Raw genomic sequence first — 128,082 nt, forward strand, 5'->3', positions numbered from 1 at the left:
GCTGGCTCGGCAAAGGGACAAGATGTCTGAGCTCCCCAGTTACCACACTGATTTGGTGTTTAGCTCTACGTTAAACACACCTGCGCACAAAGGTTAGGCCAAGCTGACTCTCTAAAGCTGTTAGAAGTGACAAATTAAGGGACCTCTCATCCAGGGAGTCAGCCTTGGGAAGGATGGGGAACAAAGAATGGATGGGGAAAAGAACTCCGTTCTCTTCAGGGATGCAGAAAGAGCCTCTGGGTGAGGACGTTGTGGCCACAGGAGGAGACAAGCCGATAGAGTGCTGCGATCCGCAGAATGTTGGTTGGAAGTCGGGCAGAGGTAATTGTTGTGGGGGGAGATCGCGACCTCTGACTCAGATAGCCCCCCGAGAGAGGGCAAGGCCCCCTTGGGGAGCATGGGGAGCTAGTAAAAAACCTCAGCAGTGCTGTCTGAGGGTGTGTGCTCATTTGTATTAAAGCAAGAAACTTGTAACCCATCCTGTGCCTGACTGAAAATGCATGTGTAATGCGCTATGAGTGTGCAAGTGCTCTGCTGTCCATAGCGCGTGCCCTCGAGTAACTGGGTGAGCACGCTCAGAGGAAACATTCCCCCGTGCTCCCAGCACTGCCATAAAGAATGCCTGCCTTCTGAAACTTGCAAGCAAGGCTTAGAGGGTTTCTCTCCATGACCGACTTTATGGCATCATTCCCACCATACTGGAGAAAGCAAATCTTTTATTGTTTGGTGGTGAAAGCAGCTTGGGCAGTGTCACTGATGTGCAGCACTTTTTTAACCTCAGGTCTAAAGTGCCACCGGTCCTACCGTGGGGTACATCCTTCCTCAGGCTTTCACCAAACGGAAAGGATGCATCAAACCCACCCCACAAACACGTCCTGCACTGTTGCTAGGTAGGGCCTGGTGACCGGAAGATCTCGCACTGTACGGAAACACAGGGCCCCCCTCCATGTAGCCAACAGCTTTAGTTTATGATGTAAGCAAACGGAAGTGACAGTGTAAACCTAGGCTATATAGTGTCACGCCGTTCAGCAATAAACGCCATTTGCCATCCACCACATTGGTGTCTGTGAGCTAATGGACCGCGCGGCCAGGGGTCGGCCGCCGTGCCGTTCCTGACCCAGGTCACCGTGTGCCTGTGAAGGCAACACTGCACTTTTTTTATCTTTCCTGGAACGTGGGGACATGACCCTGCTGGGCCATCAGTGCCACCTGCCTGGGAGCCAAGATGGTGCCTTTGCATTCCAGGCTAGGAACTTACCTTCTTTTTTTCCTTTTCAGTGACTTTAGAGCCATCCTTACGGAGGCTGGTTAAGCTGGTTTACTGCACAGCTGGTCGCCAGTGGAGGGAAATGGTAAGCTCCGCTGTTGCCTTTGGTGTTTACTTGTTACTGTGTCGCTCATTTGAGTGATCTTCTCATGCCCCGGCAAGCAGAAGCTATCACTCCACTTTAGGCCTTGGTCTAATAGTCATGCAAAGCAACATTGAAAGTCATTCTGAGGTCTGGAACAGGCCCCAATATGCATTTTATAAAAGTGCTTCTTGGCTGCTGTTTCTCTTTGTATGGGGTTTTTTTCCCATTTCTCCAGACTGTTGAAGCTCTGAAAGGCACCGATGAGCTGCTCTCCCTCAGTTTGCTCCTTTGCCTTTGGGGAGTGCGGTTCATGTTTTCTTCATGGCTTTGCAGAGGAGAAAATCCATGAATACACCACCTTGCTTGACAGGATCTTGCTGGAAAGTGGTCGAAAGCTTATTGCTGCCCCATCTTGCAAATGGCATACATTCTGGTTCTCATTTGATGGGCAGCGTGTTGGCTTGTCAGTTGACTGTAGAACAATTCAATTGCTCAAAGCAGCAATGCTGATAGGGAGAGTTTACGTACTTCCTTGCACAAAGCGGTTCTGGGCTTTTTTCCCTCTGTGTGTGTTTCTGTGCAGACATGTGCATGAAACACAGGTGTCTCTCTGTGCCACAGGTGGGACTGATGACAGCTCTTTATTTCATTTCAACTAGAATTTAAACAAAGATTGTGCCTGCAAAAGAATTAGAGCAGCTGTCCTTGTTTCCCAGAGCAAGCATCCAGGCGCTGGGGAGCAGTTGGCAGGATCAGAACCTGAGCCTGCTCTGGGTGGTAAATCCTCAGGAGAGGAAAGAGAAACCCCACTTTTTTCAATACAGGTCTAGTTCCCTTAATATTTCGAGCAGCAGAGGGGGGTGAGATGGGGCGGTGTGGTGGCAGGAGAGGGACAGGAGAGGGACAGAGGAATGAAGAGAACAGGGGTGGAGCTGGGCAGGGAGTGGAGGAAGGAAACCCCTGCTGAAGAGCCAGCAAACCATGAAGTATTCCTATGTGCTAAATTTCATCACACCAGCCTGTTTCCACAGCAAAGGCTCCAAAGTTGCCCAAAGAAGCAAGGAACAGAGCAACTGGTAGCAGTGATGGCAAACACGATGGAGTTCTTGGCCGCATGAGGAAGTAGATAACCACTGTAGGAAGTTCTGCGCCCTACCCTGATGGAAACAAATCTCTGAACCATTTACGGCAGCTATTGCGTAATTTTTCTGTCCGTCTGACTATCTATCTATCGATCAATCTTGCAGAAGACTAAGTTGCAAGAACTTGAGAAATACACCTCTGTTCCCGGTAATAATAGTAACCCTAAGACTTAACCCTAAGACTCAACCTTAAGACTTAACCCTAAGTCTTAACCCTAAGACTTAAATTTAGGACTTAACCCTAAGACTCAACACCGAGACTTCACCCTAAGACTTAACCTTAAAACATAACCCTAAGACTTACCACTAAGTATTAACCTAAGACTTAACCCTGAGACTTAACCTTAAGACTTAAATTTAAAACTTAATGTTAAGACTTTACCCTAAGACTTAACACTAAGACTTAACCCTAGGACGTAACCTTAAGACTTTAATTTAAGACTTAACCTTAAGACTGAGACCTAAGACTATATGCCTAAGACTTAACCCTAAGACTCAACCTTTAAGACTTAAACCTAAGATTTAACCCTAAGACCTAACCTTAAGGCTCAAACTTAAAGATATAACGTTTAGACTTAACCCTGGGAATTAACCCTAAGACTTATCTTTAAGATTTAACCTTAAGACTCAACCTTAAGGCTCTATCCTAAGATTTAACCCTAAGATCTAACCTTAAAACTTAACCCTAAGACTTAACCCTGAGATATAACCTTTAAGACTACTTAACCCTAAGACTTAACCATAAAACTTAACCAAGACTTAACATTAAGTTTTAACCCTAGGACTCAACCTTAAGACTTAACTTTAAGACTTAACCCTAAGACTTATCCCCAAGACTTAACTCTAAGAGTTAACCCTAACACTTAAACTTAAGAATTAAACTTTTGACTTAACCCTAAGACTCATCCATAAGACTTAAACTTAAGACTTAACCTAAAGACTTAACCCTGAGTCTCAATCCATAAGATATACACTAAAGACTTAACCCTATAGACTTAACCTTAAGACTTAACCCTATGATTTATACTTATGGCTCAACCTTAAGACTTAACTTTAAGACTTAAGCCTGAGAATTAACCCTAAGACTTAACCCTAAAACTTAACCTTAAGATTTAACCTTAAGAATTAAGGTGAAGGGTTAACCTTAAAGGATGAAACTTAAGACTCAACCCTACGTCTGAACCCTATGACTTAACCCAAGACTTAACCTTAAGACATAAACTTAAGACTTAAGCCTAGGACTTAATCTTAAGACTTAACCCTGAGACTTAACCCTAAGACATAACCCTGGAACTTATCCTTGAGACTTAACTCTGAGACTTAACCCTAAGACTTATCCCTAAGACTTAATCCTAAAACTTAACCTTAAGAGTTAACCATGAGACTTAACCGTGAGACTTTACCATAAGATGTAATCCTATGACTTAACCGCAAAACTTAACCCTGAGATTTAACCTTTAAGATTTTGCCTTCAGACTTAACCCTAAGACTGAACCATAAGAGTGAACCCTAAGACTTAACCTTCAGACTTAATCTTAATACTGAACCCTAAGACTTAACCCTAAGGCTCACCGTTCAGACTTAGCCCTAAGACTTATTCATAAGGCTCAAACTTAAGACTTAATGTTAAGTCTTAACTCTGAGAGTTAACCCTAAGATTTAACCCTAAAACTTGTCCTTAAGATTTTACCTTAAGATTTAACCGTAAGTATTAACCTGAATAGTTAACCTTAAAGATTTAACCTTAAGACTTAACCCTGAGACTTAACCCTAAGACTTAACCTTAAGATTTAACCTTAAGACTTAACCTTAAGAGTTAAATTTAAAACTTAACCTTAAGACTTAACCCTTAGACTTAACACTAACACTTACATTTAAGACTTCACCTTAATATTTAACCCTAAAACTTAAACCTAAGACTTAACACTGAGACTTAAACCTGACTTAACCTTGAGACTTAACCCTTAGACTTATCCCCAGACTTAACTACAAGAATTAACCCTAAGACTTAACCTTATAAGTTAACCTTGAGAATTAACCGTGAGATTTAAAGTATAACTTAACCCTATGACTTAACCGTAAAACTTAAACCAAAGACTTAACCTTAAGATTTAACCTTATGACTTAACCTTAAGACTAGACCCTGAGACTTTACACTAAGACTTAAATTAAGATTTAACCTTAAGACTTAACCCTGAGACTTAAAGGTAAGATTTAACCCTAAGACTTAACACTAAGATATAACCATGGGACTTAACCCTGTGTCTTAACCCTAATAGTTAACCCTAAGACTTAACCCTAACAGTTATCCCTAAGACTTAACCCTAAACTTAACCCTAAGATTTAACCTTAAGTTTTAACCTTAATACTTAACCCTAAGACTTAACCATAAGATTTAACCTTAAGAATTAACCTTGAGACTTAACCGTGAGATTTAACCTTTAAGACTTAACCCTAAATCTTAACCCTGAGACTTAACCCTAAGAATTAACCTTAAGGCTTAACAATAAGATTTAACCCTAAGGCTTAACACTAAAACTTAACCCTACAAATTAACCCTAAGTCTTATCCATAAGACTTAACACTGAGACTTAACTCTAAGACATAACCCTGAGACTTATCCCCAAGACTCGACCCTAAGGCTTAACCCTTAGACCTAAACTTAAGACTTAAACTTAAGACTTAACCCTAGGACTCAATCCGTAAGGCTTAAACTTAAGAATTAACCCTGAGACTTAAACTTAGGACTTAACCCTAAGACTCTAACATTAAGACTTAGCTCCAAGACTTATGCCTAGGTCTCAACAATGAGACTTCAACCTAAGACTTAACCTTATGGTGGCCAGGTTTTCCAAAACGAAAGCAAATGTACTATGGTGGAGGTGGATCCCAGGGGTCTTTCATGTAACTAGAAGTTTTTTGAAAAAGAAAAAAAAAAAAAGGAAAAGGTATGCATGCATCTCTCTTCTTAAAACAAACATCTCTACAATGTTCCCATAACCTTCAAGGAACATACCTGACACTTCCTTGACTGGGTTGTATTCACAGCAAGACTGTACCATCATAGCCTGTACCTTATCCTCTTTGGTAGCATTGTCTTCAGCCAGGTTGTCAGTCTGTTTAACAGGTACTGATTATTTGACACTCATGTTAGGCTACAAATAGGCTCCCTTTGTACCTTACATAAAGACTTGTTGAACCAATCCAGTTTTCTTCCAAGCGGACTGAAGCTATGTGTAGAAAAAAGCACACCAGCCAGCATTTTTAAGCTGGCCTTTAAGCTCCAGACTGGTTGAAGAAGCTAGCCACGGTACATTTAACTGGGATGCATGCAAGTAGCATTAGTTATGTTTTGCGGCATTAAAAGGACACACAACTTAAGAGTTGTGGCAGATGCTTTTGCTTGCTGAAATTCAGCTTCAGACCCAGAAGCACTAAAAGGAATCAAGCTTTTGATAATCCCTTAGCAAGGGATTTAAGAATTTTCTGTTGGTACTGGATTTTCTGTTGGTTTTTGTCTGCCCACAAGCTCTGCTCCTGGCCAGGAAAAGGAGTCCTTAACAGCAGCTATTGCCAAGTGCAGTGGAACTGCAGGTCCAACACATACTCAGAAGCTGCCCTTTGCTGATCTTAAATGATTCCAAAACCATCCTCAGCACTCCTTTTCAAAACAATCGCCCTTTGACACCCAAAAGGAAACCTTTGGGATCAGCGTGTCCCCAGGGAGGGCTCGACACAAAACCTCTGCGCAGACCTGCTGTCCTGTGATGCCTGCCAGCAGAGCTGGTGACGCGAGTGCTCCTTCCCCGTCTCCGTTGAGGATACTAAGGTTAGCAAAGCCCTCCTGTTTGTCTTGTTGACAGGCGTGCTCAGCCTGAAAGGCGGTGAGGGAGCGCTAACCGGCAGCCCTGCCAGCCAGCCTGAAGGGCAGGGGGGATGTGAAAAGCAGCTTGGGGCCGCCTGAGAACTAGCACAGGCATTTACGGAGGGAACGCGCGGGAGCAGGGTGTTCTCTCGCTTTCACTCGCTGGGAATGTGCAATCCATTCCTTCCCCCGGAATCTCTCACCTCTAAGTGAGAGACAGTCAACGTTTTAACTAATGTTTTACAAAATGCCTCTTTGTAAATACCTACACATACATACACATACACGTTCTGTTAAAGTAGCAAAGAGTATGTTTCCCAGAAAAGAAGCACCTGAATTTTGAGAAATTTTGAAGACTCTTTGATGGCCATCTGAATTGTGGACCGCATCATCTGATTTGTGGACCCCATTTTAAACTCTATTTAAGGAAAAGGAGGTATGGGAATGATACCATATGGAAATAGACAGTTAGGCATTTCACAGGAGTCAGAAAATGGTGCATCAGCCACAGCTGGTGACTACCAGCTCCAATATTTTGAAGATTAGGAAACTATTTCAAAAACTTGTTGACAAGTCTTTCCTAGAATTGTAATGCTCTTTCTAAGAAATCGTTCACGCAGTGCATTGCAAGCGTTGAAAAGCCCCTCATTCTTCTTCCTTGCAAAAAAAGAGAAAAAAACTGTTTACAGTTCTCTTCCTCTTCATTGTACTCCTCATTGTCATCTTCACCACTGTAGATGACAGTGGTGAAGACGTATATCAGTGCAGAGCGTGTTGGTCTTAAAATATTCTCTGGAATTCTGCGTGATTATTTATGATGGGCTGGATGCAGAATCCCTTCCTGAAGACCCCGTTGCAATGGGGCATCTACAGCAAAGAACATTCTATTTATTTGGTTAGGAGGGAACTAGAACATGAAATCCAGGTTCAGACCAGCAGGCACAGTTTTTAAATCATTATCAGGCTGAAGGAACACTTAAATGGACAGATTATGCCTTTTAGGAAAACTTGTCTGTGGTGGCTGGCAAAAACACTTCTTCCAGCTACAGAAAATCTGAAAAAAGATGGACATGACCTCCTCTGCATGGACAGGGGAGGCACTGCTGATTAAAGCCTTTAGATAGCATACAAAGCATGACTAACCCCTGATTTCTCATTTTTATAAAAAAAGGAGTAGTCTAAGGAGTTCTATAAAAAAGAAAGAAATGTTGTGGTTTATCTGTTTTTAAGCTTTTTGTGAGCTTTCCCAATCTTAATGGCTGTCCATTGCACGTCTAGTTAGAGCTCACAGAACAGAAGCCACTCTGTGTAGCTGTACCCTCAGCCCTCTGCACTACTGGCTTCTGCAGAAGCAGCAAAGGTACAAAGAAAAAAACCAAAACTCCGTTGGTGAGGGGTGTATGTATTTACCTGACACAATGTTATTATTGTCCAAGGAATTGCATTTTAAAGACTGATCTTCAGTTTTTGAAAATCACAGGCCGTCTTTACACTGCAGCACAGTGAAAATGTCACAGAGGTACCTTGGTGCCAAGAACCCAGCTCATCAGAGTGGTGGGCTTCTCCTCTGCCTCATTTAACCTGCTACCTCACAGACCTTGTGCTGGCCAAGTTCCGTGGTTCCCAGTGATGATCCCAGATTGACCGGAGCCAGATCAGGAGCTTCTACCCATTAGGTCTTAGGGTTGAGTCTTAGGGTTAAGTCTTAAGGTTAGGTCTTTAGGTTAAGACTTATGGTTATGTCTCAAGGTTAAGTCTTAGAGATAAGTCTTAGAGACACGCTGTAACTCGCCGGTGTACTTTATTTATTGAGAACTAACATTAGAAAGACACGGCAAAACCACAAGTCAATAATATCTACTAATGGTGGAGGAGAGGTCTGTCTTGAAGAAGGCTGGAAAACATGACCATTCAAACCATGCTGACGCAGCTGATACAGAACTGGACTGGACGAATACATCGATGACAGCAACAATGCTGTAGTCAGGCTTACATTTGAATATCTGCAATTGTAATCAGATTCTCTGTCCTCCATAAATCTGAGGAATACAGCAGTAATACCTGGAGCACAGAGAGCAGCTTAGGGTGAAATCAAACTTAGAAAGGTAACTACCAACATTTGGGAATGTGCCCAACTGCTTTCTGAGCTTCAGGTTTGGAAAAGATCAACTGCTCCTTCACCGTCCTGGCACAAAAGGCAATACGCTCTAGGACGTTGCTCTTTTTCTCTTGCCCGACACAGGCATTGTCTTTAGGAAACTAATAGGAATCACTTAAGAATGAAACTTCTTGTTCGCACGGTTTGCCAGCTGGCCACTCTCAGTCTTTCCTCTGGAGACAGCATGCAGCCCCGCCACCCCCACCCCTCTGGGGTGTAAGAATACCCTGCCCCCCCGCCCCCAAACAAAGGAAGCAGTCAAACACTGGGACTCGGACTGCTGGCAGATGGGAACCAATTACCAGTTCACACTGCAATGTGTCTCTCCATTTACTCTAAAAGCAATACAAGCAAAAGCATAAAATAAGGAATCTCTCTGCATAGAGGAAACAGGATGGAGAACTTGACTCTCAGAAAAACCAACCCCAAGAACAAACCCAATTCAAACATCTGAACAGCTACCACTGTTGGACTTTGAATGCCACGTCCCAGCGGGCTGAAAAATCTAAGTCTGCTTTGGGACAGATACATTCAGATCTGCCCTGTCACAACACAATTTAACAGCAGCTTTAACAAGAAAGAGACAACCGGAATGCCTCCGTAAACCAACAGCCACAAAGAAGGTGAACGCACTGAAACCCCTCCCAAAGAACACAACGCGTTATGGCTACTTACCCAAGGTCTGTCTTGCCGGTAGCTTTAACTCCTCTAACAGGGACTCTCCTAACAGTTACCGATGAGTGCCTTGGAATCAGGGCATTGTCATCTGTGTATTCTGAAAACAACATCAATACAGAGAAAGCATCAGTCAGTTCGTAAGAGTGATATTAATATGTCATGACATAGCACTTCAGGGAACCCTTTACGGATAGAAAAGCAACATTTTACACACAGCGTCATGCTTTTATCATGTCCACACACTCACGGTACCTTTCCAGAAATCTTCAGGTCTGATAGTCAAACACAAGCAGCAAAATCTTTTCCATTTGTTTTGAATCGTTTCAATGCAACAGCAAAATGGTCTCTAAAGTCACTAAAGCAGAGTCTGCTAAAACATGAGGCTCTTTCCTGATCTAACTTTCATTGCTTTTGCTCCTGTTAGCTTACAAAACCCTAGAACATGTCTCTATAATAGCGAGCACGGAAGAGGACACCCCCACCCCGCCTCCCACCTTTTAAAACACATCCCAACCATCCATTTTGCCTTCCCACCATCTTCAAAAAGAGTCCACCATCTCTTTTTTTTTCCCCCCAGTGATGTGTAAAATCCTGTTTACTTTTAGCTTCTATTAGCATTGCTTCTATTACGAGATTTCCGTGATCACGCGGCTCGGAAAACTCTGAACAAGTTGGCCATCTTCACTCAAGGTTCACTGAAGGGTCTTTCCAAGATCATGCCAACATTTAGTCAGGACTCCTGCACAAAGTTATAAAACCCACTACCATATCTCCACAGGGAGGATCTCCAAGAACCCCCTTTAGGCAGGACATCCAGGCCTAGTTCTTTCCTTCATCTTCTGAAGGTGACTTTAAGCACGTAGATGCTGTCCAATAAAAACGGAAAGTCACGGTTATGTATAAAACCCCAAAATCTGGCATACACATAAATGACACCGAAATGTATTCCTTAGCTTTGCTCTGACAACCGCTGGGGAATTTTTGCATTTTCACGGGGAAAACACCCTTACAAAAGTTCCAGTAAGCATCTGTGTCACAACCTGTACGTCTGCCTCTACCTGCATGTCTGTCTCTACTGCTGTATATGACACGCGATCCCGTAACACCCCCAAGACCCCTAACACCGTGCTGTTAAGTCTGCTCACAGATACTCTCCTGAACATACTTTACCTATCTGTAGGTAAACAGCGTGTTTAGGTCCAACCACTTGAAAGGCTGGGGCCAAAGTTACAGTTACCGCAGCAGGCATGTTATTCTGTTTAAGTTTTAATACATCAAACAGGGAGAGGAAAAAATCCTATGAGTACACATTGTAACGACAAGACTGTTGTGGGAATGTCACAGAACCACAGGAAAAAAGAGAAAAAACCCCAACCGATAAAATTTGAATGTTTAAGGAATGGAGACGGTTTCCAAGTCTTTGTATTTCTGACAAGTCATATTCCAAAGTCTTTAATCACATGCAAGCTTTGCCAGACGGTAGATTACCAAACTGAAACAGCACACTCAGTAATACAAAACCATTACCGTCTCTGAGAATCAAGCACCATTTCTCAGATTCAAAAGAACTTAGGGTTTCTCTAAGAACATTTCTAGGTATATTCACCATAACTGATCTGCCATAAAACTTCAGTACTGCCCTGACACCGTTTAACACGCAGCACCACGACAAAAATGCACCGTTTGAAAGAAATGAAGAAATGATGCTCAATAGCATCTGAATGAATGTGTAGCATGGTGCAGCAAAGAAGCTGTATTAGCAAGAAATGCCAAGTATACTTTAGACAGAACACTCGTCTACAAGATGGCTTTCCAGGGTCTGCATAGATTCTCACTCACAGATACACCCTTGATCCAAAACGTTGCTACTGAGCAGTTTCTGCAGCAGCCAAGCACCGCTTTTCCAATGCGGTGGAGTAAAAGTAGCTGAAGACAAATTTCAGTCACCAAACCCACATTTTTCCCCTTTAAATTAGCCACCCACTCCTTTTCTATCACGTTCAGCCTTCTCTGCCGGCTTTCAAAGAAATCTGGCAGGTCTGTGATGACAAGGCATTGTCCCACATTCCCTTATCGTTTTAGCTAGAAGGGTTCCCAGAAACCAAACCCCTTCCACGCGCGGTGTCGCACACGGACCCCGTACGCTGCTGTGCCTGGCTGCGCACACAGCCCTGACGGCAGCTGCCAGCGCACAACCACGGAAGAGCAGCTCTGAGGCCCCAGCACAAGTCACCGCTGCCGGCCGTGGCCCAACCGCCTCACTGGCCGCCTGCGCCATCGCCAGCCGGCCGGTCCCCGGTCCCCGCGCCTGCCGCCCCCCACGCACCTTCCATGGTCTGGGCGTTGGTGACCTGCAGGTCGCAGTGGGTCGCCTTCAGCCTCTCGCGGCCCATGATCTGGCGCCTGAGGTCGCGCAGGGAGATGTGGGGGCCGTGAAAGGTGACCACATCGGAGTTCAGCCTGGAGGAGAACTTGTAGTGGACACACGACATGGCCGGGGCCAGGCGGTGCCCGCTCCGCGATGGCACCTCACGCAGCAGCTGGCCTCGCGGCCCCCACAGCAGGTCAGGGCCCACCGAGGGGCTGGGGCCAGCAGCGCGGGCTGAGCCCGCCGGCTCCTCCTCGCAGCCCCGGTGGGAGGACGATGGGGACAGGCCCTGGCTCGGCCTCCGCTCCCTCCTCGCACCAGCGCTGCCAGGCCAAGCTGCTCGCTATGGCAACCCAGGCGGCTCCGCATTGTGACAGAGGGGCTCAGGGGGCCACTCAGCGCCCCTGGGGGAGGGGCCTTCATCAGCCCTGCCTGGGCCGCCGGTGTCCCTGCTGTCCCCCAGCCTGTCACCGCCCCGTGCCCTGTCACCCCCCAGGCTGTCACGGCCTGCTGTCCCCTCCTGTCACCCTCGATGCTGCCACTGTCTGCTGTCCCCTCCTGTCACCACGCAGGCTGTCATGGCCTGCTGTCCCCTCCTGTCACCCCCATGCTGTCCCAATCTGCTGTCCCCTCCTGTCATCCCCAGGTTTTCACGGCCTGCTGTCCCCTCCTGTCACCTCCCAGGCTGTCATGGCCTGCTGTCCCCTCCTGTCACCACCCAGGCTGTCACTGCCTGCTGTCCCCTCCGGTAACCCCCAGGCCTGTCCCTGCCTACTGTCCCCTCTGGTCACACTCCACACTGCCACTGCCTGCTGTCCCCTCCTGTCATCCCCAGGCTGTCACTACCTGGTGACATAAGCTACATAAGATAAAAAAGAAAAAAGAAAAAAACCAAAACGAAAACCTGCTTAGGTGAACACCAAAACACCCATGACTTTCTCAGACTCTTCACTACCCCACATGTGAGTCAAGGGACAGGATCTCCCAAAGGCTCTTTTGCAGGCACTTCCTGAAGACACCCCCACCCCCCACCCCACCCTGCTTTTCTACAAGTGCACAAAGAGGTGAAGAAGAGTTTCATGTTTAAGTTAAAGGAGGCAGTTACTGAAATTAGCTTAGGTGAAAAAACCAAGGTGGTGTACTCATGGATTTTCTCCTCTGCAAAGCCATGAAGAAAACATGAACCGCACTCCCCAAAGGCAAAGGAGCAAACTGAGGGAGAGCAGCTCATCGGCGCCTTTCAGAGCTTCAGCAGTCTGGGGAAATGGGAAAAAAACCCATACAAAGAGAAACAGCAGCCAAGAAGCACTTTTATAAAATGCATATTGGGGCCTGTTCCAGACCTCAGAATGACTTTCAATATTGCTTTGCATGACTATTAGACCAAGGCCTAAAGTGGAGTGATAGCTTCTGCTTGCCGGGGCATGAGAAGATCCCTCAAATGAGCGACACAGTAACAAGTAAACACCAAAGGCAACAGCGGAGCTTACCATTTCCCTCCACTGGCGACCAGCTGTGCAGTAAACCAGCTTAACCAGCCTCCCTAAGGATGGCTCTAAAGTCACTGAAAAGGAAAAAAAGAAGGTAAGTTCCTAGCCTGGAATGCAAAGGCACCATCTTGGCTCCCAGGCAGGTGGCACTGATGGCCCAGCAGGGTCATGTCCCCACGTTCCAGGAAAGATAAAAAAAGTGCAGGACGTGTTTGTGGGGTGGGTTTGATGCATCCTTTCCGTTTGGTGAAAGCCTGAGGAAGGATGTACCCCACGGTGGGACCGGTGGCACTTTAGACCTGAGGTTAAAAAAGTGCTGCACATCAGTGACACTGCCCAAGCTGCTTTCACTACCAAACAATAAAAGATTTGCTTTCTCCAGTATGGTGGGAATGATGCCATAAAGTCGGTCATGGAGAGAAACCCTCTAAGCCTTGCTTGCAAGTTTCAGAAGGCAGGCATTCTTTATGGCAGTGCTGGGAGCACGGGGGAATGTTTCCTCTGAGCGTGCTCACCCAGTTACTCGAGGGCACGCGCTATGGACAGCAGAGCACTTGCACACTCATAGCGCATTACACATGCATTTTCAGTCAGGCACAGGATGGGTTACAAGTTTCTTGCTTTAATACAAATGAGCACACACCCTCAGACAGCACTGCTGAGGTTTTTTACTAGCTCCCCATGCTCCCCAAGCGGGGCCTTGCCCTCTCTCGGGGGGCTATCTGAGTCAGAGGTCGCGATCTCCCCCCACAACAATTACCTCTGCCCGACTTCCAACCAACATTCTGCGGATCGCAGCACTCTATCGGCTTGTCTCCTCCTGTGGCCACAACGTCCTCACCCAGAGGCTCTTTCTGCATCCCTGAAGAGAACGGAGATCTTTTCCCCATCCATTCTTTGTTCCCCATCATTCCCAAGGCTGACTCCCTGGATGAGAGGTCCCTTAATTTGTCACTTCTAACAGCTTTAGAGAGTCAGCTTGGCCTAACCTTTGTGCGCAGGTGTGTTTAACGTAGAGCTAAACACCAAATCAGTGTGGTAACTGGGGAGCTCAGACATCTTGTCCCTTTGCCGAGCCAGCAGCCTTCCCTTAACAGAATCCCTGGACATAAACGTATATACAGTGGAATCTATACGGTGCCATCAAACGTCCGCCCAGACACCACATCCGTCCCTAAAATCCTTCCCCCCAAACAACCCTGAAAGACTTCCCTTGACCCCCTCCTCCACCCTGGCTGTTCCTGAAGTCATCCCCCACCTCCACCTCCCCGCCCTGTCCCTAAAACCTTTTCCCCCAGACCCTGGTCCAGCCCTCCCCCACCCTCGGCCCGTCCCTAAAGGCCTTCCCCCAACCCCCCGGTTCTTCCCTAAAGGCCTCCATTAACCCCCCGTCCGTCCCTAAAACCCTTCCCCCAGGCCCCCCAATCTGTTCTCTAAATAACGCACACACCCTCAACCCCCCCCACGCCCCCACCCCCGGTTTATCAATACACACACACACACCTCCCCCCACCCCCCACCCCCCCCCACCCCCACTCCCACAAACACACATCCTTGCCCCACCCCCACACACCCCGCTCCATCCCTAAACACCTTCATCCATTCCCACCCGTCCGTCCCTAAACCCCTTCCCCCCGCCCCCTCCCCTGCCCCCGTCCCTCTGTCCCTGGCACGGCCCAACTGCCCAGCACCACCAGACCACTCTGGCCCAAACACCGTAAGGCAATGGTTCCCACCTGCCAATAGCAAGTCGAGGAACATTTTTTCTTCTTAAATAGAGAGAGTTTTACTTCATACGATGCCGACTACGCCAAATTATGTTTTGCTGACTGACTGGATACACAGCAAAGCTGAACTCTACATCAAATATAATCAAATCTATCAAATATATCAAATGATGGAATATATCAAACGCAGTTTCTTATATTACAATAAAAGAAAATAGCATGCAATATGATAAAAGGAACCAGTAGCAGTTACTGTGAGCAATATGATAAAAGAGCAACAGAAGCGAAGCATCCAATTGTTATTCCAAAGTGTTAACATGCCTAAGGAAAGGAGACATCACCAATTCCCACCCCAATTCCCTTCGGCTGGGAGCCCCCTTGCAGCTGGTGCCAGGAGTCTCTCGGGAACTGGGAAATTCCCCTGGAGAAGGTGCCAGGAAGGAATTCTCTTGCTGCTTCCCACCGTGCATGGTAGCCATGTGAGGCACAGCGCAAGGGTTCTGCTCCCTGCTTTCTGTGGTGAGAAAATTGACACAGCACTTTAGAACTCATACAGAAGCAAAAAACATGGCTTGGGAAAGTGCAGGGCTGCTCCCCTGGAGAGGGTTCCAGGCAGGAATTCTCTTGCTGCTTCTCACCCTGCCCTGGCAGCCATGTGAGGCACAGCACAAGAGTTCTGCTCCCTGCTTTCTGTGCTGAGAAAACTGACCTCTTTTCAGTGGCAATAATGCACAGCCCAAAAAACTCACCTTGACAAAGTGCAGCAGTGCTCCCTGGAGAAGGTGCCAGGCAGGAATTCTCTTGCTGCTTCTCACCGTGCCCGGGCAGCCATGTGAGGCACAGCACAAGAGTTCTGCTCCCTGCTTTCTGTGGTGAGAAAATTGACCAAAACCTTGTGCACTCATGCAGAACCAGAGCTCACCTTGGCAAAGTGCAGCACTGCTCCCCTGGAGAAGCTGCCAGGCAGGAATTCTCTTGCTGTTTCTCACCGTGCCCTGGCACCCATGTGAGGCGCGGCACAAAAGTTCTGCTCCCTGCTTCCTGTGGTGAGAAAACTGACCTCTCACATTTGCAATCATGTAGAGCCAAAAAAACCCTCACTATGGGTAAAGTGCAGCACTGCTCCCCTGGAGAAGGTGTGAGGAAGGAATTCTCTTGCTGCTTCTCGCCCTGCCCTGGCAGCCATGTGAGGCACAGCACAAATGTTCTGCTCCCTAATTTCTGTGATCTGAAAATTAACCCCTCACATTTTTAATCATATAGAGCCACAAAACCCTCACCTTGACAAGTGCAGCACGGCTCCCCTGGAGAAGGTGCCAGGCAGGAATTCTCTTGCTGCTTCTCACCCTGCTGTGGCAGCCATGTGAGGCACAGCACAAAAGTGCTACTCCCTGCTTTCTAAAGTTAGCAAAATTGACCGTTCACAGTTGTACTCATGTTGAGACAAGACTTTCTTACTCAAAAGCAAAACCCAAGAAACCACATACCCCTGGGAACCCCCTTGTCCTTCCGTGTGGCTGGTGACTTCCCATGGCTTTTCTGCAAGGCAGGAGAAATAACCATGAATTTGGAAGCCCACGTAAATTCAAGTACACTTAGTCCTCTGACAGTCACTACTTATGGGCCAGCGGTCCTCTCACCCCTCCACAGATCTGCCTGTTAGTCCTCTAGGAGTCATTCTCCATGGAGGGACCACAAGTCCTCCACACCTACCTACCAGCTCACCAGAAATGACTCAGACCACGCCAGAAGTGACACTGCCTGACCTGCAGGAGATCTATTAGACCAGTATCGATGGTTTCAAGACAGAAAAGCCCACCACCATCCACCAGCACAGCAGAAAAACAACCAGAAGAAACATCATACACAAACCAAAGGCACCCATCCAAACCCCACAAAGGCAAAATAGCTGAAAAAAGGCACTCTCCACAAAAAAAACCCACCACACAGATCACAAGATAAGATAAAAATGCCATAACCCCAGGAACACAGGGCCAACAAACACAGATTCTGTCCATAACAGTAACACACTTTGACACTAACTCGCTTGACCTCTGACATACTTGACCTTGTTGCCCCCAAACCACAGCACATCGTACCCCTAAGGCAAGACAAAACGGAGCACAAAGTCCCTGAAGATCTCCGCCAGGGCAAAAGCAAAGCACAGAGCCACACAGGAGGGGGGGGTTGGAAGGGACCCGTGGAGGTCCTCTGGGCCAAGCCCTCTGCTCCAGCACGCTCGCCTCGAGCAGGTTGCTGAGAACTGTGTGCCCTTGGCCTTTGAAGATCCCCAAGGACAGAGACTGCACAACCTCCTTGGGCAACCTCTGCCAGCATTTGATCGCCCCGAGGGGGAAAATTTGCCATTTCTATCTCTCCTTTCACTGTACCGCATTCCAGAACAGCCATGAGATGACAAGCTCAGGCTTGAAAGCCAGTGCTGTGGCTGGCCTGAAATTCTGTCCCCCTTTTTTTCATCCACTAGTAGCTAAAGGAGGACAAAGAAGGATTTCTTTCAAAGGAGAACTTCTCTTTTCCTCTGTCCTTCTTCTCTACCAGTGATCTGGATTCTGAGTGCTGTGCCACTGTCCTAATGGCTGGGATAGGGATACTTCTTGTAGGACAGGGAGGAGGTGACAGTGGAGATGATCAGGCTGGGGAAGCTGAAGGAAAACGCAAGCAACTGGAGTTGCCTGGAGCAAGAGTGGCCAGCTTCCGAGCTAGGTCACCTCGTGTCCTCAGCTCCCATGCAGGAGCTGAACCACACACATGGACTGCAAAGCAGTGTGACCCATAGAAAAAAGTTTGCTTGGCTCGGGATCGCCCAGGGGCATTTAACTGCAATTCCGCCCTTGTCAGCAGGAAGGAAACATGCCCTGCAAGCACACACTGAGGCACGACACCTTGCCCGGGGCTAAAGGGTACCTCAGGAGACCTACGTGGGACCCCCCAGCACCTGGATTGCTGGCTGGAGGATGGGTAGGTCAAAGGACCCTGATGGGAGCCCTGCAGGCTCTCGTACATTGGACCAACGGGCACCTTCCCTTGTCATACAGAGCATCCTCTCGGATGCTCTGGACAGTTTCTGGTAGATCTCTGGAGAAGAGCTTCTCCCCAGGCCTCTCCCATGGGCTTGCTCACCCCCGGAGCCCTTCCCAAGCACAGCCCCAGCAGGTGGATGCAACCGGCGTTGCAGGGAAGAACAAGCAGCAGGCACCACAGTCAGCACTGCGGGAAAGCTGGGACCCCAGACACCCACCCAGGCTCTCCAATCCCAGCCTGGCCCACAAGAGTGCCTTTATCTCCCTTTCCCAGAAGTGCTGAATTCCCCTTCCAGCATTAGCCACTGGACCCACGCTGCTTCTTGCTGCAGTGTACAACAGCCACAAGAGAATTTGCTAGATGTCTCTGATTTCCTGCATTTTTCCTGAACAGGGCGGGTGTGTAACTCTCTGAATCACTTCTATTTGAAGCAAGGCATTGCTTAGGGTCAACAGTGAAACGAGACACGGGCCATCAAAAGCTGACTACTTTTCCCCTTCTTTGCCATGGTCACGGCCTACCCCACAGACTCGCCCCTGGCCGTGTCGGCCACCGGCTGGGTGAAGGTCATGGCTAACCGGGCAGGGGCTCCTGTGTGGCGCTCATCCAGCCCTGATTGCCAAGGGTGAAGCCTTAGCACCCAGGTGGAATAAAGCCTTCCCAAGCAAGGGTGGTGCTCCAGGGGCACCACAATTCCTGCCGAAGCTCACCACACATTTCATTTCCCTGTGGCGCCTGGCAGGACACGAGCGGCTCTTGACTGCTGCTAGTCCCCCCGTCTTTTGGTAAAAATGGAAGTTTTTCCTCCTGCTGGGCCTGCTCCAGTTCCAGCGCCTTGGGGCCTGAGGCCTGGCACGGCCTGTGTGCCAGAGGCCTTCCGACCGCTAGGCCGGCCTCCACCAAGAGGAGTCTGCCTCAGGCCACAACGGTCACCTCTAGGAAAAACGGCTTCTTTTATCGAGCAGGACCCTGTCCAAACCCCAGGGCAAAGCGCTGGCCGCAGGCGCAGGGAGGTGGCCCTTGCCCCCTGCCCTGTCCTGCTCGGGGCTCCCCGGGGCGAGGCAGGCCCGGCCATACTGGAGAGGGCCCCAGCCCCGCCCCGCAGGCCCCGCCCACTTTCCGTTGGGCTCAGACCGTTGGTCACGGGGAGCCCACGGCCACCACAGGCAGCAGGGCAGAGCCGTGCTGGCACGCAGCGGCGCTGGCAGGAGGCAGCCTCTGGCCCAGCAGCGCTGCCACAGCACCAGCACCCCGCTTCCCAGCCTCGCCGTCGCCGGCTGGGCCCCCTCCTCGCTGCACGGCCAGGGCCCTCCTCTCCCGGGCAGGATGGGCCAGGCCAGCTGCTGCTGCGGCTCCAGGTGGGCTCCCCCCGGGCTCGGGGACACGCGGGCACAGCTGGGCCACGCAGCACTGGCGTTGCTCATGCCCGCCGCTCTCTGCTCTGCAGGGAGGCTCTCAGCGACGTCGAGCCGGTGCTGAGCGCGGACGTGCGGCTGACCCGGGGCCGCAAGAGGAGCGAGAGGCGCCTTCTGCTCCTCCACGAGGAACTGGTGGTCGCCAAGTTGCGGTAAGACCCTCAGAGCCCAGATCCTTGCCCCCAGCCCCGGCCCAGGGACACCCTGGCACCAGCCCCAGGCCCCGGCCCCTCGGTGCTGGAGGCACCAACGTCCGTCCCAAGGGCAGGTGGGGGACAGGGCTCTGCGCGTGGGGACCCAGCCCAAGGAGCCCCCCTCCAGCTCAGTGCCCGCCTCTGCTCTCTGCAGACACGGCACCAGCCTGCGCCCACAGCTCCGCCTGGCGCTGGACCAGCTGTGGGTGCTCAGCAGCGGGAAGGAGGCTGCGGGGCAGGATGGACAGGAGGAGGAGGAAGGCACCGATGAGGACAGCACCTCTGTCATCCTCGCCTGGCCCACCGGCTCCTGCATCGCCACTTTTGGGTGAGTCGTGGTCGGGCAGCAGAGGTTCCCAGCCGTGCCCACGCCATCCCATGAACACAGGCCTCTGCCTTGCGTGCAGAGCTGGGCAGGGAGCAGGCAGCCCGGTGGCAGGGAGGGAGGGATGTGGGATGTTTCCCCATCCTGCATCCCCTGGTCACCTTTTGGTCCCCAGAAGGGAAGGGCAAATGCAGCCGCTCAGGCAGGACAGAGCGACCCAGGGCTTGGACAGCGCCTCTGTCCTGCCCCACAGCACAGGGCTGTGCAGGCACCCACCTTTGCCCAGGGCTGGGGGCAGCAGGGCCTGACGCTCTCTCTCCTCTCTATCTGTAGATCCCAGGCACTGAAGGAGCTGTGGGTGGCCACGCTGCTGGGGTAAGCCGGGGGGATGCTCCAGGAGAAGCTGGATGGACGGGGGAACACAGCCCCCAGCTGGGGAAGGTGCCCCCGTGGCTGCGAGCAGCTCTCGGGCACAGCTGCCTGACAAGAGACAAGAGACGGCTTGGGGCTCACCCAGCTCTCTCCCTCTCCCTTCCCGGTGCACAGGACACCAGAAGGACGCACGGGAGCCCGCGTCACCCATCTGACATCCATCAAGCTCCTGGAGAGGGAGCTGAGCCGCCGCCACGCCGTGAGTGTCTCTCTGCTCTGGGCCCTGTCCCCAAGCACTGCTCCTGCAGCCGAGCAGCAGAGCCATGGCTGCTCACCTTCTTCCCCTCCTTCTCTCCTGCCCAGTGGAGGACACTGCGCGCCAGGAGCCTGGAGAGGCTGATGGAGGCACAGGCAGAGGTGAGAATGGCTGCCTTGCACCTGCCTCTGGCTGCGCCGGGATGCGCAGGGACTGGGGTGAGCTTGTGCGGGAGGGACAGAGGGTCTGATGGTGCCACTCAGGGAGCAGAGAGTTTTGGGAAGCCAGCAGCACGCCAGCACGTTCTGACTGGTGACACTGGGAGGAACCCTGCCACATGGGGAAGAGAGCCCGGGAGGGCAGAGGGTCCCAGCTCTGCCGCGCTCAGGCTGCTGGTGGCCCTTTCTGCTGCGGGGCTGCTCTCCAAGCACAGCCCGATTCTTGGTTCTTGCAGGCTCATCCCAAGCAAGGGCCTGCGACGGCCCCATCTGCAAACGCAGGGGGACTTTGCCCCGCACCAGGTGAGTTTGGGAAAGCAAGGCAACCTCCTGCAATGCTGTGCTCACTTGTCCCGAGTGTCACCATGCAGGTTGGGCAGCCCACGGAAGGATGTCACCTGGACGGACAAGGACAACTGCTGGGCAGTGCCTGCTGGATATGCTTCTGCGGGGACACGGAGCCTCTGCTGCTGCCCGCAGCTTGCAGGAGGGCAGGGCGAAGGCTGGCACAGGCTGACCCCGTGGCACGATGGCTCTCAAGAGCCTCTAAATCAACACCTCCGAGCCACAGCCGCGGTTCCAGCTGCTGCCTCCCTGCCCATCCTGCCGCACCACACAGCACCGTGCTGCCGGCAGGGCAGCGCAGGGCAGGGCAGGCGCTGGGACCGCTGGCCTGGGGTCTCCATTGGTGGTGTCTTACTCTGTTTTCCTCTGCAGCAGGAGGGAGCAGCAGCAGGAGCAGCACCAGCAGGAGGAGGATGGGGCTGCCTTGGCCCTTCGCCCTGCGGCGCACCCCGGCCGCTGCCCAGGCGCCAGGGCAGGCGGGCTCCAGCTGCAGCAGGGTGCTCTTTGGGCAGCCCCTGGCAGCCCTCTGTGGGGAGGACAACACGCTGCCCCGGCCCATCCAGGTAAGCCAGCCTGGACAGACGGGGTCCCCAGCCGTCCCTCCGGCTGCTCTGGAGAGGGCCTGCGTGTCCCCAGCAGCTGCGGGGACAGGGCACTGGACTCTGCACCCCCAGAACCTGCTTCTGGTCCCAGACCCTTTGTGGCGCTTAGGCAACCACGTCTGGGGCAGAGCTCTGGTCCTTGCCACCGCTTGGTTCTTCAGCCAAGCAAGTGGCCTCCTGCCTCTCCTGCAGGAGCTGCTGGCTGTCCTGCGCCAGCAAGGACCAGCAACGGAGGGGATATTCCGCAGAGCTGCCGGTGGGACAGAACTTCGGCAGCTGCGCGAGGCCCTGGACCGCGGCAAGGACATCGACGTAGGAAGCCAGCCTGCGCTGCTGCTGGCCGTCATCTTGAAGGTGAGCACTTCTGACGTGCAGCTGGAGGAGCTCCTGGCTGGCCTGCAGCGTTCAAAGGCTCACCTGCAGCCCTTGGCATTGCAGGACTTCCTGCGAAGCATCCCCACCAAGCTCCTCGTCGTCGACCTCTACGAGGACTGGATGGCAGCCATGGAGAGGGCCAGCAAGCAGGCCAAGGTGGAGGAGCTGAAAGCGTAAGTGTGGGCAGCAGCCTGCCTGGTGAGCAGGGACCGGGAGAGTTCTGGGACCTGCCTGGAAAGGCACGGGCTCCTCAGAAAGCTGTCTTTTCGGGCAGCTGCAAAGCTGTGCAACACGGCCGCTGGCTCCCACCCGCCTGGGGCCAGCTGCAGGGACGGCTGTGGGCACCCTCTGCTTCATCAGCCTTGTCTTCCTCTTCCCTCAGGGTGGCCAACAAGTTGCCTGCGGCCAACCTCCTCCTCCTGAAGCGGCTGATGGCCCTGCTGCAGCACATCGGCCACAACGCAGCCACCAGCAGAATGAGCTGCAGCAACCTGGCCATCTGCGTCGGGCCCAACCTGCTGAGCCCACCCAACGAGGACCTGCTCCCGCTGCAGGCCATGCTGGCGGTGACCGAGAAGGTACGCCCTACCCAGCAGCCAGTGCTGCCTTCCAGGCCCATCGGAGCTTGGCTGTTGCGAGGTCCCTGGCTGCCTCCTCCCTTGGGCCAGTGCTGGTGGGCTGGGTGCCTGGAAGAGCAACCCCCAGCCGCAGCCGCCTGCGCAGACGAAGGGTCAGCAGTGGGAAAGGCTGCTTGACACGTCTGCAGGCACCTGGCTTGAGACCAAGGCTTTGATGTCTGCAGGTGAACGTGCTGGTGGAGTTCCTCATTGAAAACTGCGGGGACATCTTTGGGGAGGAGGTGGCCGGCCTCTCCCCTCCATCAGCCGAGGAGGTGCCAGCACCCATGGACCGGGGCACAGGTAGGAGGCGGGACTGAGGCTTGTCACAGACACTGGGGCTTGGGATGCCAGAAACCTCAACGCTGACGAGACAAGTGGTGTAGGGCTCGGCTGGGCTTTGCTTAGGTGTTCTTGACTTCCAAGAAGTCGCGCTGCTGCACGTGCTTTTGCTTTCCAGAGCTGCGGTGCGAAGAGCAAAGTGGCCCTGCAGGCACAGCAGAGACCCAGCGTCCAGCAAAAGCCTTTCTGGATGCAGCCGCCTCTCTGCTGGGCAGCGACAGCGGAGCTGGGGGAGACACAGGGGCAGGGCCCAAAGCGGCAGAGGTACGGCAGCTCCACAGACGCTGGGGCAACATGTCTCAGGTGGGACAGTAATTTCCCAGGAGGCCAAGCAGCCGCTGGGCCTCCTCCTGGCAGCCGCTCTCTTGTGCCTTTGGGGTTCCTCCTCTCCCCCCAGAGTGGTGCGTGTTAAGGAAAACTGGAAAGGCTGTTTCTGGAATGCACTTCATTAAGTATGATCTGCTTCATCAAACAAAACATAGCTACAAAATACCCACAAAAGGACAGAAAGGAGTAGCTGCCACCTTGAGAGGGCTTTTGCTCAAATCCTACTCCGTCGCAGCTTCATCAAGTCTAGGCTGCGTTGGCTGGACTGTGCAAAATGTGCACGATGCAAACCAGCATCTCCTCTGTAGAGCTCATACAGCAATTTGGCAGTCAGGCCCTCACTACCCCAGGCTGTCACTTGCCACCCGTTACCTCCCAAGTTTCTGGTTTAGGCACCTCCAGATTTGCCTCCAGGCACCCCCGAGGGCACGGCAGAGTCCCTGGCACGCCTGCCACAACTGACCAGCCTGCCCCAGGAAACCAGGTAGGAAGAGCTCCCCTTGCCTGACCTGAGAGCTCGCTGCAGGGGCTTGGGGCTTTCCCCATCTCATCACGCTGTGGGATGGAAAGGTTTGCAGGCTCCCACCAGGAGAAGGAAAAGTCAAGGAAAAGGAAGAGAAAAGAAGCCTGGGCAGAGGAGAGGGACAGCCAAGCACAAATAAAAAGGAGAAGAGAGGAAGCGATTTTGTGGACCCAAACCTGAGAAAATGCAGGAAGCTGCAGCACGTCAGGAAGGCCAGGTGCGTACCACGCGCTGCTGCCCATCTTTCCCAGCCCTGAACACGGCCCTAAGTCAGCCCAGCTGGCTGGCAAGGGCCGGCGAGGGCTGGTGCTGAGCAGGGTTTGGGATGAGCCCCACGGCAGCTCCCCGGGGGCTCCCCGTCGAGCCCTGCTGCGCGGCACAGGGGCACTGTCAGCATCCCTGCGCACGCACAGCTCCCTAGGGACATCACCCCTGGGGAGAAGGCACCGGAGCCGGCCTTGAGTGGAGGCCAGCAAGAGCTGTCCCTTCTGGGCCATGAGGAATTCCTCGGAAACAGCGTCCCCCAAAGAGGGGGGAACCAAATCCTGCCTCTTCCTGCCTCTGGGGGCTTATCAGAGCTTTCTGACTCTGTCGTTGCAGGTGCCGACTGATTTTCACCGGCTGAACAGCTGTGACTCCTGGGCCCCTGCAGCTGCTGTTGACAATAAAAGAATCTTTTCCCTCTCCTGACTGTGTCTGCCATAGGGTCTTGTGGAGTGGGGAGCGCTTGTGCTGGGGTGGACCCTCGGGGAGGAGATTGGGATGGTCCCTTGCCCCAGCACCCTTTCCAGCGGGCATCGGGGCTGAGCTGAGGGGCTTTAGGAGGAAAAGCAAAGCACAGAGCCACACAGGAGGGGGGGTTGGAAGGGACCCGTGGAGGTCCTCTGGGCCAAGCCCTCTGCTCCAGCACGCTCGCCTCGAGCAGGTCGCAGAGAACTGTGTGCCCTTGGCCTTTGAAGATCCCCAAGGACAGAGACTGCACAACCTCCTTGGGCAACCTCTGCCAGCATTTGATCGCCCCGAGGGGGAAAATTTGCCATTTCAGTCTCTCCTTTCACTGTACCACATTCCAGAACAGCCACGACATGACCAGCTCAGGCTTGAAACCACGTGCTGTGGCCAGCCTTCAGGGCCAGCAGGGACCGGGGGCGAGGGGAAGTGTTTTAGGGACGGACCGTGGGGGCCAGAGGGAGGGATTTGAGGGACGGACGCCGAGGAAGGCCTCATCCCTGCAGCGATGGCTCAGGCCCAGGGCAGGGCTCTTCTCTGGGTGCCACGGGGTCGATTGCAAAGGACCAGGCCGCCCCACGCAGGGAGCAGGTGCGTGCCGGGGTGCCAGGGGCCCTGCCTGGCTGTTCCCAGCCCAGCCCCGGCTGGGGCCAGCCCTGCGCTGCAGCCCTGGGGCCGAGGCGCAAGGAGCCGGGCATTGCTGAGGGTGCTGCACCCTGCCGGGCCCCGCCGCCGGCTGCCGGCTGCCCTGGGCTGCCCCTCGCTCCCCCAGCTCTGCCTGCTGCCAGCGCCGGGGGCACCGCCACGGGGCTTGCCCCCTGCCCACAGCTGCCCTGACCCACAGCTGCAGCTGCACGTGGTGCCCACATCGCACAGCTGGGGCGGGGGGTGGCAGGTCTCTCTGGTGGCAGCCTGGGACTGGGGGCAAAGCCAAGCCCATCCCTCGCTTGTGATCTTTGTCCCCAGGGAGAGCCAGTGCAGACGTGTGCTGCGCTGGGGAGTGTCCCGCGGGGAGGTGACGGCCGACTGCAGAGCAGCACTGAGACCCGCGCGACAGCAACGGCAGCCGGTGGCCGCAGAGCAGCCCAGGGGAGCTGGTTCCCTCGACGGGCCCCAAAGCAGCCTTCCTCAGCCCCTGATTTTGGTGACGTGTGGAGCAGCGCAGGGATGTCTCTCAGGCTTCCAGGCCTGAGGAGGCTTTCCTCCTCAGGGGCACTGTCAGAAATCCTGCTCCCAGGATTAAAGCACCCCTCCCCCCACGGATCCGAGGCTGTGTGTCCAGCCCCCTGGAGCTGGGTACAGGTGCCCTGAGCGGTCTCTCAGGGAGGATGGGGCCACCTGCCTGGTGGCTCTGACACAGAAATGATGAGCTGAAGCCCTGTGGTGGTGGAAGGCTGGCTCAAAGCCTCCGAGTGCCTCAGCCTCTCTGCCCAGGAGCGTTTATCTCAGGCCCTTTTCCAGGGTGTGAAGACGCATGGCAGTGTTGTCCTGGTGCCTCCATCTTGTTCTCTCTTGAAGGTTGTGATACTTGAGGTCAGGGAGCACCTGAAAGCCCTGGCGGAGATCTCCAGGGACTTTGTGTTCCATTTTGTGTTGCCTTAGGGCTACAGTGTGCTGGGGTTTGGTGGCAACAAGGTTATGGTATGCCAAAGGTCAAGCGAGTTAGTGTCAAAGTGTGTTATTGTTATGGACAGAATCTGTGTTTGTTGGCCCTGTGTTCCTGGGGTTATGGCATTTTTATCTTATCTTGTGATCTGTGTGGTGGTTTTTTTTGTGGAGAGTGCCTTTTTCAGCTTTTTTTTCCTTTGTACAGTACGGATGGGTGCCTTTGGTTTGTGTACGAAGTTTCTTCTGGTGGTTTTTCTGCTGTGCTGGTGGATGGTGGTGTTTTTTCTGTCTTGAAACCATCGTTAGTGGTCTAATAGATCTCCTGCAGGTCAGGCAGTGTCACTTCTGGCGTGGTCTGACTCATTTCTGGTGAGCTGGTGGGTAGGTGTGGAGGACTTGTGGTCCCTCCATGGGGAATGACTGCTAGAGGACTAACAGGCAGATCTGTGGAGGGGTGAGAGGACCGCTGGCCCATAAGTAGTGACTGTCAGAGGACTAAGTGTACTTGAACTAACGCGGGCTTCCAAATTCGTGGTTATCTGTCCTGCCTTGTGGAAGAGCCATGGGAAGTCACCAGCCACACGGAAGGACAAGGGGGTTCCCAGGGGTACGTGGTTTCTTGGGTTTTGCTTTTGAGTAAGAAAGTCTTATCTCTACATCAGTGCAACTGTGGACAGTCAATTTTGCTGACTTTAGAAAGCAGGGAGTAGCACTTTTGTGCTGTGCCTCACATGGCTGCCAGGGCAGGGTGAGAAGCAGCAAGAGAATTCCTGCCTGGCACCTTCTCCAGGGGAGCAGCGCTGCACTTTGCTGAGGTGAGCTCTGGTTCTGCATGAGTGCAAAATGCTTGGGTCAAATTTCTTACCACTGAAAGCGGGGAGCAGAACTTTTGTGCTGTGCCTCACATGGCTGCCAGGGCAGGGTGAGAAGCAGCAAGAGAATTCCTGCCTGGCACCTTCTCCAGGGGAGCAGTGCTGCACTTTGCTGAGGTGAGCCCTGGTTCTGCACGAGTGCAGAAGGTTTTGGTCAATGTTCTCACCACAGAAAGCAGGGAGCAGAACTTTAGTGCTGACTCACATGGCTGCCCGGGCAGGGTGAGAAGCAGCAAGAGAATTCCTTTCTGGCATGTTCTCCAGGGGGGCAGGGCTGCACTTTCCCAAGATGATTTTTATTGGCTCTTAACGACTGCAACTCTGAAGGGTCAATGTTCTCACCACAGAAAGCAGGGAGCAGCACTTTTGTGCTGTGCCTCACATGGCTGCCCGGGCAGGGTGAGAAGCAGCAAGAGAATTCCTGCCTGACACCTTCTCCAGGGGAGCAGCGCTGCACTTTGCTGAGGTGAGCTCTGGTTCTGCATGAGTGCAAAATGCTTGGGTCAAATTTCTTACCACTGAAAGCGGGGAGCAGAACTTTTGTGCTGTGCCTCACATGGCTGCCAGGGCAGGGTGAGAAGCAGCAAGAGAATTCCTGCCTGGCACCTTCTCCAGGGGAGCTGTGCTGCACTTTCCCAAGATATATTTTTTCTTTTGGCTCTGCATGAGTGCAAAAACTTTGGGTCCATTTTCTCATCACAGAAAGCAGGGAGAAGAACTTTTGTGCTCTTCCTCACATGGCTGCAAGTGCAGGGTAGAGAACAGCAAGAGAATTTTTTCCTGGTACCTTCTTTATGGGAGGAGTGCTGTACTTTCCCAAGGTGATTTTTTGGGCTTTTAACCATTGCAACTCTGAAGGATCAATTTTATCACCACAGAAAGCAGAGATCAGAACTTTTGTGCTGTGCCTCACATGGCTGCCAGGGCAGGGTGAGAAGCAGCAAGAGAATTCCTGCCTGGCATCTTCTCCAGGTAAGCAGCGCTGCGCTTTAAGGTGATTATTTTTTTTCTGTGCATGATTGCCAATGAAAAGAGGTCAGTTTTCTTACCACAGGAAGCAGGGAGCAGAACTTTTGTGCTGTGCCTCACATGGCTGCCAGGGCAGGGCGAGAAGCAGCAAGAGAATTCCTGCCTGGCACCTTCTCCAGGGGGACAGTGCTGCACTTTCCCAAGATATATTTTTTTCTTTTGGCTCTACAGGAGTGCAAAAACTTTGGTTCCATTTTCTCACCACAGAAAGCAGGGAGCAGAACTTTTGTGCTGTGCCTCGCATGGCTGCCAGGGCAGGGTGAGAACAGCAAGAAAATTTTGTCCTGGTACCTTCTTTATGGGAGGAGTGCTGCACTTTCCCAAGGTGCCTTTTTTGGGCTCTTAACGGTTGCAGCTTTGAAGGGTCAGTTTTGCTCACCACAGGAAGCAGGGAGCAGAACTTTTGTGCTGTGCCTCACATGGCTGCCAGGGCAGGGTGAGAAGCAGCAAAAGAATTCCTTCCCGGCACCTTCTCCAGGGGGGAACAGTGCTGCACTTATGTCAAGGTCAGCTTTGGTTCTGCATGAGTGCAAAATTTTTGGGTCAATTTTATCACCACGCAAAGCAGGGAGCAGAACTTTAGTGCTGTGCCTCACATGGCTGCCAGGGCAGGGTGAGAAGCAGCAAGAGAATTCCTGCCTGGCACCTTCTCCAGGGGGACAGTGCAGCACTTTGCCAAGGTGACTCTTTGGGGCTCTGCATGATTGCCAATGTAAAGGCGTCCAGTTTCTCACCACAGAGAGAAGGGTGCCGAACTTTTCTGCTGTGCCTGACGTGGCTGCAAGGACATGGTGAGAAGATCCCAGGTAGGAATTCTCTTGCTGTTTCCCACCGTGCCCTGGCAGCCATGAGAGGAACAGCACAAAAGTTCTGCTCCATGCATTCTGTTCTGAGAAATTTGACCTCTCATACTTGGAATCATTCACAGAACAAAAAAATCACCTTGGGAAAGCGCAGCGCTGCTCCCCTGGAGAAGATGCTAGGAAGGAATTGTTTTGCTGTTTCTCACCGTGCCCTGGCAGCCATGTGAGGTACAGCACAAAAGTTCTGCTCCCTGCTTTCTGTGGTGAGAAAACAGACCCCTCACATTTGAAACCATGCAGAGCCAAAAAACCTCACCTTGGCAAAGTGCAGCGCTGCTCCCCTGGAGAAGGTGCCAGGCAGGAATTCTCTTGCTGCTTCTCACCCTGCCCTGGCAGCCATGTGAGGCACAGCACAAAAGCAGAGCAGTACATAGTAGTAGGTACTGGAGTAAAGGGAGCGTGGGGGAGGGGGCTGGAGCTTGGCACCCTGCTCTGGCACATGTGGGTTTCCTGAGACACGTCAGGAATTGTACCCCAGCCCTGGGTATATTTCCTCATTGCTTTTCTGAGGTGATGGTAGCTGTTGTGTCCTGGCGCAGCTGGTTCCCCTGCCCAGGGTTGGGGCGTTCATGCTCTGAACCCACAGTCGAGGTGCCCGAGCCGTCTGTGCCCTGAGCCTGGAGCAGAGGGGCAGTTGCAGTCTGTCCTTAATTTCTGGGGGGGGTGAAGGGCTCTCTGAGGTGGGGAAGATGGAGCTCCCCGTGCAGCAGCCAGGGGTGGTGGCTGGAGGTGGGCTGTGTTGCGGTTGCTGTTTTGTCCTGCCCCCGCAGGAGAATGTGGCTGCTTTCTTAGTTCTGCTGCTTTCCTCCTAATGCAGGAGGCTGGTCCCTGCAGGCTCCAGGGAAGTGGGGCTGTGGAAGTGCCTAACTCTGGGGCTAGAGGGTAGGGGAAGCTGCTGGACTGGTATGGGGGCATGCAGACTGGAAGCCCTCTGGAAATAACTGGTGTGGGCATGATGAGCAGGATTAGTTTCAAGTGAAGTGAAATTACAGTTAGAAAATTGAAACAAATAATCCAGTTACTCTCAAGACCCAGTAATAAAGCACTGATACCCAGATTAGTGTTGTATCATCCCCATTAGATTTCTCTCTTAACGAATAGTTATTTCTGGCTTTCAATCCGAGCTCCAGCTGCAGCATGCCCTTGTGTCCGTAGGACCGTGCTGTTCTTTCATGTTCCCGGCAAGGACAAAAGGAAATGGCAACCCTGTTGTTCCCTGAAACTATGAAGGGCCTGGTACCGTGAACATGCGCAATGCTGTAGCTGTTTCGGGAGTAATGAGCTGAAAGTATTGCCTCGTTTGCAGGATGTGGGTCAAACTTGAGGGGAAGGGAATGGTGGTCTTTGCATAGAATGGTGTCTAGCTGTGTACAGCAAGTCCACATGAAGAAAAATGATGTGGAACAGGAGGAAGCAGGAGGGGGTAGGATCTGTGATTTTTTACTTATTGTCAGGATGTAAAATAATTTTAGGGTAGAGCTGGGTTTGAGGCCACTGGTCTTTCAAGTCCCAGAAAAAAAAAAGAGGTGGGGACATCCATCTGTTCCTTGGTCCAGTTAGCCAGAAAGGGAGGGGAAACGGTTTCTCGTCCAAAGTAGTGCTTAGTAAATGCTGTACATACTCACCTTTGACTTTTGTCGGTGCTTGAGACCCACTTTCTGGGGGTGTTTTCTTTCCCTTTCTTGCACACCCACTTTTTGAGAGACAGATGGGGAGGTTGTCAGCAGGCTGGTGATAGAAGAAGGATGGCCCATGGACCTGTCAAGCCATGCTGCCTGCAGGATAAGGATGCTTGAGAGGAACTGCCATTAGGATAGCCTGAAGTGGCCAAGCTGTCACATCTGTTGTATTTCTATTTGAGCTAATTGCTCATGCGACTTTAATGGTTTCATGCTTTTATTTCTGCTGCTACAGCTTTTCATGCCTGTAGGGAGCCTAGAGTTTGGGTGTTAGTAAGTGAAAAATAAGGCCCTCATTCTCCATGGAGAAAGGCTCTTGGGCATGGTAATTTCATGCCTGGAAGGAGTCATATTTGCTGGATAAGTTTTGTAACCTAACCAAATTAGCTTTGAGAAACCATAGTTGTTAATCAGAGTATTGAACTCTATGGTCCCTTAGTTAAAAACATCACCAACCTCCTTGCACAAAGGATGGGCGTTTGGTTTGCAAAGTAGGAGAGCAGTCTGATTTTGATGCTTGGGGCAGCAGCGATCCCTGGGTTTAAGGTTGTTCATAATAGTCTGAGCACTTAGTAGGGTCAGGCACAAAGTCACATCGGGTCAGCTGTTTTTGCAAAATGAAGCAGTGAAGTGACATTGTTCCCACCAAAAAACTTTTAAAGAGTAATAAAGGACAGTTTGGGTATTAATAGAGATTTGGATAATAATTCCAGCAAATAGTTCCAAAATACATGGAAGAGGGGGAGAAGATGAGAAGTGGCCGCAGTCTTTGATGTGTGTTTGTGGCTTGTGGGACTGCGCCCACAGCAAAAGGCTGTTTTGGAGTGTTTGTTCTGGGCTTTTACTTCTATCAGTCTTAACTCTGCCACTGAAATATGGTCTAGTTATGAAACAGGGTGGGGATGCCGGCTGCTCTCCAGTTATGAAGGAGCCACAGCCCGGAGACACAGCTGTCTCCTTTGGGTCTGCCATGGAAGGGGATGCTGGATTTTCCAAGTCCCGTTGCTGTTCCTTGCAGGTCAGCTGAGGCATGGCCACTGGAAAGCCCCGCTGGTTCACGGGGTCCTCCAGGATGGCTGGTAGATTCCCGAGCCAAGTGGTAGTGCCTCGTAAGCCGAAGCTAGCCAGAGGGACAGAGAAGCCTGCAACTGTAAGTACCTGCTGCGGCCAGGTAGGAGCTGTGTAAGGCTGGAAACTGCCCCCGCGTCCTTCCTCTACCTGCCCCTCCTGTTGTCTGGCAGCACTGTGAAGCTGGACACCACCTCCCCGTCTCTCTGCTGCCATGCTTCTGTCGGAGGTGGTGACCATGGTGCGGTAGGGGATGGACTGTGTGCTGCTTCAGGGGAAGTCCAGAGTTGTGTCTGGATGTGCCACTGGAGCCATTTAAATGAACGTACCGGGCATTGCACCGGAATAGCTGAAGCGTGAGCGTGTGCTTCTCTCCGCCCCCTTTGTGTGGGCAGTAACGTTTTGTCACCTCGGGATGCTTGCCAGCGCTGCTCTGACCATACCTGCCCTCCAGGCAGCTGGGCACGTGGTGGGCTGCTCAAACTCTGCCTGAAGGTTTCGAGAGGTATGGCTGGTCCCAGATGGAACAGGTTCCAAAACAGTTGTTCTGTCCCGTATCCCGTGTGGAGCACAGATCCAGCGCTGCAGACAGCAGCGGAGTCAGGGCAATTCCTCCTCCCCATCCTCAGACAGCCCTTTGCTGACCAGAGCTCACTTGGCTGAAGATGACCTGGTGCTGAAGCTCTGTCGAGGAGATACCTTTGCATACTTCTGTGGAGGGGTCTCGGAGGCCCAAACAGAGAAAACAAGTGCTAATTCAAAAGAGATAACTAAAACTTGGAGCCATTCCTCTCCACCTCAGTCTTGGCACAACACTGATTTTCTGCTTTCCTGACTCACCCAGCAGTGACATCTCCACATGTGTGGTGGTTGTGAGCGTTGTGCAAGGGTGGAGTTAAGGGATTTCTGGTAACTCCTCCCAACCTTTTTCAAAGGTCACTGGCTCACTCCGGCCAAACTGGAAAGGAAACAAATGCCCGAAGAGCAAAACCCCCAACATGTCACATCAAATCACGAAGGAGAAGCTAACGGGACAAAGCTACTTGTTTGGAGCATGTGTATTGCGCTCTCTATCATTAATTTACTAATGGTAAATATTTCAACAGGTAGTTATGGGACTTCCAGGACTATCCTAGCGGCTATGATCACAAATTATTCATCGGTGGCTCTTGAAGAAGAAAAGCCTTTCTGAATAAAGGCAGTTCTGTAGCTCTTGCTGGTGTTTTGCATTTCAGCTGACTCCCTCTGCCCTCCTGAAGGAGATGTCTCTTACCACCAAGCAGAGGCTGGCCAGCACTCGGGAGATGCGGCGACCCCAGATTATCCAGATTCTAGACATGAGCGAAGCCTCCCATCGTAAGGTAGCCTTTTCTTGCCCTTTTCCTTGCTGTTTGATGTGACGTTTGAAGAGAGCGCGTGCTTGTGACAGGCTTGCCTCCAGCTTATCTAAATGCCTTGGTGACTAAGTCCTGTTGTTGTTTCAGACTGCTGCTGGTGTGGAGTTCCTTCTGCTGGGGGAAAGGTAAAACATTTTTCCCCAGTGAGATGTTGAAGTCCTGACCTGCGCTAAGCCCATATAAACAACCTCTGTTGAAGTTGGTGGCTTTTGCTGGAGATGAGCTACTGCGGCTAAAGCATGATACTGGGGGAAGGCTGGGGCGGGCCACAAGGATGCAAGCTTGCAATTTCCCACCTTCCTGCTGAAATAGCCAGCCCTTGGTTTGGTGTAGTCTCTGTCGAACACTTGGGGTCATAGGATGCCCTCAGTGGTGGCAGCGTTGGCCTTTGAGGGCTGAGGGCCTACGGTAACTACTCAAGGTGTAGCTAAAGCAATTGCATGAATGCTTTGGGTTGGAACAACGAGTGGGACCCGTACAGGGTGTTAGATTTTTCAGGCTGCCAGGTACACAGGGGAATGGCCCTGGGCAGAGGGGAGTGGGTGTGCTTTATCTGGATCAATGTTTATTTACACGTGTGTTTAAAGCTGCTTTTCTTACAGATCTGCTTAGTATAACACACGTTCCAAAGGGGTAGATGACTGAGGTAGGCTGTTGAGTGGAAAACTGCCAGCGAGAGACCTGTAGCAAATTGGTTAAGGATTGCCCTAGACAGCGCGTGAGGTTGGGAACGCCTCGGACGAGCGCACACAGAACGGGCCGTGTGCTGTGGCCGCTGGCTTCAGCACGACCCTGACTCCTGTGGAGAAGCAGGAGACGTGCCTGTGTCTTGTGAGTGTGAAGAGTTCAGCTGGAAGGGGGGAGGCAGAGCAGGGAGGAGTTTTCTCAAAGTAACGCCTCGGCGCTGTAAGCATTTGCTGTTTCTGTATGTTTTCAGACCTGCTTCTGTAGTGGTATTAAAGAAAATGGCAATAATAGAATATAATGAAGCATCCATTTAAAGCTCGTGGGAAAAGGAGATGCCAAGTCCAGCTTTACTCAGATTGCCCAGTGATGCTGGGAAAGTACCTGGAACTTACCACCTCATCTGTCGCTTTCTTAACGGCGGTGTTCCTTTCTGGCCTGTCTTCTCTTCTTCCTGGTTTCTGGGCTGTGTGTCAAAAAAGAGATTTGAGGATGCGTTGGGCTCGGTCTCTGTGTCTCAATGTAAAGATGATCCCCAAATTGTTTCCCATGGGGTCTCCTGTAAATTCTTGGCTTTCCCTTGCTCCACGAGTGCTTACAGCTCTTGCAGTGAGTGCTCTGGAGCTGTGTGACCGTGTTAGCCCAGGGCTCTGCCGGAGGTAAGTGCTGCCTTGCCTGTTGGAGAAGGCGACCTGGAGAAACACCTGCCAAAAGAGCTGCTCGCTTGAGCCTGCTCTAGTGTGGCCCAGAAACTTTTGATCTGCTCAGAACACAGGTGGGTGAGCTTCTGTTCCCCTAGCGTGAGCTGGGCAGGCGTACTCACCAAGGGACTGTCCTTCGCTGGAGGCCAGTGTTGTATTCTCTCACCGATGAGTCTTTCTCCCCGCGGCTGAAACTCTCTGCTCTCTTTTGCATCTCCAGTTCTCGGCAGTTGCCCTGGAACAGAGCTTGTTCCGGCCTTTCCCATCAGAGGTGGTATTTCAGAGCTACGTCCCCGATGAGGTCTATGAAGTGCCACTGATTCTGAGGAACGTGGACAAGGTAAGTGCTGGGATGTGGAAGTTTAACCCTGTGCTGGAACTGGAGAGCAGTGTCATCCGTGCGGTGCACAGCACAGCCAGTCACCTGCTGCAGCACAGCGCATCCAGAATAAAACGTCTCACCGCCTTTATTTTGCAAGACGGTGGAAATCTTGCCGTGCTGAGGTTTCTCCCCCTGGTTTTGGCTGTGTGTTGGTGGTACCTAGCTGAAAGGAGCTTTTCTGGTCAGCACCTTTCCCCGTGGAAGCCCTGCACGGGTGGGAATGTTGGGGGCTGTACAGTTCTTCCCTGCCCTCGTGCTTTCCCTCGAGTGTGCACCGCGTCCTGGTGGCTCCGTGGTTAATCTCAGTTTCCACAGGGCACCTCTGCCTCTGGGTGAGCTGCACAGAGAGCTGAACGGGCTGTCAGAGCTCGGGGTGGGGTCTTCTCCACTTTATGCTGGAGTAAGTTATAATTAGTGGTAACAGCGCTTCAGGAAAGGTGTTTTGAAACAGCAGTGGAAGCAGGCTGATTTAGCAGCAGCAGCGGGAGGCCTTTAGGTGCCCCTTCAGGCTCCTGCTAAGCTTAATTGGGTTCTGCTCAGGTTTTCCTGAGACAACGTGATGCTCTGCTTCCCCTTTGGAGAGCCACGGCCTGTTTGGAGTAAAGTGCCCTCAAAGGTCTCCACCTTTACTTGAAAAAAACGATCATTTTGAGACTTCCCAAGAAAGCTGAGAATGGAAAAGTTGAAAAATGTCAGCAGTTTTGTTCCACTGTCAGGAGGGAAATTGGGACCTTTTGAGCTTCAGCTGGGGAAACGTTTGCTGGAATGAGGCATGTGCCAAGGGCAAGCTGGTGGGAAAAGGCAGGAGGGAGGAAAGGAGCTGAGCTTGGTGTTCTCTCCCTGCGCACTTTCATACACGCAGGGGTTTCTCTTGATACATAGCAGTAAGTGCACGGGCAGTAGAGACAGGTCAGAAAGAGGGGTGTAATTAAGGATACTCTTCTGTAATGAAGAGGAAGGGGTATGCGTGAGGGCAGGGTGGGATGGGAAGATGGAAGTGTGCACAAGAGACGGTGAAGTCGCCTCCTTTCCAAATTTCCCTGTTGGGGAGGGCAAACAGGTGGACAACAAAAAAAAGCTGTCGAGGCATATTGCAGGTGGAAGAACAGCAAGTCCAAGCATCTCCTGAGATAACAGGTTGTGACAGGGATATGGGTGAAAATGGAAGACCCTTTGGCAAGGAAGGATGCGGGTGTGCTCCCTCAGTTATTCCGGGAGAGTACTGCACCATTCCTGGTCTGGCATTTAACTTGGGAACATTGATAAGATGCAGCATGTGTGCCTGCACCCGGGGGATGCCACTGGTGTGATCTGCGCTGAATTTTGGGCAGTCTTTGCTGTAGGTATCCTCGTCCCTGATTAAAATGTGCCTCAGTCCTCACTTTCTCTCTTCCTACTCTCTGCTTCATTCCCACTGAGTCTTTGGCTTCACCTGCTCCATTATCCATGCAGCACTTCAAAATGTTTATCTTTGCCAAGTACCAGCCAACAGGCAAACAGTTAATTTGCTCTATTCATGCTTCCTCAAGTGGAAAAGATCATCTGCATTAACATTTCTGCCATTCCCAGTAAACGATAATAAACTTGTACTGTGTAAAGCTGCACCTTGGGATTTACGTGCCCTGTGAAGGGGGAGGCAATGTGTGAACTGTGGTTTTTTTCCCAAAACAATGTCGTTTTGAAGCTAGTTAGAGCTCAACCACTGGAGAGCATGGGTGTAAAAGTAAGATAAGCTCCAGGAAAATCTTTGGTATGTTTTAAATACAGAAAGACAGAGAGGATAATCCTGCGAGGGTGTTATATTCTAAATTGGTTGGCTTTTGGCGATGTCCTGGAGAAAAGCAACGTTGTGCTCCGTCTCAAGTTTTTCGTGCCAGTTTCCCACATTCCTCTGAATCATACTGAGTTACACTGCATGGTAGCCTGAAGTTGTCTGCCCCATAAAAATCCAGCTGACAGCAAAATGTATTCCGCATAGAGGCTCTGTAATCGTGCAACTACAGAAGTGCTGTACTATATACTTCCTGCTCTTACCTGTGTTGTAAAATTGCTTTTCTATTTTCAGGCTGTTCCTCAGCACCCTCAGATGTTCTGGGTGGCTTTTGCTGAAGGTCTGAGCCACACGTGCTCCCCTTCTAAGGGACATGGTGACCAAAATGCTTGTCTGCACTGTGAAGTTGGCTCCTGGAACTCGCCGCCCCAGGACATTGCTGGGTTCCAAGGGCGTTTGGAGAGTTCAGGACTGCCTTGGCCACGGGTTACCAGGCTCGGGTGGGTGGCGCAGAGTGAGCCTCCATTTTTTCCAAGCCTCATGTGGGGTTGTTGTTGATCCGTGAAGCTGCCCACCAGTCCAAACCACCTGCTTCAGACTTTGAGATTTGGCGCTCAGGGGTTGCTCTCTGTGTGCTAGGAAAATGCCTGTGTGCTGTCTGTGTGCTGGTGGTGCCCCAGAGGGCAGAACCGTGCAGCAGGGTGCCTGCAGGGCCTGCTGGGGGTGGGCAGGGGTCCCCAGGGATCTGGCTTGCCCGCGCTGGCAGCTGCCTGGCTACAGTCACAGGCAGCAGGAGCCTCCGGAGAGCAGAGGTTGGCTTTTAATAATGAAACCACCACCAGGCAGTGCCAGTCATGTATCTCGGGGCAGAAAATGCCTTTGAAGCCCCTAGTTGATAGGCACAGCCTGGGGGGTCGCCTGGCTTTCCATCACTTGGCCAGGTTGCTGGCTCTCATCCTCTGCATCAGCCTTTCCTTGTAGCATATTGTGCTTCTCCCTTGCTTCTTTCCAGCTCCCTTTGGATTTTCCCAGCCATCTCTCTGTTTCTGGGGTTGTCTCTTTGTCTTCCTGTGTTTCCTTCTTTTGCTCTTCATTTGCTGCTTTTATTCCCAGTAAGGCCACAGTATCTGTGGTCCCCTCTTGCTGGTCTGCCTACATGACTGTAGCACCGCAGCTTGACTGCCCCGCTCAAACCCAGCACGTTAAAGTGAATTTCTTCCTTCCGCCAGGATTAACACGTACTGTTTGGCGTTCAGATAATACATGCCCCTTCTAGGGGCATGTCTGCCTGGATGTGTACGGGCAGAAGCCAGCAGATTCTCTGGGCTTATTGAATACACGGGTGACTTGATTCAGGTATTATACCGCCGTGCTGCTGGTGTCTTCCCTGCTTGGCCCTTCCTTCATTGCCCTGCTGCCTCTGGCCTCGAGCTGTTTTGCCCAGGCAGAAGGGATTAATGTTCACTCTTATGTGTTACGTGCATGTACCTCCAGAGCTAAAAGTGCTTTGTGAAGGTGGTATCACCAGGCCTCTTCTCCTCCTGTTTCCACAAGCTGCAAGATCATACTTTCCTCTCTTTTCTGCAGGTTCCTGGGCTGGTGAAGGTCATCTTGGAGAGCTCACCTTATTTCAAGCTGATCAGCCACCATGCTGTGTGCCGCAAGGTACTGCCTGGCATGCTTGCGACTTTCCGCATCGTTTTCTCCCCTGATGAGAACAAGGTGAGACTGGAGGTCCCGAGAGGTGTGTGCCTTCAGTGGGAGGTGAACCTGCGGGGCTGGGTTCAGAACAGGGCATCTGCTGTGGGTTTTGAGGCACTGTCCTGGTTTCGGTGGCATTGCACTGGATCTGCAGCTGGGGGAAACTTTTCCTGTGGTGAAGATGATGCTGTCATAGGCTGGAGGCTCTTCTATGCTTCAGACTGTGATTATCCTTTGGTGCTGGAACGTTTAATGCCATGTCTGTTGGCTTCAGGGATAAGAGTGCACTGTGTGGTGGGGTGGCCTCTCATGGTGTTGGTTTCTAGTATCTGACTATTGCTGCATAATTACGGGTTTGCTCTGATAATTATAAATACAAAAGCCTGTTTGCATAAATACAAACCTGTTGTTTGGAGGACCCAAAGCTGAGCCTGATCAGAGTGAGGACCACCACCTTTGAAAACTGGAGTTGCTTCTTGAATGCATATCGTGTTGGCCGCAGTAGTGAGACGGCGGAACGTTCTGTCTGAAGCCGGCACTTTTCTTGCACACCGGTCATAGCCCATGCCGTGCTGCGAGGTTTGCTCTAGGCTGTGGTCAGGCAGCCTGCAGCTGGTCACATCCTGGCTGGCAGCACCATGCGATGCCACCACAGCAGGGACTGACGAGCTGTGCGTTCCCTCCCTGTGCTTTCCTGGGCGTTTTCAGGGGAAGGCGCACGTGGGACAGTAGGGAAATGGCAGGGAGGGGTGCTGATAAGGTGTTTAGCCATCGCACCTCTCTACTCGATGTTAGGGGCTTAATTATGATGGAAAACGCTAGGGGAATGGCTAGATCCAGAGAGCTTTCCCCTTTCCCGTCTGGCAACCAGTTCCCTGCCTCACCCTGGGCTGGAGCGAAGGTGATGCTTTTTCATACCCTCTGTGTTCCAGCCTTGCCGCTGTGCTGCCCCTGAGGATACTTGCCCACCTGTGCTCCAGCTGTGATTCTAGGGGAGAAGATGCGCTGTGCTCGTGGCAGGGAGCCAGCCTGGCCCAGACACGCTGAGCTCCAGATGTCTTTAACCAGCAGGAGGCTGGTGTGCTGCAGAGGACTGAGGCATCTGGAGCGCACACAGGAGTGAAGGGGCAGGTAGCATCTGCAGGCAGCGTGTTAGCCTGGAGCCTTTGGGCAGTCACGCTGGTGTGGCTGTGCCTGCGTGCATGGGGCTGTGGTTGCTGTGTCAGCTGGCACCTATCCCCTGCCCCGTGTGCCATGCTTTTGCTCGGAGGTTGGAACATCGGTGCTGTGGCCCTGGCAAGTCTGGCACTGTGCCGTGATGTGAAGGGGCGGCGGTGTTACCTGGAGGCTTGTTAACGCAAAAGGGTTTAGTACCTGGCATGGAAGGGAGGAAGCCCTGCAGGGGAACACAGACAGACAGGCTGACTCTTTACACCAGCACTCTGCTGCCTCTTGGCACAGTTCTTTGCGTGACTTTGTGGGTGATGCAAGGTGAGGGGGTCGCTCTGAGCCAGCTGGTGTTTCTGTGCCAGGCCAGAGGTGCAGGCTCTCTTTGGGCACAGCTGTTCTCTCATCTTCCGTTTGCTGCTTAGACTTAGTTGAACACCCTGTCCTATCCTCAAACAGCATGGCTGTAGCAAACTAGAGAGGAAATGCCCTGTGGTGCCTGGCTCCCCATGCTTGTGAAATGATCTGTTGCTTTGCGGAGGGACTGAGAAATTGTTTTACGTCATTCGTATGGAAGGTTAAAACGATGTTGGCTTAGGGCAGTTCTCCATACTGCCCAAGTGACATAAGAGCTTAATCTCACCGAGGTAGGCTTTGCAGGGGACACTGCTTCCTTTAAAATGTGATTGACTAGTATTCATGAGCATTCATTTTTGGGATGGAAGTAAATCGGTTCCCATGAAGGGCAAAGAGCTGCTCTTCAACTACAGAGAAGCAGCAGAGCAACACATGAACATCACCCCAAATAGAAGTAGGGTGAGGTAACTCCCAGGAACACTCATGTCCAGTACTTTGTCCCTTGTCTTGCCCTTGAACTGGTGAGTGTGTGGCATTAGGGAGCTGTGCCAGCGAGGTCCTCTGCACAGCTTGAGCGACACCCTGGCCGTTTCTGCCGACCTGGGTTTTGTGCTCCTTGCAGGGCATTGGGAGAGGGATGTGGGCTGCTTGGTGAGGAGCACATGGGGACTCTACAGCAGAACCAGAATGTTGTATAAATCGAACTTTTTGTCTCGTGCTTGATGGAGTGTGAGTCAGGAAAGTGCCGGAGTGCTGTCGCTCAGCTAGAAATGCATCAGTAGCATGGTCAGGATGTGCAGAGCACCTTGAAAAGCCCTTATCCAAGAGGCAGGCTTTGGGAGATGGTTCTGTAAAGCCACCTGTGTTGGGCTTGCAGTTGCTTGCCTGCAGAGTATCTGTGTGTTAGTTGTGGAAGGCTCAGGAGTGCTGCCTTTGAATAACTCCTACATCTCTGATACTGCATGATCCACAGGGACTGTGGGTAACCCAGTGAAGTGGGGTCTGGGTCTTCCTGATGAGGAGCCGGTTTGTGTCATTCTCTTGCTTTGAATCTGTTCTTCCCTGGCGTAAGTCTGACTTCAGTGAAGTCACTCCTGATTGAAAGGAGTAAAATTGTGCCTCAGCCCTAAGTAATAGGGCCATGTGAGTTGTTAGTGGCTGAAATGCCACGTAGCCCTTTCTTGGAAAATGAGCAGTTTCCTACTGTCTCGCAGTCATTTGGGAATGTGCCACGTGGTCAGACTGTCAGAAAAGGAATAGCTGACGCGCCTCTTGGTTTATTGGCACTTGTGTTATAAATGAACTGCTAATTTTTCTGCTGGGCAACATTTCCAGTTTGTTACTCTTGCTGCGTCTAATTTGCACGTTTCTGTTTTATGGCTCCATTGTACAGCGTGGGTGTTCTCGTGCCAGCCCCTGTTCCCGTGTGTTCTTGCGTTATGGTCTGACGGCCTCTGCTGAACTGGAAACCATTGTGGCACTGACCGGCAGATAAACAACAGACAGAAATACTTCCATTTGTGCGTCCTTCAGGCTTATTAGTAGTTTATTGTAAAGGAAGAAGGAAGCAAGAAGCACATAAAAACATAGCAGAGCTTATTCTGTGTTGTCCTCTTGCTCTTTTCACTGTAGCAGTGCACTGTTTTCAGGCAGTGCAAGTTCAGTCTGTGAGGTTTGTGAAATTCATTGCTGATGCTCAGTGGAGACTGAATTAATGCACATTGATTACTCTGGAATATGACAGGACGGTGAGTTATTGCATGACTGAAATGAAGTCCTTTAAAATTCAGCCCAGCCCTGCTAGATGTTTTGTTGTGCACAGAAGCTATTCCAAGAATACTTTTAAGATGACTCTTGTGAGGAGGAAAGGGGCAGAAGACCAAGGCAAATGGCGCGGCGCCACAGGAACCTGAAGCCAAGTGACTCATTTCAAAGACTCCTGCGAACCGGCGGCTGAGGGGGGCAGGCGCAGGGGCACCCCCTCTGCTGCGAACGGATCTTCATCCTCTGGTCTCTCCTCTGTTGTCACGGCCCTTATTTTCCAGCCTTTTTTTATATCAGGGTTTCAGCAGGAGCTTTCCCTGCTTGGCTTGCTGTGTTACCTCATGCTACAAGGATCTTTTCTTTGCAAGTTGGCTGCTGCAAGGAATTCAGTGAAGCATTTGGGATAGGTTATGCAGGGAAACTGACATCTGAGTTTGGGGTTCTGGGCAGTTAGGCTTGATATTGCTGCGACAGTAATTACTGTTAGCCTGAGTTTACAAAGAGCCTGAAACAACACCCAAGACGAGCAGCTGCTTCAGTCTCAGTGGGTGCCAGTTCAGACGCCAGTGGTGATACCTGGAAGGCCAGAGCTTGTAATTTACTGCTTGTCACAGGGGAGCACGAGAAGGGGAGCCATCGTACAACTGTCTGTATCTTCCGTGAAACTGAGAGGGGAGTTGTATGCAGGATGAAGTCGTGTTTTCATGAAAACCTATAGCCTGAAGCTGTGTCTAAACACAGCAAACTTTAAAGCATAGATGGGATGCAACCCCTCTGTCATCCAGGCACGTTTATTTAGAAACCTGGTCTTAAACAGTCTGCTAAGGGTTTGCAGTTGCGAAGCAGAACAACATTTTGAACTGGTCTCAACTGTGCCCCTAGGCTGCAAGCAAGTGCGTAGCAGGGTTAGTGCCCTGGTAACACGAGGCAGTGCTGCAGTAGAGACTTTGCAACCTGTTGCCCCCAAGGGAGGGCAATTCAGCTTTCAAAAGCTTAAGGGACCATGGGTTCACAGTGGCACAAACAGCCAGCTTCTGCCTAGCACCCCTCTTGCCTTGGGTTTCCCCCTGTTTGGGCTGGCGCTGCATTCAGCCTGGTGCAGGGTCCCACGTTGGTGGGGTGGTAGAGCGTGGCTGAAGGGTCAGCCCGCTCTGAAGTGCTGAGTCAAGCCTTGCACGGGATGCCATGTCCCACGGTGTCCCTGGAGAGGGGGCTTGGAGCATAATGTGCATCTGCATGAATGGCGAGAGGTATCTTTCTCTCTCAAGGTCGTGGTTGTCTCTGTGAAACCAAATCCCTGTTGCTTTAGCCTTGCCCTCAGGTCCCTGGAGAAATCCCTTGTGCATTGCTGTGCAGGTGGTCCCAGCGCCCCTCACCAGCAACGGAGCTGGGAAGGCTGCCTGTGCTTGCTTTTGGGGGGGAATTATTTCTTGGGCTCTTAATTGCATTGCTGTTGATCCATTTGCTCCTTAGCAATGACAACACCTTGACAATTACTTCCTTTTACTTGCTCCAAGTAGCTCCAATTGTTGAAGTTCCTTTTTTCTTTATCCTCCTGCTGATCTGAACTTGCATCCTCCTCTGCCTACCTGGCACCTGGAAGAGGGAGCTAAGTAAATATGGCATGCCAAGACTTAATAAGGCAGGTAGCTTTCAATTGGCTTTGCAATGCCTTTGTTACAGTAGTGTGGCCAAAAGAACAACAACAACAAAAGCAAATAACATTCTTCATTTGCTAATGAGTTTCTGAGGATCGAAACAGTGCAGGACGTGAAGTAGCCAGGTAATAGGTGCTTTAAATTCATATGGGCTGCCCATAGCTTTTATTTTAGAGGGCTTAGGCTGCAAGATTCTCAGAACGACTTGCTGAAGATGAAACGCTTTCCTGAAATGCGGTATTAAATCATGCAGGTTGCTTGCTGCAGTTCCCTTCCTAGTATTTTACCTTCCAAATAGGAAAAGCAAAAGCCCTTCTGCAGTTTCTAGGGTGAATATTTGAGATGTCTAGAAAAGGAGATTATTCTTTTTGTCTTGGATGGGGCAGCATCTGTACTGACAAGCTTAAACCCCAGCTGAGCAGGTGGTAGGCGAGGTGCTGGGTGGTGGGTGAGGCGCTGGCTGTCAGCGCTTGCGTTAGAGCAATAGGTGCGTGTCTGTGCCTGGGCTGGCTGCCTTAGGGCCCTTCCAGGAGGGGATGGGGACAGGAGCAGGAAATCCCAGCTGTGGGGGAGTCTGGATCGGTTCTGCTGAAGGGAGTTTGCTGCTGTATGCAATTCCTAAATCATTAAAATCCTAAAGCGCTTGCTGCTTCAACAGTGATAAAAATATCAAATTAATTAAAAGCACTGAGGAAAAAATCAGGGCAGCCAGTGAGTGACGAGAAGCAGAGTTTTTATCAGCTCATCCATAAGAGCGCTGCTGGGGGTAATGGCTCCTGGCCCTATGGCAGCAGATTTACCACTGATTTCAGTGGGGGCAAGGTGATAGTTCCAGCGCAGCGATGCCACGCCATACATCTGGAGACTGCTCTGCTCATCTCTACAGTAACATGATTTTGGTAATTTGATTTGCCTTCCTGCTGCTAAACGCCAGACAGCCGGGGCGCGGGGGGGATTGCCTGGCTCTGTTCTGCAGAAGGCAGTGGCTGGGACTGCACAGCCGGCTTTGCTCTGGTGGGGTGTCTGAGTGTCCCCCGTGTGCAGCTCCCGATGCCGCCTGCCTGGGGTGGGTGTGCTAACCAGGCACGCCGTCACTTACTCCTCTAGAACAGACCTTACAGAGGGGTGTGATTACGGCATCAGCCAGAGCTGTCTCCTGTGCCCCCTGAGGCTGGGTGAGATGTAAAGGGAAACGGAGTTCAGACACAGGAAGAACTAACACCCTTTAATTCTAGCGCAGAGGTGGCATAGGCTGCTGAGGGCAGGGGTGGAACTGTTAGCACTTCTAGGTACTTGTGAAACCTCTCGCAAAAACAGTTTGGGTCTGGAGCTGAGACAGCTCTGGTGTGGGGAGATGGATCAGGTGGCTTTTGAAGGGTGCGTGTCCCCAGCCTTGGCCCTATAACGCTGTGAGAAGGGGCAGGAAATACAGCCGTACCCTGCACTGCCCTGACGCTGCCGCAATTACCGTGTCCAGCTTGTGAAGTATTTCACCGAAGACTGACCATTGACTATGCATGTGGTGAAGTCCTTTTGAAAGTGTACCTGAGCATCCCCTGCCAAGCTTCAACGAGGTCGCCGCGTTGCTGGCACTGGAGTTAGTGCTGTGGCACAGCTGGGTTCTCAGTGGTGCTTCCAATAGTCTGCAGTGGCGATCGAAGCAGGTTGCGTTAGTGCTGTGATCCCTTGCATGAAGAGGCTGTTCTGGTGTCTCGGAATCAAAGCATCAGATAATTGTGGTGCTGCCAGCTTGCTGCAAAAGCAGGTGAATCAATGGGGTTGTTTCTCCTTTGCAAGTTAACGACCCTGTGCAAGTCATGCTACTGGAATGAAAGCTCATGAAGGTAAAAAGTACTGTTGCGTTACTGAATGATACTGCTACAGCCATAGAAAACAGCAGTTTTCCTTCTGCCGTGGGGAAAGTACTAAAAGCATTGTGCTGAGATTGTTTCTTTCCCCGCAGGATTATTTCCACGAGCTCATCTGCATCACAGAAAGGGGAGAAGTTTGTTGTGCCTCCCCGAGCTATAGGTGCCCGAGCTATCCTGGACTTCCCCGACCAGGTGAACTTCTCAGCCTGTCCAGTCAAGTACAGCACCCAGAAAACACTGCTGGTTCGCAACATCGGTAACGGGGCGGCCCGCTACTGCATCAGCACTCAGAGGTAGGGAGCTCATCTCTTTTTGTGCAAAACACTGTTGTGTGATAATACAGTTGGTAAACAGCGACAAAAAGGAGCCAGAGCGTGTGAGCTGCTGTACTGCTGCCGTGGCTGGAAATGGGCAGGGCACGTGGGGTTTGCTGTTGATTATAGTGTTTGAAGCATGGCGCAGCCTCTGCTAAAACTCTGCAAGCTGCAGAGTGGAGTTTTATAGTGCAACGGTGTCTTCAGTGCACAGTCGTGCAAGACTGATTCTGTTAGATTGAACGAGCAAATGTAGGAAGGCAGCTGGACTGCCCTCGGGCTGTGTAAGATCCTGCGTGGCAGACGACAGCTCTAGGAGCTCAGTTCCTGAAGACCAAAGGCAGTGTTAAGAAATGGGCAAGCTCTGAGCTGGTGGAAGAGACATTTAAGAATTTATCATCAGCTTTACCAGCAGTTTGTCTATAGTAGCAAGTGCAATCAGAGATGATAGATCAAAGCAACTGGTATTGAGACCCTGACAAAAACCCTGTGGGGTCCAGAACCTGGTTTTCCAGTAGGTTTGATCTGGTCCCTGGGATCCACTATTCTTCATTAGAATGAGCTCTTAAGTGGAGATGAGCTGGCAGCGGCTTCAAACCTGCACTTTAGCCCCAAAGCAGAATGCCGATGGGCGCACAGGCAAAAGGTGCAGCAAATACCTGGTGCGTGGGTTGGGAGCCTTTTCTAGAGCTTTGTCTCTCTCAGATCTCCTGGAAAGTGCTCTAGCATGCTGTAGTAGCTACCAGCAACCCCCTTGATCTTCAGTACCTTCTGAAATGGTTATGTGGCCCTATTGACCAAATATACCCATTCCCTGGGAGGCCACAAGCACGTGGCATTTCGGCAGTCTCCTGGTCAAGCGCCTGATGTGTGCTGTGTCGTGGACAGCCTGTACTGTTCCTCTTGGTCTGAGAAGACAGTCACTGGTTTTCCAGTTTGCTGAACTGGAGAGGGTAATGCGTTTTGGAAACTGCACCTGCAAGGAAACCACTTCAGCTGGCTGGTAGTTAGCTCCGAGTTGCTTGGTCCCAGAGGTTTTGGTGTAGGAGCTGAGGTCCAGAATGCAGCAAAGACGTGCCATCTGCCTTAGTGCACCTGAGTTGCTTCGGTTTCTTCCCCAGGAAAACAGGGGTCAAGAGAAGGCTCTTTGCTCTTTCTCCTGGGAAATGTGAAGGTCCAAGAGGCTTCTACCAAAGCCTGGCAAGGCTGTTGAAGCAGGCTTCCAGGATGCTGTTCAAGCAGGCTGCTTCTTTTCACTGTGGAAATACATAGGCAGGAACTTGTAAATCCCTGTACAGCTTCCCTCTGGGATTTCCAGATCTACTTGTCACCACCAAAACAAGTACCCAGTCGTGTGTAGCATCTCTTGGCAATGTCCTTGCCAACTGTTCTATCGCGTGATACGGCGTACGTTGAATCCTGCTTGATATGGATTTTATGCTGAACTTCATCAATTGAATGTTTCAGTCCTGACTTGCAACAAAGGGATGGGAAGCGTTACGAAAGCTTTATTTCAAACTACACAAGAAAGTACAATTCTGAATAACTGGATTGCGTGTGCGCAGAGATCAAAAGCTGGTAAGATTTCCCGTGTCAGCCAAAGGCATCAGTCATCTCTTCCATTTCGTTATGAACTTTTGAAAGCCAGTCTGAAATTTCAAACTGATGATCTTTGAATATAAGCAGCGTTTTATTCTAATTAGGTCGCCCCCACTTTCATTCAGATTTCTTTTTTAAATACTCTGAGGTTCCTGTCTTTCTGCTCTTTTATTTTTTTTTGCTTTAAGTGTTCAGCGAAATGTCATAATGAATTCCTCATTGGGAACTTTCTTAAAGGTTGAGTTCCTCTAATGCCTGTGTGTCTACCATCTGCCTATATATATGCACAGATGTATAAGAAATAATATGAGAAATTTGGGGAACATGTGAAATGGAATTGGGCTGCTGGAGAAGATAAAATCCTAGAATAACTTTGGAAGAGACCTCTGGAGATCATGTGAGCAAACACAGTGCTCAAAGCAAGACCAGTGTCAAAGTTTGATCAGGTGTGCACTCAACACGAAAAGTAAGACCAAGTGATACCAGCCTTCGTCTTTCCTTCTCAAGGCTGTGCAAAGCCATTTATCCCAGCATCTCCCTGTATGTGCTGTGCTCCAGCCCCTAAGCTCCTCTTCTGTAGAAAGGCTTTCGTGCCCACCAGCCTGCACTGCCAGGGATTCTTCCATCCCAAATACAGGTTTTTGCATTTTCCATCCCTCGGCTGCATGCGGTTCTGCTGTGTCCCCTGAATAGCAGCCCAGCCCTCCAGTATCTCGACTGTACTCCCCCAAGCTTGTATCCTCCACTCAAAATCCGAGTGCTCCCCACTCTTGACCAGGTCACCACGTCCCCTTGCAGCCTGGGAGCAGAACAACCACGTTCTCCCTGTGCGATGAGGCCATGGTGTGCCAGGAGTGGTTTCTCCAGCCAGTGCTGGGGACTGCGCTGGGTGACAGTGGGTTCCCTGCTGCTTGTGCTGTGAGAAGTTGCTCAGGTGCCTGCCCCGAGGTCCCAGGTGAGCTCAGTGGCTCCAGCAGCCCCAGCAGAAAAGAACTGGCCTCCCAGCTGGCATGACAAGTTGGCTGGAGAGTCTCACCAATACACTGCTCCACAGGCGAGTAGGTCATTAGCTGTTAATTGTCTTTGAACAACTCTACTTACAGAGGCTTTCGCGGGAGAGACCGTTTTCCTCCTCATGTCAGGGGATTAATTTCCCTGCGTTAGAGGCTGTGACCAAGGCTGCATCATTATTAACGACAGGGGAAGTTTTTAGTTTAATGTCATTGCATTCTTTTGAATGACTCCCGTAATGATTGTTCAGCATCACAAACACTTAAACCTGTGCTTTGGACATTAATGCGTGATGTTTCCTGTCCTGGAGAGCTTAATGTGTAGATACGAGACGCAGTATTTAAGAGTTATGGCATAGGTGGTAGGAGTGCCAGCCTTACAGACTTACATTCAGGACTGTTTTAGTCTCTTCCTATTTAGTGGAGAACTGAAGCAGCTTTAGTGTGTGCTTAACTTTTGCTGAGTACGGATGTAGTGTTGTGTTAAAGCCAACATCAATATCACGTAATAGTTTTGTGTGCCGCTATGTGTAAGCATGCGTGCACGTGAGAGGGGGAGGAGGCTTAGTGGGGTAGAAGGGAATGAGAGATCAAAGTTTGCGGACCATCAGCTGGCCTCTGTGTCCTTCATTCTCTCTCTGCACAACTGAGACTTCTTAGTTGCTGCAACTTCTGTCTTCTGGCCTGGGCGAATTCAGGCTCTTGCCCCTTTGCAAGGCAGCTGCAGGCGCCACAGTTTCCTAGTCCAATGCGCCGCTCGTATCACTTCTCTCTGCCTCCTTTCTCAAAATTCCCTTGGCATCAAGTGTAACCTACCAGCTTTCACCTTCAGTGCATTTTTCAGCCCATCTCCAATGCTAACCTTTCCTCTCGGTCAGTACTGCGAGCTCTGCTCTTGCAGCGGGTCACTTCATAAGGACATTCCTTGCCTCTTACAACTTTATCTAAGGACTTGTATGGTGTATTTTACTCCACGGCAGAGCTCTCAAATGAATCCACGGGGCCAATTCAGCATCCTTCTGCTGTTGCTTGTTCAGAACTCTCCCTTGCCGTGGTATCTACCAGAAAACATGGACACGTTTTGACTCCTCTTTCGTAAAGGGTGTGTGTGTGTGTGTGTGTGGGAACCCTGACACCAAAGCACTCCCCATTATGCAGCTTGGCTCTGTGCCTGTCCTCCCCCTGCATGCCCATACCCAGCTGTTCACTGCATAGTGTAGTAATAAAAAAAAATAACAATAGTATAAATATAAAAAGTCTTTTCCTGCCGTTCTCATTGTTAAGGCTGGTTAGTGAGTTTCTTCTCCACGGCATTCACGGAGATAAATGTCATTCCAGTACATTTCAGTTGAAAATGGTGCCTGGAAGCAGATCTCAGTGCAGCACTGCCTTTTCCTGACGTTACACTGTGCTGTGCTGTGCTATGGGTTAGAGAGGATCTGTCTGAGAAGGTCCATTTAGGAATGTCCCACCAAGCTCTGGAAGCTCAGGAAATGATCCTACATGGCACAGTGCCAGGAGCCGCCTTGCATCCCTCCCTGCAGTACCCATTATACTACATGGAGGTGTGGGGCTGGAGAGTTACCATGGGATGTACAGGGATGTGACAACAGAGCCTACGTGCAGGGAAAGAGGGAAAGAGAGAGCTTGTGAGATGCTGGCTCTGTGCAGGATTTTTTCAGTATGGAGATGGAGTCTTGGATGCTTTGACCTAACAGACTGTGTTTACTGGAGTGGTTACAGTGCTCGACTTTGGCTTTTATACCATTACCAAAAAATTACGTATGCCAAGATTAAGTGATCTTTGGGGTTTTTTTCCTGCAATAGGTCTTAGTTGACAGAGGGGGCAATTCAATCACCAGTAATTTTACTGTCGGTCTTGCGGTTGGAGGCAGCTTTTAATGAAATCAATTCTCACAAACTCAGATGATTTTATAATGCAAATTAAGGCACCAGAGGAGTAAAGGGGTTTTGGTTGTAGAAGAGAAACATATCATGGGACGAAGTATGTTGCAGCCTCGTTGCACGCTGCACTGACTAAACGTATGGTTCCAGGAGGAAAGGCAGCGCGGTAGTCGGGAAAGCTGAGCCACAGAACTGTCAGCGTTGTTCACTTGTCAGTTGGTTGCTAAATTGTCAGGAGTATTTTGCCCGTGGTATCCTCATGGGATTTAACTTTTGCCCAGCTTGGGGAGCTGATGCCTGGTGAAAGCAAGCAAGATGTAAACGCCAAGGCAGATCACAATGAAATTGCTTACTAATCTGGTGTTGTTCCCTTTCTGAAGGGCAATTATGGGCAAGATCTCAGCAGGTTCTGCTGGGAAGGTCTCCCTCAGATTGGTGCGGCTAGATGAGTTTATACAAGCTGGGGATTGCAAGGCACCGCTGGGAGATCTGGACCTGTGAAAGTTTAGATGTTGTACAACAAAGCAAACGTACAAATGGACGTAGTTGAAAAGCATGTCAGAAGAAGAGCTATTAATAAACCTCCAAACCTTATCTTTCCTGTTTTGTCAGGAGCAGTAGTTATTCATTACAAGGGTAGATCTAACAGGACAAGAATTACCGTAAAGAACAGCTCACAATTAATGGCTAAAAGGCCAAAGTTGAGCCTGCCAGCTTCATCTGTTGGCAGTGGTTTCCGTGTGGCTATTAGTGTGTCAGGGACGTTTCCTTAGCATCTCTTATCTGTAGGCTGCAGGGAACAGCTTAGTGATGTGGACTGAAGTTCAGAGTTCAGGTGAAGCACGGACCTTACATCCCTCTGGGTCTTGGAGAAGCAGGTCTACGTGAGGGATACCAAGCTCCTGCTACATCAGGAACCAAGTTGTCCTGTGGGTACAGCGTGGGGTGGGAGGCAGGAGGTGCGGTGTCTGACTTGTGCTCTGTTTCTCAGTCCTGAGAATGAGTCCTGACCTCGGTGGGATCCTCTTCTCTGGTAATTTGAAGATGTGAAGGTATCTACTTTCTCGGGCATCCCCTGAAGTCATCCTCAGGAGTGTCATTCCCATCCCAGCTATCTGAGGGCAGGGGTATGCAGACATGGGGATGGAGTAGGAAGGGCATGGGATGGGAGGTAGTGCTGAAGTGTGGCCCTTAACCGGCAGCTTTTCTGTTCTGGCAATGTTTCTGGTAAAAACAACAAACTAAAAGAGGTGGGGGGGAATTTTTCTGTGCCTTTCCCACAGCAGGCAGTGATCCCCGCCAAGCACCAGCAGAGCCCTGCCCAGTATAACCAGGCACAACCCCCAGCGCAGGTGCAGGGCCATGTAGAGCAGCCTGGTTCTGAGGCTGGCGGCGCCTTGGCTTTCCTCCTCCCTCTCAAAAGCCTCAGGTCCAGCACGTGAACATTGCGGGCCCAATGCTTCCCCGTTAGTCACTGGCGATGTTCTTGCTAGTCGTGATGGGAGCAGGTCAGGCCTCCAATTGCATCAGTGTCTCCTTAATGAGCAGGAACTCCAGCAGTTTCATCAGCTGTCACTGCTTCCATGAGCGAAGCGAAGCTTGCGCATGGCTCCATTTTTTGTCATTATTTCTGTGGGCTGCACTCCCCAATCACTGTAAAACTCTGCAGAAAATATTTTTAAGGTGACAAATTGACCACCAGCAAAGCACTAAATCCAATAACTTTTGCTTTCTAAGTGAGGCTGTACAAGAGCCGCAAAGCCCAGCTGCTGTTATGCAGAAACATGTTGCATCTGACTTTTCCCTGAGCATTAAAGGACTGAATTATGTGTCTGTCAGCTGAGAGCTGTTTACCTGGCGACAAATCATAATTGCTCTTGTTAAATCTAAAGTACACCGACACATTTTCATACTATTTCCCACACATTGCACAGAATTTCTCTAGTAGGCCAAGCAAACAGTTACCAAGCCTGGATTACAACCCAGAGCCCCAGACTGCATTGCTTGTGAATACGCAGAAAACCTCCTGTTAAAGGTGCCTTGATATGCTCCTGCTAGCGGTGCTTCATTTAGCTAGAGATTTAATTGTTCAGGCTGTAAATGGGATACTCCTTTTGTGTCTTGTTTTCTTGTTTCTGTATCACTCTAATCTGCCTTTGCACTTGTACAGATTTTTCTTTGCTTAGAACAGCTTTCATTGAAATGCTGATAAAATGTGCCCTTTCTGAGGCAAACCCAGGATGCTTTCAAGGTAAAAAAAAAAAAAAAGAAAGATAGATTAATTCTGCCATTAAAGTCTAATTATTCTCCGGTCATTCAAGAATAAACTTCTGTTCTCCCTGTCTGATTTCCAGGCTGTAATCTCACTGGGACAGGTATTGCCTTGACATTTGCATCTCTTGAGGTTTATAGGTGGCAGGAAAAGACGGATTCCTGAGGAACTCAGTGTCAAGTTGTGCATGCAAATAACTCTTGCCATCTCCGTGCCCTTCAAAAACCCTCCTCCGATCGTATCGCTAGCAGTCAGACTCTTGAGCCTTGCTGCAGAAAACTGGATGCAGGGTATGGGGGAGACGAGGTCATTTTATCGCTTAGGATCTTCTGAGGGCTGGAGCTCTTCAGGAGTTGGGTCGGTGGCTCAGTTCCTGGCCCTGTATGTTCTCTTTTTCTGCTGCTGACTGTGGTTTCTTGGCCCCTTGCTAATACAGGTGAGCTGGAGTGAGCTGGACGGCAGAAGGAACGTAGTCCCCAAAGGTCCCACAATAATCCTGATGTGCCTCTCCGTGTTGCAGCCCTTTCTCTGTTGATCCCTCTGCTGGGACTCTTGGGATTGGCGATGCCATGCAAGTAACGGTGGACTTCCACCCAGAGAAGACTGGTGATTATTCCAGGCCCCTGACAGTTCACTATGACACAGGTAAGGTCTGGGCACTGCATGGTGCCCAGTCTCTGCGTCCTTCAAAACAGAGACCTTTCAAAGCAGAAAAATGTTAAGCTTGCTTTGCAGACTACTTCTAAAACCTTTTCTTTCAAAACCTCTGTATGTTTCGGTGCTTAAGTGAGCAGGTAGGGGGCAAAGGCTGCGTGTGCCCTCGTTCTGTGTGGCTGTGTGCCGGTCTCTCCCTGGGGGATGCTGGTGTCGGCTGGGTGCTCTCCACCCAGCACCCCCCATGACTGCCATCTGCCATCATTCCCTGTTGTCCCGGTCACCTTAATTGCCTCTCCAGGTGTATCTCCCCTGTCCCGGCTTTGCCTCAAAGAAAAGTGACAAATAGTTGGTGTTTAGGGGGCTTTTAAAGTGCATCCCCTCAAGCAGGAATGAGGTTTTTTGGAATCCGGTTTTGCTGGGAGTTGCTGAGTCGGAGGCGGGAGGAACCTTGATTCTCCGTTACGGTGTGCATATGCACGTGTGAAGCTTCATTCCTTGGCGGTGCTATGTTTGAAGCGCGACGTGGGAATGCGTGCCTCTGTCAGACTCGCTCCAATGCCGCTGTCTCTTACACATCTGTCCCCTGCACTGCTTCTACGTTGTTTTGCCGCAGAGCCTTGTTCTTTCTTTTTGCCTTCTCCCACAGCTCACGACATCAGGACTAATGCAGCCAGGACTTGAGGGCTCTTGGGATTTGGCAGGAAGAGCTCGCTGCCTCCCGAGATAGGTGTAACATTTATATTAGGCTAGGAGAAGCTGAGGTCAGGCCACAGAAACACCATCAGCTTTACGCTTCACTGAAGAGTAAGCGGGGAATATCTTTAGGAAAAGGCGCCATGTTAGAATGCTTCTGTCGGCCTTGGCTCAGCAGGGGGATGTTGTGGTGCCAAACGAGGCGCTTCCTCAGTTGCGTGAAGGCACTTGGCGTGTGTTTCCTCTCGCCTGAGAGGGAGGTTTGGTTTGTCCCTGTTCCTCAGCGTTGGTCCTTGGAAGTGTGGTGTCCTAACCGAGGGGATACTGTGTGCTGCTTTAGCCCGGCAAAGAGCATTTTAGTTGTCTTGGGTTTGTGGAAGTTACAAATGCTCCTGTATCTTCCAAACACTTATGTAGCCTCACGACTTATTTCAGCTTTGTCTAATGTTTTCCAGTTATTGACATATTCACGGAGAATGGTTGATGCTCACTCAGAGGAGCTTATTGTTTTGGGTAACAGTTTCTAGGACGGGTGACTGAAATATCAGCTAGGGAAGCACAAAAACGTGCCTTATTTGTATGCCTATACAGAATCTATAGGATAAAATTCAGAGGGCTAGAATTTCTCTGGGGCAGATGAGCAGTGACAGTGGAGATTAGGGCCGTAGGGTTTATACTTTGTGACGGAACAGAGTGAGCGAATAATTAGGGCCAGGATCTTCGTGGCTTGCTTTGAAAAACCTGAGAGTCTTGTTCTTACTGAAACAGCTGGTTCCCCCATAGTCAATCTTTGCAAAAGTGATTTGTGTGGGTAGGCCACGGGGATAAACTCTCTGCTGGCTCTGAGATGGGTGTTTTCCCAGGAACATGTGCAGCTCCCTGGGAGATGAACCCAGGATTTCATTCCTGCCTGCCAGTACAATGTTGCAGTTATTTTGAAATAAACTACGAATTGCAAAGGAGAGCAAGGGGATAATGAAGGGATTATCTCTCTAGCTTTGAAGCGTACAGGTAAGTGAAAGGCTGCTGAGATGAATTGCTAAAGTGAAGCAGAAACGTGTAATCAATCAGTCTTTCGAGGTGTGGTGCAGAGCTTATTGCAGGAGTAGTGCAGAGCACCAGACAGCGTTCCCTGACCTCGCGTGGCGAGCCCTGGCTAATGTGTCCGGTACCACGGCAGGCTCCCTGTGACGCGCGTACAGAAAGCAGCCGGGTTGCTCTTTCAGAGCCACCAACAGAGTGTTTATTAAGAAACAGAAGTGCTAAGAGCAAAACAGCAGTTTAAGGTGTTGGAGGCGTTTCCCTCGCTTGGCTGTGTATCAGTACTGACTTGCTCGCAGGCAGCAGTCGTTCTCAATGGATCACGCCCTTCTTAGAGTGACTTACGCAGGATCAGGTGAACATTGCTTAAATTTTGGCTGAAGCTGGGTCAGATCTGTCCCTAGCATTGCTTAAGCAAGCATGGAGCTCTTCCATGTGAACAAGTCACAATTTTTCCCTTAGCGTATGATTTGGTTGATTTAAATTGTGTGTCTTTTGGGCTGGTTAGGAGCACAGGTACTGTCCCCTGGATAGACTGTGTGTGTGGTGGCGGTTCTGTTGCTACAAATTTATGGATGAGTGTGGAGAAAATGTTTGCTGCTATGAGCGTAATGATTTACAATGAAAACTTGTCCTTCAGTGCTTTACATGCCTAAACTCCTCCTTTTCGCCTGTGTACATGTGTCTGGGTGTGAAAAATCCCAGCTCGTACTGAAATGAGGGTGACTTGGGATGTTCTGGGCTCCAGCATATCCCTGTCCAGCACCTTAACATCAGATTATGGTACTTGAAAGGGTTTCTGAAACCTGCGTGCGAAGCACTCGTACAGCTTTGGAAAAGGTTTCAATACCACTGAAAGTCCTGTCGGTCACTTGGCCTTTCCCAGATGACGTTCAGCCCACCCTGTGTGGACTGTGTGGATGTGGGAAAATAAGTTTATGGAGGTAAGTCCTAGTCTCAACCAATCCAGTATTCATAAAGTTTCGATATTCTTTCAGCTGTCAAGTCCTGCTCAAGTGAGATGATGCCCAAGCTGCTTGCCCTGAGTGCTGCTGATTGTACACCAAACCCAGTTTGCTGCAGTAACAACATTTATTGCAACCTGGCAGCGTAGCACCAGCTTGGTGTGGGAAGGTGAGCTTTGCTCAGTGACACGTGGCTGAGGAGATGCATGACGGGTTCCCAGAGGTGTGCCAGAGGTGCAAAGCAAATCCACCAGTCCAATGCCATCCAAAACAATAACGTCTACGGCAGGTGCTCCATGCAGGTGAAGAAGGCTGCCAGAGACAGGAGGTGCCGGCGAGATGCTTGGAGTTGTGGAAGGAGAATTGCTTCTCTACTCAGAGCTCCCTAAATGCTGACTCACATTAGGCTCCTGTCTCCAACGAGTACTAGTATAGTATGATGGGTGGTCTTCAAGGTGTAGGACCAGATCCTGTGCCTGTATGTGGGTGCCTCCAGTGCCCACTGGCCCTTGTGGCAAGGCGCTACAACACGCTTCTAGCCCAGGGGATCTGTGGTGCGGTATTGAAATTCCTCTGTGCAGTTTTTCCCCATCGGTTGCTGCATCCCTTGGCATCTCTTTGTCAGCACAGAAAACTTCAGTAATTAGCAAAGCACCACTGAGCTTGTGCGTGGCCGACGGACGCTATGTATTGAGATGCTTTTATTGCTGTCAGTAATAAAGGTAGTGATGCGGATGGCTCTCTTTCAGTAGCTCTGTGAGTCTAATGCAGAAGCAAAAGCCTGGGGCAGGATCTCACCCTCTTTGAGGGGAGGATCAGAACCCATACCCATAGGAGTATTTTAGGAGACAGCACACCCAAGAGGAGGCAGCCCTCAAGCAGAACTGCCTATTCCATTACTCTTCTGTCTCCCCTTGGTTCAGAGCCCCAAAAAGCGGTTTCCCCAGAAGAGAGGTAACGTGTGTGGCTCAGGAGTAGTTCTCGGTGGTTTTAGTCCTGCTGGAAGCCTCCAGCCTTGTGCTAAAAGCCTGCTGAGGAACCGTCTAGGTGTTTGGCGGATGAATACCCTGTTTTCCCTCAACTTCCCACACAGCTTGCAGGAGGGCTGACAGCTGCTGAGCAGGAGCTGTGCTAAAGCAAATCTTGGCTTGTTTGCTGTGGATGGCAGACCCAGGCTCAGAGCATCCTTTGTGGTTCTGCACGCCCAGGGCACAGATGGGGGAGTTCAGCCTCGGCTCCTCAGTTGCTTACTTCAAGGGCAGGTAGAAAGTGCGAGCAGGGTCTGATTCTGGCTCCGTGGTTGTTAATCAGAGTGAGTTTTCCTGCGCTGGCTGAGTTCCTGTCCCCGTAGGAAGTGGGTGAAGTCATGTCTCCCCTCCTGAGCCCTGGGCAGCAAAACTTGCTCTGTGCCAGATTCAGGTTATTCCTATATGGCAGGAGAGAGCAGCTAAACAGACTTCTTCAGTGCAGCACGCTGGGAGCTGGATGTGGAGCAGAGCTTGCCTTGCCCTGGGTCAGGGAGGGGTCTGGCTGCCTTGTTCCCCCGCCGCTGAGCTTTGCTGCCTGGCCCTGGAAGCAGGGGGTCCCCAGCACCGTTTCCTCCCCATTGCTGCTTGCTAGGCGTGGGGCAAATGCCAGCAGCCTCGTAGAATCATAGAATGATGGAGGTTGGAAAAGACCTTGAAGATGACCAAGTCCAACTTAACCCCGGATTGCCAAGCCCACCACTAAACTGTGTCCCGAAGCACCACATCTGTGTGTTTGTCAAACGCGTCAGGGGTGGTGATTCCAGCCTGCAGCGTAGAGAAGCAAGCCCTGCTGGAGCCGTCTCCTCCCTGGCAGGCTCCCGCCAGCCCCCCAGTCCCGAAGGCTGGCCAGCAGCTGCTGCTTAGGCTGCCCGCACGCGGGGGGCTGCTGCAGGGGGGTTTGGTACTGAGCACCGGAGAGCTACTGGGATGTGTGGTTTGGGTTGGTCAGTAAGCGTGATGAGCTGGCCTCAGATCTTCCCCTTCCTCTAAGCCAGCACCAACACTTGCACGATAGACAAGATCTCCTTAGGGCAACGTAAGCATAAAAAATAATAACAACATAATTTCTTGGGTAGATCTGGAAGAACTGGCTGGGGATCACTGTATTTAGTGCGGCAGCAATGCTCAGGGTGGCAGGGGATGTCAGAAGAGGATCTGGGTCTTCTGCCCTACGCAGGACGGCCTGAGCCACTGCCCTGAGGTGCCTCTGCCCTTCTCGGTCTAACCACAGGCAGCTTCTCTGTGCTGCAGCAGCCTCTGGAGCTGTGAGTGATAACCGCCAGCTTGAGAAAGCACCGAGGTTTCATCACAAATGGGGGAAAATGAGGCATGAGATCACAGGAAAAACCAAGGCATATGAAACACGATTAATTAGGGAGCTGATGTGGAGCTCTTCAGTCACCTGTGGCACGACGGAGAGTTTGGTGTGGTGTGTTAGAACCATTTGGGTTTGGTGAAGATGACGGTAACTACAGAACCGGGTGTGCTCGGCTGGCAGCAGGGCAAGCACAGCCTGTGCATCTCGGCCGCGGTGGGAAACTGTGGTAGGGGCTGCATCGCGTTGCAAATGGGCCGAGGGGAATTGTCAGGGGCGTTGCTGACTGCTCAGCTCCTGCACAGATCAGCATGGGGTTCCCAGCCGGGAATGTCGGTGTGTTGGGGTGCTGAATCCCTTTCTTCAGCTGAAATTGATGCTGGGCTTAGCTGGATCAGCTTACGTTGGTAAATGAGGCCACCTCTGCAAGGGCTTGGCGGTGTGTTAGTGGCCACTGTACACACGCAGGAAGCTCATTAAATCCCAGCCCTACGTGTTTATTGATGTTTGAGGCTGAACGAGTAACGGCAGCACGGATGTGCCATCACCTCTGGGCATCTCAGCTACTCGCAAGAGTAAAACATTACCTTGCTGTGATATTAGTCTGTGGTTTTGTGCAGACTTTGGAGAAGACAACCACCTCTGCATGCCTCTCTTCTCTTTCCTTTAAGAACCCCCTTTCTACCGAAGGTCCTGTCATCTTGCCAGGCTGGCACTGCCATCAGTAGCTTCCAGGAACTTGTTTGAAAACAAAATGAAAATCCTATTGGCTTAGCCTCTAGATCAAGCCTTTGTCTTTTCTCTCTGCAAACCCACGGATGGATGTGGATAGGCAGCAGGGTTTAGCTGAAGTTCAGCCCTTGCTGTGTTGCGCTTCACGTTCCTGAGATCACTCAGATTGCTGAGCCCTCGCGGTTTGTACTGACTCCAGCCAGAGCAGAGGAGGCTCAGGACTTGCCAGAAGTCTCGGTTTTGGCTGTTTTGTTCATCCCCAGAAGCAGACTTCCATGTGACGCCGCCTATCCCGTTCTTAGCCTGTGAAGGATTTCTGGAGAATGTAGTTTTCATCTCTTTGCAGGGCATCCTGGAGTGCAGCTTGTCTCTTCTATCATCAGTGGAAATCACTAGTATGTTCTTAGGTGCCATGAACCCTGGATGCGTTTCGGGGCAGAACTGACCATTCATTAGTCTCCTTTCCTCGTGGATCAATCAGCGTCTGCTGAGAAGCAGAAGAGTAGCTTGAAGGGTGATTGATATATGAAGTGGCGTATTAAGCATGTCTTTGCCAGGCAATCAGAATGAAGGTTCCTGCCCTGTTTTTCCCCATGGGCCAAAAGCAGTGTTTCAGTGATCAGCAACCCCAGCGTATCATGGCTGTAGTACCAATAATGATTATATATAGCCCACGGCATCCTGGATATGCGGCAGCGCTGTCTTGTGTTATCCAACAGTTTCATTGTCCTTTCAGTCCATTCTGCGAGGCTCCTTCACGCTGGGCAGCACAAAGGCTCTGTGCTGGCTCCCAGATATTCCTGCGCTGGAGTATTTCATCCCGTAAGAAAGCCAACAGCCCTTCCTAAGCACAGTGCGGAGGAGGTAATGGGGAATCCTTTGGGTGCTCCATTACAGGAGGATGCACAACAAGGAGCCTGGTGGAAAGCAAGGTGACTCCTAAGTGCAGGAGAGCCGTCTGAAGAGCCTGCGACCTGTCCCGTAGACGCTGTGGCTGGTCATTGCTCTCCATCTCCCTTTTCCTGCCCATCTGTTGTCTCACGGTGGCTTGCAGTGCTCTGGGGTAGCAGATCCTTTCCTTGCGATGGGCTGCATGGGCTCAGAGGGGGCTTTGCTGGGGGCTTTAGCTGTTGACAGCATCAGCTGTGGCAGCAGTGATGATTAGGGTGCCCTGAGCTTTGTTGTAGCCTGGGCAATGGTCCTGTAGAAACCCCTGTGCTGGCAGCAGTTATTTAATGGTGAGGTTTATAAACAAGCTGCTCCTAGGGCTGGAGTAACTAGCACGATGGTTTTAATGATGTCTGAAGGTAGCTCATGAGCACTGCCTCCGAGAAGCACTTAAAAATGACTGTCGCTGCCCTGTGTTTTGCTCTAGTGCTGGAAATACGAGCGTGGGGACTGACAGGTGGCCTTTGTCAGAGACCCAGCACACTTTGTAGGTGATGCCATTAGCTTCCTGACAGCAAAACAGCTCAGAGCAGCGCTCCTGACTCTGACCGAGGTAGCTCTGTGGGAGGTGCAGCCAAAAGCATATGGTGGGGAGGGCTGGATCCAGCCGCAGGGGACTCCTCTCGCTTTCCAGAGATCGTTAGCCTGGTGAAGTGACTCCCTTCTCCGGTGGTGAAGTGGTACCAGCAGACCTTTGCATGCTGTTTGAAAAACCAGAATATGCTGGTGATGGTGAGGCAGTTGGGTATCGTGATAGTAGCAGGAGCAAAAGAACTGCTCAAAGGGTCGATGTGGAGGTACAATGACACTTCTGAGTGAAGAGCTCGGCTTTCGTTGCTTGCTTGTATTTTCAGTGAAAAAGCAGCAGGACCTGTCTCTTTTAGAAGAGGTGAGAGCCAGGCATAGTTTTCTGACAAACTGGGCAAATTAACTTAAACTTGCTTTCCCTGTTACCCAAATATTCTGAACCTGACTGTCATGCACTCCTAAAAAGGTTTAAAATCCAAATTCAGCGAGGAGGGAGTTACAGGGATAGAGGGAGAATATTACGGTGAGGACGAAAGGCAGCAGAGTGCTGTTTTGTTTCTCTTCAGTCTAATCCATCTGGCTACCAGCTTCCTAATATTTAGAGCAGTAATCGATGGAGGAAGGTACTGGCTGTTGAATGCTGGGAACGCATTCTTCATAAAACCTGAAATTTGTTTTGAAATCTTGTTCAAGGGTTTGCTTAATATTCGGAAAGATATTTTAGCTCTTCTGTAAATTCCCTCTCCTCCTGCACAACAGGCCCCCCAGAGGATGACCCAGTGCTGGGTTTCTTACTTTCAGATAGTTAAAAGTTACCATGATGTGCTGAGATACCGGTGGCCATAGCCATGCAGATGGATGCTGGAATAAAACACGGTGGTGTTCCCGCTGTCTCAGAGAGCATCGCTCAGGAGTGCACAGCCCAAGGCACCTGCTCTACTGCTGTGTAAGAAGCCTCTCTTTTAATTTCAAGTTCAGGTGTTGCTTTGTTCAGGTTGCAGAGTGAGCTGTGTCCTGCTGTCTCTGGGAAATACGTCAAAAGCATGTAAGAATGAGAGAGCTGACAGCCTGTAATAAGATCATCGTGTTGTGTAAGTAACGATAGGGCAGGTACGTCTGGATTCAGTAAATGTGCTTTCATGGCAGCAAAGCGTCCCAAAGCACAGACCGACGGACATTACCCCATCAGGTGAAATAACTAGGGCTACGTTGCTGGTACAGTACAGAGATTGTTTTGTTGTTGTTTTTTTCTTTTCCTCCAGACTTATATATTAAACCATCAAGAGTCTTAAATAAATGTCACATCTGATTTGGCACCCAGGCCGTGAAGCCTGCAGCTGCCCTGGGCCAACCCTGACAGCTCTGCTGTGTCAGTTTATCTGCCTGGCAGAAAGACCTGCTGCTCCCTCCTGACTCGCTGGCGTCTGCACGCTCTCGTCTGTACCGGGAGGTTTGTGGGTTTACACAGTCAGCACGATGCCAGATCCTTCTCTCTGTGGTAGAAGGTGCTCCGGCAAAGCCCTCCAGCCTTCAGAAGCGTCCTCGGTGCCTGCAGCCGGGAGTGTAAGTGCTCTCCAGGAGAGCAGCGGTAGGGGATGCTTAGCAAAGCGTGTAGAAGCAGGCAGTGCATATGCTTTCTCCCTCGTGGGCCTTGGAGGCAGCATTTTTCTGTGCTGGAGGCTTTATTCACGTCTTTGTTTAATCGCTTCTGATGGTTTTACCTTCCAAGCCTTTGTCCAGTTGCTTTGTGGATTTATAGCGATGAGCGCCTGTAGGCACCTATGGCAGTACGTTCCAAAGGAAGGAATATTCCTAGGAAAAGTACTAGAACTACTTTTCTCTCATTTTAACTAATACCATTTCAGGCCCTCGGGTTCCTGTTTTACAACAAATTGTGACAACTTTTTCCTCGTTCACTTTTTCCCAGGCCATTCATACTTCTACAAACCTACCTATCTCCTGTGTGGTTTCTAGGTTGAGGAATCCTGTTCAGTCTTCGTATAGAAGCTGCTCTGTACTTCGGAGAAGGGCAGAAAGAACAATTAAATTTCAAAGGCTTCAGGTTGGTTTTTAAGATCAGAACTATACCCATTATTTCAAGACCCACCTGGCCATGGGTTTAGACAGGGAGATCATGATAGTTTTCGTGGAGTTCATTTTGCAGTACTTTGTTGTCTCGTAGAGCATTTTTCATGTCATGTTTCAATGAACCCGAGTTGTACATGCTCAAAGCACTGTGCATGTCTCCCATTTCTTGGGTCCTGCTTCCTCTGCTTGCCAACGTACGCCGAGGATTCAGCGGAGGGGGGAGGCAGTGCTTATAAAGCACACCTGCCTCTGTAACGCTTCTGAACCTCAGTTATTTTTCTACGCTAAGTTGTCCGTTCCAGAAAGCAGGCTGTCCAGTCATTGGAGACGTCGCTGTTTCTCTCGCAACATAACTCATCTCTGGCCACGAGTCCCTCCCACTCCTCCTGGGCTCCCTTAAGAGCAGAGAAGTTGAGGTTATACAGGCACGAAGGCTGAACTCTCCATGTGTGGAGGTGAGGGAATGGCTGCAGAGATCTGTTTAAAGGGTGATTCCTTCCCAACCTCCCTCCAAGAGAGGGGCTCTCTTTCTCCTGGCACGGCTGTGATTCGCCGCATTGTGTCTGCCTTAGGGTTTAAGGAGTCCGTGTAGGACACCGCCAGCTCTCCCCCATGCTGTTGCGTGGCCGCCTTGGAAAGGCAGGTCCATCCCCTGGCTGCCTTGCTGTAACCCGTGCAGCGAGGAGAAGGCTCTGCCTCGGCAGGGGGATGCTCTCCAGGGATGGCCGGGTCGCTGCCCTTCTCAGCTGGGGCTGGCTCTGAGGCTTTAAACACGCTCCACAGAAGTGCCATTTCAACGGAGAATGTCTCGTGTTTGTGGTTTGCTTCTCACCTGGAAACCCTCACCTGCAACAGGCAGAGTAGGCTCGGTGCTCAAGTTTGAGATGGTTGACTCCCAGGAGTTGCTTGGTTGGGAAGAATGAAGGTTTGGAAGCTCTGGCAGTGAGGGACGCTTTGGTGGGGGTCTCTTCTGGAGGGTGAAGTGCTGGCGGGTGCTCCAGCAAGACTCCAGGCGTTAATCGGCTGCTGTGTGCAGCCAGGGGCTCTCTCCTCTTCGGTCTGAGGTGGAAAGCAAAGGCGTGCTCGCTCGGGTTGTGGGACAGCTTGGGAATACTCGGTGCAGACTTGCACGCTCAGGCACAGGCACCGACAGGCTCCAGGCAGAAGAAATGGGCTTGCAGGGCTGTGATGGGCAGGTTGGCGTGGGCCGTGCCCCACCAGTCTCGTTCCGACCTGTCTGCACAGACACACAGCAAGTGAGGGTGCTGCTGCTCCAACACAGTGAAGTTCTCATCTGCGTCCCATCCTGCCGTGGGCTGTCACTTTGCTTGCCTCCCTCTTCTGCCTACATGCCCCAGGCACCTTGGCTTGTTGGCAACAAGGGATCAGGAGAGACACAACCCCGGTGGCGTGCTTGCAGGAGACTCTGGGCGAGCCGTGACCGAGGTGGGACTCCTGAGAGTCACCTGAACGACTCAGATGCAGAATTCCCTGGGACCCGAGTGGGATGGCAACCCAAAGGCCACCTGGGCACATCTGAAAAAGTCCCCCTGTAGACAGGGTCACCTTGGGGATAAATCTTCACAAGCCCACCCAGAAATAAGGTGCTTAAGGTGGTGTCCAGGACATCCTCGTGCTGTACACATGCAGCTATCAGGCTGTGATAAAGGTATTGATCTGTGGAACTGCTAATACAGCTAAAGGCTGTGACACTTCTGTTCCCTGTGGCTTCCTCTGTTCCTTGTACTCCCATCAGCAAGGGCGATGAGCAAAGTCTCGCTTTTGCTTTGTTCCAGGTGAAGATACTCACACAAGCCTTCATGGAGCCGCTGAAGATGTCAACATCAGGCTAGACAGGAACTCCTTGACAGCTGGGAAGACCTACATCACGCTGTCAAACCACAGATCCGTGGTCATCCACAATCGGAGTAAAGTCATAGCCCACTCCAGTGGAAGGCTTTTGTTAGTCAAGAAGGGGAGGATCAGGAGAAGCTGAGGTTCGTTGGGAAGATTCATTTCAGTAAGACAGGCTGCCCAAGGGTAAAACTAACGTATGGCCTCAGAGGGATGTTGGTGCTTTTTTGAATGGCGTAGGACAAGTAAACCATCCACGACACCAGGGTGTCCCCCCCTGGGCTTCAGGGTAATGGAGCTCAGTGCTTCCCATTCCGGTTCCATCCATGTTCCAGCTCATGTTTTGGGGAGGAAAGGTCGCATTTCCTCGGAGAGCAAATTGCCATCTGTGGGAGCCCTAAGTCAGTGAGGCCAGGTCCCTGGGCTCGCAGAGGGTCTGTGAGGCTGAGGAAGGTGTCGGCACTCCTTACCTGGGACTGCGTTGAGCGGTAGCCCCTAACAGCTGCAGGCAGCGTACCTGCTGTGATATTCACTGCAGTTTCTTCCCCTCCAGCTTTGATAAGATGGCAACCTTCTTCAGCCTTCTTGTCCAGTAGTGCGCAGGGCAGGGTGCTTTGCTGGCCCCGAACGTTGAGGCCATCCGGCTGTAGGATGCTGAATTGCCTTGCGCTGTCCCGGCTTCCAGCACAGCGAGGTATCCCTGCCCCTTCTCCGGGGCTCGGAGAGTTCGGAGGTGGAGGGTTCTGCGGGGAAGGCAGGGCAGCACAGGACTTGGAAGTGCCTTTGGGCGTCAGCACCTGTGTCTTCGTGGTGCTGAGAGGTGGGGCAGGCTCTCCACAGGGTGTCTCTGAAACTTTGAAATTCCGTTTGGGGCAGCAGGGAAACACTTCTAGCCCAAGGGGATGCACTGGAAATGACACTTAAAAGCTGGGGTGATTTAGGGAGTCCTTGTGTGCCTTCTCAGAGTTGAATGGCTGTAGGTGTATAGGAGTTAGTCTGAACCCAGAGCTGGTCAGGAAACTGCCTTCAACTGGAGAACTTTTTGAGGGCTTCTGAGCAAATAAAGTTCAGTGTAATTAGGTCAGAAATGCCTTGAAGGCCAAAACTAGTTTTCCACTCTTCTCTGTTTTTAATTGCGCAGTGTGTGACTTCTGTGCAAGATCAGTGTGTTAACAGAAAAAGTCTCATGACCTTCTCTTAGTACGTCCCTGCGCCATTCTTTTAGCATCTCTTCCCACCTGCCTATCTCAGATGGGACCCTGAGTGATCCTCTCTCCCCTCAGAAGCAACCAGGTTTCCCCACAGTTAACTTAAACCCATTTTTTTCCAATGGCACTTGATCTTATGCCAGCTCGTGTTCTGTACTCTGAGCAGAGTGCTTTGTTCTTCCTTACTTGCAGTCTTAGAGGTGGTCATAGCTCCGAGGCCTCTGTGCTGCTGTAGCAGAGGCTTTTGAGATGTCAGAGCAGAGAGGACCTTTCCAATGGGAGGAGGCAGTTCAGCACCCTGCGCTTGGCTGTCACCCCAAAAGACCTGGATCATCACAAGGTCTACCCAGGGGTTTGCTCTGTCTCCCTCCTGCAGGACTTTCTGGGATTCAACAATGGAATTATTGTCTGTTGATGAAGGCTTAGTTGAGGGTTGCTCATCTCGGTGCCTGGAAGCCCCCCTCATGCACAGCGCTGTAGGTCAGCCGTGGAAAAACATTTCTCATGACACTCCACAGGGAGCAAGCCAAAGAAAGTATTTTTGGCACTGGTGACAGCATTTGCCCGAGGCTCTGTCTGCGTGCTGCTAGTAATGTCCATGGCTGTGTTTCCTTTCTAAATGTATTGGAATTTAGCTGGGTGGTGATTGCGGTCCTGTTTATACCACGTTGCCCTGATGTGCTGTGTATGGAGCCTTCCCCTCATCGCCCTCGAGTAGTCACCTGCTGGTCCTTGGTGGCCAGGGGACTGGAGCGTGAAGGGGGCACATCCACGTGCCAGCTGGGAAGCAAGTGCTCTGCAGCAGTGCTCCCTTCTCACCTCTCGGTTGCGAGCTTTAAACACTAGAATGATTGCTGCTACAACTACCGAGTGAGGGAGAGGTGACCTGTGTCAAAGCTCTGTGGAGAAGGCCAAAAAGAGAAAAATGTTGCAGTGGTTCAAGGCTGGATGTAAGGGTTTGCATTCAGAGATGCTGGTCCTGCCTTCGTTATTGGGTGATGCTAGGCAAAGTCCCTTCACCTCTCGGGGCCTCTGTCTTCATGCATATAAACCCATTAATTTCACTGAAGTGATGCAATGCCTGAAAGTCCGTGAGTTGGCTTTTCAAATGCTCTGGGATCCTCTGCTGGATGGCAGTGTAGGCAGTGGAGCAGATCTAGTTTGCTTATCCCTGCCAGTCCAAAAGGGAAGGTAAAAAAGAGTGATGCTGGTAACCTGCAGCTGAATCCCAGCTGCTCTCCCCTTGCCAGCGAAGCACTGCAGTGTGTGCTCCTTCATCTTCATCCATCTCCCCGAGCACCTCTACGGGAGGAAAAGCCATCTGAGGGTGTTGGTGGGTTGTCCATTAGTCGTGGCAGTAGCTTTGAGCCAGGAGGCTCTCCTGAGGGCTGCTAGCTTTCAAAAACCTCCTCTTAGCTCGTGAGTGTGGCGTAAAACTACCTGCCGTGCCAGCGAACAAGTGATAACCTGATCTGCTTGGGACCCCGTGGCTTGGGGTCAGCCCCTTGCTGAGCTGCTCCTGCTGTTCCTCCCCCAGTGCGTGGCTGCTCCTGCGCTTACGCGACAGTCTCTGCAAATATGTTGTTTATTAAATGATCTGCTTGGTTTGTGTCTCCCCATGGCTGCAGGGGCTGTCTCAGGCTGCAGAAGCAGGAGGAGAATGAGAGGGATTCTTTTCTCAAGCAGCGTGCAATGGACCCCACGCTCCAAGAACGCCTTTCCCTTCTCTCCCGCGCCTTCCAGAACCAGAGGGCAAAGGTGCGAGAAGACTCTATGCTTTTCTCCAGTGATATTTTTGCCATTGAGCCGGTGGTAAGCAATAGCTGAGAACCTCTCTTCCTCCTCCTCCTCCTCCCTGAATGAGGTCACTTGGCAGATACCCGCGTCAGCGTCTTGATGTGCCGAGAGGGAAGACATGAGGTTTCTAGTGAGGCTGGGAGAGGTTGTTGCAAAAAGCGTTTCTAAACAGTGAGCTCCTGGCAGGCGGCGAGAGCCTGCCTAAAGCTGAGCTCTGCTGCAAGGGCTATAAATTAAGGGCACTTCATAAGTGTCCTTACAGTGTTCAGGGGTACTGATTATTATATATAAGGGCAGGCCTTACACGTAGCGTATGGGGATTAACCATGGGCATTAGTTCACCTATTGAAGAATGAAAAGGTCCTCTATGGAAAGGAGGCCAAGTTCAGCCCGTTTAATCACGGAAAGACCAATCCCTTCATATAATCTGGATTTATACCATGTGTGACTCTCCCTCCCAGCATCGTCTGTGAGCCTGCACGCAAGGCTGGCAGCTTTAAACGAACTTTTTGAGTTTCATTGCAGACTTGGAGAAAACTTTTTGCTTTTGTGTTTGTGCAATCAAAACCTCATGTCCTTCAACGAAACAGAGCCCTGACTGAGTATTTGCATGGTCTGAGATGAAGAATGCCTGCTGCCTGAGCAATGCAAAATCCCTTCTCATCCTGTTGCAAACGCTAGAATAATCCGAGCCTCTTCTTTCTTTTATAGTAGGTGAAACTATTATTTTTTTTTTTTAAGGAAGGGGATCTTGTTCTCTTCTTGGTTACTCCTATAGCCCGAATGAGGCTGAGAGCCCCCCATGTGAGCACAGCTGCAGTTTCACACCACTGCAGCTGAGAGCAGCATGATGGGACCAAGAGCCTGTGTCAGAGCAGCAGGGGTATTGCAGAGAGCGGGAGCCGATCGCCTGAGCTGTGCCAGCTGGTTTTGGAGCATGTCGCAGGGCTCCTGCTTCATTACAACTGGGCTAGGTCTCCATAACGAGCTTAACCTTCTCTTGGGCTCCTGAAGTGCATTAGGGTGAGGTCCAGCAGCCTGGCTGCCCGCTGAGTCCTGGTGCTCCGTGTAGCGCTGTACGGACCCAGAGTGTAGCCTGGCCTCAAGTCTTGAGTGGAAACCTTTCCTGAATGGCTGTGTTGATGTTACAGTTTGCTTAGGACTGGGTGTAAGTGGGATACTACAGGAGTCGTTCCCCTCCTGGCTGGTTCAGCATTATCAGTCTTTAGATTTCCATTAATTCCATGATTTATGGACCAATGGGTTTCACATTCATAGTTTTGCTGATGTCTGTCTTCCCCCCTGGCGTACGGGTGTCTTCACATCAAATGTTAGTCTTTTTTCCTATCAAATGTAAAATCTAAAAATCCACTGCTGCTGACTTCCACAACCTTCTCCCCGGTGAGAGTCCCGTAACTTGTAGCGTGGACAGAGACCCTTCTTGCAGCGCCGTGTAAATCTGCTGGAGGGGCCCCACCAGAGCTGGGACCTTGCTGCCTCGGACCTTCTGGCCAAAAGCGGCGGCTGCTCTTCTCACCTATCACCTGTGGTGCCTGGGAGCACCCTATAGAAAGAATCAAACCCTTGGAAGAAGCGGCTGGAGGTTCCCAGAGGTTAGGAGGCCGCTGGAGGGACGATAGCCTTGGAAAGGCTCTCTGGGCAGGGTGGCTTTGCAGGGTTTGTGCAGCAGCTTTGCTGTGTAAGCGGGCCGTTAGCTGCCAGGGGTTGCTCTCAGTGGAAGCTGCAGCAGGCTGTTTCAGCCTGTATAAGGTTAACTTGCTGATGAAAATAATAAGAGAAAAGAGGAGGAGCGGTTTTGCAGTCAGCCTGTGACCATGAACATTTTGAGCAGCCGTCCAAGCCTGTGGGAAACAAGCTGTTCTGTAACTCTGACTTCCTGAGTGCATCTCGAAGTTGATTTATTTTTGCAAAGACGCATGGTATGTCAGCAGGAGCATCTGTGGTAGAAGCCCAGGTGGCTCTCAAAGGACAAAGTCCTTGCTTTTTGCTGCACCTTCCCCACCACAGCTTAGCTGTAAGTCACAGTACAGACACGTGGGAGCTGACTCCTTGGAAATGGAAACCAGAGGAAAGGGAGGAAAAGGATTTGTAATCATTGCTCTTACCTTGACAAGTCATCACTGTCTTGTCATTGCCTGGTAGCGACTCCTCAGTGCCACGTGCCAGCTCTGAGCCGATGGAGGTGGTCTTCAAGATGTGCAGGTTACGCAAGTGCTACTGCTGTTGGTGCAGAGGTTGGGCCAGGAGATAACAGCGATATTTGTTCCTGCAAACGTCCACCTCAGCTGAGGTGCCCAGCTGGTCCCCATCCAAATGAGAGGGGACTGCAGAGCACTTTGGTTTTTGGCAGAAGGCGTCATCTCCAGTGGGAGCTATGGTCCATCCCTCCGCTCGCTGTGGGTTCGGTTATTGATGGGAAGGGGCAGATACTGGCTTTGGCGCTGCCTTTTCCCTGAGTGCCCTGAACTAACAGGATGCACTTTGGGGAGTCACTTCAGTACTTGTGTTGCCAGCTCTGTCTTTGGGGGGTTTGGTGTGCTTTGAGCAGTGATTTCCTTTCCATGGATCACCTTCTCCCTCCACCAAACAAAGCAGGCCGACAGTTGGTGGTGCCCCACTTTCCAAGACCAGCTTTTTCCTTTTCAGGCTGGTGGAGGTTGAGGAGATTCGCATTATTTAGGGGCTGAGGGAGGGGAAATAGGATCTGCATCTATTTATGGTTGGTCTCCTTATTGAGGTCACTTCTGTAGCGGTGAGTCATGGTGTGCCGTCCCCTCGGGTATCACGTCGGCATATGCTGTAGCAAAGCCAGGGCACAACAGCAGGAGTTTTTGTGCTGGATCATCATACATCCACCGTCTGTATTTTATGCCACCTGCCAGCTGCAGCCTGCCTGAGGCTGACATTAAGCCAGAAGTGTTGCAGTATCGTGTTCACAGCACTGCATAGTTGCATTTCTGTCCTGGCAAGCATCCACGGTAGTTTTCCATGATCTGACTCAACTGCCATCTTACGGAGAATATGCTAGCCGCGGCAGACCGCTGGCTCCTGCCGTGTCCTAGGGCTGGTACGCCTGTGTAGCAGTAGCCCGCAAGGGTGAGTAGTGAAGTGTATCCTTTTAACCAGCAATTCTTTCTTCCCCGTGGGGTAGCAGGAATGTGAGGAACCTTTCCAACAGCCTATTTTCATTTCCCAGGAGAAATAGGTCACAATATTTTCCAGTTTTATGGTCTGACATACAGCAGTAATGAAGGGAGAAATGACAAAGGTTTCCAAAAACGGTCATGTCCTTCACAATTTTTTTTTAGCCACAGAATAGTAGAATAATGTGTAACTGATGATTTCTTCTTGCCCTCTCCCTTTGAGTCAAACAGTCTGGCGTGCAGCTTCACTGACAATACAGGGAAGCTGATTGTGGCCGTACTGCCTGAAGTTTCTGTCCAAATACGTTGAATCCTGGAGAATGGTGATTTCATGTCAGAAGCTCAAGAGGTTTGAGTCTGTTAACTGCTGGTGCAGGTTTTCTTGGGAGTGAGGATATGAGTGCAAGGCTCCATCAATAATGCTGCGTTAGGATTGTTGCAGAGAGCTGTGCGGGTGCATATGAATGGATGGGTTGTGTTGCTCGTCCGTAGGCTTGTCTCCTCTGATGCCTTAGAGCAGTCTCATCTGACTGTGCCTTGGGATCCAGCAGCACCCTGGATGTAGGGAGATATGTCCCTTACCAGGATCTTATTGCACCACTGACTGGCTTCCTGGAGCATGGCAGGACATCTGGTGAGTTATACAGCGTACAGAGAGATGCCAGCAACACTGCAGCGATCACCGTGGTCTCGGTGGTGTTGGGCAAATCATCCCGCTGGGGCCTCGGCCGCTGGGAATAACACCTGCAGGGACCCATCGCCACTCCCTCGCTGTTTGAAGATTTACGCTTGCAGGCTTCTCCCAGGTTCTTGCTGAAGCTGGATTTTTTTTGTGCAGCGGAAGTTCACCATTTTGGTGTTCGGTTTGGGTTATTTTGAGCCAGGATCACATTCTAGTGTCAGAGAAATGCCACGTGGGCACTGACCCAGCTCCGGTTCCGCTTCCGACAGCAGCGGTGATGCAGGAACGGGAGGAGGCCAGGACAGCTAGGGCTTTGTGTCATGGGCAATGTCTCATACCCCCTGTGGAGACCTGCAGGCAGCTGGAGCAGATTGCAAAGCCCTGATATTCCTCTTCTGCCAGTTGTTGCCTGCAAGCAGAGGGAGGCTTGGACAGTGAGCCCTGGCCGGGGTAGCCAGCCCTGACGGGACCTTGCCTTTGTTTGTGAGCTGGTTTACAGATCTCTTCTGCAATGATGAAGGCAGGCATGGTTTTCTTTCTTTCTGTCTTTGTAACTAAGAATGGAAAAATCCATTTGACTTGCTAAATCTCTTCTGATCTGAGAAGACGTGTTCACATGGCTGTAGTGACACAGGGATATAAGGGAAGGTTTGGAGGGAAACCGTATCTTTTCTTTAGGTCAGCTGGCACTTCTGAAGAGATCCTTGATATGCCGAAGCCAGCCAGTTTAGTTCCTTTATTATAGCCCTAATTAAAAAAAAAAAAAAAAAAAAAAAGGCAAGCCTTTACCGGGTGCTAGTAAAGGTAAGGGACTTAATTTTTTTCACAGCTGCTTCCAAAGTCTTACACATTTTGTAAGTGTTGTTTGCTCCTTGCTCGTCATTGATGCTCTAAATAAAGGCTTACAGGGCTGTGGTTGAAAACAAGAAATGTAACGTTTGAAGGTAAATGGTTTGTTGTCTCCTGTCTTAGGAGGGAGATGTCTGGCCAAATTCTTCAGTTGAAATTTACGTGATCTTCAAACCCCGAGAAGCCAGAGTGTATCAACAGTCTGCTGCGACATCTCAGGTACAGCTCCTTTCTCCTCCTCCTGCTACCCACAGCAAAGGCGAGGCACAAATACTCTTCCAGCCCAGTTGGTTCCCACGGAATTCCTAGGAAGAGCCGGTGGTCAGCAGGGCAGTGCCAGCACCTTCCCGCTGTCCCTGTGGCTCCCAGCTGGTCTGTGCAGAGCCAGGGCTTAGCGCGCCTGGCTCCGACCGCTGATCCCAGAGCAGCCAAAGCAGCGAGCTTTCATACCATGCATTCGTTGTGCTGCAAGGTGTTTGTAAAGGCAGAGAGGTACACAGCAGAAGAGCTTTGGTGGACGAGCACTAAGCCCCTATAGACCTCCAGGATGAGCCTTTATTACGTGGATGCACCATCGGGCTCCTGAGGCGGTAGGAGCTGAGTGAAACGTGCTCCCTGCCCCTGGGTCACCTCCCGCTCTCCAGGCGCTGCCAGACCGTAGTGGCTGAGCCCTGCTGAGCGCAGGGTGTCTGTGAACGTGCCACACGTGTGCTGCTGTCCCTGCGTGGGAATCGTCACCTCGTGGCTCAAGTCTCTGCTTCATCTGGGTCGCGTGTTACAGGGCTCGCTGTCCTCAGCAGGGTGAGCACCCTCCCCAGAAGTCAGAGTGCGAGCAGCCTGCTAGACAAGCTTTATGCTCCTCCCGGCTGACAGAAGTGCTGTCAGGTCTTTTTCTGGGAGCGGTTATCACTGACCCACCGAGTTACGCCGCCTTTGCCCTTACAGAGGTGATGGCCTTGCTGTGCTGGCACGGGGCAGGGAATGCTTGCAGCAAGCTCCGTGGTTCAGGTTACCTTGTCCTTCCTCTCCGTCCGTGTGGTGCTGCTTGAGGTGTTTTTCAGGAGTGGGAGGTCCCTGTCAGATTTCCATCCAGGGAACGCTCTGGTTTTCCCCATCTAAGAGGAAGGAGGTGCGAGGCCCGTGGTCCCCAGCAGCCAGGCTCCCGTTCTGGAGGGTGCTGAGATCACTAACCCAGCTGCTTCGAGCCATTCCTTACTGCTCCAAGCTGACAGATACAAAGGCCATGAAACAGCTTTTTATTGATACGGTAATTGCGCAGGGTTTACTTGGCAAATGCCACCTACAGTAATTAACCAGGGCTCGTGTTAACAAACCGCCTTCCTGGCCGCCAGCTGCAGTTGTTAGAGCTGTGGAAGGAAAGGCTTGATTTAAAAAGCTGCTCCCAAGGGAATCCTGGCTCAGCGCTGTGCTCCTGGCCCTGGGATTTTTGCTGTGGTGGTGGGGCTGTCCATCACTTTGCTGCAGGGATCTCCAGGGGTTGTGCCTGGAGAGCTTTTGTTGTTGTTGTGGCAGAGAAATAGGAAAATTACTTACATGCAACCTGGGAGTTACAGGAAACAGAGCTGGGCAAGCGATCGGTGTTTAGAAAGAGGAGCCTGCTCTGGAAAAACCCTCGTGGTCCCTCAGGAGATCTGAACTCTTCCATGGGCCCCTTGGGAGAGGACCTCAAGGAGGTCACCTACCCCCCATCCCTCACAAAACAGAGCTGAGCCGCTGTATCGTCAGGGTGGAGACTGTCCCAGGGTGCAAAAAGAGTTTAAAGAAGAAACCCGTGATCTTTAACTAGGGAGTCATTAATTTTGCTTCTTGACGACTCTGAGCAGTGTGACAGCCTTCCTCGTGCATTTGCATGCCAGTCACAGATCCCTTTGGAGGACGATTTGCAGACAGCGTGTGCCCCTTGCAGGGAATATTTAGTAGCTTTGCCCTAGTGCAGCACTGTGAAATTGCAGTTGGATCTCGAGCCCCACGGGGAAGTGGCTGGCCTCCATGTGTGTTTTTGCAGTTGCCTCCATAAATTGCTTAGCCGAACGCTTCTGGATCAGGTGATTTACAGAACTCATCAGCACTGTGCAACTTGCAAAGCCAGCGGTTAAGAAGTGGTTTGAAATTTGTTTTGTTTAAGCTCAAAATGAACTTTCTTAGTTATTCATGCAAATAAAGCCATGGCTCTTGAGTGCTGGAAGGAAGCCCGTGGTGGGGGGGCTCAATCACCTAAAATTCTTTTTTTGTTGTTTTTTTCTGGATATGGAAATGTACTGGGTTACATCTGATTTCTTCCAAAACCCATTTCTAAGCCGCTTTTGCAGGGAGAAGCAAAATCCTAAGTGCTGATCCCTCCTTCACTTGCCGTGTCCTACATCGTGTAAAGCTGGATCTCTGTGTTCATGTGGTTGGTTGAGAATCACGTTCAAAACCAACCTCAAAACCTGGGGACGTTCCGTGGGCAAAAAGATGAGTGCCAGAAAGCAGCAGAAGTTAGGGACTTGGGAAACAGTTCTGTGCTGTTGGGCCACCCACACCCCTGTTTCTTTGAATGCCGAGTTGTAATCCCTCCATGATGTGCCAAGGTGTTAACCCGACTGAGATCCGAATTCTCACTCCACAGAACCAGGTGTGGCTTTGGGACTGAGGACAAGGAGGCTGCGGCCCCTCCATGCCCTGGTCCATGTGCTCTGGGACATGCTGTGGTGGGGGCATCACACGGTCCCAGCCCGGGGTACCCAGGCCTTGGCCAGCGGCTGGGTGCTCCTGGAAGCCCCAGCTGCTAGTGAGGAGCGGGACATACTCTCTTTTTTCTTTCTTTTTCTCTCGGCTGTCCTGAATGGTCTGTATTTTACTCTGCTCCTCCTCCTTTCAGGAGAGCACTCTCTGAGGTTCACCTGGAAGGAGAGAGCGTAAAACTCCCAGGGTTTCCTAAAGTTCCAGCATCAATGGTGGGGCAGAAGAAAGGATAGCTTCCGCAGACCTTCCAGGAGAGGCTGAGGGCCTGCTGCAGAAGGGAAAGAATGGCCACTGATTTTTTTTGATGATAGTGGCCGTGGGGCATGCCTCACCCATGCTTATGGGCAAAACTTGTCCCTTGGAAATCTTTGTCATTTCCTAAGAGCTTTGATGGTTTAGAACATCAAGTTTTTAATGAAAATTAGGCCACATGTGATGCAAGATGGAAAAATCTTCTGAACAGCAAGCACCCAGTACTGCCTCTTTTCGGGTGTCTGTGCAATAGAAGTACACAGCCCTCTGATGCGTGCCTGAGCTGTGAAGTGTAACTCATCTCTGCTGTCAGCTGGGCTGCGGCTGGATCCGCTGAAAAACCACTGAATTCAGCAAAAGCTCCCTAGCTCTTCCTTTCTGGCTTTGGATGTGATCAAACATCCCCGTGCCACGGTTGCAAGCCCAAAGTCAGGGATCACTGAAAAGGCTGTTCCAGGAGGGTTTTTTCCGAGTTGTGATCTAGTCACACGTGGGCTGCTCTTTGCAATAATAAGTTGGTTTGGACATTCTGGAATGACTAAGCAGCAGACTTTTATAAAAAAAGGAATCAACTTTCAGTCCCTAAGCTTTAGTTAATGGTGGGTGTCACACAAAAGGAGCTCAAAGGATAGAGGAATAGTTTTGCACAAAAGCCACAGTGACGGTTGTGTACAACTTCTGGGGCTATCTTCTGCTCCTTGTGCTACTCGCTTTCCGTACAAGAGTAGAATGGGATGGCAGTGTTACCGAAATCTCGGAATGAAGAACTTACCGACACCAATGTGATGTAGATAAGCAGACATTTCTTTATGGACGGCCGGGTGCGTGAGCGAGTCCCCTCACGATTGACGCACACCATGGTTCAAAATCATACACCTTGTATAGAACTCATTCATACATATTCATTAAATATCCATGCATAATCGTAAGATTTCCCATAAATCATTAACATACTCTCCTCCCATATCCGATTCTGCGCAGTAAAGGTTAGAAAGGTCCGGAAATGGGTCTGGGGTACGATTTGGGTAGGTGGTATGTGAGTCGGTGGTCTCGATCTCCCCCTGCCGGAATTACCTGCCACTTGAGGTAACTGTTTCTTGGCCAGCAACTATGGGTTGCTTCGCTCGACTCTTCCCAGTTCACATAAATTCTCATTTTGACATTTTAGTACATCCTCCTAGGTTACATATAAACAATCATCTCAAATCTTAAGTCTGTTATCTAAGTTCTAAACATTCCTACTAGGTGATTCTGACCAATTCCTCCGGCCTTGGTACGGGGCTGTACAGAGGATTTTCTATAGCCGCTTTTACTATAACTATAAGTTTCATTAAAATATATTTTCTTATCCTCTTATATTTCTATTACATGATTGATTTTATAAAATCAAATAATCAATCAAATAAAGTCAATCAATCTTAACTTATTAGCAAATCTATAACAGCAGGGGGACCTAAGCCAAAATCTGAGCTAGAATTCAGGCACTTTAGGCTGCTCCAGTGGTTCAGGAAAGGCTTCAGACTGAAAGATCCTGCACTATGCCATCTTAGCAGACTTAAGGAAGAAACTCAGCATCCTGGAGTTCAGCTGTAAGCCTTGTGGTCTCAGTTGCCTTTGCAGCAAGGGATATGTGTGTTAGCAGTACACTTAGAGCTTATCTGGTTTCAGTAGCGAGGAGGCTGGTTTTCCGTAACTGCTCAGTATGCTTCAGGTGGGGCGTCTTTACAAAGCTGAGCTCTTGGTTTGATGGTGGGAACAGGTGAGTGCTGCTCTCTGGAGACCGTAAAGCCCCGTCTTAACAAGGCGCTGCTGCAGGCGGTGAGCCCTGGAGCACCCCGGTACGGAGCCCTACGTTAGGCGCAGGTGGTGGCTGAGATGCTCTGCCTGCTTGAGGCAGCGCTCGGGTGCGCGTGTCGCTGTCAGCAGGCTGCTGGGGTATCGCTGTCAGCAGGCTGCTCTGCCTTGCTTGGGCTCATACTTCTCAGCTCCCGTGCGGTCGTCTCCGATTGCAGCGATACAGACAGCAGATTTTTCTCTCCGGCTCTGTTTTGTGAGCTTTGTGCCTTCTCTGAATGGATTTCAAAGCTCGTTTAAGTGCATGGGAAGGAATTCAGAAATCATGTTTTATATGCAGCATCACTTTCTGAGGGTGCAAACTGATTGCTAAGTTACAAACCAGCCCAAGGGCTCCGTCAGAAGTTAGAAACCAGCCGCAAAGTTGATCTGCTGAGGGAAGAGAAGGGTCCCGTATCTTCTCGCGGAGCATCTAGTGCTGGTGCCACCCAGCCCGGAGTCGGGGACTGGCTCTGAGGCTGCCTGGAAAATCCAGGCGAACCGAAGGAATTCTGTACTGACATGGCAACCTCTCCCCAGGCCGTGAGACCAGGCTGCCCCTGCGCATCAAAGGGAGCGGCATAGGGCCCCAGCTGCGCTTCAGCTTTGACCAGCTGGACATCGGGAAGGTTTTTGTTGCATCAGCCCCCAGCTACGAGGTGAGCAGTGGGGCTTGCTGGGGTTGGGGTGGATCCTGATGGCCCCTGGGGCAGCAGTGAGCTTTGTGCACCTGCTGGATTTCTGGCAACACAGGCAGTTATGTGCACGCATTATTTGATGTAAGTTAAATGTGGGAGTTTTTGCAGAATCTGGATAGTTTTGATGGGGTCTGAAAGGTGTGTATGTTGTCCACAAAGCCCCGATCCCTGCGTTTTGGCAACCTCCCTTTGAGACCAGCTGGGAGGCTTCATGCAGAAAATCCAGCCCTTGACACATGATAGCAACACCGGGTCAAAAAGGTCAGGATCCAGAGGCTTTTGTTTCAGCCCTAGATGCACTGCGCCCTGGTACCCTGGCGGTTAAAAAGCAGCTGGAACAAAGGTGTTGTGTTCCGACTCGAGTCCGTTGCAAACACCTTTCAGTGAAGCGCAACTTGCTGGATCCTGGCGCCGGAGGGAAGCCGGGCAGCCTCCCCGCGCAGAGCTGCCCGCGCAGGCACCGGGAGCGCTGTCCCTGCTGACCAGCCTCCTGCCACCCTTCAGACCTGGTGCCCCTCTGGCTCTATGAACAGAGCAGGGCAGTTCTGGAAATGAAGCAAAGGAGCTTTCTGGGTATTTGCCTCCCCCCGCCGATGGTGGCAAGTTTTCTCAAAAAAAAACCAACCAAAAAAACCCCCATGATACAGCAACTGGAGGCGGTAGAAAATGAGGCAGTACATCGTGCCAGACACTTTCAAAAGCTTGACTGTTGCAGGGAAGGACACGTTAAGGTGTTTTCTTGCCAAAATATTGTGCTCTGTATGTATGCATTTTTTAATGCTGATTCTTTATTGATTCTATATATATCAATGTGTTGGTTTCATTACTGGAGAAAATGTGAATAAGTAGATGATACTCCAAGTGCTGTATTAAGTAGCCAGACTGGAGGTAAACTTCAGTGTAGGATCCCTAAGTGCAATTTGTAATTAAGGTGTAAAACATATGAGTAGTTTCCAAGTTACCAGTGCAGAATTTGAATACAGGAATGTTTTCAACAGCAGCTGCAAAATTAAAAAAATAAGGGCTGTACCTCTGCTTCTGTCTCAGTTTTTCTGACAGGTTTTGCGAGGACAAAACTTAGGGAAAATAACTGCCAAGCAGGTAGATAAGTCCACAGAAATGGCCGGATTTCACCTGCAGCCTTCGGAAACTGTAGAGCTTTGCTTTGGGTAGGTTTGGTGACCACCAGTGTGCTGATACTCACAGGCAGGTGTGGGCATTTCTTGCTGAATCTCAGCAAATGCTGCAGGATTGTGTAGCTTGTTGGAACAGTAAATAATGGTAAATTAGTAGATGATGGCTGTGAATATTTATGAAAGAGATTCTTTAGAGCAGGTGGAGCTGCTATGCCCCTCACTCTCATCCTTTCTTGACATGTCTGGTTGAGCAAAGACAAAGAGACTCTCAGATCAAAGAAAAGAACAAAATGCGCCTCACTGACGTACCCTAGCAGAGTCGGGGAGTGCTGCTGAAGCTGGTTATGGGGCTGTCCCAAGGTATTTTCTACATCCAGTAAACTTGCTGGCTGTAACGGGAGCTGAATGTGTTTTGCCCTTGGCAGGACTGGGCTCATCTGGAGCGGGAGCAGTTAGGTGACGATTCGCTGTAATGCTGCGACCGCCCTTTGCTGCTCTTTGGGGCAGGTCTACATCGCCTTGGTGATGCTGAGCACATCCTCAGCCCTGCAAGTCCAAGCGGACTGCTCTGTGTCAGTGGAATAAACCCAGAGTGACTCTGTTTATGTGAAGTTATCACTGGGGTTTTTTGCATGCAAAAACCCAAAGGCAGAAACTGTCCTGTTGTGTTTTCTTTGGCTTCAGCCAAGCAGCAGCACACAGCATCTTCTGCCTTTTGTAGAAGTTTAATTAGAAAACAAATCAGCCTTCTGTAAGGAAAGAAGATTCCTCATGTATTTCCATTTTGCTTTCTTGCTGCTGCAGGTGATCCTGTTTAACAAAGGAGTCATTGATGCCCCCTCCAAGTTGGTCCTTCCGGCGACCGCTCTGGGCTCCTGCTTCTCCTTTCTCCCCCAGGAGGGCATCGTTTTACCAGATGTCCTCCAAGTCATCCAGATCTCCTTCAGTTCCACCGCCCTGGGGCAGTTCACAGAAGGATTCCGGTTCAGTGTGGATGGGTCCCCTGAGCCCGTGACCTTGACCGTCAGGTGAGGAGGGTTACAGGAGCCTGGGGGGTGCCTCCACAGTAATTCCCACTGCAGACTCCTCTCCTCGAGATGGCATCTGCCTCCTTGCTTTCTGTCTTGCCTTTGTTCCAAGGACCCCTGTCCAGCCCTTATCTCTCATTCTCCAGCCCCACAACTCAAGCTGTTTGTTTCAAATGCTTTTGAGATGCCCACCCACCGGGGCAAGCCGAGCCTCCCTCTTCAGGGGGGGTTGTGCACTGGATTTAGTTCTCCAGGGAGGGAAAAACTCCCAGTTCTTTTGAGTGGAGATGAGCTGGCTGGTGGGACATGGGGCTGCAGAGGAAGGAACAGCGGTGGCAGTGCAGGTGGTTCCTCTCCTACCTTGTGCTCCTTCCTGCTCTGCGAGGACCCCGATCTCCCTTCAGAAGCACTATTGGAAGATGTGGCTGTTGCCATAAAGACTGCCCTCTTCCCCCGTTCTCTTGCAAGCTGCGCTGTTACCGGCTGTAGCGCACAGGGCTCTGGGCTGGCTGCTTGGCCGAGCCCTCTGGGCAGTCCTTCAGGTCTGACTTCCTTGAGCACAGCTCCTGTGTGCTCAGCAGAAACGGCAGTTATTTCCCCCCTCGCTGCAAGGCTCACCCTTGGCAGTTTCCCAGTGTGAGACCCAGTTGTGGCTGGTTTGGAGGCAGTTTTCTGTTGTCTTTTGGCAAGTGCTATTACGGAAAGCATGTCTGCTCCCTTTGCTCCATCCAGAGTAGGATGCTGGGGCTTGGCAGGTTAAGTCTGATTACGTGAGGTCCTTGGAGAGGGAACCTCATTGCCAGAAGGGATTTGCTACCTAACTTGTTCTCAGGAACGGATTCAGCTCCAGGAATCGAGAATTAGCATGGGATTGAAACTCCTGAAAGTCAGATTTTGAGTGCTTTTTGATCGTGCAGTCAGAAGATGCCCAAACCATAGGTGATCACTCTTTGCTTGGAAACAGACCTGACGAGGTCCTGAACGCTTGTTCTTTTGCTCTTTAGAAAGGGATGCTGGAACTGGGACACCACGGGTGAGTGCAGGTCCCTCCTGCGGGAGGCTGGGGTCTGTTCATGTGTACGAGAGACCCGGTGGCAGTCCTGTGAATAAAACTAGGAGGCACGGGTCACTGTGCTCCTTGATCTGTATTTGTTTTTTTCACCAAGAGGCAGAGCTGGCATTGATTGGCATCAACCATGAAATTAATGAATGTTGTGCAGCTTCAAGTGCTGATTTCAGTGGATGTTGGTGAGTTTGGGAGTTTGGAACCTCTCTGAATTTAGGGATGGGCGGGCTGGTGTGGTGGCTTCAGGACACTCATGTTTGGTGGTGCAAATAGTCTTGCTCTTGGATGTGTCAGCCGGTGCACTGGTGACAAGCTGATACTTTCCTCCAAGATTCCGCCATCCACTGTGTAGAACTTGTGCTGCGTTTCTCAGTAGATGTCTGGGGCTCCTGTGGATTCGTGCCTCAAAATCCTGCACGCATAATGGTAGTGTGGAATAGGGTCTGAGGAAGATGTCCATCTAGCCCGTGGAAAGGCCAGTTCCAGCAAAGAGATACCAAAGCAGGGAACCTGTGGCTGAGAGGGCTAGTTACAATGAACCTGCTTCTGCATGGACAGCTCTGCCCGTCACACGGCAGATGGGGAAACTGAGGCACAGAGCCATCACTTGTTCAGGGTCCTTCACTGGGCCAGCAGCAACCTGGGGGTGTACCCTGCCTGCCCTGGTGCCCTGAGCCACCTCAGCAGCTGCCACCTGCTGACCACGTTGCTTTGGCTGCCCCTGTGCACAGGGATGCTGTGCCGAGCGCAGGGGTGACGGGTTGATTTGAAACCCACCGTGCTGCTGAGACCAGCTTCTATCCGTCCCGGTGGTAACGAAAGCCGAACACTTTGCAGTTCTTTTTAACCAAGCCAGTTCCTCCTCTGCCTTTGTCCTTACAGGGGCTGTGTCATCGGACCGACTTTCCCTTTCCATGTACCTTCCCTCCATTCGGCGACGTCTCCTTTGGTGAGTGTGCCCTGGGCTTGGACCGCTGGTGGGGAGGTCTGTGCCTTACTGAAATGAAGCGCTTTGGGAGCGTCTGTCACTTGTGTTCCTCCACAGCAGCCTTCAGGGTGTTAGAACCAGGGCTGCCGCTTGCTCAGGTGGTATTTTGCTGCCGTGAGATCAAACAGGACCAAAGGAATAGAAAGTCAGGATTTTCCTGGTGCCCTCAGAGCCTGCTCAGCCCCAACCTCCCAATCCTTGGCGGCAGAATGATGGTGAAAGCCCTTGTCCCAGAAGGGCCCAGGGGATGGGGCTGCAGGAGAAGGGAGTTGGAGCCACACGCTAGCCTGTGGCTGCTCAGGGTGAACGTTCCTGTTGCAAGGCGAGGACACCACTTACCCACTTGACCTTTAGTGTGAGCTGTTAATTTGTGCTGTGAGGGCTCCTCATTATCACCTGCCCGGTAATAAGCCCAGGCAGTAGCTCGGCATTGGTTTGGGCAGTGATGTCTCCAGAGATGTGGGCTCCTTCTCCTTCCCCAGCCGAAGCACTGCTCCACTGACGGAGCCGGTGGCTGAGCACCCAGAGCATCTCCACTGAAATGCAGATTCTGATTCTCCATCTCGAGTCTCAGAGAAAAGGCTTTGTACTGAGATGATCTAAAGTTTACATGTGAAATCAATTGGGGATTGATTGAAGGGCCATGATCATTCTGTGCCCAGGATGCCTCTGTGGTTTCATGCGGTTCGTGGACTTTCTAGGAAATCTCAATACTTTCCCTGAGCCACTTCCCCCTCTCCCTGCATCACCACTCGGCCACTTCTCTGCTTCCTTTTGAATAAATAGACCCACAAGAAACGCACCGGCAGAAATGCGGTTGTGTAATAGGAGGTTCATCCTACTTTAATCTGATTTCATTAACAAGGCCTTTCCAGCTGAAGGCAGCTATTGTATTTTTGCTTCTTGTCACTGTGCTGCTGGCTGTTGTCTGCATCTGGTGACTTCGGTCCCATTTGGGGCTGTGCAGTGGGTCAGTCGGTGCATGTCCTTTCTGTGCCCCACCCCCGCCTCCCTGCCGGAGTAATTGCTGGCGGTGGGCAATGGTCACTGCTGCTGGGCACAGAGGAACTATCTGCTGTGTCTGCAGGTGGTTTTCCTCCCTGTCTTTATTCAAATAGCACTTGGTAAGCAGGGCATGGGAGGTGTCTTCTGGCAGAGCTGGTGTCCGCTCCAGACCAAGCTGCGGGCTGGTGTCCTGCCTCTGCAGAACAGCCACCCCCTCACCCAGTGTGGTTGTACCACTGGTTTTCCGTTGTGGAAAGCAAGTGTCAGAGCTGGAGTGATGTCAGGCTTTGTGGGCAGTAATCAAAGGCAGTGTGGATGTGATGTCCCCGTTTGTTAGGTAAGGTGAGACACAGTTCCTGCTCATTTCTAAGGAAGCATCAGGTTTGCCTGCAGTGAGGTGGGCCGAGTTGTCATGTGCTCAGTCTGGTTGCCCAGAAACAGGAGATGCCTTAAGGGTCCTGCCTAGAGAAACTGCATTAGAGTGCAATGCATCATGTTGTAGTGCCCGGTCTCATCCTTTCTTTTCCTTACATGACAATGCCCTACTTTCATATATTGAAAACTGGGGGAATGTTCATGGAGTTAATGGGGGATTTTACAGACTGAATTTTCAGAATAAATGCTCTGTCTGGGTGCACACTGATCAGTGAGAAAGAGTTGGGGCTGGTTTGGGGGCAGGTGAGAGAGCTCCTCACAGGTAGAGACAGCTCTTCAGCACCAACGGCACTGCCCATTGCCAAGGAAGCAAGCTGTGCCATCCATGGAAAAAGCAACTTCAGTCACAACTCACTCCTCCCTGAGCTTCTCCATTACCTCTCATTCACACTGAAAAGAGATAAACAACAAGCACCGGTCTATCCTAACAGGAGAGTCACACCAGGAATCACGGGATAACCGGGGACTTGACTGATATTTGTCTCACCTTCCCAGGCTTTCCTCGCACCCTGCCGTGTCGCCTCACTAACACCTCCTTGGTTCCCATGACTTTCAACCTTCGCATCCCTGGCGAAGGCTCAGGACAGCGCAGCGTCACCAGTTTTGCTCAGATATCAGACAACACTTGCCCGTCCTGGAGAAAGGGAGCCCAACATCACATCAAGCCAACTGAATTCACCATAATGCCCTGCAAGGGGACCATCCGCTCCCAAGGAGCCCTGGGTATCCAGGTATGGCACGAGCCCGGCCATACGTGCTTCAGCAGGTGGAGCTGAAGCTTCACTGGTGCGCAGGAGGGCTGTAGTGCTGCTGGCTTTGGGCATAACGCAAGTAAGAGATCGGTGTTCGTGTTAGGTTTTTGTGAGCTGGGGTACTCTGGGGCGGAGCACCGTTTTGTTTCCAAAGTTGTAAGCCAAGGATCATGTACCCTACGGTGAAGCACAGAAGCCATGCGTGTGTGTCTGAGCTGCTTAGAGCAATTTGATTTAAAGTGGGCCGAGGAAGGATGGGGACAGAAGGTGACTGTTAAAAGAAAGATGTCATTGCATAAAGCAGTTTGCTATTCTTCCCGGCCTTATCTTTCCTCTCGTGTGGAGCAGAATGGTTGCATCCACTGCAGCGAGGACTGGAAAAGCTCCAGCAGCCATGAGCTGCACAGCTGCTGCTGGGCCACGTTTTGCCCTCGGCTTCCCACTGTAAAGCTGGACTCATTCTGTGAAAGTCAACAGATTTCCTCTGGATTTATGCTGTTGTAGTCGAGAGTAAAAATTGGTCCCAGTGGCAAGTAGAACATGAATTGTGCTTTAATTTAGCTTACATATGCCCTGGTATGCAAGGCGTACTTAATAAATCGGATATCGCCAGAAGAGTTTTGTTACTCGGAAAGACAGTGGTCTACACGTGGACCAGCAGGAGAACTAAGGCAAAATATCGCTCCCTTTCCTGACCGTGGGTGAGAGCCAGAGGACACCATGCGTGGCTGATGGCTTCTGGCAGTGATTAAGTATCTGACGCTCTTCTCCTCTACCAGGTCACCCTGTGTTCCAACACGGTGGGGCGATACGAGCTGGCGCTGGTGGTGGGCGTGGATGGTGTTGGCCAGGAGGTGTTGGCGTGCCTCTCACAGCCAGGTACCGGCGCTTTCCTTGCAGCTGGCCACCTTTCCCCGCGTACCCATGCCCAGCACGCTGCCTGGCGTGGGGTGTCCTGGCTTCAGCTCCAAATGAGAAATGTTGCTTAACGAGCTAGTTCTGCCCAGCTCGCTGTGAGCACAGCCGTGCTTTGAAAGCAGCCCATGTTGAGAGGCACCTGTGCTCAGTGCTCAGGGCCATGCCTCTGTCTTTTTTTTTTTGGTTTATTTTATTTTTAAGGGAGCAGTGATTATATTCACTATTGGCCTGTTGTCTGGGACTTGAGGAGTAATGAATCTCCAAAGGACTGCCCCTGCTTCTCCCTGCAAGCGGTGGGCTTGTGCTGGGTTGGCCCAAAATGCAGCATTTGTTTGGAAGGCGGCGAGCAGCCTGCTGAAAGCTGGGGTCTGGCTCAGTTAGTGAAGGCGTGTGCAAATGGGAAAGGGGCTTACAGCAGGAGTGGTGAGGGGAAACTAGTCCTTGGTGTGGCAGGTGAGCTCAGGTTTCTCTGGTTCTCTTGAGCATGAACGTTCCCAGACTTAAGCCAAAAGCTGCAGCGTCGTTCAATGCCGTTGCGCCGCAGCGGGTGCCAGTTTAATGACGAGAGGGACGCAGTTGCTGGTGCTGTTCCCTCTCCCCGGCAGAGTCACCCACTGGGTGCCTGGGCTGCAATTTTGTAAAACGAGTGGGAATGGGAAGAGTCAGTGTGTGGGCTGGTGTGTGGAGGACCCAGGCAGCTGCAGGAGCTGGGAGAGGCTGGTCACCCACTGCGAGAGGCAGGCGGTGCTGGTGCCCTCCATCGCGGGGGCAAGCGGCTGAGGTTTCAGGCAGGGCGAGAGCGGTACGGGAGAGGAGGGAGTTGCTTTTACTGAGATGCGGGAGTCTTGTTTTCCTTGAGCTTTGGGGAGCGCTGGTCCTCAGCGGGAAGGCTCCCGCAGAGCTCGTGCCTTGCTGGGACTGTGGGAGGGTCCTTGCCGGCCTCCTGGGGCAAGGGAGGGGCAAAGCTTGATGAGAGAGCACTGGGGCAGGGCACTGGGCAGCCTCTGCCACGGGAGTCTGGGGCTGCCCCTCCTTTACAAGAGGCTGTTGAGTAAGAAGAAGTTAGAGGTGATCGATTGCCGTAGAGGTAGGAAATGTCTATCTGGCAGAGACAAATGCCTTGTGTCTGTTTCATGCTGTTTGGGGAGTAAACAACTTCTACATTCTCTCAGTGTCTCTAATTCCCTTTGGTCATCTCTTCACCCGGATGTGTCGTTCCTCCACTGCCCGTGCTCAGCCCTGTTCTGACATTTGGACGGTGCTTTCTGAAGTTCCCTTGCGAGTGGGTGCTGACCCTTGTGAACGACAGCGATCTTCCAGGCTGCTATGGAGTCCTTCCTCAGGCTTGGCGTCGTGTTCGCCTCCTGCCCTCAAACGTCGTTATCGAGGGGTTTGTTAGGAAAAAAACGGGGTTTGGATAAGACCTTGCTGTTTTATATTCAAACCTAAAGTTTTGGAGAGAACGGGAAGCTACCTGAATATGAACTTCAGGAGCGGTTTGAACTCTTCAGAAAGCAGTTTCGGTTCTAGTCTTTGGGGTGCTTTCATGCAGGAGAACTTGGAGGGTTGTGAAAAGCTGCTGCAAGGAGGCCGCCAGCACCGGAGTGGGCGTTTGTGAGTGCAGCAGCTTTTGGACCCTGTGAGGATGCTAATTAGGCCCATACAAATCTTGCTCCTTGTGTTGTGCCTTTCTGCTTTCTCCTAGGGATTTTTAAAAATGTGGGTGAATTGCCGTTGTGGTGGATGTTAAGAAGCTTGGAGTTTCCTCAGAGGTCACTCTGAAGTTGTCTTTGATTCTGTCCCTTATAGGAGCACAAGGAGGATGCTGCTGTGTGGTACTCCAGCCCTGTGCCGTGTGGGATTATCCAGCCTCACAGCTCGGTGGAGATGCCGTTGACGCTGGAAGCCCAGGCGATAGGAAGGCAGGACACTGTGGCTAGTGTCTCAGTGTTTGGGAATGAAAGATCCCCGCTGGTGAGTGCTAGGCGAGATGCGTGCCTTTGTGTGACTCATCTTGTTGGGCATAAAGTGTACAGGGGTTCTGCCAGGGAAAAGGAGAACGTGACAATACGTGGCTGGTGCGGACACGGAAAGAAGGGATTCATGGCATAAGTAGCAGCTAATGCCTAGAGAAGGGTGGTGTCCTCTTAGGTGGAAATCTAAGTGTCTGAGATGGTGTTTAATTACGGACGTGTGAGGCGGGATAACAAGCCCAGTCTGAAACCCAGAGCAATTCCTGGGTCTCTCGCTCTCCTGCGTTACGAGATGAGCAGCAACCGCTGCTTCATTAGAACTCTTGTTCGGGAGCGCACGGGGACATCGCTGAATGCTGCTAAAAGCAGGAGCGGTGTAAGAGACCGTGCTGAAATGATGATTTCTGTAAAGCTGGATTTAAGCTTTCCTGAAAGTCAGGTCCATCCCGCCTGAGAAATATCCATCATATCTCTTTGCCAAAAGCCCCAGCCAAAGACGCATGAGACTCCACACTGCTTGCATCTGGAGCACAAGCTTTTTTTTCTTTTCTTTTTTTTTCCCTACCAAGCTTGAAAAGGGGTGAGGCAAAGCATTCCTGGACTAAAGGCTCCTACAGGACATTTGCATTCAGGCATATACAGCAGCAACAACAAAGTGTAGGCAAGAGAACGTTGTATCTGGTGTCCTGGCTTCCACTGGCTGAAATCGAGAACAAATTTAGTTAATTAAACTTTAATTTAAAAGGATACTAACTTTTGAAGCAGCTGTTTTAAAATGTCTTGTCCTCTCTCTGAGCACGGAAGGGGATATCAGAGGATTCCTGAGAACGTGAAGCTTTCTGTAACAGAAAGGAAGGCTGACATTTTGAAAACAATTGCAGGGATATAAACTTTTTATAAACCGAATTGAAACGATGATGCCAAATCCCTTGGATGCCACTGGTCATCTCAACCCTGGCTGCTGGGGATGTGCATGTAAACCAGTCAACAGCAAGGCCAGGCAATGCAGGCTTTGCAGGGAAGTCTCACGTTTGACAAAACAGTTGCTTGCAAACAGAAGGCATGCTTCCCCGAAAGAGGAGGGTTTCTCCCCACTGGAATAACCAGTTGTTTAAATGTCAGCTGGATTTTGAACTACAGGTACCTTGAAAAGCTTTTACGCTTGGGCTAACAATTTATAAATTGAAAGTTGACCTTACCTTAATCTTTTCTGTTTGGACGTGAACGTGTCAATGTTTTGCCCAAAGGGCGAGCATTTCAGCTGGAGAAGCGTAGCTGTGCCTAAAGAAAGGACTAGATGCGTTGCATTTTCTATAGGTCTGTCTTCTGGTTGCAGTGCAGTTCCAGTAGTTCCCTGGTAGCTGACGCACCCAAAGCTTTCTGGGCTGGCAGAAGAGCTGGCTGTCTTGTTACGTGTCCTGCGCTGGTGGCAGATCCTACCCGTACGGCTGCAAGTCTGACCTTGGGAATCGCTGCAGTGTGTTCCAGTAGAACTTCAAAGCTCGTTCTTGCCTTAGGCTGGGGTGCCCAGTGTCGATGCCTGGTCTTTACCACCGTTTCAGGCAGAACGTGGTACAGATCTTTCATCCAGGCTGTGCAGAGTCCCTCCACAGCTCCGTTGTCGGGTATTTTGTTTGCAGGTGAACGCGTGCCAGCTCCAGTCTGGCGTGTGTCATCTGCATGAAGGAGCTGGTAAATCCCAGCGCTGGCGTTACTGGTGGCAGAGCTGCCATCGCTTGTTGCTGCCTTTCCCTGTGCCATGTTGCCTGTAACGCTGTTGCATGGCATTTTCCTTGTCCCTTTTAGAACCCTGTAGATGAAGGGGTTGGGGTTTTTGAAGCCCTCTCCTTGGTGGTGAGGATGCGTGGTGTTAGTACACAGGCTGACAGAAGGCAGCTCTCCTGGGCATCCTCCAGATGTTGTTTCGCTCATCCCCAAAGGGCTCTGCCCTGCCTTTGCTGCTGCTGTCCCGCTGTCACCGGGAAGCTGAGCTGGCTGGCGAGGCGCAGCTCTTCCCTGCAGCTCCTCCTTCCCGGGAGCTTTGGGCAGCATCGCCCAGACATGCATCATCGTGCATGGCTTCAGTTCCTTATTTTGGAGGCCCCAGCCTTGGTAGGTGAGGTTTTTGGCTCTTAGTTGCACGCAGCAGTGCCCTGCCAAGGGATGAGCATTTCTGGATGCTGCTGCTTCTGGCTGAGTTGGGCTGGTGATTCTGACAGCGGTCAATACCACTTCCTTGAGCCAGACATCATTAAAGGTTTTACATCGTGGAAGCTGGTTTCTTTTTCGGTTAAATCGTACTCTGTGCCCTCCAGTGAATCCTACGGCGTCTGGTCAGTGTTGGGAGTTCTATGCATTCAGATCCTGTTGAAGTGTTGAGGTGTTTGGAACCAGTGAAATCCACCGCAAGAGTGCACAAATTCTCGTTGTTTTTAATGATGTGGGAAGGTGGTTTAGCAAAGGGATCTGTGTTCCTCCTCCAGTAGTCTGTGCCAGTTCTGCAAGGAGAAAGCTTTTGGTTCTGACTGTCAAGAGAAAAAACACCACTTGAATGATGTAATGAATAATTAATGCCTGTTATTCATGCCATACCAGGAATACACATAAGCACACATCAGAGGCCATAACTTGCACGATCTCTGCTCTGAAGAGCCTGCTTCGCTTCTGGCTTGTGCTGGTTTTCAGAGGTGCATTTTTGGGAATGTCAGAGAAGTAACTGTCCAAGTGTCGCTGTGCAGCAGCAGCGGTCAGGGAGGTTTGGGGCAAGGCTGAGCGGCAGAAGGAGCGGGAGCAGGCACAAGGCAGAGAAAGGAGAGCTAACTGTGGAGGAGGTCTGGAAAGGAGAGCGTGGGACCCAGGGTTTCTCTGTCCCCTGAGAACGGGAGCTTGTGGCTTTCAGATGGGGTCACTCCCGAGCCTGCACTTGCCCCAGGCCTTCTGTTTCAGCCTTGCAACACTGAAAACTTCCAACAGCCGTACTTATCGCCCAGTCGAGGAGGACACTTAGAGCTGTCTCATATTTTTTAACTTCCCCTGCTTTTCTTTTTTCTTTCCTACCTGCTTCCTGGAGCAGAATATCTGTTTAGTGAGCATTGGAGAAGAACGGGTTGTCTACGTGCATCTGAGTGAGATAAATTCCAGCAGTATTGAAGTCCTACAAGATGCGTCCAAAACTCTCCACCTCTCCAATCAGGCTGTCATCCCTGCTTCCTTCTGTGTAGAGATGGTAAGTATCTGTGGGGCTATTTCCCAATGAAAATTGACTGGTCTGTAGCAGCCTGTGGCCTGATTTTTACATGCAACGTTCCCATATTGCTGTCTCGGAGAGAAAGCAAGATATTCCGTCCCAACGCAGCGAGAGGAGCCTGGCTCTGGGGGCAGTTTTAGCTGGGGCACCCCTCAGTAAAATAGACAGCTTGCATAGATGTTTGTGCAGAAATGAGTCTGGATCATCTTTACAAGTTTTCCCTCTGTTTTCTGGGTGGTATTTAACGGAGAGTCGTGTCTTTGGAGCTCTGAGATCAAGAGGCCCCTGTGGCCCTTTGCTCCTGGAAGGGCATGGATTTCCCGACGCTTTCCCCATTAGGTCTGCGTTTGCTTTGTGTCAGACTGCTGTTTGTGACAGAGTCTGGGGTGTGGAGTTTGTCCTCAGCCTGCCTGTGGTGAGGTGAGTTTCACACCTGCTGGGGGCCCAACCAGCTGTGGTGTTGCACAAAAATATAACGGTAAGGGTTGTGTAGCTACAGAGCGTGTGGGCTCCGTCGCGTTGCAGGGCATCTCCAGAGGCCAGCCGCAGGGAAAGGCCGTTGAACTGATGGAGGCTGCAGCTGACAAGCTGCGTGGCAGGTGGCAGGAGGCGGTTGGGTCGCTGCCCTGGCAGGGGGGGGCAGGGCTGGTGCAGCCAGGGAGGGCTCCTGTGCGGACGCTGGGTGGGATGTGCCGCTCACTGGAGGTGGGATCTGTGAGGGGCTTAAAAACAGGGTTGGGAGGAGGTTTGTTCTGCTCCACGCTAGGTGGGCTGGATTTGTGGAGCTGGTTCACCCAGGCCTGGCTCTGTGGGCTTGGTTGGGTCTGCGGGTAAAGCATCAGGCAGCGTGCGAGAGGCCAGGCTCAGCCTCCTGGGCCAAGGGGGAGGGGGGCAAATTTCCTCCTTGCTGCTTTTCCAGCTGTTTGGGGGACAACAGTAACCTCCAAGTGGGGGAGGGATTCCCAGGGCAGCTTTCTTTGAATCCACCATGAAAACCCGCTTTCCACCTGTGGCGAGAGCAAGCCACCAGGGATGGCTGGTACTGGTGTTGAAATGATGGGTTTGCATGCCTGTCGCAGGCAGTGACCCGCAGAGCTGTTCGGGTCCTGCTGCCCCGGTGCAATGCCTCCCTCCTCCCCGGGCAGCTCGCGGTGTAGCCGGGGGGCTTGCAGGGTACATCTGCCCCTCCGTTGCCTCAGGGCCCTAACCCATGGGACTGGGCAATAAAGCCTGTCGTGCTTCACCGCCATCTCTGCCAGTCCTGGGGCTGATCAGTCACTAGAGCAGTAATACGAGGCGGCTCAGGGACGGTTTCTTTCCCTGCAATAAAGACGGGCTCTGCTTGAGCAGTGGCTTGGACCAGATGATCTCCAGAGGTCTCGCCAGCCCCAGCCGCTCTGTGACTCTGTGTGTGTGATGATCCCCCCGCTGACTCCACGGGGCTGAGTTCCCCCATGGTGAGCATCTCTGCTTTTCAGGGCAGCTGCTGCTCTCATGGAGACGTGCCAGGAGGCAGGTCCTGGGAACCTGCTCCATCAGCCGCTTCACCAAAGGCTCTTCAGACAGACTCCGGGCACGGTGCTGCTGAGGCTGCCTGATGGGAGCAGCGCGGGCGTGGGCGAGATGTGCCCGAGCTGCGCCCTGGCCCTCAGCAGCTGCCTGCTCTGCCGCTCTTTTGCTGCCCCAGTTGAAGTTTTGCCCTTGGCTGCCTTACGCTGCCTGGCAGCTCCTTGACGGGAAGCAGAGGGGACTGAATAATTGTGGAGATAAAGCCTGGGATGCAGTCGGGTGTCAGGGTGACGTGCACGTGTCCACCTGAGAGCGGAGCAGGCTGCGCTGTGCCTTAGCCCAGCTGATGGGTGACACGGGCATCCTTCATTCCCCCGTGTCCCTGAACCCAAGCCTTGTGTCCTCTAAAGCGCCAAAGCCGCTGCTCTGATTCCTGCTTGGAGGTTGCTGCAGGGGGGTGAGCCGTCATTTCCCTGTCTCCCATTTGTTGGCCAATCTGCAAACGGTGGCTGTGAGGCTCAGAGATCATGGTCTCCAATTGAAAGAGCGAGTTATCGACTGAAATTTTCACAGGAGCGTTGCATCGGGAATGTTATGCAGACTGACGGACAGCCTGACAAACTGAATGAGGTTAATTTAAGGGGCGGCAACAGGGCAAACGAAAGGCTGGTGTCTTGTTTGAAACAGAAAAGGAAAATGCTGTAATGCAGGTGGCCGTGCTGCCACCCCGGTGGTACTCTTAACCCTCGAGTGATAATTGCTCTTCCTGTTAAGGCAAGCTTGCTGCTGGCGTTGTGGGAGACAAGATCATTACCTGAGCAAGCCAGCATGATTTGTGGTGAACTTCACTTTGGGATAGTGACTTCAGGAATTCCTTGCAGTCCCCCTCAGGCACCAGCTTCCCTGTACCCCTCTCCTCTCTGCTGGGTGAGTTGTGTCTGTTCTATTCTCAGTTGCAGGGAGCAGCAGGGAGGGAGTATCTCTGCCACCAGAAGAAAATAAGTAAAAACCCGCCAAATCTGTGTGTTGAGACGGGGCTTTTTGGGTTGGAAGAGGGGTGTAGGGACTGCATACCTGCGTCCTCGGTTGGCTTATCCCTGCTTGCCAGGCTGTCTGCAGATCTGCGACCCTTGGGACCAGTGTGTCGTCCTGTGCTCACACTGTCAAATCCTGTGTCTGTCGGGTGTGCTTTTCCCTGTCAGATTGCTTTCCCAGCTGCCAGGCAGCCCAGCGTGTTAGGGAATCCTCTGGATCCAGCAAGGGGAGGATTTGTGTCTGTCTTGGGTAAAAAAAGACTGGAGGAATGAGTCAACATGAAGGAGCTGTTGCAGCTTAGCTGGGGGCTGATGTAACCTGCTGACAAAAGTGGCTGTTTCTCCTCCTTGCTCCATTGTCATCTTCTTTTCCTGCCTCCCTAAGTGCCTGATTTTTGCCGTATTGACAAGTGCCAAAGGCTTGTTATGGACTGATGGAAGTGTTTGCTCTCCCTGCAGAAAGGAAAAAGCATCATTCTTAGGTCATTTCCTACTTGTTCTTTGTCATGCTGTCTTCTCGGAGATGTTTTATGTGGCTGCTAAGGCTGACATCTCTTGGCACCACAGAAGGCAGCTGCATGTCACGTCTCTGTGATCAGGAAAGAAGAGACAGGCCTAGGGTGTAAGGTTTCTTAATCAGTGGCAGCTTTTTTCTGCCTGCATAACCCCCGTGCTGGGTCTGTTATGTGCTGCCACAGGGCGCAAATGGTTTCCCAGCGCCTTGTAACGAGGGAGGAGGCAGAAGACCTTCCTTGGGATTTCCTCTTCTCATGACAGTCGTAATGCGGGGTCCTGTCTCCTTCAGCCTGGTCCCTGACCTCCCTGATCCAGAGCCCTGTGCTCCAGGTGAAGCTCGCTGCTGCCTGGTTTCCAGCAGCGGTCGTACAGCCAGCTGCTTCGTCTTCAGGAGGGTGCCTGGTGGCTCAGTGCAGATCCCCTTCGGCGTTCCCAGGGATGCGCTGCTGTCACATTCAACTGGAGCTGACCTTGCAGAAGAGACCAAGTTTTGTTTGTTTTTTAAAAAAAGAAAAAAAGCTGTAACTATTTGTCTTGTCACTGGGATTCACTGCAGATAACTGATTTTTCAGGCAATGTATAAAGGCTCTTGGTCAGGTGTGGTGTAAGCAAGGGCAGAACACGCAGTTCCCATTCCCATACTGGCTTCTCCCCTCTAGCACACAATTTTTTTCATTTACTAATTTAATTGTTTATTACCTCAAGCCTTTGGCGACACTGCCTTTATTAACAAAACGGCCATATGGAGAGACAGCAAAACACGGAGGAGATAAACTTAAAAACAGTGCCGATGAGGGGATGCTGCTTTAGTGATTCTGTTCCTTGTTCTGGCTGACGGGCAATTCTGTTGCTCTCTGAGCAAACCGTGCAGGCTGGGGGCAGTGAAGGCTTTGAAGAGCATGTCAGCATTGACTGCAGTTCTCCCCAGCTGCTCTCACTGAAGTCGGAGCAGACTTGAATTGGCAAGAGGGTGGTTTTTAAATCTACTGCAAATTAACACCACCACCACCACCACCCCCGCCCCCCCAAAGCAGCTGAATAATTAGCCAGCGGGTCAGTGTTTGCTCCTAGTGAGACAGAGGCAGACAGTGCTGTGCCCTTCAAATGGTATCTGCAGTGCTATTTAGAAATTAGGGTTAAATTAACCTTCCAGGGTACGGGCAGCGCTAGCCCTGCATATGTGGCCTCTTCCAAGGTGAGCAGAACTTTTGAAGATGCGTAGGCTTAACTCTTTCCAGAGCTGTCCCACCAGAGCCTCATGGTGCTCCAACAGCTGACCTTTAGAATTAAACCCTTGGTTTGGGTTTAAAGGCTGTGCTGCTTATACAGCAGTACCAGTTTCTGATTTCCACCCAGTTTGGTTTTGCCAGAGCTGTAGGGAGCTTGTCATGTCGTGGCTGTTCTGGAATGTGGTACAGTGAAAGGAGAGATAGAAATGGCAAATTTTTCCCCCCAGGGCGGTCAAATGCTGGCAGAGGTTGCCCAAGGAGGTTGTGCAGTCTCTGTCCTTGGGGATCTTCAAAGGCCAAGGGCACACAGTTCTCAGCAACCTGCTCGAGGCGAGCGTGCTGGAGCAGAGGGCTTGGCCCAGAGGACCTCCACGGGTCCCTTCCAACCCCCCCCTCCTGTGTGGCTCTGTGCTTTGCTTTTCCTCCTAAAGCCCCTCAGCTCAGCCCCGATGCCCGCTGGAAAGGGTGCTGGGGCAAGGGACCATCCCAATCTCCTCCCCGAGGGTCCACCCCAGCACAAGCGCTCCCCACTCCACAAGACCCTATGGCAGACACAGTCAGGAGAGGGAAAAGATTCTTTTATTGTCAACAGCAGCTGCAGGGGCCCAGGAGTCACAGCTGTTCAGCCGGTGAAAATCAGTCGGCACCTGCAACGACAGAGTCAGAAAGCTCTGATAAGCCCCCAGAGGCAGGAAGAGGCAGGATTTGGTTCCCCCCTCTTTGGGGGACGCTGTTTCCGAGGAATTCCTCATGGCCCAGAAGGGACAGCTCTTGCTGGCCTCCACTCGAGGCCGGCTCCGGTGCCTTCTCCCCAGGGGTGATGTCCCTAGGGAGCTGTGCGTGCGCAGGGATGCTGACAGTGCCCCTGTGCCGCGCAGCAGGGCTCGACGGGGAGCCCCCGGGGAGCTGCCGTGGGGCTCATCCCAAACCCTGCTCAGCACCAGCCCTCGCCGGCCCTTGCCAGCCAGCTGGGCTGACTTAGGGCCGTGTTCAGGGCTGGGAAAGATGGGCAGCAGCGCGTGGTACGCACCTGGCCTTCCTGACGTGCTGCAGCTTCCTGCATTTTCTCAGGTTTGGGTCCACAAAATCACTTCCTCTCTTCTCCTTTTTATTTGTGCTTGGCTGTCCCTCTCCTCTGCCCAGGCTTCTTTTCTCTTCCTTTTCCTTGACTTTTCCTTCTCCTGGTGGGAGCCTGCAAACCTTTCCATCCCACAGCGTGATGAGATGGGGAAAGCCCCAAGCCCCTGCAGCGAGCTCTCAGGTCAGGCAAGGGGAGCTCTTCCTACCTGGTTTCCTGGGGCAGGCTGGTCAGTTGTGGCAGGCGTGCCAGGGACTCTGCCGTGCCCTCGGGGATGCCTGGAGGCAAATCTGGAGGTGCCTAAACCAGAAACTTGGGAGGTAACGGGTGGCAAGTGACAGCCTGGGGTAGTGAGGGCCTGACTGCCAAATTGCTGTATGAGCTCTACAGAGGAGATGCTGGTTTGCATCGTGCACATTTTGCACAGTCCAGCCAACGCAGCCTAGACTTGATGAAGCTGCGACGGAGTAGGATTTGAGCAAAAGCCCTCTCAAGGTGGCAGCTACTCCTTTCTGTCCTTTTGTGGGTATTTTGTAGCTATGTTTTGTTTGATGAAGCAGATCACACTTAATGAAGTGCATTCCAGAAACAGCCTTTCCAGTTTTCCTTAACACGCACCACTCTGGGGGGAGAGGAGGGACCCCAAAGGCACAAGAGAGCGGCTGCCAGGAGGAGGCCCAGCGGCTGCTTGGCCTCCTGGGAAATTACTGTCCCACTTGAGACATGTTGCCCCAGCGTCTGTGGAGCTGCCGTACCTCTGCCGCTTTGGGCCCTGCCCCTGTGTCTCCCCCATCTCCGCTGTCGATGCCCAGCAGAGAGGCGTCTGCATCCAGAAAGGCTTTTGCCGGACGCTGGGTCTCTGCTGTGCCTGCAGGGCCACTTTGCTCTTCGCACCGCAGCTCTGGAAAGCAAAAGCACGTGCAGCAGCGCGACTTCTTGGAAGTCAAGAACACCTAAGCAAAGCCCAGCCGAGCCCTACACCACTTGTCTCGTCAGCGTTGAGGTTTCTGGCATCCCAAGCCCCAGTGTCTGTGACAAGCCTCAGTCCCGCCTCCTACCTGTGCCCCGGTCCATGGGTGCTGGCACCTCCTCGGCTGATGGAGGGGAGAGGCCGGCCACCTCCTCCCCAAAGATGTCCCCGCAGTTTTCAATGAGGAACTCCACCAGCACGTTCACCTGCAGACATCAAAGCCTTGGTCTCAAGCCAGGTGCCTGCAGACGTGTCAAGCAGCCTTTCCCACTGCTGACCCTTTGTCTGCGCAGGCGGCTGCGGCTGGGGGTTGCTCTTCCAGGCACCCAGCCCACCAGCACTGGCCCAAGGGAGGAGGCAGCCAGGGACCTCGCAACAGCCAAGCTCCGATGGGCCGGGAAGGCAGCACTGGCTGCTGGGTAGGGCGTACCTTCTCGGTCACCGCCAGCATGGCCTGCAGCGGGAGCAGGTCCTCGTTGGGTGGGCTCAGCAGGTTGGGCCCGATGCAGATGGCCAGGTTGCTGCAGCTCATTCTGCTGGTGGCTGCGTTGTGGCCGATGTGCTGCAGCAGGGCCATCAGCCGCTTCAGGAGGAGGAGGTTGGCCGCAGGCAACTTGTCGGCCACCCTGAGGGAAGAGGAAGACAAGGCTGATGAAGCAGAGGGTGCCCACAGCCGTCCCTGCAGCTGGCCCCAGGTGGGTGGGAGCCAGCGGCCGTGTTGCACAGCTTTGCAGCTGCCCGAAAAGACAGCTTTCTGAGGAGCCCGTGCCTTTCCAGGCAGGTCCCAGAACTCTCCCGGTCCCTGCTCACCAGGCAGGCTGCTGCCCACACTTACGCTTTCAGCTCCTCCACCTTGGCCTGCTTGCTGGCCCTCTCCATGGCTGCCATCCAGTCCTCGTAGAGGTCGACGACGAGGAGCTTGGTGGGGATGCTTCGCAGGAAGTCCTGCAATGCCAAGGGCTGCAGGTGAGCCTTTGAACGCTGCAGGCCAGCCAGGAGCTCCTCCAGCTGCACGTCAGAAGTGCTCACCTTCAAGATGACGGCCAGCAGCAGCGCAGGCTGGCTTCCTACGTCGATGTCCTTGCCGCGGTCCAGGGCCTCGCGCAGCTGCCGAAGTTCTGTCCCACCGGCAGCTCTTCGGAATATCCCCTCCGTTGCTGGTCCTTGCTGGTGCAGGACAGCCAGCAGCTCCTGCAGGAGAGGCAGGAGGCCACTTGCTTGGCTGAAGAACCAAGCGGTGGCAAGGACCAGAGCTCTGCCCCAGACGTGGTTGCCTAAGCACCACAAAGGGTCTGGGACCAGAAGCAGGTTCTGGGGGTGCAGAGCCCAGTGCCCTGTCCCCGCAGCTGCTGGGGACACGCAGGCCCTCTCCAGAGCAGCCGGAGGGACGGCTGGGGACCCCGTCTGTCCAGGCTGGCTTACCTGGATGGGCCAGGGCAGCGTGTTGTCCTCCCCACAGAGGGCTGCCAGGGGCTGCCCAAAGAGCACCCTGCTGCAGCTGGAGCCCGCCTGCCCTGGCGCCTGGGCAGCGGCCGGGGTGTGCCGCAGGGCGAAGGGCCAAGGCAGCCCCATCCTCCTCCTGCTGGTGCTGCTCCTGCTGCTGCTCCCTCCTGCTGCAGAGGAAAACAGAGTAAGACACCACCAATGGAGACCCCAGGCCAGCGGTCCCAGCGCCTGCCCTGCCCTGCGCTGCCCTGCCGGCAGCACGGTGCTGTGTGGTACGGCAGGATGGGCAGGGAGGCAGCAGCTGGAACCGCGGCTGTGGCTCGGAGGTGTTGACTTAGAGGCTCTTGAGAGCCATCGTGCCACGGGGTCAGCCTGTGCCAGCCTTCGCCCTGCCCTCCTGCAAGCTGCGGGCAGCAGCAGAGGCTCCGTGTCCCCGCAGAAGCATATCCAGCAGGCACTGCCCAGCAGTTGTCCTTGTCCGTCCAGGTGACATCCTTCCGTGGGCTGCCCAACCTGCATGGCGACACTCGGGACAAGTGAGCACAGCATTGCAGGAGGTTGCCTTGCTTTCCCAAACTCACCTGGTGCGGGGCAAAGTCCCCCTGCGTTTGCAGATGGAGCCGTCGCAGGCCCTTGCTTGGGATGAGCCTGCAAGAACCAAGAATCGGGCTGTGCTTGGAGAGCAGCCCCGCAGCAGAAAGGGCCACCAGCAGCCTGAGCGCGGCAGAGCTGGGACCCTCTGCCCTCCCGGGCTCTCTTCCCCATGTGGCAGGGTTCCTCCCAGTGTCACCAGTCAGAACGTGCTGGCGTGCTGCTGGCTTCCCAAAACTCTCTGCTCCCTGAGTGGCACCATCAGACCCTCTGTCCCTCCCGCACAAGCTCACCCCAGTCCCTGCGCATCCCGGCACAGCCAGAGGCAGGTGCAAGGCAGCCATTCTCACCTCTGCCTGTGCCTCCATCAGCCTCTCCAGGCTCCTGGTGCACAGTGTCCTCCACTGGGCAGGAGAGAAGGAGGGGAAGAAGGTGAGCAGCCATGGCTCTGCTGCTCGGCTGCAGGAGCAGTGCTTGGGGACAGGGCCCAGAGCAGAGAGACACTCACGGCGTGGCGGCGGCTCAGCTCCCTCTCCAGGAGCTTGATGGATGTCAGATGGGTGACGCGGGCTCCCTTGCGTCCTTCTGGTGTCCTGTGCACCGGGAAGGGAGAGGGAGAGAGCTGGGTGAGCCCCAAGCCGTCTCTTGTCTCTTGTCAGGCAGCTGTGCCCGAGAGCTGCTCGCAGCCACGGGGGCACCTTCCCCAGCTGGGGGCTGTGTTCCCCCGTCCATCCAGCTTCTCCTGGAGCATCCCCCCGGCTTACCCCAGCAGCGTGGCCACCCACAGCTCCTTCAGTGCCTGGGATCTACAGATAGAGAGGAGAGAGAGCGTCAGGCCCTGCTGCCCCCAGCCCTGGGCAAAGGTGGGTGCCTGCACAGCCCTGTGCTGTGGGGCAGGACAGAGGCGCTGTCCAAGCCCTGGGTCGCTCTGTCCTGCCTGAGCGGCTGCATTTGCCCTTCCCTTCTGGGGACCAAAAGGTGACCAGGGGATGCAGGATGGGGAAACATCCCACATCCCTCCCTCCCTGCCACCGGGCTGCCTGCTCCCTGCCCAGCTCTGCACGCAAGGCAGAGGCCTGTGTTCATGGGATGGCGTGGGCACGGCTGGGAACCTCTGCTGCCCGACCACGACTCACCCAAAAGTGGCGATGCAGGAGCCGGTGGGCCAGGCGAGGATGACAGAGGTGCTGTCCTCATCGGTGCCTTCCTCCTCCTCCTGTCCATCCTGCCCCGCAGCCTCCTTCCCGCTGCTGAGCACCCACAGCTGGTCCAGCGCCAGGCGGAGCTGTGGGCGCAGGCTGGTGCCGTGTCTGCAGAGAGCAGAGGCGGGCACTGAGCTGGAGGGGGGCTCCTTGGGCTGGGTCCCCACGCGCAGAGCCCTGTCACCCACCTGCCCTTGGGACAGACATTGGTGCCTCCAGCACCGAGGGGCCGGGGCCTGGGGCTGGTGCCAGGGTGTCCCTGGGCCGGGGCTGGGGGCAAGGATCTGGGCTCTGAGGGTCTTACCGCAACTTGGCGACCACCAGTTCCTCGTGGAGGAGCAGAAGGCGCCTCTCGCTCCTCTTGCGGCCCCGGGTCAGCCGCACGTCCGCGCTCAGCACCGGCTCGGCGTCGCTGAGAGCCTCCCTGCAGAGCAGAGAGCGGCGGGCATGAGCAACATCAGTGCTGCGTGGCCCAGCTGTGCCCGCGTGTCCCCGAGCCCGGGGGGAGCCCACCTGGAGCCGCAGCAGCAGCTGGCCTGGCCCATCCTGCCCGGGAGAGGAGGGCCCTGGCCGTGCAGCGAGGAGGGGGCCCAGCCGGCGACGGGGAGGCTGGGAAGCGGGGTGCTGGTGCTGTGGCAGCGCTGCTGGGCCAGAGGCTGCCTCCTGCCAGCGCCGCTGCGTGCCAGCACGGCTCTGCCCTGCTGCCTGTGGTGGCCGTGGGCTCCCCGTGACCAACGGTCTGAGCCCAACGGAAAGTGGGCGGGGCCTGCGGGGCGGGGCTGGGGCCCTCTCCAGTATGGCCGGGCCTGCCTCGCCCCGGGGAGCCCCGCGCAGGACAGGGCAGGGGGCAAGGGCCACCTCCCTGCGCCTGCGGCCAGCGCTTTGCCCTGGGGTTTGGACAGGGTCCTGCTCGATAAAAGAAGCCGTTTTTCCTAGAGATGACCGTTGTGGCCTGAGGCAGACTCCTCTTGGTGGAGGCCGGCCTAGCGGTCGGAAGGCCTCTGGCACACAGGCCGTGCCAGGCCTCAGGCCCCAAGGCGCTGGAACTGGAGCAGGCCCAGCAGGAGGAAAAACTTCCATTTTTACCAAAAGACGGGGGGACTAGCAGCAGTCAAGAGCCGCTCGTGTCCTGCCAGGCGCCACAGGGAAATGAAATGTGTGGTGAGCTTCGGCAGGAATTGTGGTGCCCCTGGAGCACCACCCTTGCTTGGGAAGGCTTTATTCCACCTGGGTGCTAAGGCTTCACCCTTGGCAATCAGGGCTGGATGAGCGCCACACAGGAGCCCCTGCCCGGTTAGCCATGACCTTCACCCAGCCGGTGGCCGACACGGCCAGGGGCGAGTCTGTGGGGTAGGCCGTGACCATGGCAAAGAAGGGGAAAAGTAGTCAGCTTTTGATGGCCCGTGTCTCGTTTCACTGTTGACCCTAAGCAATGCCTTGCTTCAAATAGAAGTGATTCAGAGAGTTACACACCCGCCCTGTTCAGGAAAAATGCAGGAAATCAGAGACATCTAGCAAATTCTCTTGTGGCTGTTGTACACTGCAGCAAGAAGCAGCGTGGGTCCAGTGGCTAATGCTGGAAGGGGAATTCAGCACTTCTGGGAAAGGGAGATAAAGGCACTCTTGTGGGCCAGGCTGGGATTGGAGAGCCTGGGTGGGTGTCTGGGGTCCCAGCTTTCCCGCAGTGCTGACTGTGGTGCCTGCTGCTTGTTCTTCCCTGCAACGCCGGTTGCATCCACCTGCTGGGGCTGTGCTTGGGAAGGGCTCCGGGGGTGAGCAAGCCCATGGGAGAGGCCTGGGGAGAAGCTCTTCTCCAGAGATCTACCAGAAACTGTCCAGAGCATCCGAGAGGATGCTCTGTATGACAAGGGAAGGTGCCCGTTGGTCCAATGTACGAGAGCCTGCAGGGCTCCCATCAGGGTCCTTTGACCTACCCATCCTCCAGCCAGCAATCCAGGTGCTGGGGGGTCCCATGTAGGTCTCCTGAGGTACCCTTTAGCCCCGGGCAAGGTGTCGTGCCTCAGTGTGTGCTTGCAGGGCATGTTTCCTTCCTGCTGACAAGGGCGGAATTGCAGTTAAATGCCCCTGGGCGATCCCGAGCCAAGCAAACTTTTTTCTATGGGTCACACTGCTTTGCAGTCCATGTGTGTGGTTCAGCTCCTGCATGGGAGCTGAGGACACGAGGTGACCTAGCTCGGAAGCTGGCCACTCTTGCTCCAGGCAACTCCAGTTGCTTGCGTTTTCCTTCAGCTTCCCCAGCCTGATCATCTCCACTGTCACCTCCTCCCTGTCCTACAAGAAGTATCCCTATCCCAGCCATTAGGACAGTGGCACAGCACTCAGAATCCAGATCACTGGTAGAGAAGAAGGACAGAGGAAAAGAGACGTTCTCCTTTGAAAGAAATCCTTCTTTGTCCTCCTTTAGCTACTAGTGGATGAAAAAAAGGGGGACAGAATTTCAGGCCAGCCACAGCACTGGCTTTCAAGCCTGAGCTTGTCATCTCATGGCTGTTCTGGAATGCGGTACAGTGAAAGGAGAGAGAGAAATGGCAAATTTTCCCCCTCGGGGCGATCAAATGCTGGCAGAGGTTGCCCAAGGAGGTTGTGCAGTCTCTGTCCTTGGGGATCTTCAAAGGCCAAGGGCACACAGTTCTCAGCAACCTGCTCGAGGCGAGCGTGCTGGAGCAGAGGGCTTGGCCCAGAGGACCTCCACGGGTCCCTTCCAACCCCACCCTCCTGTGTGGCTCTGTGCTTTGCTTTTGCCCTGGCGGAGATCTTCAGGGACTTTGTGCTCCGTTTTGTCTTGCCTTAGGGGTACGATGTGCTGTGGTTTGGGGGCAACAAGGTCAAGTATGTCAGAGGTCAAGCGAGTTAGTGTCAAAGTGTGTTACTGTTATGGACAGAATCTGTGTTTGTTGGCCCTGTGTTCCTGGGGTTATGGCATTTTTATCTTATCTTGTGATCTGTGTGGTGGGTTTTTTTTGTGGAGAGTGTCTTTTTTCAGCTATTTTGCCTTTGTGGGGTTTGGATGGGTGCCTTTGGTTTGTGTATGATGTTTCTTCTGGTTGTTTTTCTGCTGTGCTGGTGGATGGTGGTGGGCTTTTCTGTCTTGAAACCATCGATACTGGTCTAATAGATCTCCTGCAGGTCAGGCAGTGTCACTTCTGGCGTGGTCTGACTCATTTCTGGTGAGCTGGTAGGTAGGTGTGGAGGACTTGTGGTCCCTCCATGGAGAATGACTGCTAGAGGACTAACAGGGAGATCTGTGGAGGGGTGAGAGGACCGCTGGCCCATAAGTAGTGACTGTCAGAGGACTAAGTGTACTTGAATTTACGTGGGCTTCCAAATTCATGGTTATTTCTCCTGCCTTGTGGAAGAGCCATGGGAAGTCACCAGCCACACGGAAGGACAAGGGGGTTCCCAGGGGTATGTGGTTTCTTGGGTTTTGCTTTTGAGTAAGAAAGTCTTGTCTCAACATGAGTACAACTGTGAACGGTCAATTTTGCTAACTTTACAAATTAGGGAGCAGCACTTTTATGCTGTGCCTCACATGGCTGCCAGGGCACGGTGAGAAACAGCAAGAGAATTCCTTCCTGTCACTTCTCCAGGGGAGCAGCGCTGCACTTGTCAAGGTGAGGGTTTTTTGGCTCTATATGATTGAAAAGGTGAGGGGTTAATTTTCAGATCACAGAAATTAGGGAGCAGAACATTTGTGCTGTGCCTCACATGGCTGCCAGGGCAGGGCGAGAAGCAGCAAGAGAATTCCTTCCTGGCACCTTCTCCAGGGGAGCCGTGCTGCACTTACCCATAGTGAGGGTTTTTTTGGCTCTTCATGATTGCAAATGTGAGAGGTCCATTTTCTCACCACAGAACGCAGGGAGCAAAACTTTTGTGTTTCGCCTCACATGGCTGCCAGGGCACGGTGAGAAACAGCAAGAGAATTCCTTCATGGCACCTTCTCCAGGGGAGCAGTGCTGCACTTTGACAGGGTGAGCTCTGGTTCTGCATGAGTGCACAAGGTTTTGGTCGATTTTCTCACCACAGGAAGCAGGGAGCAGAACTCTTGTGCTGTGCCTCACATGGCTGCCAGGGCAGGGTGAGAAGCAGCAAGAGAATTCCTGCCTGGCACCTTCTCCAGGGGAGCTGTGCTGCACTTGGACAAGGTGACTTTTTTTTGGTTCTGCACCATTTCAAAAGTGATGGTTCTGTTTTCTGACCACAGAAAGCAGGGAGCAGAAATTTTCTTTTGTGCCTCACATGGCTGCCCGGGCACGGTGAGAAGCAGCAAGAGAATTCCTGCCTGGCACCTTCTCCAGGGAGCACTGCTGCACTTTGTCAGGGTGAGTTTTTTGGGCTGTGCATTATTGCCACTGAAAAGAGGTCAGTTTTCTCAGCACAGAAAGCAGGGAGCAGCACATTTGTGCTGTGCCTCACATGGCTGCCAGGGCAGGGTGAGAAGCAGCAAGAGAATTCCTGCCTGGAACCCTCTCCAGGGGAGCAGCCCTGCACTTTCCCAAGCCATGTTTTTTGCTTCTGTATGAGTTCTAAAGTGCTGTGTCAATTTTCTCACCACAGAAAGCAGGGAGCAGAACCCTTGCGCTGTGCCTCACATGGCTACCATGCACGGTGGGAAGCAGCAAGAGAATTCCTTCCTGGCACCTTCTCCAGGGGAATTTCCCAGTTCCCGAGAGACTCCTGGCACCAGCTGCAAGGGGGCTCCCAGCCGAAGGGAATTGGGGTGGGAATTGGTGATGTCTCCTTTCCTTAGGCATGTTAACACTTTGGAATAACAATTGGATGTTTCGCTTCTGTTGCTCTTTTATCATATTGCTCACAGTAACTGCTACTGGTTCCTTTTATCATATTGCATGCTATTTTCTTTTATTGTAATATAAGAAACTGCGTTTGATATATTCCATCATTTGATATATTTGATAGATTTGATTATATTTGATGTAGAGTTCAGCTTTGCTGTGTATCCAGTCAGTCAGCAAAACATAATTTGGCGTAGTCGGCATCGTATGAAGTAAAACTCTCTCTATTTAAGAAGAAAAAATGTTCCTCGACTTGCTATTGGCAGGTGGGAACCATTGCCTTACGGTGTTTGGGCCAGAGTGGTCTGGTGGTGCTGGGCAGTTGGGCCGTGCCAGGGACAGAGGGACGGGGGCAGGGGAGGGGGCGGGGGGAAGGGGTTTAGGGACGGACGGGTGGGAATGGATGAAGGTGTTTAGGGATGGAGCGGGGTGTGTGGGGGTGGGGCAAGGATGTGTGTTTGTGGGAGTGGGTGTGGGGGGGGTGGGGGGTGGGGGGAGGTGTGTGTGTGTGTATTGATAAACCGGGGGTGGGGGCGTGGGGGGGGGTTGAGGGTGTGTGCGTTATTTAGAGAACAGATTGGGGGGCCTGGGGGAAGGGTTTTAGGGACGGATGGGGGGTTGATGGAGGCCTTTAGGGAAGAACCGGGGGGTTGGGGGAAGGATTTTAGGGACGGGCCGAGGGTGGGGGAGGGCTGGACCAGGGTCTGGGGGAAAAGGTTTTAGGGACAGGGCGGGGAGGTGGAGGTGGGGGATGACTTCAGGAACAGCCAGGGTGGAGGAGGGGGTCAAGGGAAGTCTTTCAGGGTTGTTTGGGGGGAAGGATTTTAGGGACGGATGTGGTGTCTGGGCGGACGTTTTATGCCACCGTATAGATTCCACTGTATATACGTTTATGTCCAGGGACTCTGTTAAGGGAAGGCTGCTGGCTCGGCAAAGGGACAAGATGTCTGAGCTCCCCAGTTACCACACTGATTTGGTGTTTAGCTCTACGTTAAACACACCTGCGCACAAAGGTTAGGCCAAGCTGACTCTCTAAAGCTGTTAGAAGTGACAAATTAAGGGACCTCTCATCCAGGGAGTCAGCCTTGGGAATGATGGGGAACAAAGAATGGATGGGGAAAAGATCTCCGTTCTCTTCAGTGATGCAGAAAGAGCCTCTGGGTGAGGACGTTGTGGCCACAGGAGGAGACAAGCCGATAGAGTGCTGCGATCCGCAGACTGTTGGTTGGAAGTCGGGCAGAGGTAATTGTTGTGGGGGGAGATCGCGACCTCTGACTCAGATAGCCCCCCGAGAGAGGGCAAGGCCCCGCTTGGGGAGCATGGGGAGCTAGTAAAAAACCTCAGCAGTGCTGTCTGAGGGTGTGTGCTCATTTGTATTAAAGCAAGAAACTTGTAACCCATCCTGTGCCTGACTGAAAATGCATGTGTAATGCGCTATGAGTGTGCAAGTGCTCTGCTGTCCATAGCGCGTGCCCTCGAGTAACTGGGTGAGCACGCTCAGAGGAAACATTCCCCCGTGCTCCCAGCACTGCCATAAAGAATGCCTGCCTTCTGAAACTTGCAAGCAAGGCTTAGAGGGTTTCTCTCCATGACCGACTTTATGGCATCATTCCCACCATACTGGAGAAAGCAAATCTTTTTTTGTTTGGTGGTGAAAGCAGCTTGGGCAGTGTCACTGATGTGCAGCACTTTTTTAACCTCAGGTCTAAAGTGCCACCGGTCCCACCGTGGGGTACATCCTTCCTCAGGCTTTCACCAAACGGAAAGGATGCATCAAGCCCACCCCGCAAAGACGTCCTGCGCTTTTTTTATCTTTCCTGGAACGTGGGGACATGACCCTGCTGGGCCATCAGTGCCACCTGCCTGGGAGCCAAGATGGTGCCTTTGCATTCCAGGCTAGGAACTTACCTTCTTTTTTTCCTTTTCAGTGACTTTAGAGCCATCCTTAGGGAGGCTGGTTAAGCTGGTTTACTGCACAGCTGGTCGCCAGTGGAGGGAAATGGTAAGCTCCGCTGTTGCCTTTGGTGTTTACTTGTTACTGTGTCGCTCATTTGAGGGATCTTCTCATGCCCCGGCAAGCAGAAGCTATCACTCCACTTTAGGCCTTGGTCTAATAGTCATGCAAAGCAATATTGAAAGTCATTCTGAGGTCTGGAACTGGCCCCAATATGCATTTTATAAAAGTGCTTCTTGGCTGCTGTTTCTCTTTGTATGGGTTTTTTTCCCATTTCCCCAGACTGCTGAAGCTCTGAAAGGCGCCGATGAGCTGCTCTCCCTCAGTTTGCTCCTTTGCCTTTGGGGAGTGCGGTTCATGTTTTCTTCATGGCTTTGCAGAGGAGAAAATCCATGAGTACACCACCTTGGTTTTTTCACCTAAGCTAATTTCAGAAACTGCCTCCTTTAACTTAAACATGAAACTCTTCTTCACCTCTTTGTGCACTTGTAGAAAAGCAGGGTGGGGTGGGGGGTGGGGGTGTCTTCAGGAAGTGCCTGCAAAAGAGCCTTTGGGAGATCCTGTCCCTTGACTCACATGTGGGGTAGTGAAGAGTCTGAGAAAGTCATGGGTGTTTTGGTGTTCACCTAAGCAGGTTTTCGTTTTGGTTTTTTTCTTTTTTCTTTTTTATCTTATGTAGCTTATGTCACCAGGTAGTGACAGCCTGGGGATGACAGGAGGGGACAGCAGGCAGTGGCAGTGTGGAGTGTGACCAGAGGGGACTGTAGGCAGGGACAGGCCTGGGGGTTACCGGAGGGGACAGCAGGCAGTGACAGCCTGGGTGGTGACAGGAGGGGACAGCAGGCCATGACAGCCTGGGAGGTGACAGGAGGGGACAGCAGGCCGTGAAAACCTGGGGATGACAGGAGGGGACAGCAGATTGGGACAGCATGGGGGTGACAGGAGGGGACAGCAGGCCATGACAGCCTGCGTGGTGACAGGAGGGGACGGCAGGCAGTGGCAGCATCGAGGGTGACAGGAGGGGACAGCAGGCCGTGACAGCCTGGGGGGTGACAGGGCACGGGGCGGTGACAGGCTGGGGGACAGCAGGGACACCGGCGGCCCAGGCGGGGCTGATGAAGGCCCCTCCCCCAGGGGCGCTGAGTGGCCCCCTGAGCCCCTCTGTCACAATGCGGAGCCGCCTGGGTTGCCATAGCGAGCAGCTTGGCCTGGCAGCGCTGGTGCGAGGAGGGAGCGGAGGCCGAGCCAGGGCCTGTCCCCATCGTCCTCCCACCGGGGCTGCGAGGAGGAGCCGGCGGGCTCAGCCCGCGCTGCTGGCCCCAGCCCCTCGGTGGGCCCTGACCTGCTGTGGGGGCCGCGAGGCCAGCTGCTGCGTGAGGTGCCATCGCGGAGCGGGCACCGCCTGGCCCCGGCCATGTCGTGTGTCCACTACAAGTTCTCCTCCAGGCTGAACTCCGATGTGGTCACCTTTCACGGCCCCCACATCTCCCTGCGCGACCTCAGGCGCCAGATCATGGGCCGCGAGAGGCTGAAGGCGACCCACTGCGACCTGCAGGTCACCAACGCCCAGACCATGGAAGGTGCGTGGGGGCGGCGGGCGCGGGGACCGGGGACCGGCCGGCTGGCGATGGCGCAGGCGGCCAGTGAGGCGGTTGGGCCACGGCCGGCAGCGGTGACTTGTGCTGGGGCCTCAGAGCTGCTCTTCCGTGGTTGTGCGCTGGCAGCTGCCGTCAGGGCTGTGTGCGCAGCCAGGCACAGCAGCGTACGGGGTCCGTGTGCGACACCGCGCGTGGAAGAGGTTTGGTTTCTGGGAACCCTTCTAGCTAAAACGATAAGGGAATGTGGGACAATGCCTTGTCATCACAGACCTGCCAGATTTCTTTGAAAGCCGGCAGAGAAGGCTGAACATGATAGAAAAGGAGTGGGTGGCTAATTTAAAGGGGCAAAAAAAGTGGGTTTGGTGACTGAAATTTGTCTTCAGCTACTTTTACTCCACCGCATTGGAAAAGCGGTGCTTGGCTGCTGCAGAAACTGCTCAGTAGCAACGTTTTGGATCAAGGGTGTATCTGTGAGTGAGAATCTATGCAGACCCTGGAAAGCCATCTTGTAGACGAGTGTTCTGTCTAAAGTATACTTGGCATTTCTTGCTAATACAGCTTCTTTGCTGCACCATGCTACACATTCATTCAGATGCTGTTGAGCATCATTTCTTCATTTCTTTCAAACGGTGCATTTTTGTCGTGGTACTGCGTGTTAAACGGTGTCAGGGCAGTACTGAAGTTTTATGGCAGATCAGTTATGGTGAATATACCTAGAAATGTTATTAGAGAAACCCTAAGTTCTTTTGAATCTGAGAAATGGTGCTTGATTCTCAGAGACGGTAATGGTTTTGTATTACTTAGTGTGCTGTTTCAGTTTGGTAATCTACCGTCTGGCAAAGCTTGCATGTGATTAAAGACTTTGGAATATGACTTGTCAGAAATACAAAGACTTGGAAACCATCTCCATTCCTTAAACATTCAAATTTTATCGGTTGGGGTTTTTTTTCTTTTTTCTTGTGGTTCTGTGACATTCCCACAACAGTCTTGTCTTTACAATGTGTACTCATAGGATTTTTTCCTCTTCCTCTTTGATGTATTAAAACTTAAACAGAATAACATGCCTGCTGCGGTAACTGTAACTTTGGCTCCAGCCTTTCAAGTGGTTGGACCTAAACACGCTGTTTACCTACAGATAGGTAAAGTAGGTTCAGGAGAGTATCTGTGAGCAGACTTAACAGCACGGTGTTAGGGGTCTTGGGGGTGTTACGGGATCGCGTGTCATATACAGCAGTAGAGACAAACATGCAGGTAGAGGCAGACGTACAGGTTGTGACACAGATGCTTACTGGAACTTTTGTAAGGGTGTTTTCCCCGTGAAAATGCAAAAAATCCCCCAGCGGTTGTCAGAGCAAAGCTAAGGAATACATTTCGGTGTCATTTATGTGTATGCCAGATTTTGGGGTTTTATACATAACCGTGACTTTCCGTTTTTATTGGACAGCATCTACGTGCTTAAAGTCACCTTCAGAAGATGAAGGAAAGAACTAGGCCTGGATGCTCTGCCTAAAGGGGGTTCTTGGAGATCCTCCCTGTGGAGATATGGTAGTGGGTTTAATAACTTTGTGCAGGAGTCCTGACTAAATGTTGGCATGATCTTGGAAAGACCCTTCAGTGAACCTTGAGTGAAGATGGCCAACTTGTTCAGAGTTTTCCGAGCCGCGTGATCACGGAAATCTCGTAATAGAAGCAATGCTAATAGAAGCTAAAAGTAAACAGGATTTTACACATCACTGGGGGGAAAAAAAAGAGATGGTGGACTCTTTTTGAAGATGGTGGGAAGGCAAAATGGATGGTTGGGATGTGTTTTAAAAGGTGGGAGGCGGGGTGGGAGTGTCCTCTTCCGTGCTCGCTATTATAGAGACATGTTCTAGGGTTTTGTAAGCTAACAGGAGCAAAAGCAATGAAAGTTAGATCAGGAAAGAGCCTCATGTTTTAGCAGACTCTGCTTTAGTGACTTTAGAGACCATTTTGCTGTTGGCATTGAAACGATTCAAAACAAATGGAAAAGATTTTGCTGCTTGTGTTTGACTATCAGACCTGAAGATTTCTGGAAAGGTACCGTGAGTGTGTGGACATGATAAAAGCATGACGCTGTGTGTAAAATGTTGCTTTTCTATCCGTAAAGGGTTCCCTGAAGTGCTATGTCATGACATATTAATATCACTCTTACGAACTGACTGATGCTTTCTCTGTATTGATGTTGTTTTCAGAATACACAGATGACAATGCCCTGATTCCAAGGCACTCATCGGTAACTGTTAGGAGAGTCTCTGTTAGAGGAGTTAAAGCTACCGGCAAGACAGACCTTGGGTAAGTAGCCATAACGCGTTGTGTTCTTTGGGAGGGGTTTCAGTGTGTTCACCTTCTTTGTGGCTGTTGGTTTACGGAGGCATTCCGGTTGTCTCTTTCTTGTTAAAGCTGCTGTTAAATTGTGTTGTGACAGGGCAGATCTGAATGTATCTGTCCCAAAGCAGACTTAGATTTTTCAGCCCGCTGGGACGTGGCATTCAAAGTCCAACAGTGGTAGCTGTTCAGACGTTTGAATTGGGTTTGTTCTTGGGGTTGGTTTTTCTGAGAGTCAAGTTCTCCATCCTGTTTCCTCTATGCAGAGAGATTCCTTATTTTATGCTTTTGCTTGTATTGCTTTTAGAGTAAACGGAGAGACACATTGCAGTGTGAACTGGTAATTGGTTCCCATCTGCCAGCAGTCCGAGTCCCAGTGTTTGACTGCTTCCTTTGTTTGGGGGCGGGGGGGCAGGGTATTCTTACACCCCAGAGGGGTGGGGGTGGCGGGGCTGCATGCTGTCTCCAGAGGAAAGACTGAGAGTGGCCAGCTGGCAAACCGTGCGAACAAGAAGTTTCATTCTTAAGTGATTCCTATTAGTTTCCTAAAGACAATGCCTGTGTCGGGCAAGAGAAAAAGAGCAACGTCCTAAAGCGTATTGCCTTTTGTGCCAGGACGGTGAAGGAGCAGTTGATCTTTTCCAAACCTGAAGCTCAGAAAGCAGTTGAGCACATTCCCAAATGTTGGTAGTTACCTTTCTAAGTTTGATTTCACCCTAAGCTGCTCTCTGTGCTCCAGGTATTACTGCTGTATTCCTCAGATTTATGGAGGACAGAGATCTGATTACAATTGCAGATATTCAAATGTAAGCCTGACTACAGCATTGTTGCTGGCATCGATGTATTCGTTCAGTCCAGTTCTGTATCAGCTGCATCAGCATGGTTTGAATGGTCATGTTTTCCAGCCTTCTTCAAGACAGACCTCTCCTCCACCATTAGTAGATATTATTGACTTGTGGTTATGCCGTGTCTTTCTAATGTTAGTTCTCAATAAATAAAGTATACCGGCGAGTTTCAGCGTGTCTCAAACAAACAGTACAGCAGCATCCTAGTACCCATGAAGCATCTGCAAGCAAACCCCCCTGAATTTATGTGGCTCTCCTGTAAGCTTTGGGCATATTAGTGCTTTCAGGCACTACCAAGAGTTTCTGGATGCCACAGCACTGTGCTGCTAAGCATGGCCTTGTTTGGGGGGTTAATTTAGATCGGGATGCTTAGTGCTGTCTTGTCAATATAGCCTCCATTTCTGGTTGGATGACACCCTCTCCTGGTGTTGGAATGCTGCCCTAAAATGAGAGGCTAGGTGCCACTAGCATCAAAGATCCAAGAAGCACCTGCACGTGGGGATAAGGGATGAATGCCGCTGCTCTGCTAAAGTTGCAAATGGATCAGGCAGGTCAGCTTTCTATTCCTTCAGCTGGAACCATTGTGGAAACAACTGGTAGAGCTGTTAATGTTTGGGAATGGTGAATGCATGCTGTCATGGTGGAGAGGCCTTCAGGAATGCGTTAGTCACCTTGTAGTATCTTCCTCAAGGCAAGTGGATGAAGAAACCATGGTGTGGTAATCTAAAGCTTTTCCTCGCGCTTCCTCATCTTCAGGAGGTACGTGGCTGTACTTGCGAGCCTGGTGGTGGTGTAGCAGTGGCAGGAAGTATGAGCCTTTCTATTTGTGCAGGACTTGCACAGCAGCCTTTGGGTTGCCTCTGCTCGTGGGACGCTTTGGATGAGGTATGAATTGTTTGTTAACTAGATGGGCGGTTGCATGTTTGATTCATGAGTAGCATGCAGGTACAGACCAATGAGTATGTGGAATCTCGGCAAGGGCTTGTGTGTCATAAGTGTTCCCTAAAATATTGTAGCATGTTCAAGATGATCTTAAAGGAAGTTCTGGTAATCAAGACTTTTTTTCTTATTTTTTTAACACAGGCCTCCTCGATCTCAGAAAATCCTAGGAACTGCTTTCAGGTGATGTTTCTACTGCTATTTGTAGTCACTTTAGGCTAAGTATGGTAGGTACCTGAACACAGTGCTTGGGCTTCCACCAAGAAACACTTTTCTACAGACAACTGTTCTCGTTTTGTCAGAGGAGTGTAGAAACCAAAGTGCTCTATCTGGTACCTATTTGTGGTAGTGGGGCTATACAGATTGCCTGAAGGTGCCTTCGTATTTGGATGGCTGACTATTTAAGAACAGAAAAATGTAGCACAGTCTTCACAGTTTTGGTACTTAGAGAGCAGAAAGAAAATATCTGAGGACTTCTTCTTGCACTGCTGTATTCTGTATCTTAGAGTCATTGGGGGCAAAGAAGGAATGGGATTTTGGGTTTTATTTCAATTGCACTGAATGCACCAGGAGAGCACACTTTATGTATAGAAATAAATTTCCGTATTCATAAGACTACCAGTACACAATGTTTTGATGTTCAGGTTTTATAAACTGTTTTCCCTGCTTTATGTTGGTTACGAGTGCTTTATTTTAAGTTCTGATCATCTTTCTTTCTTCTTCTAGAAGTCGAACTGGGCCAGCGAGTAGAACATCAAAAGAGGTATGTAAAAACACAAGCTGAAACTTTTTTCTACATGCTGCACCTAAGTCTAAGAAATGTAGCCTTGTACTAATTTTTTAATATATATAAAAATATATAAAATATATATGTTTTATATATAATATTTATAATATATATATCTCAAACATATTTTCCAGTGAAACATAGTGTATGCTGTAAATCCAATGTATTTGATTCAGCATAGTGAAAACTGAGCAATGCCAACATTTGCGCGGTTCTAATGTGAATAATGGTATTTGTGCCTAGTAACGCATTGCATTTCGTACTGAATAGGCTAGAATATTTCTTGTGTGACTGTGTGTTGTACCGATAATGTATGCTCATTTTTAGAGCTTGTAGGTTCAAGGTTTGCACCACTGAACTTGGTGCCACTCTTCAGTACGCCACCACTTTGAATTTACATTTGGAAAAGGGGCAGCATTTTTCTTCCGGTCAGAAAACACTGTTGTTCTGCTGCTAAGACATGAATAAGTAACTCGAGGAGACACTTGACTAGTAATGGCCTAGATCTCCACTTGGCCCTTGGGGGGTATGCTACGTGCAACGATGCATTTCAAAATAGCCCTCATAGTACAAACATTACTTTGTGGTGGTGGTTGGTTTTCATCTGTAAGTATAACTGCTTGTTCTTCACTAGAATGGAGTGAGGCATTACATGAGCTCTAGGTCACTGGATCTGATCACTTTGTAAGCTCTTAGGATAACTTAATCTAGAAATTCGTGAACTTGGGGTCTAATTAAAGTAAATGAAAGACAGCGCAAAAACTATACTGCATTCATGAATCATACTTGTGTGCATTTAGTAGATGATGAGCTATTAACTGATTAATTTATAAACTGCACTGACAATGTTTCCTGTAGTGACACTTCCTACTCAAATAAACGGAAATAATTTTTTTAGATCCTTTCGAGCTGCAAATGGACAGCTTCCTTAACCCTCCGTCTTTTAAGCAGTTGTGAGCATTTGACAAGGGTCCCCCTCTGAGGTATTCTGAGCAATAGGTTGATCTCAGGAGGGGTTGGTTGCTTTAGTTTCTTCTCATTAACAACGTAGGCATACTTAAGCTGTTTAAGGTTTGGACTTTGTTTTGAACGAGTATAAATTCCACTGGCTTGGAGGTGGCTCTTCCAGTGACACTCAGAGGATATAGCGCAGGCTTTCATACAGCAGTAGGGGTGAACTATTGCTCTGTTTTGATTGTAGAACTTGAGTATGTGTTTAATTTTTCTGAATAGATTGGCGACCCTTCCGCACCTCTTTCTCTGGCCCAGCTTATTAAGGTATGCTTAGATGTACTTGCTTGTGAAATAGTGTTAAAAAGAAAGGGGTGGGTGTGGGTGTGTATCCTTGTATTTTCAAACCTTACACTGTGCTCTCTAGCTGGATAACTGCTGTAATATGAGCAAAACATTAATTGTTAATAATTCAGAGTGTTTCTCCTAACTTTAAAATATTACTTTGATACTATCCTGTAGAGAGTAGTTCCCAGCTTGGGAAGATGGAAGGGGAGCACCTTATTGGCCTCAGTGTAATGCTGCAGTGTTACTCATCTGCAAGACACAAAGAAGCAGCACTTCAGAAGCTGTTTACCATTTTTCATACGTCCCGCTCATTGTTCATTGGAAACTAACACCATTTTTACAGCAGGATTTAATTGGCTGTAAGTCATGGACATTTCTAGGGCCTTTGCAACAGCCGGAACAGACGTGTTTCTGGAACATGGACAATTGCATGGCTGTTTTTGAATTTTTAGTCATTACAGTTACAGATCCATTCTTTGAATGGTGCGGGACTGCTTGAATTGTGGCATACAGATAGAGGACGACGCAACCTAATTTGTTTACGTGCAGACTGTGAAAAGTGTGCAAGTGCACCTAATTGTTGATAGGACTGTGCCAGTGTTTATGCGAGGCACATCAGCAGACGTGACCGCCTGAAAGCATATTTTGTAATGGAACTGCTTGTATTTTGTGCTCAGCAACGTGTAACGTTGTCTGGGGAAACACTAGTGATTGCACTTGGTGAAGAGGCGTAGTGCTAGCCACAGAAGTGATTAAAAGCATAGTCTTTAAAGTTACAAAGACTAGAGAAGGCAGGGCCTAACGCAGAGGAGCTAGTTCTTTCCTCTGAAAATGAAGGCCAGAGCTCATGTCCAAGAGAAAGAAATCCTTCCCACTGGGAACGTCTTCCCTCGCTCGCTGCATTTATTTATTTTCTTAATAAATTTAATTGTGTTAATTAACATTTTGCGGCAGGGTGGGGGTGGGGGTGGAGGTGTGTGCAGAATTAGTTTGGGAAGCAGCCACCAAAAGACATTGGTCTCCCTCAGGGCTGTCCCTTGGTTCTGTAAAGTCATGTGAAATTTACTCTAAAATGTGGAAAACTGTCCAAGCTTTTGAGAAATTCAAAGATTTCAGAAATACGGAGATAGGTAACAAAGCAGCTCCGAACTGTTACCCTAGCCTCTTTAGTGCAGGCTGGCACAGGAGGCAATGTGTAGTAAGAACTTTTCTGCTTTGTTATGACTATGTATTGAATGCCATATTTGAATGGTGGTCTGTTCCTAGAAATGTGTTGTGGGTTTTGGATGTGTTTTGTAAACCATTTGGGTTCAGACAAATCAGTCAAGTGTCTATAAAAGTTCTCTGCAAATGTTACTGGAAATGATTTCATAGATGGAGATCTGGATTATGTTCCTGTGTATATGGAACAGCTAGATGAAGTAACATGTGGAAACTAGTTGGTTGCTTTCGTGAGTGAATGCATGTAAAAAGGAAAACATGAGCAGTTGGTCTGTAGGATAGGTGCTTGAAGTTCCAAATAATTTACAGTCACCCCCTTTGACCCTGCTTGTATCTGGACTAGTGTGTAATAGAAACATTTGAAGAAGTACTGTGTAAAAAAAACCATCTGGCTTCCATAGTTCGAAGATCTAGTTCTGCGTAAGGTTTATATTACAATTTGCGTGTTAAAAGGACAGTGCCAACTGGAAAAAAATTGTAGTTCAGTCACTTCCTATGAAGAAGCGAGTGGCGGTGGGGGAGGGGGCGGAACCGTGCGGTTTGGACTGCCTACAGCACATGATGGTCAGATGTCTGCTGAAAAGAATCTTTTCTCTTGCTGAGGGATTATAGAAAGCTTGATTCCTTTTAATGCTTCTGGGTCTGAAGCTGAATTTCAGCAAGCAAAACCAACTGCCACGACTCTGAAGTTGTGTGTCCTTTTGACACTGCAGAATGTAAATACTGCTACTTGCACACATCTTTCTCAGTTAAATGTACCATGGCTAGCTTCTTTGACTAGTCTGGAGCTTAAAGACCAGCTTCAAAATGCTGGCTGGTGGGCTTTTTTCTACACATAGCTTCAGTCCGCTTGGACAAAACTTGGATTGGCTTCACAAGTCTTTATGTAAGGTACAAAGAGAGCCTATTTGTAGCCTAATGTGTGTGTCAAATAACCATTACCTGTTAAACAGACTGCCAACCTGGCTGAAGCCAATGCTTCCGAAGAGGATAAGATAAAGGCGATGATGATACAGTCCTGCCATGAATACGATCCATCCAAGTAAGTATCAAATGTGATCTTCAAAGGTTATGGAAAAAGTATGGAGATGTTTCTTTTAAGAAGAGAGACACATGCATAGCTTTTCCTTTTTTTCCCCAAACCTTCTAGTTACTTGAGGGAACCCTTGGATCTGCCTCCACCATCATCCAGTTGCTTTTGCTGTGGAAAACCTGGCCACTATGCCAAGAACTGCCCGGTAAATAGGGTAAGATTGGGGCAGGCCTCTGGTGTTACCCAGCTTTTAGGGTTTTTTACCTTGGCATTTATGTGACAAAGACATGAACACTCCCAGTAAGATTTGTTTCTCTCGGGGCGAAATGTTACATGGCAATGTTGCAAAGCCCTCCCAAATTCAAGGGAAACTTGGAATTCTAAATGTGAAACTTTTTTTTTCTCTAGGTCACAGACATTAAAGATGTCCATAGATCTTTCTCAGTGAACTTTCATACATATTTGTATCTATTTCAATAGTACTGGAAATGTTCCTGGTTCTAACTCTTTCTAATGACAGTTCAAAGTTGTTGGTATTTCCTCTAAAAACAAGAGGTTTCTGTCGACCCCGTCTATTGAGTATCTGTCAGTTTTAACTACAGAAGCCTCTGGCTGAATATTCATGCCGTTTAACATCAGTCCCTGAATGTACGTGCAGGAGGGATGAATTCAGCCTTCCTATATAGATGTGAATGTAAGTTTCCATGGGGGCTGATTTGGAGACCCTGAATTAAGCTCTCACACGTTGCCCAGGAGCTTTGGAGGGGGAACAGGTTTGTGCCTCTGCTCTGAGCGGACGGTGAGCAAAGGGCTGTTTCACCCTGAAGGGTCCTGAAGTTAAGCCAAAGAATGACGACTGGGTTCAAAACTCTGCTCAAACCTGTGGTACGTCCTGGCTATGCTCGTTGGGGAAAGCAGGAGTTTGAGTCGAGCAGCCATTATGTTAGGTAAAAGGAGGGGATTAAAGGCTTTCGCTGCTTAAAATTATCTCTGAAACGTCATTTTAAGTGTGCGTCTGAAGAGGAGAGATGTCTGCATTTCTGTTCTCAACAGGACAAAAATGTGGAGCCTGTTTGCAGAATTAAAAGGAGCACCGGAATTCCAAGGAGTTTCCTGGTGGAGGTGAAGGATCCCAACACAAAAGGTGCCATGCTGACAAAGGCTGGGAAATACGCAATACCAACTATTAATGCGTAAGTATGGAATTAATCGGACCGACCAAAATGCGAATGAGAGCAACCATGCGTAAATGTCTGAGTGGCAATGCAGCCGAGGTGGCCAGCCTCTAATTACGAGGGAGGAAGCACTACCGTCGTATCTTAACCTTAAAATCTGCAATACTTTCCCATATTGAAATAGAGTAGTCCTACTGTTCATGCCCCGGGAAGCTGGCTGACCTTGGGGTATGCTAAGAACCTGTATTTCTGCAAGGCATTTCAGTAGTGTTTCCAGCTGGCATCATTCTCTCTGAATGCTCATTTTGCTTCTGGTTTATGTTTCAAAGGCTTCTTGCAAAATTTAACAAATAGCCCTTGGACTGAGATTTCCTCCTCCTCTGACTTTTAACAAATCTCATGTGTGAAACGGGCTGAAGTGTTCCTGTTGCTATAAACTAAGAAATTACTGCTGTGTGCTGACAGGAGTGGCTGTTGGAAAGTGCACTCGGTAGCACTTCCCTTTTTCTGTCATGGATCTCCTGTTGTAGAAGCTGTAGCACAGACTTCTTTCATTTACAAAATGAAATTACTTGGGGACGAACTTTACCCTGATCCAGCAATTTGCACTTACCCTCTGGCAAAGGAGAGGTGGGATTCCTTTCCCCTGCTCTCTAGCTGTCAAGCAATTATTTTTCTAGTCTGAGCTCATTTCGTAGTTGATCCAACGGATGGGAGAGTTCTGCAGAAGGAAAAATGTTCCCCCCTCCTTCTTCTTCTGATAGTGTGGCTCTAGAGAAGTCATTTAGCGTAAATGCCTACGTTGTAGAAAGCCAATGTGGAGTGAGAAGACTTCCATCTATTACCTTTGTTTGATAAAATCCAAAGCTTGGAAAATTTTTCCTTTCCCATCTTTCACTTTTTTCTTTTTCCTTCCCCACCTGCCCTCCAGGGAAGCTTATGCTAGAGAGAAAAAGGAAAAGCCACCCTTTTTACCAGAGGAGCCCTCCTCCTCCTCCGCAGACAGGCCTGTTCCAAACGAGTTGTTATGTCCCATTTGTAAAGATCCAGTGACGGACGCAGCGCTTATTCCATGCTGTGGAGCAAGTTATTGTGACGAATGTAAGTGCGTAATGTAATGTAAGGAGTAAACTCCCCTCCCGTGTTTTTTAATCCAAAACACCACATCAGATCTTCTGAAAGCAGGAATAGGAGATCACCTGTGCTACCAGGTCTATTTCATACTTCAGTACGCCCGGAGTAGGAAAGGCCTCTTCTCCGTAATGGGGGGGAAAAAAAAAACCCCAAAGGCCAAAGAGCTTTTTTCCCTTTCTGTGTATCTAGTCAAATCTTCTTCACATGCGGAAGGTCGAGTACGAGAAGAGTGCATAATTGTGCAGGTGAATACAGTATTAGATATGGAATGCACGTAGTTTGTCCACAGCTCTTTCTCTCATACACAACTATAGAGCCAGCTCTGGTGACTGACTCTGGTCCGCCACAAACAGGCAGTCGGGCATTTAATCTACATTCTTTGCCACAGGAGTTGGTTAAACCTTCAAAACTCGAACCGACTCATGGCTTTTTGAGATGTGCTTTGTTCATTAGCCTTGATGTTGGTGGCTTCTTGCTGTACTCGGTAGTAGAAAAAAGACTAGTCCAAACATCAGGACACAGCCCACTCTATGGTCTTCAGCTGTTACAACAGGGAAATGTCAAAACTGTATAGCGATTTGCTGCATACTGGGCATTTTTTACACTAATGAACATTTATAGCTTCATGCTCTCCATTCAAGACCATATCCAGCCATTAATCGTCTGTGTGTTCTTATAATTGATGAGAACCCCAAAGATTTCCCTACTTTGGCTGAAACCTATTTTGACGCTTCTAATTACACACAGGTATTAGAACAGCTTTACTGGAATCGGAGGAACATACTTGCCCGGCGTGTCATCAGACAGGTGTTTCTCCTGACGCTTTAGTTGCCAACAACTTCCTGCGCCAGGTAACGTGGTGACTTTTTCATCAACTGTTTGTAAGGAAAGTCTGTTTGTAAAAAGCTGAAAGGGAGGAAATTATTGACATCTCCTTAAAGAAGGATAAACTGAATAAGGCTGCATTTACTTTTCAAATGCATTGTCTGTTGTTACAGAAGCTGACAACTCTTTAGAGATAATCAGGCAAACTCAGGTCAAACTTTTGTCTAAACATGCTTGCCTGCCTCTCAGATTCGCTGTTAACACTGAAGTCCTTTAACTACAGATACTCTGAGCTACCAGTCCTTAATAGCAGTGTTTCATGTGATGTGTTCCTATCTCTGTGTGCTGCTTTACTCTAGGCTTGATAGCATGTACAGGACTATACAAGTCATTTTACCCTGTGGAGGCTTTTCTTCATCTATTGTCATCATAATCTGACACTTTGATCTTTTTGTCCATGTTCTTCTGCCTCTAGGCTGTGAACAACTTCCACAATGGAACCGGCTACACAACAGGGCTCCATAAGGAGATTCAGCAGCAGCAGCAGCGACAGCCGCCGTCACCGCCTGCACGACCACTTGTGACTGTGACACCTGCTGCTCAGGTGACTGCCACCAAACTTTCTAAATCTTCCTCTCTGTCAGTCAGCGGTCTGTTAAGTTTTATTTCAACATATGCTTTTGAAATACAGTATTTATTAGAGCTTATTTTCCAACTGTTTGCATTTATTCACAAGGGCTTTCCGGTTCCTGTAGCAAGACAACCGGCAGTACCATGTCTTCTGGGCCCCCAAGAGCAAAAAATACCCACACCTGGTGAGTGACCGTAACTTTAGAATTTCTTCTAAAAAAATTATCTTCAGATGAACTGAATGGGATTTATTTCTTTTTCCTCTCCCCACTCCAAAAGGTCATCCGATGAGAGCCAGTGCGGTTCGCTCAGCAGGCGGCAGACCAGGCTGGGGACTGTAAGTATTTCACAGAAATTCAGTCTCTGACGACTTGTAACCTGTTAAACCAGGCTGTAACACCTACATTACTTCTACAGTAGCTGATTTATAATGAAATGCGTATGCACAGATAGCTGTGGAGAATACAAGTGGCAATTCATTTTTAAGTGGCTCAGCTTGAGTTGGCTCTAACAAAGGGGATCTGTGCTTGCAGTAAAACGATTACAAATAAAACTCCAGTATGTGACCCAAAAGTAGACTCTGAAAAAGAAACGCTTTTGGAGGAAACCGTAAGTATATATCAAAATTAAACATAACGACAGGATGAGGTGCAAAGCCACCCTTTCGAATTACTTACTGGCTGGATAGGGCTGAAGAAACTGATTTCCCAATTGAAGTCAGCCTCCAACATTTGATTCTTAATGACTTAGTGATGGAGCAAATTGTTGGAAGAGTCAGTGCTGGTTTTTTATGACCATTTTGAATTTCTTTAGTCTAGTCATCTCAAATAGCCAAGCTGCTTTCTCTCCGTTGGAGAGAGAGGAATCTGTTTTTGCTGTTATTGCCCTACCAGTTAGTTCTTCCTTTTGGTATGTATTTGTTATGGATAGATTATAAGTGTGCATCGTGTTTATAAAATCTTAAAGATAAATCAAAAGAAAACACAGCAATCCGTCCCAGAGATACCTAAAATTCTCAGGTTCAGTAAGCAAGGAAAGAACAGTTCAGGGACAAGACCAGGCCAAACAGATCATCACGAGGCAACAACCTAGGAAGTTTGTGGGGAAGAACTGAAAGGAAGTTGGAGAGAAGCTTGGTTAATATCTGTGCAGTACTTTGAAGCTCGGAAGTGTGAAGTAGGAAGTGTATCGAGGAGTGGCAGAGGAGCCGTGGGCACCTGGCACCTGGGAGATAGGAGTCTCCTTTAAGCATGGGCAGCCTCTGCCCACAGTCACAAAGCTGAATGTAGGGGGAGAAGCCTGAGGCAACTACTTGGGGTGAGGATGTGGAAGGCAAGTGTGAGGATCCAGAAATGAGGGTAGGCTCAAATGGACAGGAAGCTGCCAGAAAAATGCTCAGGTTGAGAACAAGAAGGGCTCGCCACCGTGCTCCCGCTTCATTCACATTCCTCTTTAAAATCAGGGCAGAGTGTGACAGTGACACGCGGGTTTGGGTTTCTCTGGGAGTTCAAATGGAGGACATCCACGTAGCACACGTACCCAGAGGACTCAGGCCCCGACACTGCCATCATCAACAGCAGCCTCTGTACCTGTGCCTCCACCTCCCTTGCATCCTCCCCCACCCCAGGCGCTTCCTTTCCCGCTGGCGGTACCACCACCACCACTACCTCCTCAGTTTCCACCTGGTCAGCCTCCATCTGCTGGGTATACCCCCGCCCCGCTCCAGAATATCCCCCAGCTCCTGCAAACATGTCATCAGCCAACAGCACGGCCAGCGACTCATTCAAATACCCTCCCAGCGACACCAGCACTTTCTTTATAGAATCACAGGGTCATTTAGGTTTAGTTGGAAAAGACCTTTAAGATCATTGAGTCCAGCAGTTAACCTAAACCTACAAAGTCTGCCATGACAGCAGGTCCCTAAGCGCCACCTCTACATTTCTTTTAATACACCCAGGGATGGTGACCCAACCGCTTCCTTGGGCAGCCTGTTCCAACGCTTGACAAACCTTTTGGTGAAGGAATTTTCCCGAATATCCCATCTCAAGCTCCTGTGGCGCAACTTGAGGCCATTTCCTTTCCTCCTATCGATTGTTACCTGGGAAAAAAAGAGACTGACCCCCACCTCACTACAGCTGCCTCTCAGGTAGTTGCAGGGAGCAGTGAGGTCTCCCCTCAGCCTCCTTTTCCCCAGGTTAACCAACCCCAGTTCCCTCAGCTGCTCCTCACAGGACTTGTGCTCCAGAGCCTTCAGCAGCTTTGTTGCTCTTCTCTGGACACACTGCAGCACCTCAGTGTCTTTCTTGTAGTGAGGGGCCCAAAACCGAACCCAGTGTTGGAGGTGCAGCCTCACCAGGGCTGAGTACAGAGGGACAATCCCTTCCCTGGTCCTGCTGGCCACCGTATTTCAGGCAGAAGCCAGGATGCCGTTGGCCTCCCTTGTCTAGGGAGGAGTTTTACGGGAACAATGGAGACTTCAAAAGGAGTAAGTGTTTGGCTCCAGGAAGTTGCACGGGTTTGCGCTTTGGTATTTCGTTAGCACCTTGGACTGCAGTTACACTAAAGTGCATCTGGCAGAAGCAAAAATGGCATCGTGTTTTATCCAACAGACCTTTTCATTGCAGATGGTAAATGTGCAAAACTCAAGCAAGACAAATGGAGTTGTAGAACTTTCCCTGAATCCTGGGGGAATTCTAAACTCGTTTTGCTTGACTAGGATGTTCGTGCATTACATGCAGTAAACATTTTCTCATCTTGGCCGTGTTTTGTGTTTTGGTGTCTGTTTGGAATAAATATCCAACTATAATTGTAATAATGGTCAAACTGATTTTAACAGGGAAGAGAAAAAGCCCAGACCCGAAGTGTTCACAAACACTTCTTCTATGGAATTGGTGGCACGTGAGGAGTTTCAGGAGGAGCGCAGGCATTCATTTCCCAGGTAATTGCGTTGCATGTCCCTAACGGAGAAGCAGATTGTCTAGAAGAATCAGGAGGAGTTCCAGTCCACCTCTCTATCCTGAGGTGGGTTGGATGGTTCAAGGGACGAGCAGTGATGGGAGCTCCACATGTAGGTCACTAGCTCAAAGATGGCAGGGATTACAGGTGACTGATAGTTATAACTGGGCAGCAGTTGAGAAGGAACGGGTGTCTCTTTTGCCAAAGCTTCTCTGTAGTGACATGCTTCGCCTCCTGACAGCCCTGAGGAGGCTAGAAACTGGACAGGTGTGGATTCCTGTGCCTCCGTGCTCTGACTGTAACTGTTACCTCAAAGCACTTTGGAGGAGATATGTGAGAGGAATTGCCTTTGTTGCCTCTGTCGTCTAATCTCGCACAGACGGATTGCAACCTGGACTGCAAACTGGCGCCTTTTGCTCAGATTCTGCTGACATCCTTAAATTTTTCTTACAAATTAAAAGATCAGACTTGCGTAAGGAAATCTTAAGTTGGAGGAGGAATGAACATACGTGGAATAACTTGTGAAGAAAAATCTAAAGATAGCTGCTGTCTTCTGTCCTTAAAAAGCCCTTGGGCAGGAATCTGAAGAGCTCTCTGTAGTAATGCTGTCAGTATCTTTCCCAGAGTAGTGGCATTCCGTCAGCTTACTGGAGACTGAGTTTAGAAGCTTTTAGCTAGGATTTTTCTTGAAATGCAGTCACCGGCCTTGGCTGGAGCTAGAGGTATGTGCAGAATTTGGCTACCACTGGCTAGAAGTGGGGCATTTTGCATGCTGTACAAATTGCCAAATACGTAGTGAAGTTAAATAGACTAAGCTGGCATTTTCAAATGGAGCTTTACTGCCTCCAGGCTAAACCCTGCTTTCCTGACAGTTGATACTGCGCTGTAGCCATTGAGACTCACTTGTTTTGCATCTTACGGCAACAAGAGTGATTTGCGCTGCAGGTGGATGCTGGGTAGTGAGACATCTGCATGTCCATGTACCAGCAGAGACCAGTAGACACCCCTGAAATCCATCCATAGCTAGGGCAGTCCATGCGATAGAAGTGAGTGGGAACAGACTTACCCTTCCTGCGTGTTTTTACACTACCACAGCAGCAGCCGTTCTGGCTCGTAAGCAGAAACCTTTACACGCCGCCATGCTCTTCGGTTTGCAGCAGCAGTATATCAGCAGCTGAAAGAAGCTTTGACATAAGCGTATGGAGAGGAAAAAACCCCAAACCCAAACAAATTTGGGAGAAAAAAAAATGGTGTGAGTGACTGTTTTGAATTAACTTCATTCATTTCCTTTGTGTTGCGTTTTGTTTTTTAAGGTCCAGGTCTCCCTATGCCAGTTCTTCTCGCTCTAGAAGTTCGCATACCTACTGCAAGTCAAGATCAGGTCCTTCCCACCCTCGCTGCTGCTCTCAATCATCTAGTCATGCCCCCTCTCATTCCTACCCACGATCAGCACCATATCCAAGAAGAGGCAGAGAGAAGAGTCGGGGCTGTCATTCTAGGTCAAGGTCACGTGGTTATCCCCGCTCAAGGTCAAGGTCACATGGCTCTCCCCGCTCGTGCTAGTGGACTCACCCTTTCTCTCGTCTTCCTTAACTGAACATTTTTGGAAAAAATACTGCAGATACAGAATTTAAATAAAAGCTATTTTATGAAGCGTTACAAAAGATGACAGTGTGCACCGCGCCCGTTGCGACTGGACTGCGCCCTTTTTTCCTCTTGGCACTGGTTCTACCAGAGGAAGCCCCGTCAGACAGAGTGAATAAAAGCCAGTTACAAAAGGAACCATCATTAATACCATGGAGGAGTACAACAAGGACAACACTGCGACACCCTGAGATGTCCCCTTCCTGCGCTGTCCCTGCGGTGCAGGCAGCCAAGTGCCACTCGGCAGAGCCCCAGCATCTCCCCCAGGCTGCCTTGGGACAGGAGGGGACAGCAGGTGGGGACAGCCTGGGGGTGACAAGAGGGGACAGCTGGTAGTAACAGGCCTGGGGGGTGAAGGGAGAGACAGCTGGTGGGGACAGCCTGGTGGGTGACAGGAGGGAACAACTGTTTGGGACAGCCTGGGGGTGATGGGAAGGGTCAGTGGCTGGGGACAGCCTGGGTGTGACAGGAGGAAACAGCAAGCAGTGGCAGCCTGGGGGTGACAGGAGGGGACAGCAGGCCGTGGCAGCATGGAGGGTGACAGGAGGGGACAGCAGGCTGTGACAGCATGGGGGGTGACAGGAGAGGACAGCAGGCAGTGGCAGCCTGGGGAGTGACAGGAGGGGACAGCAGGCAGTGGCAGCCTGGAGGGTGACAGGAGGGGACAGCTGGCAGCGGCAGCGTGGGGGGTGACAGGAGGGGACAGCAGGCCATGACAGCCTGCGTGGTGACAGGAGGGGACAGCAGGCAGTGGCAGCATGGAGGATGACAGGAGGGGACAGCAGGCAGTGACAGCCTGAGGGGGGACAGGAGGGGACAGCAAGCCGTGACAGCCTGGGGGGTGACAGGGCACGGGGCGGTGATGTGCCCAGGGCTGTTGGGAGAGCCACTACAGGCACAGGGGCTGACAGGTGACACTGGGTGGTGAAGGCCCCAGGGGGTGACAGCAGGGACACCGCAGCCCTGGGGGGTGACAGGGCACGGGGCGGTGACAGGCTGGGGGACAGCAGGGACACCGGCGGCCCAGGCGGGGCTGATGAAGGCCCCTCCCCCAGGGGCGCTGAGTGGCCCCCTGAGCCCCTCTGTCACAATGCGGAGCCGCCTGGGTTGCCATAGCGAGCAGCTTGGCCTGGCAGCGCTGGTGCGAGGAGGGAGCGGAGGCCGAGCCAGGGCCTGTCCCCATCGTCCTCCCACCGGGGCTGCGAGGAGGAGCCGGCGGGCTCAGCCCACGCTGCTGGCCCCAGCCCCTCGGTGGGCCCTGACCTGCTGTGGGGGCCGCGAGGCCAGCTGCTGCGTGAGGTGCCATCGCGGAGCGGGCACCGCCTGGCCCCGGCCATGTCGTGTGTCCACTACAAGTTCTCCTCCAGGCTGAACTCCGATGTGGTCACCTTTCACGGCCCCCACATCTCCCTGCGCGACCTCAGGCGCCAGATCATGGGCCGCGAGAGGCTGAAGGCGACCCACTGCGACCTGCAGGTCACCAACACCCAGACCATGGAAGGTGCGTGGGGGCGGCGGGCGCGGGGACCGGGGACCGGCCGGCTGGCGATGGCGCAGGCGGCCAGTGAGGCGGTTGGGCCACGGCCGGCAGCGGTGACTTGTGCTGGGGCCTCAGAGCTGCTCTTCCGTGGTTGTGCGCTGGCAGCTGCCGTCAGGGCTGTGTGCGCAGCCAGGCACAGCAGCGTACGGGGTCCGTGTGCGACACCGCACGTGGAAGAGGTTTGATTTCTGGGAACCCTTCTAGGTAAAACGATAAGGGAATGTGGGACAATGCCTTGTCATCACAGACCTGCTGGATTTCTTTGAAAGCCGGCAGAGAAGGCTGAACGTGATAGAAAAGGAGTGGGTGGCTAATTTAAAGGGGAAAAAAAAGTGGGTTTGGTGACTGAAATTTGTCTGAGTTGAAACACGGAATAAGTCCCCCACCCCATCAGAACACTGCGCTCAGGAATTGTTCGTGAACGATTTGTTGTGAATCGTGGAATAGAACCATGGTACACCCCAGACTTGCGAACCCTTATTCCAGGCATGTGTCCTTGTTGGGATTTTCAGGCACCAGGGTTTAAACTGCATAACACGTTTGCAGAACAGGTTTGCAGGTTTGGAGATCCCACGTGTTATGCAAAAACTACCAATCAAGGAAACACATTGCAATATGCAGTTTTGCTTACCCACAAAACAAAATGAATTTTGTGTGAGAAGGAAAAAAAACATGCTACAACCCATCAACACACTCCACCGTTCAATATCCAGCCCCTCAGGGTCCTTTCTGAGCATGTTCAGATGGGAAGATGTACTTTGCACTAACTACTTCCTCAAAATTATTTACATATGCATAAGGCACTTGCACATGTCACTTTGTTCCTGGGGGCCTTTCTTGGGGTCTTTAGAGATTGTTGGTGGTCAACAACCTGGTGAACTTCAGCTGAACTTTCCTGGGGCACCTGTACTCTACGTGTGGTTATAGAACTTCATTTCTTCTCTGTGCTGTATGGTCTTGAAGGCAACGCACCGTTACCCCACTACCCTCATCTATCGGTATAGCCCAGGTGCCTCAGAAAGCTGCCACCCCTTACTGAGCTTATTCAATAAGTCGAGTTAATCACTGCTTTAGCTGCAGCCTCTCCGAGTGATTCTTCATAACTTAATCCTGTCAGCGAGGAGAAGTGTCCAGCTCTGCCACTGAAGGCAGCAGCCTCGAGTCACCAGGCTGCTCCCTACAGGAAGCAATCCCGACTGCCTGGATCTGGCCGCTGAGAGGCTGTATTTAAAAATGAAGTGTTTTCTAGCAAGGGAAACAAGGCTGGAGCACTCATACTCTGGCTGGTGACTCTCCCAGGCAGCTGCATGTTCCCAGTCCCTCAGCAGGACAGGTGTAGCCAGAGCCCTGTCAGAGTCAGCAGAAAAACACGCTGGCCCTATTCCTGCAGGACCTACAGACGCCGGGGCGGCTCCAGGGGGCTCTGTGAGTCGGGGTGCCCGGGGCACCTGCCGGCGCCTCTTTCCCTCCTTGGCTCTCAGCTCACTCCCAGGGCTGCCCCGGCCAGGCCTGACTCCAGCTGCCCCGGGGCCTGGCACAGCAGGGGGCTGGAACCCCCCCACAGAACCCCCGGGCAGCCAGCAGGCAGCAGACACCCCTGTGCTAGCCCAAGGGGCATCCCTCGCCCCACGGCCAGCCACAGATCCCCTCAGCCGGGCCACAGCCCCAGCACAGGCTGTGCCTGCCCAGCCCAACACGGCTGCCAGGAGGGTGAGGGTGGGAAATGGCAGCTCCCAGCATGCCCCGGGAACAACCTGGCCATGGGGCGGCCCCGGGCCTACAGCTCCCAGCATGCTCTGGGAACAACCGGGCCATGGGGCGGCCCTGGGCCTACAGCTCCCAGCATGCTCTGGGAACAACCTGGCCATGGGGTGGCCCCGGGCCTACAGCTCCCAGCATGCCCCGGGAACAACCTGGCCATGGGGCGGCCCCGGGCCTACAGCTCCCAGCATGCCCCGGGAACAACCAGGCCATGGGGTGGCCCTGGGCCTACAGCTCCCAGCATGCCC

The 128,082-nt window shown here is 51.4% G+C and overlaps 1 protein-coding gene and 1 pseudogene across 1 annotated transcript; both read left to right on the plus strand.

The window, feature by feature from the left end:
* Positions 1-31,565: 31,565 nt before the first annotated feature.
* LOC129736190 (hydrocephalus-inducing protein homolog) lies at positions 31,566-91,493 on the plus strand (annotated as a pseudogene).
* Positions 91,494-107,352: 15,859 nt separating this feature from the next.
* LOC129736191 (E3 ubiquitin-protein ligase RBBP6-like) lies at positions 107,353-117,610 on the plus strand. Its single transcript, XM_055711994.1, has 6 exons — positions 107,353-107,682; positions 109,914-110,013; positions 112,557-112,593; positions 116,091-116,179; positions 116,288-116,384; positions 117,224-117,610. Exons 1-6 carry the CDS (start codon positions 107,517-107,519, stop codon positions 117,365-117,367), a joined length of 633 nt encoding a protein of 210 aa, XP_055567969.1. The 5' UTR covers positions 107,353-107,516; the 3' UTR covers positions 117,368-117,610.
* Positions 117,611-128,082: the final 10,472 nt, after the last annotated feature.

Source organism: Falco cherrug, chromosome 5, assembly GCF_023634085.1.
Source record: "Falco cherrug isolate bFalChe1 chromosome 5, bFalChe1.pri, whole genome shotgun sequence".
NCBI lineage: Eukaryota > Metazoa > Chordata > Aves > Falconiformes > Falconidae > Falco > Falco cherrug.

Bases quoted from the DNA above. Each gene is read 5' to 3' on its own strand.
- LOC129736191 (XM_055711994.1), top strand. From the start codon at position 107,517: ATGTCGTGTGTCCACTACAAGTTCTCCTCCAGGCTGAACTCCGATGTG. The intron at 107,683-109,913 runs GTGCGTGGGGGC...TGTTGTTTTCAG, and splicing joins CAACGCCCAGACCATGGAAG to AATACACAGATGACAATGCC. The intron at 112,594-116,090 runs GTATGTAAAAAC...CCTGTTAAACAG, and splicing joins CGAGTAGAACATCAAAAGAG to ACTGCCAACCTGGCTGAAGC.